The sequence below is a fragment of the Pleurodeles waltl genome, chromosome 8, assembly GCF_031143425.1.
Source record: "Pleurodeles waltl isolate 20211129_DDA chromosome 8, aPleWal1.hap1.20221129, whole genome shotgun sequence".
Taxonomy (NCBI): domain Eukaryota; kingdom Metazoa; phylum Chordata; class Amphibia; order Caudata; family Salamandridae; genus Pleurodeles; species Pleurodeles waltl.
In genome coordinates, this window is record NC_090447.1 from 611,821,297 (window position 1) to 611,965,475 (window position 144,179).

The 144,179-nt window shown below is 43.9% G+C and overlaps 2 protein-coding genes across 3 annotated transcripts in view; one reads left to right on the top strand and one right to left on the bottom strand.

The window, feature by feature from the left end:
- Positions 1 to 29,011: 29,011 nt before the first annotated feature.
- LOC138249543 (uncharacterized) lies at positions 29,012 to 104,715 on the bottom strand. The gene is made up of 4 exons (XM_069203493.1): positions 104,582 to 104,715; positions 81,800 to 81,945; positions 35,655 to 36,035; positions 29,012 to 34,927 (listed from the first exon to the last, which is right to left on the bottom strand). Exons 1-4 carry the CDS (start codon positions 104,713 to 104,715, stop codon positions 34,626 to 34,628), a joined length of 963 nt encoding a protein of 320 aa, XP_069059594.1. The 3' UTR covers positions 29,012 to 34,625.
- Positions 104,716 to 125,046: 20,331 nt separating this feature from the next.
- FRMPD4 (FERM and PDZ domain containing 4) overlaps positions 125,047 to 144,179 on the top strand; it is a 1,397,101-nt gene continuing 1,377,968 nt past the window's right edge. For both annotated transcript variants that reach the window (XM_069204702.1, XM_069204703.1), the window contains exon 1: positions 125,047 to 125,869. The gene's annotated coding sequence lies outside the window, so the exon portion shown is untranslated. The remainder of the gene's footprint in view (positions 125,870 to 144,179) is intronic.

Sequence of the window (144,179 nt, forward strand, 5' to 3'; positions counted from 1 at the left end):
CTGGGAGTCACTAGTCACTTATCTCAGATGTAGGGACCACCCCCCCCCCACCTGCGCCTAGGGGGATTTGCCTATTTTGGACCCTATTGCGGTCTCCAGAGGTGTGCCAGATGTTGACACCCCTGAGCCCCCTAAATGTCTGACACTCCTAGAAGTGAGCATAACCTGCAAACTGTGTCCTACTTCATTGAGATGCTCACTGAACAGTGTACCACTGCATGGCCTTCCCCTATGAGATACTTCTTTCCCTGTAGTCCTGGTCTTAAAGTGATATACTGTAGTGCTGAGGTAATAATGTCATCCAAATGTACTGATTCGGGTCCTGTGCCTTTCTCCATTTCCCCTGTCCGCTCCTGTGCTTCCTCTTCTTTCCTCTTGTTGTTTGGAGGCTTCCACCTCCCTATTATAACTTTTTAGAAATACCAATAAAAACAGTTTTAAAGAAAATAATAAGACAAAATAATTTAACAAATGTACAACAAAAAACATTAAATGAGTACACAGCCTTCCCTCCTAGCCAAAAAACACAGATAAAGCAAAAGATTCAAATAAATGATGTATAAAACATAAATAACATTTAGAAAATAATGAAATAAAATAAATAAAATTAAAACAAACAATAAATATGAAATCCATTTTAAACAGCTTCTTATTAACTGATATATGAATGAATTACTAATTAATCAAAATATAGTAAATAATTAACATTGCAATCAATAATTTAAGTAACTAATGTAATTGGTTACCAATCACATCTCTAATTAACATAAAAAATAATTTACAAAAATAATAATAATTTGTAATTTAAATAACATTTCACTCTACTTCCCTACAAAAACAACAACCCGCCACTAAATCATAAATTATTAGTTAAATGTAAAACAATTTAATTATACATAAAATCTCACAAACTATGCTAAAATACACAAAACACCTATTTTAATAACCGTGAATAAAATAAAAATATATCTTACATTCATCAAGAAACAATATTTAATACAGCTTTGTTAAACGTTAAAGTAAACATCACTATGGACAACAATATTTAAAAAAATATTATTATTTACATAAAAAAATATATTCTTCTCTTCTATAGTCTGTCGATATTTTTGACATAATATTGCTGCTGGTAAACAGCAAGGATATACAGTTCCTGTAAGAGAGAATTATAAAGCAAAAAATCGTATAGGTCAGTGGAGCACTGAGGACCGAGACCAGGGGATCTGATTGCTCAGGAGCAATAGCCCTCACACACCCAGATGGGTGTCATGCTTCCTCATAGGGCAGCACCTCGTTGGGCCGGTGCTGCAATGCTCGACAGGCCCCTCGAGGGGGTTCTTTGCCAGAGATCCTTTGATTTTTATGCTGAATGTGAAGTATGAGAAACTATGCTCTGTGTGTGAATATGTGTAAGTTGGTGTGTAGTGAATTAAAATGAACTAAGGAGCACCTAAGTGAATTTTAATATGATGGTCCCTTTGCTATAATAAAACCTGTATGTAACCGGATATGGATATAATGGTCTAAACCAGCTATGAAATGGAGGTCAACATGTTTATTACCATACTAGGCTCGTTGTCGATCTAGGCAATTCTTCAGGACTGATGACCTAAGCTTCTCAGAATTTGGTTGTTCAGGGTTATGATGTTGTAAATAAATACCCAATCACAATCACTTAAGTGAACCTGAGTAATTAAAGTTTGCCTCAGTAGCACTAGAAACCAGCCAATGAGACAGAACAATCAGGTATTTAGTGGTACTCATAATCAACAAATAGCAGTTTAAATAAACAATTTATGCATGTCACTCTTATCTCAGTAACATGCTACGGTTGATCAGCCCTTAGTATGAAGGTGTGATACGACATATCAGTAAAAAAAAGCCAAGACAAACAGCTACGTATGTGACCCACAACTGTAAGGCCCCTCATTATACATAGCAGGGATCAAGGTAAGAAAGAGGTTAACACATGGATACTGCCCACATTAAACAAAGCAGGCATTGGGGTAAGTAAGAGGTTAAAACATGGATATTCCCTGGCAAACGGGGTAACTTACCTAACTAAGGTAAATTGTGAACCCCATCAAATCGTGGCAAAGATCGCGCTAATTAGCAGGCTGAAAAGATTAAGATGGGGAAAATTAAAGTCAGAAACAAAGGAATGAAAATAATAGCTGCCTTGCAAAGGATAGCCGCAAATGCTCAAAACTCACATTTTCCACTGCTCGATTTGCGCTACAATCTATCCCTGTCACTGTGGTAGTGAGCATGGGCAGGGTGAAATACCAGTGGAATGTTTTTTAGTGGCCCCGGGTGTGGGGAACTTATTTGTCAAAGTAAACAGATGGCCTAATATACTTAGCTGTGGCCGGATCTGGGTGCCTTGTTGGGTGTATCTGCCAGGCGCCGCAAAACGTGGCGTAGGCTGATAGAGGCGCATAATAGAGGCGCAAATAATCACCTTGTGATCGCAGGGGGCGGCCATGGAGTCATGATGCTATCTGGTACCATGCTGGGGTCACCTAGGGAGGCCAAATGAGACGCTGGGCAGCCCAATATGTTTAGCAGTGGCCCTATAGGGGAACCATGTTGGATTGTATGTGCCTGCCACTGTACAAAGAAGTGTGGGCTGGTGAATGTGTGTACACTCCCATCGTGATCATAGGGGCCCAACCCAGAGTTACAGCATGCTCTTGCAGCATGATGGGGATCTCTGGGCGGACAAATTTATACAATGGCAAGATTAAAAAGTGGACAGTACGTGGAAGGACATAAAGTCCAGGAATCTCTTACTGTGGGCTCCATATGAAATATGGGTAGCACTCATAAAACAGAATAAGGGGTTGTAGTTTTAGAGTAGGTGTACTGACTATTCCTATCTTAAAGGTGAAGATCGTTGGCTACAAAAATCTACTGAGTCCTCCCTGCTTTATGAAACTACCCATCCACATCCACTCTTTTTTACGACCCAGTACTGTGAACTCAACAGTTCTTATCATATTATTGGCAGAAAACACATGGGTGGTCATTCCAACCCTGGCGGTCCATGACCGCCGGGTTGGAGGACCGCGGTAGCACCGCCGACAGGCCGGCGGTGCTCCAATGGGCATTCCGACCGCGGCGGTAAAGCCGCGGTCGGACCGGCAACACTGGCGGTCACCCGCCAGTGTACCGCCGCCCATTGGAATCCTCCAAGGCGGCGCAGCTAGCTGCGCCGCCGAGGGGATTCCGACCCCCCCTACCGCCATCCAGTTCCCGGCGGTCCGCCCGCCGGGAACCGGATGGCGGTAGGGGGGGTCGCGGGCCCCTGGGGGCCCCTGCAGTGCCCATGCCACTGGCATGGGCACTGCAGGGGCCCCCGTAAGAGGGCCCCTAAATGTATTTCACTGTCTGCTGCGCAGACAGTGAAATACGCGACGGGTGCAACTGCACCCGTCGCACAGCTTTCACTCCGCCGGCTCGATTCCGAGCTGGCTTCATCGTGGAAGCCTCTTTCCCGCTGGGCTGGCGGGCGGCCTGAAGGCGGCCGCCCGCCAGCCCAGCGGGAATGTCAGAATTACCGCCGCGGTCTTTCGACTGCGGAACGGTAACCTGACGGCGGGACTTTGGCGGGCGGCCTCCGCCGCCCGCCATGGTCAGAATGAGGGCCATGATAACCAAATAATTGTCTTGAGTATCGTAATCATTGCAATAGTGATTAGTCATTGCATGAGGCTTCTACCTGGCGGCAGGTTCGGATAAAGGCCTAAGATACTGAAAAAAAGTTTATACCAACAGTCCTATTCAGTTTTCCTATTTACCTGCCTGTCCTTGATGCTGTGAACCAACATAGTATATTTGTATGTGTCTCTGTCTGTGCTATTTGTATAGCACAAACCTAGCCAAAAGACAGGGGAGCTCTACATAGTACCTCTACAGTACTGGAGGTAAAATCAGAGAATGAATCCAGGCAAGACTGTTGAATTCTGTAATTCAGCTTTTTTCTTGGGAACCTGGGCCTTGTCTTCTTGCCAAACATTAACTCTGCAGTGGAGGCACCAGTGGAGCTGAGAGATGTATCACTGTATTCATGCAAGGTTTGGCTGGGGATGGCAGGGAGTTTCAGAGATAAACACTCTTGTAGCTTTGGCATCGGCTACAGTGCTAGGAACAGCCATCACTTCAGGAAAGCATGAACGCTAATTCATCACTTCCTGTGGCTGCTGGCATGTAGAAGCTGCTTCAAAGAAGTTGATTGTGACCTCAGCCCAGACACTGATTGATAGCATGGAGAGTTGAAGGTGTAGCCTCTCTGGAGCCACATCTCTGCTACTGTCTGAAAGATATGGCATTCTTTCACTGCAGTCTGTACAGAATCAACGTGGAACCCAGACCGTTTGGTGCAGCAGGTGCTTGGTTGCTATGCTACCTTTCCCCGGTAGTCCCTGTGTGCTTAAAACACGACATGGATTCAACGGGAGTGAATGATGAATAAACAGGTTGCTTGTAGTGTGAGGCTGTTTTGACGTTTTGCTTGTTTAATCTGCAAAATTTCAGAACAGCATGAGATCAGTAAGATGACTGTGTCTCTATACCCTGTATACAGTCTAAGTCCCTTTTACTTTGAGTGTCAGTGAGTTCTTTGACTGCCTGCAGAGTAGGACCATCATTTCCTGCCTTGCATAAGAATCTTTTTGCTTAAATCACAAGGTTGTGCCTGGCTGATGTTGTAATGCAGACATTAATCTGAGACAAATTGTTTGTTTTCTTATCAGGTAATAGAAAGACTGATTACAAATCTATGTGCTTTTTATCTTTTTTGGTTTGATAAATTATTTTAAAATATTGGTCTTGTAGCCATAGGGGACAACCTCAGAGACATTTAGGGTAGTAGATTTCCTAAAATGAAGGGTAGAACTTGATGGTCTGTAATAATGGTAAATGGATATCCAAATACAAAGAGATGAAAATGCTTGTGTGCCTGCACAACACTGCAATTTTCCTTCTCCGGCTGTGAATACACTTGTGCAGTTTTGATGAGGCTGTTGCTTGTGCATTCTTTTATCTGAAATGACCCACAGGATGTGCATCTACTACTATTTCAGTGAGCATTAACAGGTTATGGTAGCCCAGAAATTCACCTTGGTGTGAATTGTATGAAGTGGAAGTTGGCATTTCTGTATCCACTTGAAAGGTCCTCCTTTTTTGTAACTTATATCACAGCGCACCGATTGCAGCAAGCTCAGGGATGTAGTCAGTGTAGTAGCTTGCTAGACTCAGGCATGACCAGAGAGCAAAGACATTGTCTTGTGTAGGAACAGAGGTGTGGGCTCACAATTTGTCTGGATCCAGGTAAATACCATCACACAATATGATATCACCATAGAATTTCAGAGATTTAGGCCCATATGTATGGATTTTGCCACAAAACTTCACTAATGCAGTTTTGCGACAAAATCCATAGCACCTGCTAGCGCCATTCCATAGCGCCATATTTGTGGAATGGCACACAGTGGTGCTAAGGACAGGCTATCGTCTAAAGAAAAGACGCTAGCCGGGGGGGATGGGGAGAGGGGAAAAGGCGTTAGTGGGTCAGAATTGATACTAGGCTGGTTAGCGGCAATAAATATGCTGCTAACCAGACTAGCATAATTTTCTAACGCACTACCACCCAAACATGACTCCTGTCTTAGTAAAGACAGGAGTCATGCCCACCACCCCACTGGCCTGGGCAAGGCCTTAACACTCAGTGCCAGCCAGGGGACCCCATGTAAGTGGCCCCCCATGGAACAGGAAACAAAATAAAAAATATACTTACCTGTACTTACGCAGGATGGGGTCCCCCATCCTATGGCATCCCTCTGGTGTGGGTGAGCATGTTCCTGGCGCTTGGGGTGGGCATCTGTGGGCCCATTCCATGGTGTTTGGCCATGGAAATGAGTCCACAGGTCCCCTAACGCCTGGTCAGACCCAAGCATTGAATAATGGTACTAAGCAGGCTTAGTGGCATTATATGGGTCCACCCACACCGTGCGTGTCGTTAGGTAGTTTGCCACATACACAATATGAGGCTAACTCCAATATTTTGATGCTAGAAGGGTCTTGAGTCAAAATATAAATGTGGAGTTAAGTTTGCCCTGTTTTAGCATCAAAATAAATGATGTTAAAACGGTGCAAACCCAGTATAAGTATGCCCCCTAGTACCAAAATGACATTCAATGTTATTGTCTGTTAAGCTGTAATTAGCACTTGACAAACTTTGATGATCATTCTAGTATATTCATCTTGAAGTTCTTAAAGTCCATTGTGTTATCAATGTATTTTAAACAGTTTGGAATGGCTTGTATGTTGCAAAAATTATTGCTAAAAAAACCTCAGTGACTGAGTAGGTATAAAAATCGTGGTGTTTATAGCTGAAGAGCCACAGTGTGTAGCAAACATATTAACGTAATGTTATTTTTCTTTGAGTTGAAGCTGATTGTCCAAGTTTGAGAAGACTTTTGCTTCGCTGAGTTGATGTATCGTATCCTTGATTTGAGGTGCTGTGTGTCTCTCATGCTATAAAGCCATGTTTATGTGGCACATGCCTACCAGTAGGTGAACCTTGCCTAGAACATGATGCTCAGTTTCTGAAACAATGAGGAAAACCCTCACTGCAGGCCATTTGCCTGGTTCAATGATGTCTTCCTGAAGAAGGTGTTAGTCTCAACTTCTTCCTGTTGTTGGATATTAAGAGGTGAGCACCAGAAGTGTTGAGCCCCTAGTTGAATTGCATCATCAATAAGCAGACAAATGCGTCTGTCTCTGAGTTTCCAAATCCCTTGGAAACATTTTGGAAACCTTTGTACCGCAGCAGCAGTTTGTTCTTCCTCTGTTCGTTGATCGGGGACCCAGAAAAGTCCCATTTTGATTGCCAGTTTTAAACACCAGCGACACCCTGTGCCGGTAGTAACTTCATTGAATGGAATGCGTATGTTGGGTAGTGATTACAACCAGCCTATACTATTGCGTAGTTCTTTTAAACCACAGGTGTATATGCACACAGCAGCAGGTTTGATATGCAGCTTGTTAATGTGGTGTCTACCATGACATTTATGGTGGCATCATTGTCTTTTAGACATGAGACCTCTGTCTCATTTATGCGCAGGTAAGGGGCTGGTTCTAAAAGATCATCGTCATTTTGGATGAAGAATCTTGTGATAGAGAACACTTATGCTAACTTCTATAAGCTTATGTCTGGTGAGTTTGATTTTAACTACAAGCTGACGTAGATAATTACTTCCCTAAAATGCAACTGCATCTGGGACTTACATCTGGGCTTGTCAATGGTTCTTCTCCTCGGCGTGGATGACAAATACGTTTTGCACTGTCTTTTCTTCTCAACTTCTACAGATGCTCTGAAAATAGTTCGCCTTTTTACAGCCACTAAATGAGCTCTGTAGAGCCAGGCACGTGTTGGAGTGAGAGGGGATGTTGTCCAGGTGTAAGATAGCCAGAGGCACATGTTAGGGTAAAACAGCCAAGATTCCAATTGTCTTAAAACTACTGACAACTACTACTGTAATGGGTTACACAAGAAACGAAGAATCACCCATCAAACTGAGACAATTGCAATCCAACGAGGAGTTCTTTATTTAGTATTTGATCTTCGAGAAGACAAGCAATAGCCTCAAAATATACTGCAATTGGTATTTCATTTCTGCTGCTACATGGCGAGACCTTTACTTTAACCCTTTTAGATTATAGGCCTCTTGCTTCTTCTTATAAAAGTGATATACTGATTGTAGATATGTAGAATACATAAAGAATCACCATTTCGAAATTATGCGCAGCAGCGTGGTGCTTGCAAATTGTGTAGCAATATTTACGCAGTTTAATATGTCACTTTCAAAAGTGGCTGTAGATCAGAATTTTTTGATAACAAGTAGAAAGATTCTTGCTTTCTTGTAATGCACTCCAGCAGTGCAATAAATAACCACACTGCCATAAGAAGTTCCTTATCTACTAATGGCTGTCAATTTTCAAGGAAAAATAGTTCTGAAGAAAGAATTTAAAGCCAATTATCGTCCTGACCTTTAAAAGAGGAGTTGTAATTCTGCTGGGTGACCTGCTTTTCACAGTGTTTCTTAACTCTAGCACAAGCATTGCTAACTCGTAATACTTTCTTACAGTTGAGTACCTGTCTTATTTATTTATTATAGGTATGTGGTAAAGTCATAACTAGATTGTAATAAGATAATCAGAGGCACGTATACACGGTTATTACTCGTTTCTAGGTAATAAAGTTAATTATAAATAGGAACACAAAATATACATGTGCAATTTCCGGTCTTTTTGAGCCGACATTGCCATGTTCTTGTTAACAAAAATAAAAATAACAACTCTTAGCATGAACTAATTTACTCGAAAGATTGCATAATTTCTCTCAATAAAACAATAGTTTAGATTTAAATAGTACAGAGAAGGAACATTATGCATTTTGGTCAGCTCTCAATTCAGGTCCATTTTAATTATTTCAGTTTGGAAAGGTTCAAGAAAATTATAATTTGCAAGGAGACCTTTTCATTATGTATGGTCATGTAATGTCAGGGAAAGAGTTACAGCTATTAAGGCACTAAAACCCAAAGTGATTAACGCTTCACGGCTAAAGAACAAGCGAAAACATGGAGTAAAGTTAATGCACATTCTTACCAGAGATCAAGACAAAAATGGTTTTTTTTAACTGATAATAAAAAAGGAATTTATTTCATTTAAAATAAAGTGTTCAAAAAGTGCGTCTCACACTCACGCTCTACTCACATTAACTGAATGAGCATTAAATGCAGGTGTCCTTTAAAGAATCTAAATATTTAAATAAAGCATAATTTTATATAAAATTAATTTTGTATTATTAGTCCGAGAAATCCATTTATTTTCTTTATGAGCTCAGAAAAAGCATCCAGTTGTGATTTTAAACGAACATATGCTGTGGAAGCATGAAAGAAAACATGCATCCATAAGAGTCAAAACCATTGATAATCAGTGGCCGAGTGGAGGGTTTGTACTTGCTACAGTATATTGGGCTCTCCGTCCACAGTCTAGCAGGACGTGTTCCTTTACATTTCAAATATAATTACCCCACACATAGGAGTGACTTTCTCAGCTACAATTGCCTTCTTTCAAGGGCATCAGATTGTCAGGAATTAGCCCTGTTCCATATAGACTGTGCTCTGAACAGTGGATTGAGGCAGGTCAAAGGTGGGCGAATCTGCCTTTTTTATTTTAATGGTCATCTATCTGAGTGAAGTATTTTCACTGCTATATAGACCTGTGTATAACTTTCAGATGAGTTAAGCTCGATTTGTGAGTCCTGGCATACATTAAAGAGCTCTGATGTAACCTGCAGATTGGCAGGTTCCAGACCCTCCCATCTGCAAGTCGGTTGGCTAGGGCACAGCCTCAGAGGTCAGATGGTCGCCAGCTCCAATAATAGTTCAATGGTTATTTATCTACTAGATGTATGTGCTTTAGCCAACAGGTTACATGTTGAAGTTCCTTCAAGATAGTTTAGGGTCAATGTACCTGCTATAGAAAAGAGTGTGGATTCTACAAATCAAAAATCTATATCTGGCCAGTGAATAAGCGACCCTTTATTGTTCAGAAGTGAATGAAAAGACAATCCTTTAGATAGGTCAGTTTTAAAGTTACATCAAGGCGCAGAGTGAGCTGTAAAATATTGGAAGATTTCCTACCACTCGGAGACTTTTCCTTACCTTCCTTTACCTTGACTCTGCCCCATCTCTACCAGCATTCTTGATGCAGATACATGCAGGGAATTAATCCACACCCACAGTAGTTTTACAGTAGCCTTAGTTGAGACTTTTTAAAGGAAATCACATAAAGTGGTTCTTCATACACAGGAAAGTATAATGGCATATAGACCTGTAGGTGAATCTTTCGTCATAAAAGAGAAATAGCTATCTAATGAAAAAAGTATATTTTAGCATTGTTCGTTTGGACGGAGCTCTGACTTGTACTCGTCACAGGTCCTCACATCAGGCACTATGGTGAAAGTCAAGAATTATGGCGTAGAAGTGCTGTACATGGTGGAATTCTAAATTGTTCTGTGAGTTGAGGAAATCAAATGAAGCACCAAAGTAGCCATAGTACCGGTATACAAATATATAAAAAAAAGTGTCTCTCTAGGTAATATGAGTGCAGGCAGGGGATGGGAACCTAAATATTCATTTCATTGAGTCTCCTTTGTGTACATGTATGATACGGATTACCATGGCACCTAAAACAGAACCAGCAGAGGCAAGGATTTTTAGAATGAGCTCTCCCACACAAGCTGAATTGGGGCACATAATAACTCCTATACTGAATTAAAACACAGTAAAACCATGGAGTTTCATGTTATGTGCACCCAGAGAAGCCCACTTGTGGTTGGAACAGGTATCTTCCAAGACATGCTGTTGCGCCAGTGTGAAATGTGACAATTCTCACATTTTGAATGATATTCCATGTAAGGTTATATTTCATTTTAACCGCCAGCACTTAAAACATGTTAGCCTGGAATTGTAACACCTCACATATATTTCAAAGCATCCTATGAACATAAAGATATACGATGCATATGTTTTTGAAAGTGTTGGAATGGACTGGCTTGACCATGCAGCTGTCACCAGACAATTATGTGAGAAACACCAGGAGAGGGGCTTCGGCTCCACCAACATGTTGGGAGCCAGGAATGCATGTTTCGATTGGGCAGAAGTTATTTGCTTCCACATAGGAAGTACCGACCATACAAATGTGATCATTTTGTTTATGTATCCAGCTGCCTGAGCTTGAACATTTAGATGCTCACACATGACATTGTAATGCTGTTAAAGTATCTTGGATAACTAGCTAATTTATGGTGGCAACAGCACAGATGGGAGACAGCAGTGATTAATGTACATGGATTTTTAGTTTTAGATGTGGCACCCAGACAGATAGGCATTGCCAATGCTAGTTTATGCTGTGCTGTGTTGGACACAGAACACTGCTTATCTACAAAGCAACTTGAGAACAGAAAGCAATTGCAGCAAAATTGTATGTTTTCTGAATTAGTCTGCCTAAGCATGTCAATCAGTGACAGTTCTACCTTAATGCCCCTAATTTGTGGCGTTCAAATGGTTAGAAATAGGGAGGTTATGTGTTATTCTTTACTTTTCCATTTCTGAAAATACAAAGTCTGTATTCGTCACACATGAGCAGCCTCTGCCCCTTAAGGGACAAATGATGTAGAAGGATAAACGGTATTTTTGTAAATGTGAGTGCAGTGATGGAGGTCTGCATAACAATGTGAAGGACTTCCTCAAACCTTTCTGAATGGGCTTTCTGTGCTGCTGCAATAATTTTGTACATCAGTTTCAGCCAAAAATGAGGGTAAAAACACAAAACAGTGCAAGAATCACCGACTGCTTTGCTACGCCGCCTTTGTACATCAATGCCAATGGCTAGTTAAAAGTTCACCTAAGTGTAGGTTTCCTACCCACTACCAGAATACTCCAATCACTGTTTTTAGGTCTGGTGCTACCAAAGGGCTTTCGATTTTCCTAAACTATGTGAATAATATACTACCAAAAACCGGTTGTTAGCCACCTCTTTTCATCCATCAGTCTGTTGTGTCATTCACATTTTCCTCCCTCTTACTACCGAATATGAGCCTGGGGCAATGTATCAGCCCACTAAAGCCACTGTGTTAACTTCACTTTGAGTTAATGCATTTTGCTCTTTCACAAGGTGCCATCAGTACACAGTGCCAGTATTATTGAATAGTATTTCAGCATTTTCTTTGTGTTTAGAGCCTGATGTCATAGCAGGATGTTTGTAATATAAACATAGGACACATTCTAGCTTTATCAGATCCCATGTCCTGCTAATGCTGTTGTAAATTCCTTTCCGAGGGCCTTGCGTTTATCTGACTGCTTCTATTTTGCATCAGCTCACAGGAACGGTGACTATAAGCTAATCAATGACTGTGCTCTATCAATTTTGCCAACACTGTCCTTCTTTTGTTCTGTCCTTTGGTTTCTCTCTTTCTTTCTTGGCTTCTCTCTCTTTTGCTTTCTCCTGTTCTTTCTTTCTTTCTTTCTTTCTTTCTTTCTTTCTTTCTTTCTTTCTTTCTTTCTTTCTTTCTTTCTTCCCTTTCCTTCTTCCATTCTTGTCTTCTTTCTCTTTTGCTTCCTGTTGTTCTTTCTTTCTTTCTTTCCTCCTTGCCTTCATTCTTTGTTTCTTTCATTCCTTCATTTGTCCCTTCGTTCATTCTTTCCTTGCTTCATTTTTCCTTCTTCCCTCTTTCCACCTTTCCTTGCTTCATTCTTTCCTTCCTTTTTTCATTCCTTTTCTTTCTTTCTTTCTTTCTTTCTTTCTTTCTTTCTTTCTTTCTTCCTTTCTTTCTTTCTTTCTTTCTTTCTTTCTTTCCTTCCTTCTTTCCTTCCTTCCTTCTTTCTGTCATCCTTTCCTTTCCTTTCCTTTCCTTTCCTTTCCTTTCCTTTCCTTCCTTCTGTCTTTCTCACTTGTTTCTTCTCAGCCTTGTTTCTTGCCTTTTCTTTCTTCTCTTTCTTCCCTTGTTTCCTTTTTTCTTCCTTTTTCTTTGCTTCCGTCATTCCTACATTTTTGTTTGTTTGTTTGTTTCTTTCTTACTCAAAGGTAAAAGACTGGCAGCCAATGCCAGACTAAGTGGTCTTTTTAAGCCTGTGCTATGCAGAATCTTTTGATTTTACTAAAATTGTGTATATAACATACTTACTTACAGAGGTTTTCAGCCAGGCTTCATCCATTAGTCTGTGGTTACCTATGTGGCTATATATTTTTCTACAACCCACTCATGCATGGATCAAAGAGCAATGTGTCAGCCTACTTCAGCCAAGGGCTAACTTCACTATGATTTATGGCATGCTACCCTTTCACAAAAGGCCCTTCCACGCACAAACTAGTTCCTTTCAGTGCCAGGGAGTCCTATGGTAATGTCTTCTTTTTTAAGACCTAAAAACATGCTTGCCTTTAGCAAATGTTTTGTTTCAGATTGCTATGGGCTCTGCAGCTTCTTGAACAATACAGCTTCACAAAAACCATGAAAAAAGAATACAAGAATTGCCAAAATGAGGGTGGCTAACACCAGACCTACTGACTTTGCCATTCCTTCTTTACCCAAGTCTACAACTTCATTGTAGGAAGTTGGCTCTATATGTACTATTTCAAAGTATGAAATAGCATGCACAGAGTCCAATGGTTCCCCTTAGAGGTAAGATAGTGGCAAAAAGAGATAATTCTAATGCTCTATTTTGTGGTAGTGTGGTCGAGCAGTAGGCTTATCAGAGGGTAGTGTTAAGCATTTGTTGTACACACACAGGCAATAAATGAGGAACACACACTCAAAGACAATTCCAGGACAATAGGTTTTTATATAGAAAAATATATTTTCTTAGTTTATTTTAAGAACCACAGGTTCAAGATTTACAAGTAATACTTCAAATGAAAGGTATTTCACTCGGGTATCTTAGGAACTTTGAATCAACACAATATCATGTACAGTTTTGGCAAAAATGGCAATAAGCTATTTTAAAACTAAACATACTGCAATTTTCAACAGTTCCTTGGGGAAGTAAGTATTGGTTAGTTTTGCAGGTAAGTAAAACACCTACGGGGTTCAAAGTTGGGTCCAAGGTAGCCCACTATTGGGGGTTCAGGGCAACCCCAAAGTTACCACACCAGAAGCTCAGGGCCGGTCAGGTGCAGAGGTCAAAGTGGTGCCCAAAACACATAGGCTTCAATGGAGAAGGGGGTGCCCCAATTCCAGTCTGCCAGCAGGTAAGTACACCCTCAGCGGCGCAGGGGCGGCCGGGTGCAGAGTGCAAACAGGCATCGGGTTTGCAATTGGTTTCAGTGGGAGACCCAGAGGTCTCTTCAGTGAAGCAGGCAGGCAAGGGGGGGGCTCCTCAGGGTAACCACCACTTGGGCAAGGGAGAGGGCAACCTGGGGGTTGCTTCTACACTGGAGGTCGGATCCTTCAGGTCCTGGGGGCTGCAGGTGCAGTGTCTTTACCAGGCGTCGGGTTCTTGGAGCAGGCAGTCGCGGTCAGGGGGAGCCTCTGGATTCCCTCTGCAGTCGTCACTGTGGGGGCTCAGGGGGGTCAACTCTGGCTACTCACGGACCCGCAGTCACTGGGGAGTCCTCCCTGTAGTGTTGTTTCTCTGCTGGTCAAGCCGGGGGCGTCGGGTGCAGAGTGGAAAGTCTCACGCTTCCGGTGGGAAACGTGGAGTCCTTTAAAAGTTGTTTCTTTGTTGCAAGTTTCAGTCTTTGTGGAACAAGGAAGCTGTCCTCTGGAGTTCTTGGTCCTTTTAGATGCAGGGTAGTCCTCTGAGGCTTCAGAGGTCGCTGGACCCTGGGGGATGCGTCGCTGTTGCAGTTTTTCTTGAAGTGGGGAGACTGGCCGGTAGGGCTAGGGCCAAAGCAGTTGGTGTCTCCGTCTTCTCTGCAGGGCTTCAGGTCAGCAGTCCTTCTTCGTCTTCAGGTTGCATGAATCTCTCTTCCTAGGTTCTGGGGGCCCCTAAATACTCAATTTAGGGGTGTGTTTAGGTCTGGGACGTTAGTAGCCAATGGCTACTAGCCCTGAGGGTGGCTACACCCTCTTTGTGCTTCCTCCCTGAGGGGAGAGGGGCACATCCCTAATCCTATTCGGGGAATCCTCCATCTGCAAGATGGAGGATTTCTAAAAGTCAGACTCAGCTCAGGACACCTTAGGGGTTGTCCTGACTGGCCAGTAACTCCTCCGTGTTTTTCTCATTATCTCCTCCGGCCTTGCCGTCAAAAGTGGGGCCGTGGCCGGAGGGGGCGGGCATCTCCATGAGCTGGGATGCCCTGTGGCGCTGTAACAAAGGGGGTGAGCCTTTGAGACTCACCGCCAGGTGTTACAGTTCCTGCAGGGGGAGGTGAGAAGCACCTACACCCAGTACAGGCTTTGTTCCTGGCCACAGATTGACAAAGGCACTCTCCCCATGTGGCCAGCAACATGTCTGGTGTGTGGCAGGCTGGTAAAACTAGTCGCCCACACTGGAAGTCGGGTATGTTTTCGGGGGGCATCTCTAAGATGCCCTCTCGGTGTATTTTACAATAAAATGTCAGTGTTCATTTATTGTGCTGAGAAGTTTGATACCAAACTTCCCAGTTTTCAGTGAGGCCATTATGGTGCTATGGAGGTCGTGTATGACAGACTCCCAGACCATATACTCTTATGGCTACCCTGCACTTACAATGTTTAAGGTTTTGCTTAGACACTGTAGGGGCATAGTGCTCATGCACCTATGCCCTCACCTATGGTATAGTGCACCCTGCCTTAGGGCTGTAAGGCCTGCTAGAGGGGCAACTTATCTATGCCATGGGCAGTGTGAGGTTGGCATGGCACCCTCAGGGGAGTGCCATGTCGACTTAGTCATTTTCTCCCCACCAGCACACACAAGCTGGCAAGCAGTGTGTCTGTGCTGAGTGAGGGGTCCCCAGGGTGGCATAAGACATGCTGCAGCCCTTAGAGACCTTCCCTGGCATCAGGACTCTTGGTACCAGGGGTACCAGTTACAAGGGACTTACCTGGATGCCAGGGTGTGCCAATTGTGGAGACAAAGGTACAGTTTTAGGGAAAGAACACTGGTGCTGGGGTCTGGTTAGCAGGCCTCAGCACACTTTCAAATCATAACTTGGCATCAGTAAAGGTAAAAAGTCAGGGGGTAACCATGCCAAGGAGGCATTTCCTTACATTCATGAAAACCGTATTTAATCGAATCAGACTTCCATAACACTAACTCAAATTTCTTATGGGCACCTTATCACAGAAAGCATCACAGTGTGATTGCTTTGACTAGTGTGCTTCCTCTGAGATTAGGAGTTCTCCACCTGTTTGTCAAGATCCTTTTCAAAGGATGATAGGTAAATAGGGGCACGATTAATTAGTGGTAAAAAAATCACATGCATTTTTTTATTTCTTCCTAGCAAACTCGACCTCAACTTGTTGCCCTCGACCATTTAAAAAAAAAAAATGCCTTCAGATTACTTCCAGCGAATCACTAAAAACTAGAAACAACCCACATGTTTGAGTCGCCATATTCTTTCTTTTGCTCTTGTATTGGTGCACCACGAGGCCATTTACGGAACCTTATGTGGCTAAGTGGCTCAAGGCTTTTTAGGAACCAGCTTCTCGGTGATCAACTATTACTGGATTTTCTGTGTTGAGCTTCTTAATTTAGGCTTGAAGGAAGTGCCTTTGTCAGTGACTCACTTAAATCTGACATATAAAGTTTGAATAATGGGGGGAATGCACTACCTGTTCACACTTGATCAATATTTGACTATTTTATATTCCCGTTTTCGACCGACTGTGTCGATCTAAGCTTCTGCCCACGTGTCAATCTGCAGTTCCATAGGCAGTACCATTTACAGGACATCCAAACCACAGGGATGAATCTGCCTTCACAAGCTCATCTAATTCACCTTATTAAATGCCATAAGGAAATAGTCGTGAGCACAAAAGCTTTGCTGAGGAATAGTACAACACGGTGAATAAATGTTTATGTGACTTGATTTGGCTAACCATTAAACTAATGGCTCATAATTTACAAGAATTAGCAAGAGGAAGTACAAAAACATACATGAGTTTCAAAAATGAAGAGACACAAAACAACCTGACAAATTACTTGAACTGGAAGACTGAGCAACAATTAGATAAACCCAGCACGAAAGAGCAGAAAATGCAACCAGACATACATGTTTATAGAAATAAAATTGTTCATATGCTTTGGAAAAATGTGCCAAAAGTAAAGATCAGGAAATCATTTTCTAGTGATGTCAATTCAGAATCTGAATCATGGCTAAGCTTGTTGTAGGTGCTAAGGACATAGGCCCAGATTAATAAAGGGCCTAGCACCAACTATTGCCACATTACCATAAGGTTTTTTACCCTAATGTGGCGATAGTGTGGCAAAACACTGTGCCATATTTACAAAGTAGAACAATGCATGCATTGCTCCACTTTGTAAACCCTTGTGCGATACTATGCTTTTGCCAGGAACAATGTAGGCAATGGGGGCGTTCCCCCATTTGTGGGCCCGCAAAAATGGTGCAGTTGAATCTATGAGAATCAACTGCATCATTTTTAGTGCCATTTTTAATGCCTTCACAGAGCAGGTGTTAAAAGGAGGCACACCATTATTTATAATGGGCCTCTATGTACTTTACAGGATTAGAGGCAACATTTTTGGCACTAATCCTGCAAAGTACAACAATAGGGCCAAATATTATGACACTATTGTCCCTAACCTGCACCATGGTGCACAGTATGTTAAATACGGCACACACATGGTGACATTAGGGGGTGCAATGGGCCGCTAGAAAAATGCCACTTCATGACATGAAGTGCCACTTTTCTTAAATCTGTGCCATTGTTCTTGGGACTATGCTTAACAGATGCAAGTGCCACCGCTCTCTGGGCTGTAAGTTGACAACTTAATTTATGGTATTTGGAGTTGAAAGGAAGGTTTATAAGCTTAGCAGATGGTATGACCAAATTTACCAGCAGATGACTATTGCTGGAATAGATCAGTTGGGTACATAGTGAGTCTAGAAGATGGCAAGTAAAATGAGTTATAAACTGCACTGTATGGAGGCATTATAAAAAAGTGTGTGTTTGTCCAGTGATAGACATTTTTTTCAAGTGGATTTAAAATATAACCAGTTTAAAAATAAATAGAGTAATAATGTACTGTTTGGGCAGGCAGATGCACTGGCTAGGTCAAGGTTAGGATGAATGTCCCCAGACTGGATTGAACAGCTGGGCAGCAAGGGTTTGCAAGGTGTGCACACTGAACAAAGAGATTCCGTCAAGGTACAACAGGTCTACATCTTAGTTAGAGCAGATCAGGAGAAGAAATATAGGTTTAATCAAATGAAACTGTCATTTGGAGTCCTAATCCTAGTCAGGGAAAGTCAGCTACATCCCCTAAATTAACCTATGCCCACCGTCTGGTAGCTTGGCATAGCGCAATCAGACTTAACTTAAGAGGCATTGTGTAAAGTACTTGTGCAACACTTATAAACTACAGTATCACAGTGAATAGCACCACAAATAGACTCCATGCCAGTTTAGAGAAATAGGGAATAGTTATTTGAGTAAAACAAGACCAAAACGAAAAGCATCCAATATGTAGAAGTTGTGATATGAATTTTTAAACATTAAAGGTGCAAACATTGCTTAGAAGTCACTAGTGGTCAAAAGATTACTTGAAGTCACGAGGTGGAAATCTAATGTTCAGGCCAACCACAATGAATGGTAGGCTGGCTACAAAACTGAGTGCAGGGTCCACCGAAACAGTACCTTTGATGGAGCAAGCATTGACTTTGAGGAGCACATGCAAAAGCAATGCGTCAATATTTACCAAGCAGTCGGGTCATTGTGTCGTCATCGCCTTGCAGTTGGGTCCCATGGCAGCATTGAACTCCATTATGGTGAATATGATGCATCATCCTCAAGCCATGCAGAGGGTTGTCATCGAGCCATGCAGGCTGTAGATCCGCTGTGGTTGAGCAGCATCTACTTCGGCGTCAGAGGAGCGATGTATCGATTTTTCACATGCAGTCAGCTCGATGCATCGGTTTTTGCAGAAAACAGTTGCAGAACCCACTTCTGAAGCCCAAGACTGGGGGCAGTACCTCAGGCAAGGGTAAGACTCGCCGATGGCAGACTCCAGCAGCACCATAAGAGTTTGCAGGCAGTCTTTGATGTCCCTGAGACTGCAAAAGAACACAAAGCAAGCCAACAAGCCCTTGGAGAATCTTGGGTTTAAGGATGTAGAGAGCAGGATCAGTTCTTCTCACTGCAGGCAGGAAGCAGCAGGTTAACACCACAGATCATGTATCAAAGTGGCAGTCCCTCCTACAGTACAGCACACAGAAAGGGATAGGCCAACACAGCAAGTCACTTAGCAGAGTGGCAGTCCCTCCTGGCAGAACAACAGTCCTTCTTCCTGTAATTGGTTCCAGTAGAGTTCTGAATTGGTAAGGGTTTGGGGTCCAGTACTTGCTCCCAGAGGCCTTTGAAGATTGCAAGGGTCCTGCCCTTTCTTCACTGGGTCCAGACACTCGACAGGAGGTATGGAGCCCTTTGTGAGAGGAGAGGCAGAGCCCTATTCAGGTGTTAGTGTCAGCTCCTCCCTGTCATCTAGCCCAGGGAGACCCATCAGCCTGGTGATGGGCCATCGGGATGCAAATGTTACACCCCAGCAGCCTTTGTGTGTGACCGTCTAGAGGGAATGCACAGCTGTCATCCACACCAGAAGTGCATTCAGAGACAAACAGAAGCACGGAATGCTTAAAGTAAGAAAATGCCAACTTTCTAAAAGTAGCATTTTCAGACTTACACTTTAAAATCTGACTTCACCGTAAGTTGTGATTTTAAATTGTGAGCCAAGAGACACCAAACTTGTATTTATTAACAAGCATTGGCAAAGCCAATATATTTCGCCTTTGATTTTTCTTTTGTGTTCTATTTTACTATCTAACTGGATTATAAATATTAGAAAAATGTTTAGAATATTTTGATAATGTTTGTTTTAAATTTGATAAATCGTTAATAGTTATTTATGTTGTTGTTTATTAATTCAACATACATTACAACATAAACAACTATTAAAGGTTTATAAAATGTATAAGAAACATATTATAACATTTTTCTAAAATTTATAATCCAGTTGAATGCTAAAATGGAATGCAAAAGAAAAAACAAAGGCAAAATCTATTGGCTTTGCGAGTGAGTCAGCCTTCTTTCAGAGTTGAAGTAAGTAAGGTGCAATAAGGAAAAGTAGCTATGAGAAAATGTACTATGAAAGTTGTTCACCCCTGCCCAGTAACGTACATGTAATACACTTTGCAATTATCTTTCACCAGGCACTTACAGACTGATCTTATTGTCACCATCCACCATTTTACACCAAATCATTCAATACCCGGCAGTCACAGGAGCTGCTGAGCTGGGCGGTAAGCGTATGCGGATGACCTGAGAAAAGTTCATGATCTGGTCAGTCAGGTCACGTGCTGCACTGTCTCTGGGGCTCACAGCAGTGCGGACAGACTTCATTCTTCAAAAGTTGTCAGTCTGAGCATTCTTTCCACGCCCCGTACTCTTATTATTTTTTCAGCCCTCGACCTTCTTCTACCTTTCCGTCTTGCAGCCACCTCATAACTTCTCTGCACCTCTGAATGAGTCTCAGAATCCAACTTTTCCCTCTGCCCACATCCCCTGTACCCAAAACCCTTCTCGATCTCACATGGCCCTTTGTAAAATGATTTAATTGCAAAATTGCATGCTGTGGTATTTTTATGATGGTGCAGCTAACGAGCCTGAGCAATTTCACAGGAGCATTCTCAGCAGTGACAGACTTTCAACAAGTATAAATAAACACCTCTGTTCAAAGCCAACGCTGCACTTTCAATGTCTGTTAAAAACCAGAGGGCTGACTGTGAACTCCCACCACTGTTATGTGGGCGCCTCCTACACACCCCGTTATCACAGTCACAGCTCATCTGCATGGCTTTACGCAAATTATTGTAATATAACGGCGGGGGACTTGGCCGATGCAAACCGTGTTTGAGAACAGCTTGTAGAGTTATAGGGAGGCACAATAAAGAAACATTTTTCATTCGATATGCCCTAACCTTCCCTGTTGGTGCCTCTCTTTTGCTGCCTGTCAGTATGCTCTGTATTTTATACACATTGTTCATAGTCTTTCGAACACCTCCAGGCTGACAAAGGGGGCACGTACATTATCAGCCTTCTAAACACAAGCAGTGCCCAGCAAAGATTATGTCAATTTAAAAATCATTCTTTTTTCCCTAAAACTCCCATTTGTTATTAGACTTGTAATACGTGCCAAGGAAATGGTTTTGCGGCTCGAGACAGACTTGACAGTAATGCAGAATGAGTACAGAAGAGACACATCTCATATTACAAGAAGGAGGAGCTCAGGGCCAATCAGATTGGCCCGAGCACTTTCAGTTTCAGCATGAGGCTGGTCAGATTGGCCTGTGGCACTGGGTAGGTTAGATACTTTCTACTCCAATCAATAACGATCCTTTCCAGCATTGCAGTACAATGTATAATAGATTCAAAGGGCCAGGGCAGAAGATGTGGCCCAAAGGCCAGAACTGACAACCTTGGAGCTGGGGAGACAGTTTCGAGTCTTGGTGTAGGATGTTGCTTGAAATGCATGAAACTTGGAAAAACAAAACAAAAAAATGCAGATGAAAATCAGCATCAAATGCCTGCAGGCAGGGAAAGATTAGGTAAACATAAACAAACAAGCTTTAAGAGAGAAGTGCAGGTACTTGTCCTGCAACAAAAGTGAGAAAGTGGAAAACAAAGAATGAGTAGCGTGAGGTGGCAGGGGGCTCGGGGATTCAAAAGAAAAGCTTAGATGATTGGAGAAAGCCTGGTGGGAGGGGTGATTGATGTAGTTTGACGAGCACCTCCAGGATGTACTTCATGCAGCCCCGTACACTGTGAAAGTAAACAAAAAAGTACCTTTGGAAGGATATGGTCAGTGGAAGGACACTGACCATTAGTCAATGGCAGTGCCTGGAAGGAGTACTTGGTCCCGAGGCAACACAACGGCAGGACGGCAAAGCAGCAAGCAGCAGATAGGAGGAAGTGAAAGTAGACAATGTACTGGCCAATCAAAAGCAAGGAAATTCAAGCAACGTTGGAATAAGCCAATTGTAAGTGCAGGTAAGTAAGGGACAGGTTCAAAACTCATTTTAAGTTTTCTTTTTATTCGCAATAGATTTCTCAAGCAGCGCACATGGAATCATGCAGACCAAACCTAAAAGGTAAGGGTTGGGCCTGGCAAGTGGATGCATTTGCCAGTTTGAAATGGCAGTCTACAGGCACTGCACACACAGGCTCTGCAGTGGCAGGCCTAAGACATGTTTAGAGTGCTGTGGTAGTGGGTGGCACAATCAGTGCTGCAGGCCCACCAGCAGCATTTAATCTACAGGCCCTGGGCACATATAGTGCACTTGACTAGGGAATTATAAGTAAATTAATGGCCATATTTATACTCCGTTTGCGCCGGATTTGCGTCGTTTTTTTGACGCAAATTCGACGCAAAACGAACTCCATATTTATACTCTGGCGTTAGACGCGTCTAGCGCCAAAGTCCATGGAGTTTGCGTCATTTTTTAGCGTGGACACCTACTTTGCGTTAATGATATGCAAGGTAGGCGTTCCCGTCTAAAAAATTGACTCCGAGGCATGTGCGCCGTATTTACACACCCGGGCAAAAATGACGCTCGGGAGTGGGCGGGTAAAAAAAAATGACATCCAGCCGCTTTTGCGTTGTTTTTTAGCGCCTGGTCAGGGCAGGCATTAAGGGACCTGTGGGCTCGGAAGGAGCCCAGAGGTGCCCTCCCATGCCCCCAGGGACCCCCCCTGTCACCCTTGCCCACCCCAGGAGGACGCCTAAGGATGGAGGGATCCATCCCAGGGAACATAAGGTAAGTTCAGCGAAGTAATTTTTTTTGTTTTTTTTGTGGCATAGGGGGGCCTGATTTGTGCCCCCCTACATGCCACTATGCCCAATGACCATGCCCAGGGGACAGAAGTCCCCTGGGCATGGCCATTGGGCAAGGGGGCATGACTCCTGTCTTTGCTAAGACAGGAGTCATTTCAATTGGGGTTGGGAGTAAAAAAAAATGGCGCAAATCGGGTTGAGGCGAAAATTTTGCCTCAGCCTGACTTGCCCCATTTTTTGGCGCCCAAGCTCCATATTCCCCTACGCCGGCGCTGCCTGGTGTACGTCATTTTTTTTTACGCACACCAAGCAGCTCCGCCGGCTAACGCCGGCTAACGTCATTGAATAAATACGGCGCCCGCATGGCGCTTCAGAATGGCGTTAGCCGGCGTTAGATTTTTTGACGCACAACTGCGTTGGCGCAGTTGTGCGTCGAAAAGTATAAATATGGCCCTAAATATGGCAATTGTGTATAAGATAATGTTACTTTGTTTAGAGTACAGTGCGCCTGCACTTTAGCCTTGGTCAGCAGTAGTAAAGTGTCTGGAATCCCAAACCAGCAAAAATGAAGCCAGGAAAACAGGAAGTCATAAGGCAAAAAGTTAGGGGACACCACGCCAAAGATGCCAGATCTAACATGTGTCCCCCCAGCTGAAAGTGGGGAGAGCTACCCAACTCCTTGGGAGTTCTCTTCACTAAGGCAGAAGAACCTGGAGAGATCAGCATTGATGTTGTCGGTTCCAGGGCAGTGTCCACCCTGAAGTCCATTTTCTGTACGGAGGTGGACCACCTCAACAGTTTGGGATTCTCACCCCTTATCTGCATTAACCATCTGAGCGGCCTGTGGTCTGTCTGAACCCCGAAGTGGGTCCCAAACAGGTATGACTTTACCTTCTTCAGAACCCAGACTGTAGCAAAGGCTTCAGTTTCAATTGCACTCCACCTCTGTTTCCTGGGAAGTAGTCTCCTATTGATAAAGGTTACAGGCTGATCCGGGTCATCTTCATTTAGCTGTGATAGCATGGCCCCTATTCCATCCTCTGAGGTGTCTGTCTGCACAACAAACTCTTTGGAGAAATCAGGGAACTTGCGCACTGGGTGCAGTGCACATGGCTTTCTTCAGGGTGTAAAAAGCTTTCTGTCATGCCGCTGTCCAGATCACCTTACGTGACTGCTTCTTGTAAGCCAGCTCTGTCAAAGGTGCAAAATGGAGCCATATCCCTTGATGAATTTCCCGTAGTATCCAGTGAGTCCCAGGAAGGCTCTGACTTCTGTCTGGGTCTTGGGGGGTTCCCAAGTCAGAATTGTGTCAATTTTGGGTTGCAAGGGCTGCACCTTGCCATTTCCTACACAATGTCCCAAGTAGCCCACAGAGCCTTGCTGTATCTGGCTTTTACTGACCTTGATAATCAGGCCTGTGCTCCGCAGGGCCAGAAGCACTTCCAGGAGACGGTTTAAAAGGTCCTCCCAGCTAGAGCTGAAGACTGCGATGTCATCTAAGTAGGCAGCACTGAAGGTCTCAACCCAGCCAGGACCTGACGGACCAGCCACAGGAAGGTGGCAGAGGCGCTCTTCAACCCAAAAGGTAAGATCTGGAACTGGAAAGTCCCTTCAGGTGTTGAGAAAGCTGACCTCTTTAGCCTCTTCAGTCAAGGCAATCTGCCAGTACCCAGACGTTAGGTCAAACATGCTAAGGAACTTGGCAGCTCCAAGGCGGTTTATGAACTTATCAACTCAGGGGTGGGGTTTGTGTCAGTCTTGGTGACCACTTTGAGAACACATTAGTCTACAGAGAACCTAAGCTCAGGTGTGACATCGGGCAGAGCAGCCTTGAGGACCAACACCACTGGGCTGGACCATGGGCTGTTTGAGGACTCAATAACCCCTTAACACTAACAACTTGGAGACCTCTCCCTTAATACTACCTGTCACCTTATCAGACAGCCTGTACATTTCGTTCTTTGCAGGAGTGCTGTCCCTAGTATCGCTATCATGGTTTCACCATGTAGTGAGACATGGGTTAAGGCAGAACAAAGAAGCAAACTGCCACAGCAACTGATAGCAGTCTCTCTGTTGATCTGGAGTCAGTGTAGCAGAGAGGCTGACACCTTCCACTGAGCCATCCTGCTACTTGGAAGGTAGGAGGTCGGTGAGAGGTTCACTCTCCTCTTCCACCATATCATCAGTAACCAAAACCATGATAATCACAGACCTCTGATAGTAGGGCCTGAGGTGGTTCACATTCAGGACTCTTGAAGGGCTACTAATAGTCTTGAGGTCCACAAAATAGTGACATCAATCTTGTGCTCCTTCACCTCATGAGGCCCAGACCAATGGTCTTGAAGGGCCCGGGGCTCCACTGGCTCCATTACCCATACTTTCTGACCCGGCTGAAACTCAACCAGAGTGGTATTCTGGTTGTACCATTGCTTCATGTCTTCCCGGCTAGCTTCCAGATCCTCCTGTGCGAGCTTCCAGGTGTGTGCTGTCTGGTTTCAGACCGCCAGCATGTAGCTAACTACATCCTGGGGTCGCTTCTTGGGAGCTTGCTCCCAGCCTTCCTTAACCAAACTAAAGTCTTTCCACAGGGTGTCTCTACAGACGTTTAAAAGAGCTGAAGCCAACCCCCTTCTGTGTATCTTCCCTGTGTGTGAACAAAAGGAACGGCCGGAGGATGTCCCACTTATGCATTTTGGGTTCGGATAGACCCATAATCATGCCTTTAAGGTCAAACCTTTTAACCAACCCATTGGTTTGGGAGTGGTAAGGAGTGGTAAACATATAGGTCACCCCACACTTGTTCCACATGCCCTTCTTGTAGTTGGTACCCCTGTTAGATACCATCACCATGGGGAAACCCACAAAGGTAACGATCCTCACCACTGCCCTGGCCACCACGGGCACAGTCACTGTCCTCTGAGGGATAGCTTCGGGGTATCGGGTGGCATGGTCAACCAAGACTGGAACAAATCTGTTGCCCATGGCTGTCTTGGGATCCAGAGGCCCCACAATGTTCATGCCAACCCGCACAAATGGGTGCTAACCGCAGGAAAAGATTGCAGGGGGGCCTTGCATTTCCCCCGTGACTTGCCACTCACCTGGCAGATAGGGCAGGACCTACAATACGCATCTGAGGCCTTCTTAATTTGAAACTAGCAAAAGTGAGTGACAAGCCTGTCAAAGGTCTTGTCTTGCCCCAATTGACCTGCCACTGGCACATTATGAGCTAGACCTAGTAGGAAGATCCTGAGGCACTGGGGTACTACCAACCCACATGTTGCACCAGGCTCAGTCGCCTTAGGCTCACTATGCAGGAGACCATTCTCCCAAGAAAACAGATGAGAGCCAGAGGTGACACCAGCTGACTAGTCCTCGGCCTGCTTCAGAAGACCCACAAGAGTAGGGCACTCTCTCTGTTCAAGGCAGAACTCCTCCCTGATGGGACCCCCTTCCAGCGGCCAGCTGACCAGCTCAGACAGGTTTCTGAATTCGGCTACCTCTTCCCCTGTAGGTACTGTGGCATCCGCCTCAGGGTCAGCCTCCTCTCTGACTGGGGCAATCTCAGGAGCGGGTTTCCCGCACCCCTTGCCATTCCTATTTGGAACAGGCAGGCAGGCACCTGAGTCATTCTTCTTGACTCGAGGTCTTCTGGACAAGCCTATCGAACTGCTAAGGACCATGTGGTCAGGCACACCCACTTAGGCAACCCCATTATCTCCACTTGTGACCTTATCTCCACCTCCTTCCAGATGATGTGTTCCAGGTCATTGCCCAGCAGACAAACCATAAGCAAGGACAGACTCACAGCTATCAGACCTAAGACACCCCACCCACTCAAAGAGAACCAGAGCCCCTAGGTAGTGGCTGTCATGGTTGCCAATGACAACAACATCTTGGTGGAACGTGTTCTGAAGACACCAGATGACACCGGATGGTAGCCATGCTGGCTCCAGTGTCTCTCAGAGCCTCCACCCTTTTCCCATTAATGGACTTTTTAGTATTCTCAGTCATGTGGGTTGTCTGTACGATCTGTCCATCACTCAGGTTCACTATGGTTAATTCTACACTCCCCACAAAACTACCTGGGGCAATCTCCTCCCTAACTAGCCGGGCCCCAGTGACTGCCCACTGGAGGTCTGTTCCAGCTTATGACACTTAGCATCTCTCTTGTAGTGCCCTTCCTACCGGCACTTATAACACTTCATGGGTGCCTTCCCTGTAGCCTCGTTCTCAGGGAACCATTTCATTTTTTTCTCAGAGGGGGAAGCGAACCCTATCCCACAGAACTAGTTTGGGACCCTTTAGGAAACTCCTTACTCTGTTTGTCCCCCCTCCTTCATCTGATGAGGACCCTGCCCACCTTTGGCATGATTCCTCCCAGATACCCTCTAGGGACCCTGGTGCTAACCCAGCGGGCCTCTTTCTAAGCAAACTCTCTGCGGTCAGTGAGCTTACTGTCAACAAGGTGTTGGTGTAGATCTGGAAAACAAAGACTGAATAGGTGCTCTGTTGCAATCGAATTGTACAGCCCCTGTTAAACTTTTACCTCACTGCCCTTCACCCAACCATCCAGTGCCTTGCATAAAGAATCCACACAATCCAACAAAGTCTGTTCGGAAATATTCTGAGTATACCTGAATTTCTGTCTATCTTTCTCTGGGATCAAACCAAACTTTCTGATTAGGTCCTCCTTCATGGAAAGATACCTCATCCTTTCACACCCCTCTAGGGCTAGTAGAGTGTCCCTCCCCTCACTAGGAATATGTCTCCACAAACAATCTCCTCCATTTCAATGGAAGTCTTCTTTTCCTCTTAGGCCTTCTGTCTCTCCAACTTTCTTTCCTTCCTCCTGTCATCCAGCTCCTCTGGAGGTCTGGCCTATTGTATGACACGCTGCTCCCTGCTCTGGAAGGGACCCTCATTCCTGGAAGTAAGTTGCTCTCCTCCTCCACAGACAAAAGCCAAAGGCCACCTCTTAGAACCTGATCCAAATCATCCTCCACATCCATCTCTTCCTCGGCCTCATTCTCCACAGGAGAACATGGGGCAAGCCATCAAGCCCTTGGAGAATCTTCGGTTCAAGGATGTAGAGAACATGGTCCAGTTCTTCTCACTTCAGGCAAGAAGCAGTAGGCAGCAGGCCAACACAGCAAAGCAAGTAGCAAAATGACGGTCCCTCCTAGAGCACAACACACAGCAAGCAGTAGGCCAACACAACAATGTAGTTAGCAGATTGGCAGTCCTTCCAGGCAGCACAGCAGTCCTTTTTCCTGGCAGAATATCCTTGGTTCCAGTAGAGTTCTGATTTGGTGGGTTTTGGGGACCGGTACTTATACCCTGAGGCCTTTGAAGATAGCAAGGCCCTTACCCTTCCCTTCCTGGCTCCAGACACTCTACAGGGGGTATACAGTTCTTTGTGTGGGGAGAGGAACAGCCCTATTCAGGTGAAAGTGTCAGCTCCTCCCTCCCATCAAGCCCAGGAAGGCCCATCAGCCTGGTAATGGGCCATCAGGATGCAAATGTCACACCGCAACTCCATTTGTGTTTGACTGTCTAGAGGGAATGCACAAAGCTCAGCTGTCATCCACACCAGAAGTGCATTCAGAGACAGACAGAAGCACAGAATGCTTAAAGTAAGAAAATGGCAACTTTTTTAAAGCGGCATTTTCATACTTACAATTTAAAATTCGACTTCACCATAATTTCTGATTTTAAACTGTGGGTACAGAGACACAAAATTCCATATTTCTATCTTGTCCCGATTGGAAATTACACTTACAAAATCTTTGACGGCACTCCCAATGTTAACCTATAGAAGACATAGGCCTTGCAGTAGGGAAAACAAATTTAGCAGTTTTTCACTACCAGGACAAGTTAAACTTAAAGGTACAGGGCCAACTTTTTGGATGCACTGCACCCTGCCCTTGGGCTAACTAGGGTCTAACTTAGGGGTGACATATTTAATAGAAAGGAAGGTTATGGCCTGGCGAGTGGGTGCACTTCGAAACAGCAGTTTAAAACTGCACACACAGGCTCTACAGTGGCAGACCTGAGACATATTGCTAGGGCTACTGTATTGGGTGGCACAATCAGTGCTGCAGGCCCACTAGTAGTGTTTAATATACAGGCCCTGAACAAATATAATGCACTTTACTAGGCACTTACAAGTAAATTAAATATGCAAGTTGTGGATAAGCCAATGTTACTTTAGCACTGGTCAGCAGTGGTAAAGTGCCCAGGATCCTAAAGCCAGCAAAACTAAGTCAGGAAGACAGGAGGTCAGAGGGCAAAAAGTTATGGGAAACCACACCAAGGATGCCATGTCTAACAGTAACTGATAGAAGACCCATTGCAAGGTGTGCTTCAGTCTGCACCTTTTAGGGTATTATTATAATCCATAATGAAGTATGCTGGTTAGGGTTCATTAACTGTGGCAACCACCGGAGATTTTTTTTTTAACCAATTTTATTGAGTTTCATCATCATAGTAAGTACATTGATATCAAAATGGCATTGTAGTGTTGCTGTTATAAGGATGTACATCAACATATTTTGTACATGTGTTCCAGCAGGATATCACAAACAGGAGTGTTGTTTTAGTTATTGCATTTGAACATAAGCAACAGTATGAAACTAAACAATAACAGGGCGCATAGGGACATTGTCCCATTTGTAGCTCATGTGAAATGGCAACATGAGATCTGCAGTGTCTTATCTCACCTACATCCATGTACAAATTTTGCAATACATACAGAACAAACATCTATACAACCTTGTGGTATCTTGTACATTTTGGGGAATGGCATGCACACAGTTATATATGGAGGTGGTAGAGGAGGCCTGCAGAGGGATGGGACATAGGCGGGATGGGAGTTCAGGCCAAGAGGAGGAACAAACCTAAGCGTAAGCCATGAGGTGGGGGGGCAGGATAAGAGAAGACAAGGGAGGAGAAGGGATTGGAGGGAGAGAAACTTTACTTTGAGCATACCCTTGAGTACATGTCGCTGTAAATTTCAAGTGTTGAGCTCTAATTTGTAAGCTTGTTGGTTTTGCAGCAGCAGCTCCCGCTCTGCTGCTATTGGGACCGTGTGCAAGCAACAAGCTTCCTCATATCTCAGAGCCACTGCCTCCGGCCTACCCTATGTAAGGGTCACTGCGCACCAGTGGTGTGTGTGTCTGGTAATGCTTGTGCTTTCCACTGCATGGCTATGAGCCTCCTGACCATGAGGAGCGCCAAGTCAATAAAGCGGTTTTAGGTGCTCGCAGTTTTTGGTTGCTTAAGAGACCCAAAATGCACCCTCCATCATGCAAACATTTGTCACCTCCGCCAACGTGGTCATGATGCCTCCCCGTAATGCTGCCATCAGACAACCTTAGAACATGTAGCTACCGGAGGGTATACTTGAGGACATGCACGACTGAAGGAAGGACGTGTGATTTTGATTTGCTGGCTTATTATAGGACAGCTAAAAGTTTGTGTGTTTAGGTGAATGTTGATGGCAGTTGAGGGAAATAATGGATAGGGCAAGGTAAAAAAAAAAAAAATGGGTCCGAATGTTGCTCTGTGGCACAAGGTAGGGACATGAGCACCATAGGGCTCATAAATATAAGCAACCTAGCAAGGTGGCAATGCCTTCTAGTGGTAGGCAAGGGCAAGCTGGAAAAGGGTGGTGTGAAGAGCTGGAAGCATGAGCAACAACTGGAGCAGTAAGTAGCCCACATGTATGATTTGCCACGATCAAGGTTGCAAACAAGAGGAGATCAGTAGGCAGAGCATGCAATGTATCACTTATTTGCAAGGGTGAGGGTGGGAAAACCACTGTGGAAGGTATGAGTGCGTGAAACTGGAGAAGCATGAGGCAGTGATTAATGGAAGAGACTAGGATACTTTTTATTGATTCTAAATCCCTCTAGTAACTGTAGCTTACTTTGAAATCTAGGGAGCTTGACTCCCCGGTCACCACCTACGTTTCCTGGCAGCAGGGGTGATTGTAATTTATGAGGTCCTGGCTCCTGCCTTCAGAGGCAGCAGTACTTGGAGGCCAAGGTTTCTTGCCCCATGACTTTCTGCGCCAAAACCATCATTGTGAGTATTCCGGTTTAACAGAGTCCAGCCTAGTCAACCTACAAATGATGTTATCTTCACGAGTTCGTAAGCAGTTTGTACTGTGCTGTACACATTTATACTCTGCATTGCTATATTCCGTGAACATTGCGATGAAATAGCGCTGGAAGATGTAATGAATACAAAACATAGCAAAATCCTGTTTGCTAATAAAGTGTAGTGAAATCCAGGAGGATTTGCTGTTCTAGGTCTCCATAAAATGTTATTGATTTGCCTTCATCTCATTTCACTTGGTGCACCTCTGCTGAACTCTCGCAGAATGTTAAATGAGGCTCGGCCAAGAGCGCCATGTCTTTCCAGCTTGCCTCCTTTGCCTCTGCAGTGCTTATCTGGCTTGTCTGAGGTTTATGTGTTTGCGGACTGCGGCAATCCTTGATGACACTGTAATCTTTTAAAAGCATGAATGTATTTACACCTCAACTTCTGCATGTTTGGGGCTAATAAATGGATTTTGTGTGCTCAGTTTAAACACAGAGATAGGGTTTTTGTACTTCGAAAGGAATTACAATAACGATACCAACATGTTACATCTAAATAAAAGATAATAGAAGAAGAGGACTGTCAATATTATAATTCATATTGCGCAGTTAGCGCGAGGATAATCACCATATTGAGGAATGCTGGGATTTAATTTTCATAAACGAGGGCTTGATCACTTATATACTTAGATGTTTTGTATGGCCTGGGGAATAAGTTCGTTAGGTGGGGCTGGTAGATCTCCTCTGCGATTCAAGTTTATGTTTTCATTGGTCATAGGCTGAAATGACGAATAGTTAAAATGTTGAAGAAAAAAATAATAAATACACAACGCGTGGGACAATTTAAAAAAAATATATATATTTTTAAAGGTTTTCATCAATGAGAGAAACCCCAGTTGCTCTTGTTTTAAATTTGTCAACCCGAGATTTAACTTGGATGTTTTGTATATTTGTAGTTGTTCTATATTAACACCGTTCTCAAACACAATTAGATTTTAAAGTAAAAGTTGCTTTGGGGTGGTTTTCATATTCGACGCATTCTGCATTTTTATTTTTATTTTTCGTCCTGGTAGCATTTCTTTTTCCTAGTCAGCTGATTTGTGTTCTATTTCCTCAATAAACTGAATGTTATTTGTATATTGATGTATGTTGTCCAGAGCAGACAAAAGCTACAGTGAAAATATGTGCCTTGGGTGACACAGCAATTGAGAAGAAAAGCTTTGTGGTTTATATGGTTACTAGAAACTTCTCGCTACAGGCGGTATATGATAAACTCTCCCAACAGTATATTGACAGGAAATGAGGCATGGAGCACTTCTGCAAACATAGAAAATAAGCCTGATAGGTCAGTAGCTCTAGATTGGTTACCAGAGACACAACATTCAATACTCCATATGATAATGTATTGCCTGATGTGCATTATGGCTGAGTAGTTTATATCTATCACAGACCCACGTGATACCATAATGAACTTTCATTTTAAATATTAAATGATTTCAGTCTGTTGTGAAAAGAGCAATCCATCACTCTGTGTTAAGTATGCCTCCCAATATAATACAAAACAGCGAGCAATGTTCTCACACAGAGTTCCATGTCTCTATTTGGCCTGGAAAGAAAATGTAAGTTTCAGCAAAGTTTATTTTGATTTCTATCCTATTTTAGATTTTTTTGAAGTGGAGGAGTTTAGGAAGGAGGCCCATTCCTGTTTCCTTACAACTGTGGAAACCCAACTTCTTTCTCCATTAATCCACCAATTCCTCTGATTCATCTACTATTTGCCAACACCTTTTGAACCACTAAGACTCCATTCCCGTTTTGAAAAAAACACTGATGCTTGAAAAAAAATAGAGTGCTTTATTGCTTTATTGAGTGTAAAGGAACTTTTCGTTGTTGACTGGCAAGGAAGCAGCGATCCTTCAGCTGGACTGGCCATGAAATAGCAAGAGTTTCATGGGTCTAATGCAAGCAAGGAAAAAGGACCACTCACTGTTGGTTGGTTAGTAAAGTGTGGAAATATTCAGGCTGCAGTGGACCCCTTGCCTCTGTGAGAAACAAAATTTAGTGTGAATAATTGTATTTTACGTAATCATACTTATATACTAATAATGTGTGAAATAATTTAACCATAAAATAAATGTTAACATAAAAATTGTGCTTTACTTGGTGGTCGCCATCAAGTGAAAGACATGCACATTGAACTAACGTTGTAATGGAAAATATTCTGTCTCTTTCAGAACATGTTTTCTGCAAAAACAAATGCTCAAATAATATGAGTATTTCTTGTTTTTTGCTGTGCCTCAAGCAGACAAGGCCACAGTACGAAGTTATCTAACACATGGTGTTCCTAATGTTGAAACAATTGTATACTTTCACGTCCGTTGCTTAACAACCTCAATTCATTGAATTTGCATATTTGTCTGTAGTTCTGTTTCTAACCCATGTATTTTTCTCGAGGAAATGGTGCGGAGAAATGTTTCCATACCTTTGTAACTACTGCCCAGCAACAGTGAATTCGGAAGATGTTAAAACAATGGATCTACAGATTGTAACCAGAGAAGGAAGTGTGCAAGATACATTTAATAAAAGTCTGAATTTCATCAATAAAATAGGAGCCAATCAGTGGCTTACAAATAATTATTGTATCATCTTTATTATAATTTTAATATCTGATGTCTTTATAATTGGATGTTCTTCCTTCGTATGATATTTTCAAACAATGAAAATTGTTTAGTAAGTTTAACTTAATGGTCAGTCTTTTGCCATTAGCTCACTACTTTCCGGGTTTCCAGAGACTTCACTTTGTATTCTTAGTGTGATCTGTTTCATATTTTGCCAGTCAGTCGACTGACATTCGGGTATTTTATTATTTTTCTGAGTTTATTATGTCTGTTCAATACTGAACTAATGCTCTGATGGTTTAGTAATCTTATAGTCCAAGGGCCAGATGTAGGTAGCCAAAAATTTGCGAATCAGAAGTAGCGACTCCATGCAAATCGCTATTTCCGACTCGTAAAACCAAATGCAATAAAGACTTGCGATACCAAATTGCGAGTCGCAGATTTGTCGCACCGCATTTTCCGACCTCTATTTTTAGCGATGTCGCAATTTGCGAGCTCGCTAAAAGCGAGCTAGCAATTTGCGCGAAGGGTGTGGTCCGATGTCGCAAATTGGGACTGCCTCGCAAATTGCCTGCAGGTGCAACATAACATTTGGGAAACCCACTTCCTGGCTCTTGGTGATGACATCAGAACCAGGAAGTTACCAAATAGAACTGGGAGGAGGGAGGAGCACACCCAGCCCAAACTGCAGAGCCACACCCAGAGGAGAGGAGCTGCAGAAACCATGGAGGAGACAGGCAGTGCTGGCAGGAGGAGAAAACTGACATTCTCAGACAAGGAGTTGGAGTTCCTAACGGAGGAGTGCTGCCTGCACCATGACCAACTCTTCGGCAAGGCAGCAATGATTGTCCCTGACACTCAGAAGAAAAGAATTTGGCTAGAAATTCAAGAAAAAATCAATGCCATTGGGGTAAGCCACCGCACCCTAGAGGAAATCCGGAAAAGGTGGTATGACCTTCGCTCCAGGACCAAGGAGAGGGTTGCGGAGCGCATGAGGGAGATGAGGGGCACCAGAGGAGGCCCATCCACTGTTCCACCACCTACAGCCCTGGAAACCATGGTGGAGACGACACTGGAGCCGGAGGACGTACTGGGCATAGGAGAAGTGGACAGTTCAGCACCTGGAACATCCAAAAGTGAGTACCATGATACATGCTTTGACACCCACAAATGCAGTATACACACTATCCCAGTACACACCAGTCTAGCAAATTCTAGAATAGTGCATTATGGGCAATGTAGTACAGTGGTTCAAATATAGGCAAATGTTTATTATGAGGCATAAAACAGATGTGCGAGACTGACAGTGTATCCCCTATATCCCACAGGTCTCCCACAAGGCACCCCCGTCAGCGAACACATGCAGGGAGAGGAACATGGGCCAGACCCACAGCATGAGGCTGCCAGTGACACAGCAGGGCCCAGCAGGACGCCACCACCCATGGAAATGCCACCAGAGTCCATGGAAGATCCTGCGCAGGACATGGAGGCAGCAGGGGTAGCACCAGGGCCCAGCCCCACAGAGAGGCACACACAGCCAGCAGCAGGAGCAGTGCGCAGACGCCGGTGCAGAGTGCAGTCTGTGCACAGGGATGATGTCGCAGACGTAGAGTTTGTGGGACTGGAGGCATCATTGGTACAGGGTCAGCGCCTGCAAAACAGACAATTGCGATCAATAAATAGGAACCTTAATAGACTGCAGACCACTATGACCCATGGGATGGCAAATGTGGACAGTCAGTTCCAACACATGAACACACTTCAGGGGAACCTGACACAGGCCATCGAACATTTGGTCACGGAACTCGTGGCAGACAGGGCACAGGCACGGCGCAGGGAGCGCAACACTGCCGCTCGGTTTGACAGACTTGCAGCATCCATTGGGCGCCTGTCTAAAAACACCACCTGCCTGTCACGGCATCTGTCATCTTGCAGGTTAAACTAGGTCATTTCGCAGGGGATGTAGCACGGGGACTTGGCCGCATCAGCCATGCGGTAGACATAATGGAGACCAGGCAGGCTGCAAGGGGCACAGGGGATACCCCGCAGGACAGCGAGGAGGGGTCGACCATCAGCAGTGTGTCTGCCACCGATTCCCGTGTGCTGCGGAGTAGCAGTGCACGGCAGGGGTCAGGGGACCCACCAGGAGTGAGCCATGGTGGCCGCAGTAGGAGGAGGCTGTGAGCCACCAAAATGTAATCTTAATAAGGCGCATGCAATTAATGTGTCTGATATGACTTTTGACAATTCAAGACTGTGGCATACAGCACAATTCTAATTTTTTCATAGTTTAGAAATAAAAAGGTTTTGTTTGTTTGATTACACAACTGGGCTATGTGTGTCTGACATTAGTGAGTGTGGTCATGGTTGCCACGTACCTGCCAAAGTATTGGGTTGCAATGTGGTTCTGTCTCTGTCTGCCCTCATTTGTGATGCTTCTATCTCCAGTCTGTCGTGTGGTAGCTCTTGCTCCTCATCCTCCGTGTCTGTGTCTTCAGGGGTGAGATGTAGCCCACGTCTGGTGGCAATGTTGTGTAGGATGGCACAGGCAGCAACTATCTTGCATGCTGTTTCTGGGGCATACTGGAGTGCACCTCCACTTTTGTGGAGGCATCTGAATCTTGCCTTTAACAAGCCAAAGGTCCTCTCAACTACAGTTCTGGTCTGCCGATGTGCACTGTTATATCGCCTCTTGTTCTGATTGCCAGGTGTTAAGTACGGGGTGAGTATCCATGGTCTCAGGGCATATGCACTGTCACCTGTTTGACAAAAAAGGCAAATTTAGCAGGGCATCAATGGGTTACACAGTGACCTGTATGTATTGCTTCAGAGTGTAGTTAGCAATACCTAACAGATATCCGTCTCCAAACTCCCCACGTTCTAGGCGTTGGTGTATCCCACTGTGCCTGTATATGTATGAGTCATGTGTACTCCCTGGATATTTAGCTACAATGTCAGTAATGACATTATGGGCGTCACATACCACCTGGATGTTTAGTGAGTGGGTACATTTGCTATTGCGGAACATTTATTCCAGATTTGCAGGTGGGCAAATTTGTATATGTGTCCCGTCCACACACCCTATTACATGGCGGAAGTTGGCAAATCTGTAGAAGTCCAACTTGGTGCTTTTAATTTCTGCCTCATTCCTGGCTAGGTATTTATATATCTGGACATGTGTGTGAGTATGGCATCTAGGAAACATCTGAAGAATCGTGAGAGTGCACTTTGGGATACCCCACCTGCCACAGCAATCACCCCCTGATAGCTACCCTTGGCCAAGAGGTGCAGTGAGCATAGCACTTGCACATGTGTAGGGATGGCGCTGCTGCGCATTGTCTGTCGTTCAAGCTGAGGATTCAGTATTTCAATTATTTCTAAGATTACAGCACTGCTCAGTCTATATTTGTCATATATCTCCTCCTCAGTTTGTTGAAATAGTGTCTGCCTGGGTCGGTATATCCTCTCCTGTCTCTGCCTCCTCCTCCTCTGCTGGGCGGCCTGGACTCTCCTCCTCCATGCTATCACGTACATTTCAGCCATTTTGAGTCACCCAGATGCCTTCTGGGTCTCCTTTTATACTATGGTTCTGGTTACCACCTGCTCTGAATCAGTGGTAATCTGGATGTGCAAAACGGGCTTTTTGCGACTAGTCGCAATTTGCGACTGGCTTTTGCACATGGTTTGCGAATTGCAATTTGCGACTTCCTGTTTGCGGGTCGCAAAATCAGGTCGCAATTTTTGCGAGTTGGTGCTGTGTCGCATTGCTATTTGCCATTCGGAAATGGGATTTTTGCATCCCATTTCGGATTTTGCGAGGTCGCAAATAGCGATTCGGGCCATTTGCGACTAGCAAGCCTTTGCTACATCTGGTCCTAAATCTTTTGCATGAAGCCCAATATGCTAATGCTAATTAGTGGTTAGTAAAGTGTTACTCTCATACTCATGAATGATCATTGACTTCTTGTTTGTTGATTCAATGTATTCAATTTCTTTTGCTCAGGTTCTATTGCTACTGATTTGTGTATTCTCTATTGAAATAACAATCCTCAATGCATTGATCAAGCTTACTCACCGACTCAATCAGCCTATATTGTTTCTTTACATGTATCAATTGACTTTGAGAATAATATTTGTGATCTTATCATTGTTAATATTGTATTGTATTGTATTGTAATTGTATTTATATAGTGCCTACTACCCCTGACGAGGCGTCAACGCGCTTTTCGGTGAGTAGCACGCTACTCTGGAACCCAACAAGAATTAGTGATGGATTAGTATGGGGAAATAATGAGTACAGTTTTAGTATTATTATGAGTCAATTTGAGCCGCGGATATGAGAGTTTGTTAGTTAGATTGACTGGGGTAATGGAGGGGTGGCGGAGCAAAGAAATCCAGAAGTGTCAATTGGGAGTATATCCTTCATTTACTCAACCCGAAGGCTTGGGATGAGTAAAGGGGGATGGAGGAGGGAAGAGTATGTGGAAGGGTTAGGGAGAGCATAGTAGCAGGGTGAGATAAATGCGGGAGAATTTAGTAGGGTTGTGTGGGAGGTCACGGTAGTAGAGTGAGGTTTGGTGAGTTAGATGTGGAAGCGGAGGGAAGAGCTTAGGCAGAGTTATTTAGGAGATTAAAGTAGTAGAAAGGATTTGGGATGAGTCAGAGTGAGAATGGAGGATAGTTTGATAGAGACATGACATATGATGATGGGTAGATAAGTGTGATAAGATGAAAGCAGGAATTCATAGATATTTAGTATAACAACCCACCTAGGAGCCATGCAATGACCCACGAACATGCCAAGCACAGAAACAACATATACACATACATACATACATATATATATATATATATATATACATGCACACACACATACAAACACAGATGAATACACACACATATGCACATACAATACATAATTAGAACCATGGGTAAAATATACTTAGTCAAACAGGTTTAAAGAGTGTGTGTGTATTTTATTGTTATGACATAGTAGCAATACATATTTTCTAAAGAACTATACATAACTAGAAATATACACATAATCTGAAAAAAAATATTTATCAACATAGGCATATGCAGTCCATAGTTGTTTGAATATGGTGGTTACGAAGGAAAGAGCCAGCTCTTGAGTAATTTTCTGAAGACAAGAAAGCTATCTGTGGCTCTTATAGTTGGGGGTAATGAATTCCATAGTTTGGCTGCTTGAACGGAGAAGGATGTACCACCTATAGTCTTTTTCTTGTATGGTGGTGTTCTAAGGCGGGGTGCCAATATTGAGCGGAGGTTTCTTTGTTGGACTTATTTGGTTATTTTGTTTCTGATAAAAAGCGGTCCTGTTCCATGTATAGCTTTGTGGGTGATATAAAGCAGCTTGAAAGTGCATCTTCTGGCAACGGGTAACCAGTGTAGTGCTCTCAAGGCAGGGGAGATGTGGGCTTGCGGCTTTACATGTAATAGTAGCCTGGCTGCGGAATTCTGGATACGTTGTAGTTTTTTCATAATATATAGAGATGACCCATGGTAGAGGCCATTGGCATAATCCAGTTTGGATAGTACAAGCGAGATAGTAGCTTGCACCTTGTGTGGAAATCCGAGGTGGGGGAAGATGCGTCGTAAAGTCTTCAAGGTGATGAAGCTTTTTCATGCTAATTTGTCCACTTGGGCATTCATAGTTAACTTGGAATCCATGGTGATTCCTAGGTTTTTAACTTCCTAGGATAATTGAGGAGGTGGCCCGAGATCGTCAGGCCAGACGCACAGAGGGTCATAATTTTTCCAGTCACCACATATGAGTATTTCTGTTTTGGAGGTATTTAGTTTGAGATGGCTCCAGGTCATCCACTGATCAACAGCTCTGAGGCAACTGAAGATTTCTGAGTTTTCAATGTTTTTGGGGCATTCTAATTTAAGTAGTATTTGTGTGTCATCTGCATAGATGTAGCATGTGAGATGGAAATCATTGATCAGTTCTGGTAAAGATATCATGTAGATGTTGAAAAGCAAAGGTGAGATGATTGATCCTTGGGGGACCCCTGCTTTTGTGAGGTAAGGTTCGGACGAGAAGGGGGGCGAGTGGATGATATTAGATCTTTTTTGAAGATAGGAATTAATCCAGTCATGAGCAGTCCCTTGTATGCCGGCTTCGTGGAGTCTTTGAATTAGGGTGTCATGGTCAACCGTATCAAAGGCAGCCGAGAGGTCCAAGAGAAGTAGTGCAGCAACTCCATTTCGGTCGACTGTGTTTTTAAGATCATCCCAGATTGCTATGAGTGCCAATTCAGTGCTTCTTCCTGGGCGGAATCCAGTTTGGAAGTCTGAGAGTATAGAATTGTCTTCAATGAATTGTGACATCTGGGTGTATGCTGCTCTTTCTATCAATTTGCCCAGAAAAGGTCTATTTGTGATTGGTCTGTAGTTGTTGGGGTCTTGCGGGTCTAGGTTTGTTTTCTTTAATAATGGTCGTATGTATGCCTTTTTCAGGTCTACAGGAAAAGTTCCTGAAGTTAAAGAGTTGTTGATGATTCTTCTTACAGGTGTGGCAGCAGAAGTAGATAGAAGAATGTTCTTGAAGATTTGTGGTGGGCAAGGGTCAGAAGGGGAACCAGAAGGTCTGCTTTCTTTGACCAATTCCATAAGTTCACCCTGGGATATTTGTTGGAAGGACTGTAGGGGTTGGGTTGGTTTATTCTTAGAGGGTATTTTAGGAAAGGGGTTGGTGCTGAAGTTTTTCTTCTGTTTTAAATAGGAGTCCAATGTGTCTGCCTTGGTTGTGTAGTGAGTTGCCAATTTGTTTGTGAAATCTTGAGTAGTGGGATGACTTCCTTCCATGCATGTAGGTTTTCGAAATTAATTGAGAATTTTATAAAATTCCTTGGTTGTAGATTGAGCATTTTGAATTCTGTCTGAGTAGTACCTTTTTTTTGCTTTTTTGATTGATGATTTGTATAGTCTGTTACGTTTGCGTAGCTGCAGTTTGTCTTGACTGTTTGTTTTGAGCCAGGTCCGCTGCAACTTTCTGATTTGTTGCTTTATCTTTTTAAGTTCTGTGTTTCTCCAAGGGGTTGGTTTTCTTTTGTTGTGTTTAGTTTTTCTGAGTGGTATGAGCATATCAAAAGCTTCCTGTAGCCACTCATAAAGTTTTGGCACAGAATTAATTGTATCTAGATCTGTGTTGGCTGTTAGTTGTGTTTCTAAGTCATCCAAATTGAGTTTGCTCCAGGGTCGATAGGTGTATGTATGTAAGTAGTTGTGGGGTGTGTTGATTTGTGGAGTTGTATGTCGGAAAGTTATCAAATGGTGGTCTGACCAAGTGATTGGCGTGATGCTATGAATAGTAACTAGTTCAGGCTTAGCAAAAATTACATCTAGGATGTGTCCAGCGATGTGTGTGGGGTTGTATACAATCTGATGTAGGTTCGGGAAATAAACATTTTAACTTCTTAATAAACTGGTGTGGTTATTCATGGTCACATTGATCATGGTGTGGTTTTCATTGACTTTGTAATGATGTGTATAGTATTGTTTGATATTTGACTTGATGACTCTGACGTTTTCTTTACAGCGGGTTCATTCGGTTCATCGACCTATAGCATGAAATCCGCTGTCTATTTTGTTGTAACTGAAATATAGCTGAAATTTCTACTTTAACACCTTGATGCCACTGCACCTGCTGTATATTGGACAGTTACCTCCAGGCTCATAGGATTTTTAGGCTTTTAGATACCATTGACCATTAAGTTTTGCTAGCCTGCTTGGTGAGAGTATGAGATTTTTCCAACCTTTTGATAGAGTACTTCAAATACTTTCTGTCATACCGGGCTAGTCGTGGAAAATGCTAGGAATAGTGGCACCCTGACCTGCAACACCTCATGGGTTGCCACATGCCTTATCCTGTGCTCAAGTTTATTTATCATTTAAGTGCATGAATTACTGACACACTTGGGGGCTGATGGAGCATTCCATTCATATGCTTGTTTTTCCTTTTGATGGGTGAGATAAGTGTAGAGTCTGAAGAAATGAATTGGCAGTGTGACCTAGTTCATGCCTAGAAGGGAAACATCTAGCCATTCTTCAAGAGGGTAAACTTTCTTGACTTCTGCTTCGATTACTGATGGCTCCAAGGACATGTGTTTGCCATCAAGAAGGAATGCAGCTATTACATCAGCATATTAGGTATGTCCACTTGCAGATGAGCAAGTTTGAGGTACTCTTGCCCATTGCATCAAAGACGCCTTGATCGGTACGGCTGGTGCTATGTTTTGTGAGCATCTGCTCTTGAGATGAAAACACTACAAAAAATCTGGAACCAATATGACACTGTCAGTGATAGGTACAGTGACATTAGGTCACGTATCTCCCATTTTACATTCACTGTATTAGCTCCCTATCCATGCAAGGATTTTGGCCCTAATCGTAGTGCTTATGCACAGGTTATTACACGGTTTTGGGGCTGTGCGCTTGGAAAGTCCATTAGCTGGTATACACCAAATAAACATATATTATTGGTAGGGCTAATCTGTCTGCCAGCTGACAGTTCTTCCCCCAGCGTCCTTGAAGGAATACACTAAAATAATTGTGTTTTCTATGCTATTTTCTGAGTGCATCTACATTTTGAGTTAAAATATAGCGCTAAATCGCGGTTTCACATTTTGTATAATCTTGTGTAATTCTCGCTAAATAACACATATTTATGCAATAGTAACTCCTACTTATTAATCACTTGTCTGCTAATCAGTTTATGAAATAGCACAGTATCATCACTTGCCAGAACCTGTGAAGGAAAAAAGTGACACTGGTTCCTTATAGGGAACGGCACCGTTCGGATGAGCTCAAACATGGCTGCTTCTGTGCTGCTTCACTCCTGCTACTGCCAGAGCGTGGGGTGCATAAGACATTCCTTGTCTTCAATCTGAAGAAAGCAATATCATAAGCTCTTCAACACCATATGCGAATAGGTTGGGAGCTTGTGGACATAAAGGTGTAAAGAATACTGATGGAAAGGAGCACTGGGAGAAGGGAAAGCGGTACATATGGTGATTGTTCAGCATTTACAGTATACTTTGAATAACAACAAATAGTATAGGAGATAGGCAACTGTCAACAACAGTGATTGTTCTCCACCAAGAGATCTCAAGAGACACTACAGAAAGTGAGAGAGAATGCAATGTTGCTCTGATGCACCCCGGATACCAGAGCCCTGTTGGAATCTATTCAGCTACAAAATTCGATTATGTATTGGTTCCTTGTATTCTTCGTTTCTTAAAAGAAAAACCACAGCATCCTGTTTGTAAATTAAGTGACATGTAAATATTTTAACTGTTATGAATTGCTGCCTATTTGTTAATCATTCAGAAATTTGCAACAGTCTTTTCTTTTGCTTGTTTGCAGTTTAAACGCGCTATTTTTTATTTAAAATGCAAATGTTCTTTCATTGTTTATTGGAACAGGGGATATTTTCATTTTTTATGAGAGGTCTATATGTGCATAAAAGGGTCTTTTACTTTATGGGGTTACTATTTTTGTGGTAGGCATGGTGAAGTCCCCTTTGCTTCTAGGAACCAAAGTCGGGGTACAGTGGTTTGTTTTGAGATTGTCATTATAGGAAATACGGATGATCCGGTTGTCTGTGAGTTTACTTGGAACCTGGAGGTGGAATCTCCACATTTATGTTATGTTGTGTATTCCGTCTTATGATCAACGAAATAAACCATAAGCTGATCCCTGGACACCTGTGCAAAACACGAGGAGTTATGAATGGCTTCCCTACCATACTAACTTTCCTCTACCTCCCACAGACTTCTTCTGCCTAACTATGTGTTCCGCGCCCTACCTACATTTCTTCAAAGACCCTTTAAAACACTCTAGCTGGTCTGTAATCTCAATGAGAGGCTGTCCAGCAAATGCCTGTCAGTCATTGCTGAGTAAGGAGGTTCTGCCGTCTGTAGTATGTCTGTACAAACCTACACGGGGCAGAGAAGGTATTTGCTGACAGCAGAGCATATCTTACCTTATCTCATCTGGGACTGTGGAGATCAGAGGTAGGAAAACAAGGTGAGAGGGAGAGAGCGAGTCATCTACCATTCCTCTTACTTCTTGGAGTCTCTGGTGAGCTTTCACTTCTCTGGAGACACCCAAGTCAAATGTCCTTTTACCACTTCTCCCAGGGTGGTGTTTTTCCTTTCAGACAAAAGGAGTATTGCCTTCCAAGGGCTGCGGTTGTACTGTTTGAAAATCAAATATATTCTTTCTTCACTTTGGGACAAGCAAGGCTATCAAATCCTATATGATTTGGATTGAATGTTTAGAAGCACGTCCTCCAGTTTACCCGAGGCATGGGGGTATGGATGACCTTTGGTATATCTGAAACATGGAATTTCTTTGCCCTACTAGAAATTGTGTTTAGCTATACTTGTATTGAGGAAGGAAGCCTTCATTGGTTGGACATGCCAAAACCCTGACTTTCTCCTCCTGAGACACTGTGTGGAGTTTTCAGTGATACCTCTTGTGCTATGTACTATGTGATTGACAAGTGCCACTGCTGATGTTATTATTTGATGTGTACCCTGTTCTATTCCTTGGAAATAGTAGATGGACTCTGTTTAACTGCTTTTGATACACGCACGTGATAGCACATTGTTATGTTGAAACTTGTTGTTTCTGTTGTCCATGCCTCTTAGGCATACATAAATATATTTCAAGACAATGGATGGGCACGCTTGTATAGTTATTTCATTTATTGATATTATTGACATCCTTCTTAGTTTCATTGATCTAATTATTGATAAAACAATAGTAAAAGTGTTAGCCATATGATCACTGTGGGAGCCTTAACTCCCATCCTGGTAATGACAACCTGCTTTCTAGTTTGTACCATAGCCAAGTGCAAGAAAGGATATGGCATCTTGCACCATTAAGACAAAAAAAATTCCCCAACAGACAAAGCTTACGGGTAATCGTACAAGCCAAGGCAGTAGTCCGCCACAACCTATCCATCATGACTAGCCAGAAAGACCTTACCCACAAACATCTCCAAGCAAAGAGCATAAAGTCAGTTTCTACAAAACCACAGCAAGGACAGGAAGGTGATCGCTCTGAATTAAAACTATACATACCAGCAGGTGTCATGTACGTATGATGCAAAAAATGGAAGTGAATCAACTTGAAGCAAGCATTGCTAGACACAGTCTTTAATAACACACAGATCCTGCCCCAGTCCACCTCTGAAAAAGGGGCCCTGCCATCCGTTTGCTAGGTCTACCTAACTCATAGTGGTCCATGCACTGCGTCCATCTGTATCGCCTTGTACATCAAGGAAATAAGATAACACCCAGTACCCAACATCAACAGTGAAGCCAGCACAGTTGAATCAGACATCACCACTGGGAACGATACCTCCAGTACACCATCTCAGAAGCTTTTTCAGTGTTAATTGAGGCCAAAGCCATTTCTTCCCACTCACCTTTCACCTTATGTGTCAGCAGCCGAAGATTCATGGTCATACTGCTGTAGTGAATCCTATCTTGTTTTAATGGGAAACAGGAGTTATCTTAGCCTTTGGCTTGCAAACTCGTACCCCCACCACCTAGTGACTTTTACCCTTCTTAGTTTGGTCTGTTTTAGTGCATTTATTTAATTAAATCTTTTAAAATGGCTGCCTTGTTTCTAGTTAGGCCAAAGTTTTAGTTTCACGTTATCAGTGCCACTGCGCTAAGGCATCAATATCAAGTGACAAAGATAAACAAATTGTAGGTGTTCACATTAGGTTCTTTCCCTCTTCACGCCATCCCAAGCATGTCTAGTTATCTATTGTTTGGGAACAGACCTACGTCAGGGTGTCCGAACAGATCTGTATAAATATATCTCACTTAGACAGATAGTCAGAGAGATTCCAACCAGGTGCCATCGCTGCTATCAATGCTGCCCGTCACCTTGATGCTGACCCAGTCTTCGTGTACCTATGAAGTCTGAGCTAGAGACATCATTCCAAGGTAACAAGGGTTGGGGGGCTCTTCTCATGGACATGGCATTGGCAGATTAGGTTTAACACACCTAGCTCTCTTTTAGGTTAGAGATTAGGGCCCATATTTATACTTTTTGACGCTAAACTGCGCTAACGCAGTTTAGCGTCAAAAAATTTAGCGCCGTCTAACGCCATTCTGAAGCACCATGCGGGCGCCGTATTTATGGAATGGCGTTAGCCGGCGCAAGCAGACCGGCGCTGCCTGGTGTGCGTGGAAAAAAACCACGTAGACCAGGCAGCGCCGGCGTAGGGGGAAAATGGCGTTAGGGCGTCTTAAAATGGGGCAAGTCAGGTTGAGGCAAAAAAATCGCCTCAACCCGATTTGCGCCATTATTTTCGACGCCCAGACGCCATTTAAATGACTCCTGTCTTAGTAAAGACAGGAGTCATGCCCCCTTGCCCAATGGCCATGCCCAGGGGACTTATGTCCCCTGGGCATGGTCATTGGGCATAGTGGCATGTAGGGGGGCACAAATAAGGCCCCCCTATGCCACACAAAAAAAATTAAAAAATATAAAAAATTATACTTACCTAAACTTACCTGAATGTCCCTGGGGTGGGTCCCTCCATCCTTGGGTGTCCTCCTGGGGTGGGCAGGGGTGGCAGTGGGGGTCCCTGGGGGCAGGGGAGGGCACCTGTGGGCTCATTTTGAGCCCACAGGCCCCTTAACGCCTACCCTGACCCAGGCGTTAAATAGTGGCGCAAATGCGTGATTTTTGCCCGGGAGTATAAATACGACACATTTGCGTCGCCGTCATTTTTTTAGATGGGAACGCCTTCCTTGCATCTCATTAACGCAAGGAAGGCGTTCACGCAAAAAAATGACGCTCTTTACTCATACTTTGGCGCTAGACGCGTCTAACGCCAAAGTATAAATATGGCGTTAGTTTTGCGCCGAATTTGCGTCGAAAAAAACGACGCTAATTCGGCGCAAACGGAGTATAAATATGCCCCTAGGTACATAACATTAGGGTATAAGGACATATTTCATATCTCATGTCATTTCATGTCATTGCAAGATGGTGGGGGTCTTTGTATTAATGACTCTTGTCTTTACCATTCTGTTTCTTGTATTATTTATTATCCTAATCATTGCAGCCCATGCAATATATCGTAGATTGCAGTTTTACTAAATAAAACCTATTGAAACCTTACTGCACCTTCTTCATTTCCTGTGTTTGATTAAGACATGATTGGTCATGTGAGAAAGGGGTAATCTCTGTTTAACCATGACACTAATTGAGATGCCACAAATCACCTTTTACTGTTTCTGTTTTTGGTGAGTAAACGCTGCTGGAAACCTTGATGAAATTCAGCTGGTAATCCACCCCTCATCAAATCAAAAAATTAGCTAATAGGAATCATGTTTTCAGGTATCTGTACTCTGAGATGCCTGACGCTGACAGATGCTGAGCCAGAAAACAACATTAGATGTTTTGTCGCAAACCGGCTAGGAGGCTAGAAGCTCACTCGTGATAATTAAAGAGATCATCATTTATTTTGTGATACAATTTTGGTAGTTAAGAAACACTACCCAGGAAATTTTGACACCATTTTATTCACATTTTCTGTGACATTCAAGAAGATAACTGGAAGCAGTTATTGGTCTCTGCTTGTTCTGTGACATAGGTGCATGAGAATGGATATTTCAGCTTTGCTAGTGCTCAGTTTAAGTCCAATGGAAGAGAAGTAGCCTTGTAGCAAGAGCTGCTGCCTTCGTAGCCTGCGGGATCAAGTTTGAACCCCATTGTCAGCACCTGACTAAATATCAGGAGATTATGAGTAAATCCATTAACCACCCAGTGACTAGAAATGTGAAATACATATATGTAATCCCCAATTGCAGTGCACGATCTTGTTGATTGTCTCCCACCCTTGCCCACATAATATACAGCGCTTCATAGCCAGGTTCACGCTACATAATTTACCAATACTGGCTTCCATAAATGCCGCTTTCATATGATTTTATTTGCCACAAGAATGACTAGGGCTTAATGTAACTAGCACATGAAAAGTAAGGCTCTATACCGTAATCAAATGATTGATCCAAGGTCATCATGTCCATACAAGACTTCTTAAAGTGGTTGTTATACGATCCCAAACATGATGTGAGATAAAATAAAAAAAAGTCCTAATTGCCACAAAATATAATATTTACACTTTAATTTATATTAAACTGACCTAGCTATTGTCTTCCAGCTGATACCTATGTTCACCTCATTTTCATTGTTAGGTAACTCATTTTCCTTTAAATTTCCCCTACAGAGCAATAATAAGCCACTCTATGCCTCCTCCGATGGTCATCGATTTTACATTTTTTATCTGATGCGCTTGCCATAAGGAGGCCCCAAATTTCATAATTTCATAACATTTTAGTATTGTATGTATTGGAAGCTTCACACATTTCTGAGAGAGCACTGAAGTTCAAAGATAGTCAATACACACTACAGAAATGCATTATAAGCATATGCAAACTCCTCATTTAGCATACATTGGGTGGGCATTTACTAACATTTTTGGTGGGCACTTAACCCCTCAGGTGCCCAGGACGTAACGGTTACATCCTCGTTTGCACGGCTCAGGTGCTGAGGATGTCACTGTTACGCCCTGGTATTGGGCCGCTCCCACCGATGGCCTCTCACCCCCTCCAATGGGCAGGGACCAAAGGGGAATCCCTTCCCATTCGGCCCCCGCCCACCTGACCACCCTGTGGCATATGATGAGGTCAGCACGCAATTGCGCGCTGACCTCATCACAAGCTGCCCACTCTGTGCTGGAATCTCGAATCGGAGGAGAAATATAAAAGCATTTCTCCTCCGATCATATGGAGGGGGTGAGAGAGGCATGAAAGAAATGGCCTTTCCTTTCCTTTCATGTCTCTCTCTGCATTTGTGCTGCCCGATCACGATGCGATCGGGCTGCAGAAATGCCCACTAGACACAAGGGAGTTTGTTTTTTTATTTATTTGCGCATAAGGGGAGCGCCCCTTGGGCAAGGGTCCCTCCCCAGCGGGGCAAATTAATTTAAGGCCATTTCTGCCCCTGCGGGCAGATCGGCCTATTATAATTATTAATAGTTCATATTTTTTTTATATGTGGGGAGCAACCCCTTATGCAAGGGTCGCACCCCTGGGGGCAAATTGTCTTTGGGCCTTTTCTGCCTCCTTTGGCAGATTGGCCTATTTTTATTAGGCAAATCTGCCCCCAAGGGGGGCCAAAACCACTAGACACCAGGGATTTTTTTTGTTTAGGTCAGTTTCACATGAGGGGAGTGACCCCTTGGGCAAGGGTCGCTCCCCTGGGTGACAAATTTGTTTTAGGCCATTTCTTCCCCCCTTGGGGGCAGATCGGCCTATTGTAATTAGACCGATTCGCCCCCAGGAGGGGCAGAAGCCCTACCAGTTTTTTTTTGTTGTTGTTTTGTTTTTGTATTTGTGGGTGGTGACCCATTAAGCAAGGGTCACGCCCCTGGGGGCAAAATTATCTTTAGGACATTTCTGCCCCCCTTGGGGGCAGATTGGCCTATTTTTATTAGGCCAATCTGCACCCAAGGGGAGCAGAAACCACTAGACACCAGGGATTTTTTTTTTTTTTTTCTGTCAATTTCACTCAAAGGGAGTGACCCCTTAGGCAAGGGTCATTCTCCTGGGGGGCAACCTTATTTTAGGCCATTTTGGCCTACTTTTATTAGGCCGATCTGCCCCCAAGGGGGACAGAAACAACTAGGCCCTGTTTTTTTTGTTTGCACCAATTTCATGCAAGGAGAGTGACCCCTTAGGAAATGGTCACTCCCCTGGGGGGGCAAATTTATTTTAGGCCATTTCTGCTTTCCTCGGGGGGCAGATCTTCCTATTTCTATTAGGCCGTTCTGCCCCCAGGGGGCAAAAACCCCTTAGGCACCAAAGATTTGTGTGTGTGTATTTTATTTGTGGGGGCAGCCCCTTGGGCAAGGGTCACTCCCCATGGGGGCACATTACTGTTGGCCATAGGTGTCTGGTCAGCGGATAATGTAGGAAACAATCTTGTTTTTGTTGTTGCTGTTATCACTATTATTGTTATTATTATTATTATTATTATTATGAATATTAACCCCTCAGATGCCCGGGACGTAACGGTTTGAGGTTTGCTGAGGATTCGGGGTAAGAAAACACTGAGGGATCCACGCAAGTCACACCTCCCTTGACTCCCTCTGGAGTCTAGTTTTCGGAAATGTGTGGGTTTGGTAGGTTTCCCTATATGGCTGCTGAGCCCAGGACCAAAAATTCAGATGCCCCGCAAAAACAGGTAGTTTTGTATTTGATAAATTTTGATGTGTCCACATATTGTTTTGGGGCATTTCCTTTCACGGGCACTAGGCCTACCCACACAAGTGCGGACCCATTTTTATTGCGAGACTTGGGGGAATGCTTGGTGGAAGGAAATGTGTGGCTCCTCTTAGAGTCCAGAACTTTCTGTCACCGAAATGTGAGGAAAAAGTGTTTTTTTGGCCAAATTTTGAGGTCTGCAATGGAATCTGGGTAACAGAACCTGGTGAGAGCCCCACAAGTCACCCCATCCTGGATTTTCCAAGGTGTCTAGTTTTACAAAATGCACATGTTTGGTAGGTTTCTCTAGGTGCTGACTGAGCTACAGGCCAAAATCCACAGCTAGGCACTTTGCAAAAAAACTGCTGTTTTCTTAGGGAAAATGTGATGTGTCCACGTTGTATTTTGGGACATTTCCTGTTGTGGGAACTAGGTCTACCCACACAAGTGAGGTACCATTTTTATCAGGAGACTTGGGGAAACGCTGGGTGAAAGGAAATTTGTAACTCCTCTCAGATTCCAGAACTTTCTGTCACCGAAATGTGAGGAAAAAGTGTTTTTTTGGCCGGATTTTGAGGTTTGCAAAGTAATCTGGGTAACAGAGCCTGGTGGGAGCCCAACAAGTCACCTCATCCTGGATTCCCTCAGGTGTCTAGTTTTCAAAAATGCACAGGTTTAGTAAATTTTTCTAGGTGCCGGCTGAGCTACAGGCCAATATCCACAGCTAGGCACTTTGCAAAAATCAGGTCTTTTTTCTTTGGGAAAATGTGATGTGTCCACATTGTGTTTTGGGGCATTTCCTGCTGCGGGCACTAGGCCTACCCACACAAGTGAGGTACCATTTTTATCGGGATACTTGGGGGAGCACAGGCTAGCAGAACAAATGTTATTGTCCCTTGTCTTTCCTTCCAAATGTAAGACAGTGTGTAAAAAAGACGTCTATTTGAGAAATGCCCTGTAATTCACATGATACTATGGGCACCCCAGAATTCAGAGATGTGCAAAAAAACACTGCTTCTCAACACCTTATTTTGTGCGCATTTTGGAAATACAATGGTTTCCTTGATACCTATGTATACCCGGTATACAATGAAAATGCATTGCAAGGTGCAGCTCATTCACTGTCTCTAGGTACTTAGGGTTCTTGATGAACCTACAAGCCCTATATATCCCCGCAACCAGAAGAGTCCAGCAGACGTAAGAGTATATTGCTTTCAAAAATCTGACATCGCAGGAAAAAGTTTCAGCGTAAAACATGGAGAAAAATGGCTGTTTTTTCACCTCAATTTCCATTTTTTTTTTTTTCCAGCTGTTATTTTCTGTAGGAAAACAATGTAGGATCTACACAAATGACCCCTCATTTTGTCTACTTTTCAGAAATGTTTAGCTTTCCGGGATCCAGCATTGGTTTCACACCCATTTCTGTCACTAACTGGAAGGAGGCTAAAAGCACAAAAAATAGTAAAAATCGGGTATATCCCAGTAAAATTCCAAAATTGTGTTGAAAAATGTGGTTTTCTGATTAAAGTTTGCCTGTTCCTGAAAGCTGGGAAGGTGGTGATTTTAGCACTGCAATCCCTTTGTTGATGCCATTTTCAGGGAATAAAACACCAGCCTTCTTCTGCAGCCCTTTTTCCCCATTTTTTAAAAAAAAGGAAGTCATTTGGCTAATTTCTTGGTCTCCTCCAGTGGAACCCACAAACTCTGGGTACCTCTAGAATCACTAGGATGTTGGAAAAAAGGACACAAATTTGGTGTGGGTAGCCTATGTGGACAAAAGGTTATGAGGATCTAACCGTGAACTGCCCCAAATAGCCCAAAAAGGCCTGGCACCTGTGGGGGAAAAGGCCTGGCAGTGAAGGGGTTTAATATTATTATCATTATTATTATTATTATCATTATTATTATTATTATTATTATTATGATACACTTTGCTTTTAATTTGAAATAAAATGTAAAATTAAATGTCAAGCAATGGGAATATTTTGTGATCTGCGAGATGAAAATCTACAAGACTCTTACAACAAATATTCACATAATCCCTCTCTAACATAAGACAATATTGCTAGCAAATGTATGTCTTTATCCCAACTGTACCAAGTGTGAACTTTTCCTCTTGGTATATTCACCTCATACATTTGTGGTGAAAGACTAAGGGCCTCATTTAAAGTTTGGCAGGACAGACCCCCTTCTTAAATTGGTGGTGCTCCTGCTCCACCATACTTGCAGTTCTCCTATCTTTTTGGGAGGTGATGGAATTGATTTTATTCCAATAAATGAGGCCGCAGGAGGTCTCTTTTGTGTGCACTCATCAGTACCTGGAGGAGCAGAGGCTGGCCCCTGAACACAAACATCCCGGACCCCTCCTCCCTAACCTCATCTCCTCCACCTCACCTAAATCACAGGTAGCTTGGCTGCCTCCTGCAGATGATGGTTTTGTTGATGTGTGTCAACAGGAGTGAGAGAGTGAAAGGGGGGATCTAGCTCTCCCATGTTAAAAGCCGTCCCTGGTCATATGTTTCATGGCGTGACATACGCATGTCTGCGTTTCTTAGGCGTAGAATAGTTGTTTCCATTTTTTCTTGCGAATGTGTGTGTGTGTGGAAGTTGTTCTGAGTTAGGTGTTTATGTATGACTGCTGTGTGTTGGGGGCGTATGGCCACCCGGATTTGATTAACATGCTTTCTTGTACTGTTGATGTGCCATATTCATTGGGTTTGAGCGTGGCCAACATGACTGGCAGTAAAATTTCTGTGAGAAGCCCTAATGCATATATGTGTGAGAATCATATTTCATGATGTTGTCCAGTGCATTTCATAATTATTTGGCGTTGTACGTGTTTACTATAGCATAACTTATGCAAATAACCATGCGATACATATGAGTTTATTTTTAAGACATTTCAGACAATCTTATGACAGATGCTTTTATCTAGAGCCCCTCCCGCAGCGCAGCTTTCCTGTGTGCCACTAACAGAGCTTTGATGTTGCACACAGACAGGCCCCATTCCCTTCCCTCTTGCTGTCCCTGAGGGCTAGGCTGGCTGCCTCATTTGCTTAATGGAAGCGGAAACGAGCAGCAGCGCTACGCATTGCCTGGTATGCGCCCCGGTTCAGATAACAGCACTGGGAGCGCACAAAGGGGTTATCAGTGTGGCACTGATCTGACAGTCACCGTCCATGTATCGGGATCTTACCGCTTTAAAGGCCTGCATGCGAGCATTGGCATTGGCCTCGTCCTTTCTCTGACCTCAGGTTCAACCGAACGGAAACGAATAACCTTCCACGCTTTCTGGTATCAAAAGATCGCAGTTTTATTATCTGTATTCTCTCTGGATTTTGTAAATAGTGCTTTTTTGAGGTCGTTATAGATAACAGTATTACTAGCCACCAGTGCTTGAAATGGAAAAATCGAAGTGCAGGTACTCTCCCTCTCAAAATTAAAAAAAGTGCCGGTACTCAGTGCGGAGAGTACCGGCCTATTTAAACTACTTTTAGCCACCGGTACCACTACATTGTGGACTGCATATTTCAAATTACTAGGCCAGTACATTAGGGGCCAGATGTACCAAAGGTTTTTACCCATTCTGTGTCTATGGGAAAAAATATTCGTACGTATGGGCCTAGATTCGTGATTCGTATTTATTTAATAGCATTTCCGTACCGCACACTCTGAATGAAATAGGCGGGAACTAAAATTCTGAGCGCCAGCGGGCTGCAGCGGCTATCCTTGGTTGACCCATTTGTATTCCTTTATTTTCTGTAGTTTCCATTCCTTGCTAAGTCCCTGCACGATCAGGTTAGAAGCCAGGTTAGGGTCTCAGATTACAAAAGTAAATCAAACGTGATGTCATCAGATGGGGTCAAAGGGTTCATGGTGTAACTTCTGCTACTCCTAGCATTTTGATGTGTCAGCGCCCACTTAGGATGAGAGAAATTGCGGATAAAAAAATACAGTGAATTGCTTCCTGGTGTCAAGCATAATTTATTTCATCCACTATTTCTCTTATCATTGGTCACGTGTTCAGCTTTCTACCTTATATAGCTCATCACAATAGTCTCTTTTTTCAGGCACGCATGTCAGGATTGTTGACATCCTTGTGGAAAGGTTCATGGGCTATGTAGAGCACCACTGTTGTGCCCAGAGAGTTCATTGAATGTATGGGAAAAGGTTACAGGGAAGTAGGTTAGTAGTATGCCCTTTAAGCAAGCACGAGTGTAGGTGACTCAGTGCCGATATTCGCAGTATGAGACATCAGGCAGGGGCACATTTAATGTGTTGATTATAGTATTTTCCACAGGGAGCCCGTGATGGTGAGAAAATAAGATGCATAACTTTATTTACTGGGCGCCGAGAATTTGTAAAATAAAGATCCTTTCTCTCGGTCATGACAGCCACAAGTTACTGGGCAATAACTTTGAAGAGTACTCTCGTTTATTACCTGTATCCCTGGTACATTGTGGTACGTTGTTACTGTTGAACAGCGATTGGATTAGCCAAGTTCATTTTTGTCTATTTGTTTCTTTATGGGTCTTGCTAATCAAGTATTCAGAGCTAATTCAAGGAGATGGTGTGCATTTGCACCTTATGGTCTGTATCACTCAGAAGTCAAACAAAATAGAGGTTAATAGACAGTTTGTGATATTTTAGAAAAATTACAGGCATTTACATGTGGGGCAGTTAAAATACAGATGAACACAAAAATGCAGATACCCTTAGCACCATTTGGAGCTAAAATATGCAGTGCTCCATTTGTAAAAATATAAATTCCAAGGCTGCCTGGTCTTGATCTCCCCTCATGCCTCTTTCTTCCACCCCCCCACTCGTGCTATGTCTACCTCACTCTTGTAGGTTATATTTCATCCCTTCCTTCTCCCTTTGTACTAATTTCCTATGTGTCTCTTTCTTCTTCTTTCTCAATGCCCTGCCTGCATGCATTGTAACACTTTGTAAATATGGTGTGGGGAAAAGGCCATCTTAGCGCTGCCTTAGCATAAAAAAAATGATGCTAAAGCAGCGCTAAGGTGGCGCAATGGGCTCTAAAATATGCTCCATAGTGTATCACATCAAACACAAGAGATGTTGTACAGCACACACCCTGACAGCACATACTTGAAAGTGCTCTGAAGTATGATAATGAACAAAATAGAGGATGGTGAAATAAAGCATTTGCCTAGGATCACACATTTTGGTCTGACAGGGAAACAGGGTTTGAGCCTATATTTTTTCTAGTTTTCACTGTGCAATTCAGCCACAACAGGAGTATATCTTTATGACTTTAAAGCTTACATATTGTATTTTTGGCAGTATTACATAGCATGAACCTTGACCGTATACAGAAGAATTCTTTACCACAGACAGACTACATTATTTTGTTTCCAACTTTGAGATTTGCCTGGATGCTAGTGGAGACTGGGATTTAAACCCCCCACCAATGATGCATGCTGGGTTACTGTATCCCTAGGCCGAATTGCCTCCTGTAAAAGCTCAACTCAATTTGGGCTCAATGTACCAAGAGGACCATGAGCTGAGCTGTGCCAGGCCTCTGGATAGAGTTTTCAGTGGTTTGCCACCTATAATAGTATTCAAAGCAGAGTAATATTAGGAGGGGCAGAATCCATGCAAAAATTGAAAGGTAAAATACTAGGGGAAGAAGAATGATAAAGCGCAGCATATGAAAGGAAGATGTGAATGTAAGAAGGGCAGCACAGAAAGCAGAGGCTGGTGAAATGGGAGAGGTTGATGTTAAGGAATGCAAAGTCAGCGAAAAAAGTTGAGACAAGACGGTGAGAGGCTGAGTGGGAAGATGAGAGGAGAGGAGTAGCGCATTGAAGGGAAAGATGAATGTAAGAGTGGCAGAATCAGAAAGAGAAAGTAAGACGCTTGGGGAGAATTGAGAGGTGAAGAGAAACCTATTCAGAAATTAAGAGGCTAAAAGAGGGGGCTGAACTAGCAAAACTAAGTAATATGTTGGGAAGACACAAGGTGAAAAGGAGAGCATGGAGGGGAGATATGGGTGTAAGTGGGAAAAATTGGCAAAAAAGTAAGAGGTGGGAGAACATGTAAAACTATCTTTGAACCAGTATGTGCTGCGAAGGCCATTAAACCTTCTGCCAAAGTTTGCAATCCCCCATATCTTTATTTTCCATGTAAAAATTTACAAAAATTCTTAGTTTTGAGGTGCATGTAACACCCTTCTCAAAGGTCTGTGATGTGGAACCACCCTTAATGTGTCTGCCGAAGGTCACCATATTCTCTGTGTACTGTATTCCTTCTCTTGACTTTTCAATTAAATCATATTCCCAGTGGGACTCTTTCCTGCACATGTACTGACTAGAGATCATAGCTCCTGCTTTGAACGCCATGTGCAATATCTTACTTGCCTTATCATAAGATTATACTAATGCAAGAAAGCTATGTTTGTTTATCTGCTCAAAATACCTCCAGCAGGCTCAAAACTTCTCTGCATCTTCTGACATCTCTTTGCTACCATTTTATCGAATGTAACACATATTGTTTTGTAAAACACTATGCAAATGAATTTTTCTCCTGCTCTTGATCTAAACCTGAGAATTCCCCACACTTTTCCACCACCCGTGTATAGAGTGTTGCATTTAATCCAGCAAACCCATGTGGGCATGCAGGTTTTAATCCAGCCCTTTTCAAAAGGAGAAACCTTCTTAATAAAGAATTGTGGATGAGCATCTGAACTTGAAAGACCTTCCCAGATCTTACTGCGAACCAGTGTAGCCTTGTAAGAATAAACATAATAGCATCCTGATCTGGTCCATTGGTGACTGCCCTGGCTGTAGTGTTTTGGAGAACATATACTAAATTGCCATTTCTCAGTGGTTCAAAAGCAAGCCTCTTAATGGCTTCTAAATCAGAGCTCTGCAATTACCCAGTAATCTTAGAGTGAAATTCAATTTATCATGCCCTCCTGTCCCTACATTCCATTGGTAAGAAAGGTTGAATATGGTGTGGCAATATAATGTAGTAGATGGAGAAACGTAATGCAAATTTTCCGTCATGTGCTACAGTTACCAAGGAGTTTTAAAAAATCCCTTACCTTTCTGGCAATGTGATTAGATTCAAGGATTACATTCACTTTGACTGCCTGTATTAGTGCTTAACATTTTGGACTGGATTATATTAAGCAGTATAGGAGCATACACTTGCCTTGAATTCATAATGACTCAGATAATTTGCATTCATCTTGCACATATATTTTTCTAAATATGATTGCTAGTTTTTTTTTACCAGAAAAAGGGTCAGAAGACAGTGCAACAACCATTTAAGTACCATCAGCACTTAACATCCAATTTAACCAACAGTTGGGGCCTCCTTCTGAGTGCACCAGTAATCCTAATGGGGGTCATGATGGGAGTTACTTTCCATCACAGTTGCAGGATCCACGGTAGCTCTCTGATTGTATTATGTTTCACCTAGCATTCTTGGCTTCTAAAAGCAGACAAAATCCCCAGTTGGAGTGCTGTGGAAAATGAGGAACTTCTGAGGAAACCAGGACCGGATTTACTGCATCCCCTGGTAAATTCTAATTTCTAAGGGAACTGTTAGAAACTGGGTTTCTGGTTGGCAGAGGTGTGCACCCTGTCCAAGTAGGAACCACAGTCCTAATCAGTGTTAGTCACAAACACACCCTAAATAAACCTGTGCTCACCCTCTTGTAGCTTGGCACAGAGAGTTCCTGCTTAACTTAAGAAGCAATGTGTTAGTATTTTTGCAACATTAAAAACATTAAAACAAGGAAAACACCACATAAAAGACACCACAGCTTATTAGAAAAAATAGAGCTTAATTTCATAAATAAAACAACACCAAAACAACAAAAAATCCAATAAGTAGAACATGAGATATGAATTTCTAAAGAATTGACTGTGAAACAGAGCTTAGAAACAAGAAGCACTAACCGGGGAAATGTGGTCGCAACAGAATGGGCCAAAGAGACAGGTTTAGGCTGACCGCGATGGAGTGCGGGCTGGTTTCAGAGACCCAGTGAGGTCCACTGAACAAAAGTTCCTTTATCCTGGCTGTATCAATATGGAAGATGTGGGTAGCAGACTGAAGTAATGCGGTAGTGTTAATCTCCACAGTGGACCTGATGTGTCGATCCTTTCCACTCAGTAGAAAACTGCGTTTATTTTCTCCATGCAGCAGCAGCGATGCGTTGGGTCCCAGATGTGGCGGTTCTGAGGGTGATGCAACAAGGTAGATCCACGCTGGAGCGGCAATGCGACAACTCAAGGTCACCCAATGGGAGCTGATGATCCGGTTCCAATCCAAGCAAGAGGGGTGATGTGCCAGTTTCAATCCGCGCAGTTGCAGATATCCATTGATTTTGACTGGAACAGCACTTTATACTCACTTCCAAGTGCCCAGGACTGGATTGGCACCACTTGGTAGGGCAAAACTCACAGTTGGCAGAGTCTGGGTTCTGTAGCGGGTGAGCTGGAAGTCTTTTGTGTACCTGAGACTTCAGAAGCCAGCAAGCCCTTGGAGTCACTCTGGTCCTGGGTTGGTCAAAAGCAGGTCCAGTCTTTCTCACTCCCAGGCAAGAAGGGCAGCAGGCCAGCACAGCAGAGCAGGAGTCCAGCACAGTAGTAGTCCAGCAGAGTGGCAGTCCTTGTAGCAGTATCCACAGGTCCAAAAGTGTACTGAAGTGGTAGGCTCTGAAGTCCAGTTCTTATACCCAGTGGTACCTTCAAAGAGATGAGACTTCAAAGAGATGTCTTTGAAGTGTACAGAGTCCCTGACCTTCCTGCAATGGCTTCAAACACAATACTTGGTGGTATGCAACCCTTTGTGTGGGGGCAGGACACTGCTTATTCAGGTTTGTCAGCTCCTCTCTCCAATCCTGCCCAGGTTGGTCCATCAGACACACCTAAGCTCCCTTTGTGTGGCTGTCTAGAAGGAATGCACAAAGCTCTGCTGTCACCCACCCCAGACGTCTATTCAGAGATAGGCAGAAGGAATAAAATGGCTAAACTAAGAATTACAATTTAAAATCCAACTTCACCATAAACTGTGATTTTAAATTGCCAATCCAGGGACATCAAATTTGAGGGTCCCTCTTCTTCCCAATTGGAAATTATAGTTATAAAATTTAACAAGTTAATCTCAATGTTATCCTACGGGAGAGATCGGTCTTGCAGTAGTGAAAAACACATTTAAGAGTTTTTCATTACTAGGACATGTAAAACATAAAAGTACATGCCCTACTTTTTAACTACACTGCATCCTGCCATTGGGTTGTCTAGGGCCTACCATAGGGGTGACTTATATGTATTAAAAAGGAATGCTTGGGCCTGGCAAGAGAGATAACTTTACCAGGTCAACATAAGGAGATTTTCTCTATATTTAAGGAAATGACTCAGGAACCTGTTGCCTGCAGTCTTATAGTAGCTTCCAAAGAACACAGCAATAATTTAGCTTGCTTTTATCCTAATAAAATTTCTGACATCCAGTCAACCTTTCCTAATGACTCATCTTAAGAACCTAAAAGGTTATCTCAGACTGATTACCATCCTTCCAGACCCTCTCATCCAACCAGTGTCAGGAGATCTACTTGGAAAGTATTTGTCAAGAATAAAATCTGGTTCTCCTTTGGATCCTGCTCCTCCAGCAGTTTTAGTTCAAGGCTTGGATGTTATATCGCCGATTTTAACCAATATCTTCAACAATTCTTTTATAGTTGGGAGTCTACCCCAAATTTGGAAACACGCTATTATTAAACCTCTACTGAAAAAACCTGAGCTAGATGCATCTCTACTAAGCAATTACAGATCTATTGCTCTTCTTCCTATAGCATCCAAAATAGCGGAAAAGCATGTCAACAAAAAAATCTCTGGCTTTTTAGAAGAACATAAGCTCCTACATCCCACGCAGATGGGTTTCAGACCTCAACATAGTACGGAAACGCTCTTTTGGCAGTGACAGAACAAATTTGACAACAACTAGATACTGGTGGCTATGCAGCAATTATTTTATTAGACTTAAGTGCAGCATTTGACACAGTCAATCATAAAATCCTTCTTCAAAGAACTACCGATGTGGGATTTGAAGGTGGTATTTTTAACTGGCTTTCTTCCTTCTTAGAAAGGAGGTTGTTTCAGGTTTTGGATAGGTCTTTTTTCTGATATCCATTTCTTTAGCTGTGGGGTTCCCCAGGGCTCCTCTCTAAGCCCCATGTTGTTTAACATCTATATGTCTCTGTTGGCTAAAATTGTGGAACCCCATGGTCTCTCTCTGATATCTTATGGCGAAGATACCCAGCTGGTTTATTCTTTTACCACCAATGTAAACTCTGATCAAGAAGCGCTATCCTCCTGTCTTACAGACATCACTAACTGGATGTCAGATAATAAGCTCAAGCTAAATGATGAAATAACTGGAGTAATGCTGGTTGGCAATTTTTTCCTACTTAAATCTCCCATCTCAATTCCAGAAGAATTGAAAATACTTCCTCCCCCAAAGGAAACTATAAAAAGCCTAGGAGTATGGCTGGGCTCCCGTCTATCAATGGAACAGCATGTAAAAAAATGAGTGGCCTCTTGCTTCAATCTTCTAAGAATGCTTAGAATTATTTGTTTATCTCTCCCTTTTAAAAGACTTATTATTCAAGCCCTCATATTATCCCGCCCAGACTATGGGAATGTGCTTTTCCCTGAGCTCTCCCATCTGTGTATTAAGGAGACTGCAGATAGTGCAGAATGCAGCAGCTTGCTTACTCATGGCCATCCCCAGAACTGCATCGGCCAAACCAGCATTAGCCTCCCTCCATTGGCTTCCTATCCAGCAAAGGATTACTTTTAAAGCTCTGTGTGTGGTAAATCGAGCTCTTCATAATAGGGGACCTTCTTATATCAAGTGTATGATCACACCCTACACTCCCCAGAGAGCCCTTAGATCCTCATCTGCTGGTCTAGTTGACATCTGCCGTGTTAAAAAACAAGATGGGGAGGTAGGTCCTTCACATTCAAAACAGCGAATTTATGGAATTCCCTCCCCCTGTCACTTTGAATGGACAATTCTGAATGTTCTTTTCGAAGTAAATTGAAGGCTCTACTCTTCCCAGCATAAATGTTCACTGTGATGCCCTCGTCCTCTTTCAGTGCTGGGAGGACTTCCGGTAGCCATGCGCTTTATAAATCTATTAAACTCCTCTAAACATGGCAGTTTAAAACTACATACACAGGCTCTGCAATGGCAGGCCTGAGATGTTCAAAGTGCTATGGAAGTGGCTGGCACAATCTGTGCTGCATGCCCATGAGTAGCATTTAATTTGCAGGCCCTGGGCACAACACTGTTCTAGGGACTTATAAGTAAATTAAATATGCCAATTGTGGATAAGCCAATGTTACCATGTTTTAAGCAGGAGAGCAAATGCACTTTATCACTGATTAGCAGCAGTAAAGTGCCCAGCGTCCTAAAGCCAGCAAAAATGAGGTCAGCAAAACAGGATGTCTGAAGGCAAAAAGTCAGTGGAAACCACACCAAGGATGCCAGGTCTAACAGGAATCCTAAGGTCAACCTGTAATATCTGGTAAATTTGCATTCTCCTGTCCCCTAGAATTACTGACAGTAGCGTAACATGGGCCCCTGCAACACATGCTGTGAGGGAGGACCCCGAGCTCCAGGGGGCACTCTCAGCACAGTAGCACAACCTGAGTGGTCCTAATTGCGCTGGGGGGGCGGCTCTATGTACCTCGCAGGGGGGCACGCTTAATTTTCATTATGCCACTGATTACTTATGCTCATGCACAATCAAAGACCTCAGAATAAGGCCTTGGTGTAGGTGTTTGACATCTACATTTAAAAGTCATGGTTATAGACAGCAATACATTAATGGTTTGGTAAGGAGTATGGACTATTGTTCAATATAGTGGGTTTCACGTAATATGTCGTCAGCACTTGAAATGACAATGCTATTACATTTCACTTTGATGGCTTTGAGCTGAGCACTGGATCTCCATTCAGCTACAGTGTTTTTTTTACCATACATTCACATTGCTTTAGAGGTTCCTTGAGATGCATTCGGATAGGTATAACTCTTGTATTCATGTGGGCATCTATAACCAGCATTACATTTTAGAGAAAGGCGTGCCACACATCTGTGGAGTTGGTTCAGTTAATTAAATTATACAGTCTCAATCCGTCACAGATTGCTTTGCATTCATTTTGGGATTGCATGAGTATGCTGGAACATCAGAAGTAGTTTTTAGACTTCTTCCTTCAGAAGAACTGTTCTAACATAAGAGTCCGCAATTGAGAAGAGTTTGCCTTGGTTCCCTGTTTGAAATAGTGGATTCACATGTCTGACCATGCACATCTGCTCTGACCATTCTCAGCCTGGAAGGATTTTTGCATTCCCCGGGCACTTTGCTATTGCAGAGGAGGCCAAGACGTTCCTTCTGTAATACATTGTGTACCAGTGAACATTCTCTACTGGTGCCTTCCACCAATCAAGAACCTTCAATTTCAGTTATGTATCCCTTTAGCAAATTAGAGTTTTTCTCAGGGCTCACTAATTATATACCAGTCCAGAAATGAATTAGAAAACGTGCACACAGCGAGCTTCCGTGGGATGGAAGCACTATTCCCCTACTAAGAGCAGGCTGTATGTGTGCCTAGTGTTTTTTACTGGGAGGAGCCATTGAGTTACAGATTGTCTAGGGAGCCTTCAAACTCCTAGTTACACGTGTGCCACACTCTGATCTATACAGGAGAGCAGAGGTACGCAAAAAAGCTGAGCTCACCTGTGTCTCCCCCGCCTGGCTCTATTTACATAATGGGGTATGTAGTGGAGCTCTGGACAGGACAGAAGGAGCGTGTGTCTGGTTTGCTCACCAATCACAACTACACAATGTAATGGTATTCCACCAGTACTTTGCAACAAGCACCAGCAAAAATAAATTGTCCTGTGTCTTACAAAGTGGATGGTCTTTGGTAAAGGATGCAATGAGTCTTAGAAACCAGGTTTGGGTTTCTCACTATTTATGTGGCACTCCCCAGGTGAATCAGGGAGTGTTAACATTGTTTCACCAGATGCAAGGGTGGGAAGAAGGGTTATATTTAACAAAAATGTTTTTTAGGCATTAGAGGTATGGGCAATTAGGGACTAAACTTGAATTTCTACCCAAATCTGGTGTACCTCATGTTTAAAAAGCCCAGAGTATCTAGTTTATTAGTGATATCTGTTCATCATAATTTCTTTACTCTTGTATTTGTTGTACCAACAAATGCTTCATCATCAAGGGTCTAATATAAATATTTTTAACGTTTATTAAAGAAATGCATCATGTTCCAGTTTAAGCAGCACAGAAGAAAACAATCCAGTGGGACAGATCAATGAGCAGCATGCTTGTCACTGAGAATTGAAGAGAGTTGAAGCTCACGAGTCCCAGCAAGGCAGGCTCAGTCTCTCATTCTTCCGAGGTTGGTAAGCTGTGCCCCATTAACAAGGAAGTAACTAGGAGAAATAAAGTTATTTCTATACGTTACGTCTCCCCTGAAAGGTGTAGAGTTTTGGCGCATACCAGTTCTGGTGAGTCTGGGAATGCATCAAATTCCATGGTAGCTGCATAAGAACAAACATGCAACACCGACAAATGCTTTCCTAGGACGGAGAAAGGGAATGCAGCAATCTGCGCTGCTTGCCTTACTCCAGTTTTATAGAGTCACTGAGAGCCATGCAAAGTGGCTTTGCATGGCTTCATAAATCGCATTTAAAGTTTGCCTTGTGCATGTAACCCCGTTGTGTGGTGCACACGCAAGGCAACCTGTGTCATAAATAAGCCCTTAGTACATTTACCCAATGTATGTAATGTATAACAGCTAGGAGGTAGTGAAATCGTTGCAGAAGCATGAGTCATGATCATGTATAACAGGGAAACAAATAAAGAACATACAGGGAGCCAATCAAAAGGGGGTGGGGGGCACAGTGCCTGGTATACCAGTACAAAATTTGCCCAGATGCATTGCAGAAATGTGTGCCTCCTTACCAGTTTTTTGAGGAGAAACAGAACTGGACTCCGGAAATGTCAGGACCAAGAAAAATAGAAATACTATTCTGGGAAATCATTCCCATTTTTTATTAGGGTGGAGCCTGCGTTGCATGCGCTTGAGCATGCGTTTCGCAGAGAGACTCTTTTGTATTTATAAAAGGGCTCGGAGCCCTGTCAACTTCACATCAGTGTTTTTTATTGGTTGGTGGGCTTCCCTAATAAAATCTGCTTGCTTTCATTAGTCCAAGGCAGGCATATGGCATGCCTTTTCCGGTGGCTAGCCCTCCTCCAGCGCAGCGACCAAGTACAGAAAACATGCGAGGCTCGCTGTTTTCCATCGGGCTCGTGGACTTTTTTTTCTTTAATTTACGAGCCCGATCTCGCTTGGCAGAAGTCGAGCGCTTTACATTCTTGATTTAACTTTTTCGGGTTATGTACATAAATGCACTTTTGCCCGATAGGTGAAAAGTCGGGTTAGGAGTTTACAACGCGATCAGCTCTAACATGAGCAAACGCGAGCCCCGATGCATTGTAAATGCTTGTTTAACAAGTGTGAACATTGGAGCATGCGTTGTAGCATTCGAAGTTTGAGTTTGAACATTACTTGTGTCCAAAAACACCTTTAACGTAAGAGAACATGCAACTTTAAAAAGAGCGCCATATTCTTGAAAGGGAAACTGGTGGAAAAGTAACAGTACATTCTGTTTAGTTATTTCGGCGCTACTGGAAAAATCAATTAAACTCGCGCTTACTAATTGCCATGAAGGTAAAAAACCTGATTGAGCAAAATCCGCACATAATGTATTATTATTTTAAGGTTTAAACATCGCAACTTCCTTAAACATGTTTTTCTTTGATTTGCAACATAATAATAAAATATGCAGGATATTCAATTATGCAGCTCAATAAAGAGGGACAATGTCTTTAATAATTTATCGACTCGTGCCTGTGATGGGATATTATGAAACTGTTCTCAAAACACACCCTATTGATGCTGCTGGGTTACTTTTGGGGTAACGTTCACACTAACTGCTGGGTCAATACTAATAGCTTTTATGTTGCATCCGAGCCACTGATTGTAATAATAACTAAAGTGGCATCCTGGGTGCGGTGCCAAAGCATGTGTCCTGCAGGAAATAACATTATGTGTGCTTTGTACAACAACAGAAACTATGGAAGTGCAAAGGCTCCAGAGCGCTCTGGCCGTCGGCAATATTCAATTTTTGGATGGCAAGAGGCTTACACAGATATTTTCTGATGTTAAGTATGTTTCTACCCAGCGGCTCAATTGAAGCATTCCTGCAGAAATGATCTGAACAGTAAAACAGCATTTGGAAGCTGGCAACCTTACTCACTGTTAGGTAAAACAGCTTTGTGTAAAATCAGCTGAACAGTCCAGGTGGAACAACATTTCAGTCGAAGGATATTAATTACTCATGACCGAAGCGCACAGTTTTTGTTTATACTAATTTCTACAGTTAAAGACACACAGCAAAAAAAGAATCTGTGCTTGTATTTGTTATTAAAAACAGAAAAATAAGAAATCAGATCTTCTTTTGAGTGCCTTGCCTTGTTGCACTTATGACTGACAAGCAACAATCTGTGCATTTTGACAACTAGGAGGCTTAAATAGCTGCGGATCTACGGACGTGCATCTACTGCTATGCAAATATTTTAATGTGAATGTACAGTTCTATTGAACTGGACTATTTAGCATATGAAAACCCTACAAACATTTAAGTATGTGTTGTTTGTCAGTTAAGTAAATGTGTAAATGTACTAATTCAAACCCCTTCATGCAGAAAAATATATATAAATATAAAATCTAGTGGTGGCCGCCACTTGGTAGTAATAGTTCACAAAATGTTCCTAGAAAGTACGACGCTTACTTGAGCTGCTTTCTGGAAAGTTTCGGGTAATCCGTCCTGTGGGGGGACTGAGAAAAAGGGAGGGGAGGCCCAAAACACTTTTTCCCCATTCGTTTTTCAATGGGAAAAATTGAACAGCGATAGCGTCGAAACTACTGGATGGAATTACACCAAATTTGGCAGAAAGTAAGTCCTGGTCCAAAAGGTTTGTTTTGGTGTAAATCGGTTCAGTAGTTTTGGAGAAATTGAACAAAATCCACATTTGTATGTCTATGGATGCGGAGGATTCGCAACCCATCACGATCTCGTGCTGAGATCTCATTGGCTGACAACACCTCAAATACAAAGCCACTGAAGTGTTGTCAGCGATCTTGGCACTCGCCCAGGAAAAAAATAATAAAAATGCAAAAGGGACTGGGTACGAACACCCTGACCCCTTAGCTCTTGTGCTGCAATCCCAGAGGGATGCCCCAGGGCTAAAAAGCATTTTTTTAGTCCGGATTCATGGTTTTGCACTGTGCAAGATGAAGAATGGAATAATGCTTCTTTAGACAGTGGAAATGTATTCCCTGCATTCCTACAGCTGAAGGCAGGTGTCCCAGACACTTGGGTGGTAGGGTGGAGATAGGGTTATCCTTAAAAGTTATTTAGGGACCTTTTAACAGTGGATTGCTGTTCACTCCTTACTGAGTGCTGTTATTTGGTTGATGGTAAGGGAGAGGATGTGTTAACAGGTTCTGTTCAGCCTCTGGAAGTTTTGAGGCAGACCTGCCTTTTTCTCTTTCCCTGATTGCTGCTTCAAGAAAGATGATGTAAATCTTCCAGAAAGGTGTAGCTCTTAACTCTTCATAGTGCCGATATTTTGGTTACTTTGGCTTAGAGCCAACATTATCTCTATCTTCTGTGAGAACCATCACCCTACAAAAAGTCTGTGTCTGCATTGCGTACCGGATCCTCTACTTTAGACATTGGATCAACATCCCCTATCTGAAAACAGCAGATGAAAGTGGGGCCGAAACCATCAAACTTTATTTCAGTTCCAAATTATTCTTGACCAAGAAAGAGTGGTCTCCGTAAGAACACCTGAAGAACTGCTGCCATCCAGTGCTGATGTGTGCATGACAGCCAGTCTTCCAGGGGTTAAGTAACAGTTGCTGAACTTGTGCAACTTGCTGAAGAAGCTGATTTTTTGACTAGTGCCTTGAAGCCTGCCTATCTTTCTGCTCAGATAGGGCAGAAGAGTGCATAGCACTGCAAAAGAAGGGACTGTTCAGAAGGAAAAGGTCAGCCTTGTTCATGGACTGTGGGGCACACATAAAAAACAACTTGCACCAGAAGCATAACCAGCATCGACCTCAGCTGTCAAGTGTCACATAGTCTTTCTGTGTGGTTAATGTGGCAAATTGCATGAGATTATTGATAACCTTAAGGGAAGTATGCAAGATAGCATCCCTTCAGCGTGACCAAAGGGACTTGTTCTGCTGTTGCTCCAGTGTGATGTTTTATCTGCAAGGATCAATAGTATTACCGTAGCGGAGGACCATCCTGATGGCCTGGTGCCACAATGGCCAAAGATGAGCAACTGCACCAATGCCAACTGTGTGGACCTATGAATAAAAAAAAATAAAAAAAAAAGCATAGTTATTTTGTGAAGGAATGTGAGGGGATGGGCAATGTATTTATCTGGATGTGAACTATTTTCAGGTAAATTGATTCCTCAGTCCCTCACAATGCACCTCAAAGTAACTGTAGGAGGCTGGCCTGGTTTGTAGTGGGTACCTAAGGTAGTTACACCTTATACCAGGTCCAGTTATCCCTTATTAGTGAAATGTAGTCAGTGTCTAGAAGTCAGGCTGTCTAGAGGCAGCTGTAGGCAGAGCAGCCAAGGCTGAACTAGGAGACATGCAAAGCTTTTGCAACACCACTGTAGTCGCACAGTACTCAGACACATGAAAGACAATACTCAGTGTTGCCAAAAACAAAGGTACTTTATTTTAGTGACATAGGGCCAAAAATACCTTAGAGGCTAGACTCCCTTAAGTGGTAAGTAAAACACATCAAATATACACTAGTACCCAAAATCAGGTAAGTACACTGTCACAAAATAGTGAAAATCACCATAGGTTAGAATGGGACTAGGGGCAATACAAACCATATACTAAAATAGTGGAATTCGAAAGTCGGTTCCCCACCTAGGCAACAGTAGTGTAGAGAAGGGCGCTGGGAGTGTAAGAAAACACCAAAGGTAAGTAAAGTACCCCACACGCAGACCCCAGGAAAACAGGAGTAAAGTACAGCAAGTTTCCTCAGAACACACTAGGAGTCGTGATAAAGGATTATGCAAAAACCCAGCAAGACTGCAAGACACCAACAATGGATTTCTGGGCCTGAAGACCTGAGGAGAGAGGAGACCAAGTCCAGGAACAGATGAAGAGTCCAGGAAGAACAGGAGCCCCTGCTAACCCGGGTGAAGGTGCAAAAGTGGATTCTCCGGTTGGAAGAAAAGTCAGGAATGCACCAAAGAAAACAGCTGCGGGTTTCTGCTTGGTGCAAGAGATGTCCCACGTCGAGTTGTTGGATGTAGAGTTGTTTTTGTTGTTGGATTCCACCAACAAGACTTGGCTCATGCAAATGTCACGGTTTGCGGAAAAAAGCACTACCTGGGCCCAGGAGTGACCTGGGTGTATCAACTCAGACTGAGGAGACAGAGGGGGCTCTCAGCACTTTAGAGAGCCCTCAGAAGACCAGGCAACACCCACAGGAGTCCCAGGACACAGGGACAAAGGAGTTGTGGAACGCAGTCATCGTAGCACTACACAAAGGGATCCCATGCCACTGGAGAACAACTCAGGGAACTGAGCGTCGCAGGGGACCTGAGCTACGCTGTGCATGAAGGATTTCTGGAAGAAGCACACAGAAGCCCTAGGAGCTGCAAAACATGCAGTGCACAGGGGTACTGTCTGGCTCGGGGAGGCAAGCCCTTACCTCCACCAAATTTGAACAGCTGGACCTTTGGACAGTCAGGATCACTTCGGTCTACCACCTGTGCTCCAGGGATTACGCTCGCCGCCAGGAGATGAGTCTCAGAGTACTGGCTGTTGCTGTAGAGAGGTGCCTGCTGAAGCAGGGAAGTGACTCTGTTATTCCACAGGAGATTCCGTTGGTCCTTCTAGTGCAGGATGAAGACAGGCAGTGCTCAGAGTGTGCACTACCTGGAAACTGTAGTTGCTGGCAGGAGCTGAAGTTACAAAGTTGCATAGCCTTATTGGATACTTTGTTGCAGTTGTAGAGTTCCTGAAGCAGTTCTGAGGTTAATCCGATGGTAGAAGGTGAAGCAGAGGTTGCAGAGGAGTTCTCCTGGAATCTTGCAAAACTGAATCTGAGGAAACACCCAGAGGAGAGTCCCTTAATAGTTCTGAGAGGGGGATTGGTCACCTAACCAGGTAAGCACCGATCAGGAGGGGTCTCTGAATTCACCTGCTGGTACTGGCCACTCAGATGCTCCCAGAGTTCCCTGACCATCCTGAAAACAAGATGGTAGAACCCAGGGCCACTCTGGAGGAGCTCTGGGCACCACCCCCTGGGGTGGAGATGGACAGGGGAGCGGTCACTCTCCTTTCCTTTGCCCAGTTTCGTGCCAGAGCAGGGACTGGTGGGTCCCTGAACCTGTGTAGACTGGATTATGCAAGGAGGGCACTGTTTGTGCCCTTCAAAGCATTTCCAGAGGCTCTGGGAAGATACCCCTCCCATGCCTGTAAACCTATTTCCAATGGGAGAGGGTGTAACACCCCTCTCATAAATGAAATGCATTGGTCTGCCTTCCTGGGATTGAGCTGCTCAATCCCCAGGAGGGTAGAAACCTGTCTGTGAGGTGGCAGCAGCTGGGGCTGCAGTGGAAACCTCAGAGAGCTGGTTTGGCAGTACTGGGGTTCATGATGGTGCCACCAGGGTGGATGGAATTGGTCCCCCAGTACCGGAATCGGATTGGAGGTACAATTTCTCAATCTTAGACACCTCATATGGCCATATTCAGAGTTATCATTGTTAAGCTACATATGTGTATTGACATATATCTAGTGCACGCTTCTAATGGTGTCCCCGCACTCACGAAGTCCGGGAAATTGGTCCTTGACAATGTGGGGGCACCTCTGCTAGTGCAAGGGTGCCATCACACACAGTAACTTTGCACCCAGCCTTCAGAAACTGAAGGTTAGACTTATAGGTGACTTATAAGTTACCTGGTACAGTGAAAATGGCTGTGAAATAGTGCTTACACTATTTCACTCAGGCTGCAATGGCAGTCCTGAAGGAGTATTTGTATGAGCTCCTTATGGGAGGCAAAAGAAATGCTGCAGCCCATACAGATCTCCTGGAACCCTAATGCCCTGGGTACCTAAGTACCATATAGTAGGGATTTATAAGGGGGGGGGGGGGGGTCTAGTGTGACAATCTGGAGTGGAATATGGAGTTACTAGACCATAGTGACAAATTTTGAAACAGAGAGAGCATTAACACTGGAGTTCTGGTTAGCAGGACTCCAGTGACACAGTCAAGCATACTGACAACACAGTAAAATGTACTGGCATATAGGCCACAAACTATGAGCACTTGGGTCCTAACTAGCGGGATCCCAGTGAGACAGTAAAAACACACTGACAAACAGGTAGAAACTGGGGGTAACATGCCAAGAAGGATGGTACTTTCTTACAGTAACTTCTCCAGCAGGGCAGGCTGTGTGCAGCATTGGCCAGAAGGGACATTCTGCAATCAGGTGCCACACTCATTCGCCCCTGCAGGGAAAGTTCCTTTGAAGAGCACTGTCAAGAGCCGGCCATTGCAACCAACCTAATGTAATGTAATTATTGTTAGTTGTGATGGCTGGTCCCTGGCAGTGCAGGGGCAGCACTACACAACCCCCTTACATTTCAGAGTGCCTAGAATGAGGAATTCTTGCTTAGATGACGTTTCAACTTCGAACGTCCGTTTTCCCATTCCTCTGGAGGCAAAGATGGCAAAAAGTGCCTGCAGTTTCGAATTCAGTTCCCGCATATGGGAAAACGGGAATTTCATCCGTCCCTAGTTTATAGCTCTCAAAAATAGGGCCAATCATGGCTCAAGTTGCAACGCCAAGCACATCGGTTTGTGTCTTGCAATCCGGCGAGAAATGCAGCATTGTAACTAAAGAGCACAGCAAAGGATGGATTGTAGATTTTCCCTATCACATTAACTTCTTCTCACGAGCAGCTATTTCGATTCGACACCAGAATCCGTTATTTTTTTCTTTCTTGGACTCGGCAAGAGAAGGCCCCAGGGTCCTATAATCGGCGATCTGGAAAGGGATGATTTATTGTCTTATCAGAATGAAATGAAAGTCATGAAGCAGCAGCGCAGATGGAACGCAATACCCTTGAATATTGCTCTGTGGCCTCTTTGAACACAGAAAGGTCTAGCAGTGAAAATCGTAATTGTGAAATGAAAGAGGGATGTTTTCTGATGTGATACAAGAAATCTCCGACTTGATAGTGGTCTTGGCATTTTACATCAAGACCTGTCTTTATGCGTCTGATGCTATCTATATGTCTATCTATCTATCTGTCTATCTTTTTCTGTAGGGCTCTTTCTTTCTATCCCTTTATTGTTCTCCCTTTTTGCTTTAAGATCCCCTCTTTACTATAATTCTTTCATCTGGCTATCTTCCTATAGTGGCTATCAAACGTCCACTCTTTTAAATACTTAAGGTCTGTATTGTCATTTCTCTATTCACATTTTTCTTTCCGTTCATTTGTATCTTTTACCATGCTTTATCTCGGTGTCCTTCCCCTTTGTTGACTCTATGTATCTCTCTCTTTGTATACTCAGACATGGCATATTAAATGTGCAACAAAGACAGAAATTGGCTATGAAGACATTGTCTTTCTAATTTATTTATTTGACAACTTTGCATGCCAAGCTCTGCAAAATAAGGCACTTCTACTTTTGTTCTTTTTTCGGCGTAAAATAGAGATAGCTTCCATCGCTAGCTTGTGTCTATTTTAATGTGCGTGCACGAAGACACAGAGACACACACACACCACACATATTCAAAACATCTTCATAAGCAATTATGTACAAGTGTACAATATATAGTACTATGTAATATGTGTAGATTTTTTCCGAATTGCTTGTTTTCATTGCTCACTTTATTCTTGAGGTGACAGCCCTGTTAAGTGAATGTACAGAGAAGGTACAACTACTTATAGTTCTCTGTTCTGTATCTATAAACTCACTTCCGATCTTTGTTGCTCGGCCAACACGTGTTTCGCCTCCTTTAGCCAGCAGGCCTGGGGCTTCCTCAAGGATTTCTTTGATCTTTGCCATTCACAGGGTATTAGTCGTATGGGGGTGTCCTGTTTGGTAGGCCACCAATTGTCATGTTGGGGCCTCTTCAAATCAGTCTATTTTAGTAATAATCCACCTTTGTTTGGCTAGAGACATTCTTACATCTTATTGAATCTCTTTGCAAGTCTCTTTATTGCCTAAAATTGCAGTCAATGTGCTTCTGCTAGTCGGGAAAAGTCTCTGCAGTTGGTTATTCTCTAGTAGACTAGTGAATTACAATTCACTTATTTTGCAGCTCAGTTTGCACACATTTCTATTATGATATGTTATGTTACCTGATAAAGGATGTCAGTTCCCTTTTGGATAAATGATGATAAAGCAATAAATGGAAACCTGCATGCCTTAAGGTGACCCTCACTTGGTAATGCAGGCTGGAGAAAGGGAGTTGTGAAGTTTGGATGTCCAGAGAAAATGGCCTGGGAGTGAGGAGTTGTTTTAGTCCACTGGCAAGACCAGTTTCGGGAGGGCCCAGGAATTTATTTCACTTCAAATAGGCCTTCCTTGTCACAGATAAATGTTAGGTGAATCCTGAAACAACCCCCCAGGCAGGCTGGCACAAAATCCAGTGGGAGGAAAGCTATACCCAAAACTGGTTTTAAGTGACCTCAGAGGATCGGAATGTGTTAGAAAAATGTGGTTTCTAGTTGGCAAAAGTATACACCTTTGTCCAAGTAGGGACCATAATCCTAGTCAGGGTAAATCACACACAAGCCAGATTATCCGGTGTCCACCCTCTGGTGGCTTGGCACTGAGCAGTCAGGCTTAACTTAGAAGGCAATGTGCAAAGTATTTGTGCGATAAATCATACAGTAATACAGTGAAAACACCACACAAATACCCCACACAAGTTTAGAAAAATAAATAAAATGTATCTGAATAAAATAAGGTAAAAACGACAAAGATCCAATAAGCACAAGTTGAAACATCACTTTTAAAAGGTTTAAAAGAATCTCAATCCTTAGAAATAAACAGTTGTTTGTTACACACAGTACATGGTATGCGACAAAAATAACGATGCAGGGAGACCACAGAGGAGGAGTGCGTGGAAAAATAAGTTGTTGCATTGGATTTTCTGATGCAGCACAGATGATGCGTCGCTTCTTTCCACGCTGCGAGGGGCTTGTGTCGTTTTTCGGCGTGCAGTCTTGGTTCCTCACTGTGATCCGGGGATATTTTGATGCCCAGGGACGATGCGTGAAAATTCTTGACACGCTTGACGAAGGCACAGGCACTGCATCGCTCCTGTAGGTGATGCATCAATTTTTTCTGTCCCTAGTTAGGCGCTGCGTAGAATTTCCAGTCAGCTGTGCGGCGATTTCTCAGTTGCAATGCAGGCTTTGCGTCAATTTCGGCAGGTGTTGCATCGATTTGCGATGCACAAGGAATTTCTCGGAAGAGGTCAAATCTTTTTTGGCCCTGAGACTCCAGAAATAGGAGGCAAGCTCAATCCAAGCCCTTGGAGAGCACTTTTGGGGGAAGGCAGAGTCCTTCCAGCAAAGTCAGAGACCAGCAGGGCAGCAGGGCAACAGCAGGGCAGCAGTCCTTCTTAGCAAAGCAGTCCAGATGAGTCATTTAGGCAGCCAGGCAGCTCCCTTGACAGGGTGCAGGTGTAGGTCTAGAAGTGTCAGAGTTGGTGGGGTCAGAGACCAAGTTTATATACCCAAAAATGCCTTTGAAGTGGGGGGGAACATCAAAGAGTGGTTTTGAAGTGCACAAGTTCCCCTTTCAGCCCAGTCCTGTCTGCCAGGGTCCCAGTAGAGGGTTATCAGTCTATTGTATGAGGGCAGGCCATTGGCCTTTGAAATGTAAGTGTCAGGCCCTACACCCTTCCAGTTCAGGAAGACCCATTCAGTATGCAGATGAATGCAGATGTGATTGAGTGCCCTGTGTTTGTCTGGGTGAAATGCACAAGGGAGCTGTCAACCAGCACAGGTCAGACGTTGATTGGGGACAGGCTGTAAGGCACAGATGGTTTTAAGTGCAGAGAAATGCTCAGTTTCTAAAAGTGGCATTTCTAAAATAGTAATATTAAATCCAACCTCACCAATAAGCAGGATTTCCTATTACCATTCTGGCCATACTAAATGTGACCTGGTTACCCCTTTCAGATCAGAATCTACCACTCAAAAAGTAGATGCGGGCAGTCCTAGTGCTAGTCTATGAAGGGATCAGGTCTCACAGTAGTGGAGAACGAATTTAGGAGTTTTCCGCTACCAGGACGTATAAAACACATATGTACGTGTTCCACCCCTTACCTACATAGCACCTTGCCCTATGGATTACCAGGGCCTCCCTTAGGGGTGAATTATATGTAGAAAAAGGGGAGTTTAAGGCTTGGCAAGTACTTTTGAATGCCAAGTCGAAGTGGCAGTAAAACTGTACACACAGGCCTTGCAATGGCAAGACTGAGACATGGTTAATGGGCTAGTTATGTGTGTGGCACAATCAGTGCTGCAGGCCCACTAGTAGTATTTAATTTACAGGCCCTGGGTGCATGTAGTGCACTTTATCGGGGAGTTGTAAGTAAATCAAATATGCCATTTGGGGATGAACCAATGTTACCATGTTTAAGGGAGAGAGCATATGTACTTTAGCACTGGTTAGCAGTGGTAAAGTGTGTAGAGTCCTAAAACCAGCAAAAACAGTGTCAGAAAAGTGGAGGGAGGTAGGCAAAAAGTTGGGGGATGACCACCCTAAGGCTGTCAGGTTTAACATGTGCAATTATCCTGTCTGCATCTTTAGGTGGGCACATAGGCTCTGCACAAGTGGAGAAGGGTTTCCTCATCTTGTATTTTCAGGGTGAGGGGCACTGGGGGATTGTTTGTAGCTAAGAAAACAGGAACACTTGAAAATGTCTGCCATGTTGTTCCCCGGAGCATTCATCCCATTGGTTAGGTCTTGCCCAGGAGTCTTAGGAAGCTGACCCTCGCATAGACTTCCTCAGAATACTTAGAACACTTTCTGGACCTGCTGAAGAACAGGGCTCGACATGCTGTTTGTGACCTGTGAGGAGCTCTGAAGACTGTATGGCTACAGAGACACAGAAAGTCGCAAGAGAGGTTTTCCTTACAGTTCCCAGCCAAACCGACCAGAAACAAACTCGAACTTGAACTGGACGCTGCTGATGGTCTCTCGTTGGCACCACAGGAGTCTCTAGTTGCCCCTCCCTGAGGTCTTGGGGGGCTTAGACATGTACTCATATGGTTGCTTGTGCACCAGGAAAATGTTTGGAAAGTGGTAGTGGCACCAAGTGGTGGCAGCTGTCAACTAGCATTCCCACAGCGGCAGGTCTAATTTTAGGTTTGTCCCAAGGGGAGACAATTTTTTTTAAAATTACAAAGTCCCTTTTTGGATTAGGACTTTGACACTCTTTACAAACCTTTTGACTTCCAGCCTTTCAGTGGGATCAAACCAATTGTTATATATGGCCAGGGCTCCATGGCAGATAGCCTCAGATCATGGTTAGGTCCTGGTCTATCACTTCCATAGATTATCATTAACTCTCTGTGTTTTGTGGTGCTATTTTCACTTAAATCTTCACAAAATGTATATCTCCTGTTCCATTTATTGGATTTTTGTCATTTTAGTCTTATTTTACTAATAACATTTTATTTGTTATTTATAATTGGTCGTGGAATTTCATTGTTTTCTGTGACTATTTCTTCTTTATATACACTGCTTAAATACTTTGCCTTTGATTTAAATCTGACTGCTTTGTGTCACATTACCAGGATTGAGCACAAGTTTATCTTATTTAACTTAAGTGACATCCAGTGGGTGATGGTTTTATCTTTTGATGTGAACACATGTCCAACCCAAATAATAATCCACTTTTCTACAAAGATAATTGGTTAGTAAACTGTATTCTAAGTATGTGATTTTTTCCTAAAGCTTTATGATTTTTCAGCTTTCAGGCCTTAAATTGTATCAGAAGAAGAAGGTTACTCCAAAGACTTGTCACACGTCCCTTTCAAAAACTGTTGACATTTTGCAAACTGAACTCAATTTTAGGGGGGTCATCAAGCCTCTATTGGTCAATATTTTTATATCATCTTCAATATAACAAGCAACACATATTGCATCCCCTGGTAGACATAGAAGCATGTCCATTTGCCTCCCAGTCAACTGATAAGGAAATAGTTGGTGTTGTCTTTCCAACTGTATGCATTGAAACAGTCATCCTGACATTTTAATTCATTAACAACATATTCAAGGGCATGACACACTGTATCTTTACACCATCTAGTACAGGGAGATCGATTGCAGGCCATAAGGTTGGAGTAGATCATACTAGATGTGACGGCAATCCATGAGTGATCTTTAACATCCAATGTCTGTAAATGAGAACCATTCAAATATCTGGTTGTTTCCCACCTGGATCTACACTGGCCACCCGTGATCTAGCGGTGGTAAGATGTATTTCACCATATTCCCTCATGCTTACACAGCTTAGACAAAAAGATTGATGGAAAACAATCTATGTAGGTTGATAAGTGAAGTGGTTGTCAATGCACAGACAACTGAGCAGCTAATTATATCAGTGTTACATAAATAGAGGCAAACCCCAAATATTTCTTTTTTTAACTGGATCGTATTGTTTGCATAATTTGCATTATGCTTCATACCTCATACAAGGTCACGAAATGCTGTAGTTTGCATCAGGTTCCAGTGTGCCCTTTTGGAGTGTATATCTGAAGGCATGTTGGATATCTGTTGACCTATAAGGGTGGTACCTGAGTTTCATAGACATGCTTCTAACATGGAACAGCAAATGTGTGTAGTTTTGTCAAGTTTTGTGAAGAGTGTGAGAATATACACAATCACACATGCCTGCTTTCCATCTTATACAGTCACCCGTGTCTGTTGGCTATAGGGATAGAAAAGCCAGGTTTTTAATGCTCTCCAGAATTCAAGCCAATTCTCAATTCTTCTGATTCGTGGAGGGGCGATTTCCAGATCCTGGCCATACATTCCATTTACACATAAATGGTGAATCTGTCAAGATATCACTGCAAAGAAAGTTACGCAGAGAAGAGTTAAGTTATACCTGTGCTGATGTGCTGGAATACATGTGCACTGGGAAAGGTATCAAATACAATAAGGGCATTAAGTGAGAGCTCATACCAAGGACTATGAACCCTCTTGGTTCTTCTTTCGAATGGGTCACTGAGGTGGATTACATAGAACATTTCTTATTTTTATAAGAAAATAAACTCTTAGGAAGTTCGATGTTCCACAAAGATAGATGGCTACAGCATCACACCACTAAGGGAGAGAATGTGTCCTGGGTCAGAACTAAAGTTAACACAGAGAGAGTGTAATATATCATGACAACAGGGAGAAAAGGCCATATTCCAAGTATAAATAAAAAATAGAATTATATTATTACTTTATTGTCATAGCAGGTAGGCAGCAGAGCACAGGGAGCAACACAAAATAGACAAACTGATGCTGTTCAATTGTGGGTCATTCCAAAAAAAGTGCTTAATTTGTGCGAGTGGTTGCAGATCATGGGCTCCGTCACTCATTTCTGGGGATCAGGACTAGTTTGCCCTTTTGAGAATTTTAGTGAAACCATCACAGCAAAGACACATACAGGGATGGGGGATTAAGGAGGAGGAGAACGATACGAAAACAGTGTAAAAGGGAGAAACAGATAAAAAAAGAACCTATAAATTGGCAGAAAGTGTGAACTAGTGGAAGGAAGATGTATGAGGCAGAATCAAGTATTGGCAGTGTTTGTATTTTGCAACCTGAGAATCCGTCACTGCCCACGGTGGGTTCCTAATAAACCTGAGATCCTGCACTTATATTTGTTTCGCAAATTAAGCACTGCTCTGAAGGAGTCACCAATAGGAAAGAACTACAGCTTCTTCACCGGCACAGTATAAAGGCTGCCACTTACAGCCACCACATGGTAGATTATGATACCAACAAGGAACTCAGTTTGGTGGCTGTAAAGGTGTTACCGTACTTTGTGAAGACCTGTAATGTCAGCTGGAACATTGTCGAAGACGTCATGCTCCCAGCGTCAGTCCAAATATTCACAATTTTAGGCTGTCTGGCTATTCCAGCTTACGAGAATCAAGTAGAAAGTCAAGGACTTTCGGCTCTAGGACATGTCAGTTGAACTTTGCACTGTGGGTCACTGTGACTTTGGTTTATGATCACGGAACTGCAATGGAGCATGTTTAGATTGTGTAGCAATGTGACTACTTCGCTGTTGTTTGCTAAAAAGGCTTGAGCGAAATTATTTTTGTTCCGCAGAAGCAAAACATCCATGATTTGCTGAATTTCTCATGTGGCACTTGGATAAGAACCTTCTCAAGAAAAGTCATAAACTTTGGGATCTAGCAATTTCCTTCTGCTCCCTGTGGTTCGCGAATCTCAGATCTTCACTAAACACAGTGACACAGAGTACAGAAAATGGTGTCAATCGAAAAAAAATCAGAAGGGGATAGTTTTGTAAAACTTGCAGCGAATCTGATGCTTGCATGGATTTTCTCCACTGACAGATTTCATGTGTTTTGCTTTATGACAATATTGTTTTGTCCACCTCTGCTGCTAAACAGGCGTGATTCTTTGAAGAGCTGTGGGCGCACCACCCATTTTGGTTGTCAAATGTGAATGGTGACATTGGATTGTGTAATGATAAGAAACAAAGAGTGAGTCGTTATCAAGGTAGTTGCTGCACTAGTCAAATGGAGCTCGAAAACTATCTCTTACTTCAATCAGCGCACTTCACTTTCTGTTCTTTCGCCTTGGTCAACAAATTGGTGTCACCAACACAACCGCCCTTTGTGAAAATGCCAGCATGCCAGTGTCCAAGGGTAAGACACAGAAAGGATCGGCAGCAAATAAGTAAATTAAGTGAAAACATGAAAAACACATATGTGTAGTTAAAGAGGGTGTATTTTGGGGGCAACATTAAGGGATGTCTATTTGGTAGAAAATAGTTTTTTCTCATTGTGGACTGTGCAGCGTTAATGGAAGTAAATGGCTTATCACATCTCAAATATTGAATATTCACAGACTTTATGCAAAATCAGTCCACAAATAAGTATTGAGGACTTTCATTAATCCTGTCACACATTTGGGTGTAGCATGAGTGGGCTACTGACAACAGCAGGTCCTGGGCCCTGTACCCACCTGAGTGCAATCTAGACGGTAATCCTAGAAAGGGTAATCTATTAACTATTTATGGGAATTAAATAGGTCTACATTATTATCTCTGCCAAACTGCATTGTTTTTATGTTTATTTTTATGATCAACTTTACTTATTTTTACTCTGTGTGCCCATTCCAAATCAGTACCATTGTAGGAGGCTTTCTTCACACTGAAAGGCTGCACCAGTTTGATGTCTGAAAGACATTAAGTTCCCGGTCCTTTTTGAAAGGTTCAGTGCTGCGAGACTTAACACATTTACAGTATAGTAAACTACAGTAATTAAAAATATCATCCGAGAAAGGGTTTTGGGACTGTAAACTAGTCTTTTTCAGACAATTAATCTGTTCAATTGTCATTCATATTTTTCTTCAGCCACCACAGCAGTATCATGGGGCAACAGGGCAGCCTACTTCAGGCATAGGCTGGCTTGAACTGTGAACCCTGACAATTCATAGGGTGAAAGAGAAGTCCCCTTTAGTAATAGGGCTGGTAGGCCAATACCTTACTTTTCATTTTTTCCCTTTGCTTTACTTTTTTAGTCATCCGTGTTTGTTTAACATATTCTTCAGATTACAGTAAATCAAAGTCAATAGCACTTTTATGTGCACCAATAAGAGTCATATTTTCTGTTATGTACATGAAATTACAAACAATTTCTATGCTTCTTCTTAATACATTTCCTGATCGGAAGCACTCGCAATATTGAGAAAAAATGCATGTAATGGTTTTTTTAATGCAACATTTAGTTTCAAATATACAGGCAACGCATTTATGCTGCAGCATGATGTATTCATTTTTAAATATTTTTCCGGCATATGCTTGCAATAAAAAAACTGAAAAAACAATCACACCAGGCCTATTCATTTTTAGAGTGCTTGTTTAAATATGCATTAAAATAGCATTTATTTCCAGTGGTTGGCTGCTAATGGTGTGCAACTGAACCAACCCTGTAATCAATACTCTGCTCAAGTATATGATATAGTACTGGTGTTGCTGGACATCCATTACAGTCCCGAAAAATACCACACCCGGACTGACCATTTTAATGTATCTCTATAGTTAACCAAATCTTAGAGGGACAAGTCAGTCCCCAATTAACGCTAGGTGTCAGATTCCAATCCATGCACACACAGGTGTTGATGTGGAGATCGAATTCCGAATTCTGTGATAAATATCACATCCCTGCTGTTCTTCCCTTACATATTTCATCAGGCTAAAAACCTGGCGAAATGTATTAAGTAAACCCAGGGTAAAATGCAAAACATGCATTTTTTTGTAACATATATACCAGATCCACATGTTAAACTTTAATTCGGCCAGACCCCGAACTCGTGATATTAACTGCACCAGTTACCTTGTCCCAGGATATTGATATTTATTGGGTGTGGTAAATTCTAACCCGTATTCCAAAGACCTGATAATCAAAGGCTGAGCAGTCAATGTCTGTTTACTAAGTGGTGACTGATGGCGGATTAATTAACGGTGTTACTTTTCGCAGTATCAGCTGTGTACAGTTCGACACATCTGCCTTCCCTCCTACTCACTTGAACAAGCACACCTTTACCTGCACGTCGCCTGCACATTAGCTGCAATATGAAACACTGGCAATTTGATCTCGAGACACAAGGGCGAAACAGTGAGGTGATTAGTGGGTCTGCTTGAGCTGAAGAAGTTCCATGTATAATTCATTTCGTGTATTTAGATCAATTGCTGAGCACTCCTAATGACGGGTTTTTGTGTCACGTATAGCAGTGTTGTTAAATATGTGTGCCAGTTATTGACGGTTGATGGCAACAGGGAAAACATTCACTGCCTTCTGAACCACTGTGGCCTTTACCTCCTTGCAATATCTGACAAATCATATTTTGTACAATAAGTCAGCACATTGATGTATAAAGGACAGGCTATTTTTTCCTTCTACATAGCAATTTTTATGAGAAACATATCATTTGCCGCTTGAATGAGAATTAATAAAGGTTTGGCGGTGTAGCAATCGGATCTCTACAGTGCTTTTGTTGGTAATGATCAGACCTTAGTTTGTTTGCTATTCACCATTGGCATTATGTGGAGTCAGTTTCACCCGGCGGTGTGGGAATTTTAGAGACAGGTTGCTAATTATGAATTAGAGACAAATCCAAAGAAATGCCAAACAGTTTGTGGGAGAATGGATCGACATGTGACAAAACGTGAAACAATTAGACATTAAAGAAACTCAGTTTGAAATTTTGTAAATTGGAATCATGTGAAATTTTATGGTAAAAGACGGAGGCTCCTATTATGCTTTCTCTTTTCATTTATTTTCAATAGCAGCTCGGTCAAACTACAACACCCAAAAGGCTAAAGAACAGTAGCCAATGGGAAAAGAAAGGTAGTTCAGTAAGTGACTAATGAACGGCCAGCATGTCCCCCAAGTAGTTATCTTGTCCGCAAACAGCCCTCTTTTCTTGCTGCTCGCGGTCAAGATAAGTACTTTTCCACGCTTCCTAATATTGTATAACATTTGGTTTTTACAGGTTATTTGTGTTTACATTCTATTTATATCGCGCTATACATTCGTGTGTCCTCGCCTAGCCAGCTTGCAGCCGCACTGTTCTCCTGCCTTGCTTGCGCTTCCCTCGCACTCCACAGTCCATTTTAACAATTTTTCCTCACATGTCGCCATTTTTATGTTAGCGGCGACTGAGGAAAACGTTCTACTACTGCTCTCCGCTTCCACGCATTACCAGCATGTTTTCATCCCGGTTTCGGGTCCCAACTCACCTCGTTCTTCACGCTCGTTTCCGAGCAAAGCCTCCTGGCCGGTTCCGGCTCCATTTTCCTTCCCTTTTCTCCGCCCATAGGCGGAGTTTCTCTTTGGGTGACTCCCTTCCATATTTAACCCTTTCCTTACTGTTTCAGCCTGCTCCCTGTGTCAGTTTAGTTTACTATGTAATTAGACAGTTCTCCTGTGGCTCATATGCAGAATGATGACGAGGATTTAGTCAAAGACAGTTTGAATGACTTTATGCAGGTCTCAGTGTAATTGGCAGTTTCTGCCTCCATGGACAAACTCTAAAAATTTTTAGAAAAATCTGTCTTTAGTCTTTTGTCCAAGACGATTTTGGCCCAATCTGCAGGGGAAAGCAGAAAGCGCCCTTTACCCAAAAAATCCACTAATACGGCGCTCTTGACTGGTGAGTCTTCCTCACAAATGACAGAGGACGTGGTTCCTCACAGGCCTCCCTTGAAGGAGGGGAATGCTACTATAAAATCATCTTATAAATGCCATAAAAAGACCAAACACATCTCCTCTCCCATACTAATTTAAAAAATAATGGACACAGATGACGACATGGGTGATGCAGCCTCGGAGGCTGATAAATCTGATGATGATATGGAGGATCCTCCTCCTCCCAAAAAGTCCAAACCGGCAACGCCAATTCACTCCAAACCTTCCTTCATTTCGGATTCTCAAGGAGTCCCTATGTTTGATCATTCTGAAATTCATCACCCTCATTCCACTGAATGATTTCCTGCTGAACATGTGGGTGAATATGTTGCCTCACGTCTTCGTACCGCTTTAGATAAAAAACCAGAGCTAAGCTCCGCTCTGAATGTCCTCGTCCTTCCCTCCATTCCAAAATTTCTTCAACCCCCGCTATTGACCCTTCCCTTCTTACCTTTTTCACCAAATTCGGTAAAGATCCATGGAAGGGAGTGGACAAGGCATGGTCTACCTGTCAGGATAAACATTTAGATGTCATTGGTCCACTGACACGTATTTTTGACTTGGCGGAATCGGCCAGAATAGACCACATTCCTGTGAATCCCAAAGAACTTTCATTATGGGTTCAACGTGCTGTATGCTCACTAGGCAATGCTAATGCGGCAATAACACATGAGCGCAGGAAAGGACTTCTTCTAAAGCTCAATCCAAAGTTGGTAAACCTAGCGGTTTCCGACCCTGGCATTAAAGCTGAAGGTATGCTTTTTGGAGACGCCTTCATTAAGGAGCTTAACAAGTACGTGGCCACCTTTGCATCTTTGGACAAGGCCGAACAATCCATACGCAAAATGTTTGCTGGTCGGGTTTTTTCAAGGGCTGGCAGAGGTAGGAACCGCTTTGCCGGCCATTCATCCTACACTCACGGTTCCCGTGCCTCCTTCCAATCTTCGTATCAAGAGTACAGACCACAGTTCTACCCCCAGAGGAGCAGGGGATATTGTGGCAGAGGCAACAGAGCATCCAAATACAATTCCCAAACAGGTAAGTCTCCCTTCTGGCCTTCCTACTGTAGGAGGTCACCTGAGATTTTTTCTTCCACAATGGCACACTATAACTAGAGATCCCTGGGTTCTAAATACCGTCCAGGGTTATGTTATAGAACTTTACTCAGAACCTTTTCAGTTAACCCTTCCTTGTCCTCCACGTTTTTCCACAGAAATGTCAAATTTGATTTTGTTAGAAATCCAATCCCTCCTTCAAAAACAGGCTATTGTCCCTTGTTCTCCAGACCCTTCGGGTTTTCTCAGTTCAGTTTTTCTTGTTCAGAAAAAGAACAAAAAGATGCGGCCAGTCATCAATCTAAAACAGTTCAATCACTTTGTAGACTACAGACACTTCAAAATGGAGAGTATTCTGCATCTTTGAGACTCTCTCCTACAAGGAGATTGGATGGTTCATTTAGACCTTCAAGATGCGTACCTCGCGGTTCCCATTCATCCTCAATCCAGAAAGTTTCTTCAGTTCCAATAGTTCAACCAAACTTTCAATTTTTCCTCTCTTCCTTCCGGACTGTCTTCCGCCCCTTGGTGCTTTACCAAACTAATGAAACCAGTGGTAGCCCATCTCAGGGCCCGAGGAATCAGGCTCATAATCTATTTGGAAAACATTCTTATTATGAATCAAAGTCTATCCTCTCTTCAATCCCAAATCCATCTAGTTTGTTCTCTCCTATCCGACCTCGGTTTCGTTCTCAACATCGAAAGATCTGTTTTGACTCCACAACAAAATATAGAATTTCTGGATTTCTCCGTAGACTCCGTTTCGCATCTCTTCGCTTACCTTCAGCAAAGGTAAAGTCCATCAAATCAGAAATCCTCCAGGTTCTACGCTCTCACAATTTTTCTCTCAGGACCTTAGTCAGAATAATCGGTCTCCTTTCTTCCTCCATCCAGGCTATTTTCCCAGGACCTCTCCATTATCGAGCCCTCCAAAGACTAAAGATCAGACATCTTCAAAAAGGCCTCGCCTACTCAGATGTCATCTCCCTCGATCACGAATCCCAAATAGAGCTTCAATGGTGGCTAGATCATTTAGGCGCCTGGAACAGCAGAACCATTTTTGCCTCAGCCCCAAATCTTGTATTGGAATCAGACGCAAGTCTTTCGGGTTGGGGTGCAGATTGTGGCCAGATTTCGACTAGAGGTACATGGTCGTTACAGGAGTCCAGGTTGCATATCAATTGTTTAGATATGCTTGCTGGCTCCTTTGCAATCAGAAGTCTGGCAAAAGACAAAGGGGGTCATTCTGACCCTGGCGGTCAGTGTTAAAGCGACGGCCAACCCGCTAACAGGCTGGTGGTCCAAAAAAAGGTATTCTGACCCTGGCGGGAACCGCCAACACAGGCCGCCGCTTTAACACTCCAACCGCCACGGCGGCACAAACAAACAGCGCGGCGGTCACCTCCAACAGCCAGGCGGCAGACAATGTACCGCCCACCCTATCACAACTCACCAATCCGCCACCTTTTCCGGGGCGGGAGCCCCGCCGATAAAAACACGGCGGAAACAGACATTTCCAATGGAAAACGCTCACCTCGACACACTCCACGCGGAATCGGGACAGCATGGAACCGGAACTCCACATCCTCCCAGCCATTGCCTTCCTGCTCTTCTTCCAGGATCACGAATGTCGCCGCAGACGACAACGGTGAGTACTGCACCTACGACACAGGGGAGGAGGAAAGGTTACGGGCACACACATACGCCACACACCCACCCCCACCCTCACCCCCACCGAAATACCTACACACCAATGCAGATTGAAAAGTCAGAGTGACACCCCCAAACCCCCAAAACAAAAATGCAAAGACAAAAGGCAATGATTGTAAAAATAGAACTATATTATATCAATAATTAAGTATAGCGAACTTACCAATATATAAAGAATTAATACACATCTAGAACTATATATATACAAGTAGCAAAAGTCCGGCACAGTTTTGCAAAGTCCAAATGTCCGTGGGCCAATGTGCAGCAACACATGGGCAAAGCCCACACACGAGATCGAGTCCATTGGAGAGAACACTGCTGGGGCATCACAAAAATAAAATACTGGCACCTCAGGGGGAAGGGAAGGCGTGGCACCTCAGCCACATGAGTCCACAACGCCAGATCCACGAAGGGCCTCCATGCCCACTGTGCCATCCTGGGGAGTGCAAAGTCACAGTCTCTCAAGTCTCTACAGTGGGTAGATTTCCCACTGTGCCATCCTGGGGGGTGCAAAGCCACAGTCCATCAGGTGGATTACAGAGTCCACTGGTCATGGAGGAGGCATGGTGGGCAGAGTGCCTCGTGAAGCCCTGCCCGACACAGAACCGGGCCTGCCAATGGGCCAGCGGTGCTTGACAGGAGGGCCCAGCGGAGCGGTGCTTGACAGGAGGGCCCAGCGGAGCGGTGCTTGACAGGAGGGCCCAGCGGAGCGGTGCTTGAGATGAGGGCCCAGCGGAGCGGTGCTTGACAGGAGGGCCCAGCGGAGCGGTGCTTGACAGCAGGGCCCAGCGGAGCGGTGCTTGACAGGAGGGCCCAGCGGAGCGGTGCTTGAGATGAGGGCCCAGCGGAGCGGTGCTTGACAGGAGGGCCCAGCGGAGCGGTGCTTGACAGGAGGGCCCAGCGGAGCGGTGCTTGACAGGAGGACCCAGCGGAGCGGTGCTTGAGATGAGGGCCCAGCGGACGGTGCTTGACAGGAGGGCCCAGCGGAGCGGTGCTTGACAGGAGGGCCCTGTTCAGCGGCGCCTGTCTTGGCGGGGCCCTGTTCAGCGGTGCTTCTCACAGCGGGGCCCTGTTCAGCGGTGCTTCTCACGGCGGGGCCCTGTTCAGCGGTGCCTGTCTTGGCGGGGCCCTGTTCAGCGGTGCTTCTCACGGCGGGGCCCTGTTCAGCGGTGCTCCTCACGGCGGGGCCCTGTTCAGCGGTGGTTCTCACGGCGGGGCCCTGTTCAGCGGTGCCTGTCTTGGCGGGGCCCTGTTCAGCGGTGCTTCTCACGGCGGGGCCCTGTTCAGCGGTGCTCCTCACGGCGGGGCCCTGTTCAGCGGTGCTCCTCACGGCGGGGCCCTGTTCAGCGGTGCTTCTCACGGCGGGGCCCTGTTCAGCGGTTCTTCTCACGGCAGGGCCCTGTTCAGCGGTGCCTGTCTTGGCGGGGCCCTGTTCAGTGGTGCCTGTCTTGCGGGGCCCTGTTCAGTGGTGCTTCTCACGGCGGGGCCCTGTTCAGCAGTGCTCCTCACGGCGGGGCCCTGTTCAGCGGTGCTTCTCACGGCGGGGCCCTGTTCAGCGGTGCCTGTCTTGGCGGGGCCCTGTTCAGCGGTGCTTCTCACGGCGGGGCCCTGTTCAGCGGTGCTCCTCACGGCGGGGCCCTGTTCACCGGTGTTCCTCACGGCGGGGCCCTGTTCAGCGGTGCTTCTCACGGCGGGGCCCTGTTCAGCGGTGCCTGTCTTGGCGGGGCCCTGTTCAGCGGTGCCTGTCTTGTGTTTCGAGTGAACCACACCTGGCCAATACTTCCTGCTCAGTCAGCATCGGACCTTTCCGTTGCGGGGCCCTCCTGTGATGGAGTCCTGGGGCCCTGGGTCTCCTCCGATACCCCCGGAATGGGGCTGGTGGGGCCCTCATGGCCAGGTCGGCTGCTTCCTGCCTTCTGCACTTTGCTGCCCTTGCCCTCCTTGGCAGACTCTCCGTGGCCCTTGGCTTCCTTACCCGATGTGGCAGGTGACAGTGCAAGGCTACCCTCCTTGGGGGCAGGCGTATCAGGCCTGTCGCGCCTGCCCTTCAGCTTTTTGCTCCTCTTCCCAGGGGGGGGGGCTGGCTGTGCCTTTGCTGCTGGCCGATGTCCCTGCACAAGGAAAGGGCGGACACCAAAAACCAGCCACGACGTTCTTGGGAGTTGCTGGGCTGGTGGTGGCTGAGGTGTTCTTGGAACTCTTACGAGATGGAGGGGGTGGGTCAGGTGAGGAAAAGAGGTCCAGTTTATAGAGGATTAGTTTTTTAGGAGCCATGGGAAGGGTAGCTGGAGTGGGTATGGGAGTGGAGGAAGAGGATGTGGTTGTAGGAGAGTCAAGTCTGGTGTCTTTGGGTGCAGGTGCTTGGGCTGGAGGCTGACGTGAGGTGGATGGCTGTTGGTTGGGTGCCTGCCTGCGTTTGTGTGGTTTGGAAGCGGGGGTGACAGACACACTGGGAGAGGACACAGGGGATGTGTACATGGCAGTAGGGGTGGTGACTGCACGTGTGCGGACTGGTGTGGAGGGTGTGCTGGTGATGGGTGTACTGGCTGATGGTGGTGTGCATGCAGGTGTGAGTGTAGACATCACAGGGAGGGAGGAGGGAGACGAGGAGGTGGGGGACACAGAGGAGGTAGTGGCTGTTGGCATGTCTGCATCTGTATGTTGCTTGTGTGAATGCTTGTGTGTTCTGTGGTGCTTATGTCTGGATGAGCTTCCCTTGGGTGTTGAGGTGTGTGCAGGCTGGTCTGTAGGTGTGGATGGGATAGGCAGAGGAACAGGGGAGTGGGACTGGGTGGAGGGAGTTAGAAGAGGGAGGCTGGAGACAGGGACAATCGCTGCCGTCAGTGCTGAGGCCAGAGCGTTGAACGATCGCTGATGGGCAGCCTGACCCGAATGAAGGCCCTCCAGGTATGCATTGCTTTGATGCACCTCCCTCTCCACACCCTGGATGGCATTCAAAAGGGTAGACTGCCCAACAATGATGGTCCTCAGGAGGTCAATGACCTCCTCACTGAGGGCAGCAGGGGTGACTGGGGCAGGGCCTGAGGTGCCTGGGGCGAAGGAGATAGCCGCCTTCCTGGCCGTGCGGGCACAGGCCTAAGGCCGAGGGGCTGCTGGGAGGGCAGAGCTGGTGCGCTGGGTGGCGGCTGTACCTGTAGTATCGGTGGGCACGAATGTTGCTGCCACCTCAAGGGAGCTCCCATCCGAGGACGTGTCGGTGTCACTGACGTCTGCACGTGTCCCCGTGGTGGAGCCCCCCTCGCCCTCCGTCTCACTGGTCATGTCAGAGTCCGTTGCAAGGCCCTCCGGGGCCATGTGAGATGCAGCTCCCTCTTGCGCCGATGCCACTTCTCCTCTGCCTGATGATGCTAATGCACACATTCACCGAAAAACAAAGAAAATGGGGGGGGGGATGGAGAAATAAAGACAAGTTGAGTGCATGCATTGGGGACACCGTTGGCGGAGAGGACAGACACAGAAGCCCCCTGCACTACGCTGCGCACTTGGGGTACACTACTCATTCCCTGGGACATGCCCTACAAGCCTATGGGCGACAACTGCCCACACAGAATACACAGGTCCATGAATAGCGTTACTAGGCACCCTACAGAGGTGGGGGGCGGGGGCACAGGACCATACCTCACGGAGGGGCCTAGCCTACAGAAATCGCCCTGGCCTAGGGATACCCACAGCCCTCCTCCCCCACCCAGGCACCTCCACTGCGCGCAAATTTAGCTGAATGTGCTGGTACTCACCCCCTTGTGTCTGCTGTGATGTCCTCAAGCGCCCATCTAAATCGGGGTAGGCCACCGCCAGGATCCGGGACATCAGGGGGGTCAAGGTACGACTGGCACCCCTCCTAGGTTGGGAGGCCATCCCCAGCAGAGCCTCGGCGGTCTTCCTGCTCCCGCGGCGGATGTCCTCCCACCTCTTGCGGCAGTGTGTGCTCCGTCTGTTGTGGACCCCCAGGGCCCGGACGTCCTTGGCGATGGCACGCCAAATATCGATCTTTTGATGGGCGCTGACCTATGTGACATGTACAGGGGGGGAAAAGAAACATCATCACTTTTCTGCATGCTCGATGTGAGTGCCCCCCCCCAAACTTGCCAGGTGGCACATGCTCTCATCTGTCGTGCCATGCATTCGTAATTCGCTCCCCTCCCCTCCATCGTACATCCACCCCACTCATCACAGGCATTGCCCACTATGCATTGGCCCCCGTGTACTCACCTGTTGGTCTGGAGGACCGTAGAGTAGCGCATACTGGGGGAGGACCCCGTCCACGAGCTTCTCCAACTCTTCGGAACTGAAGGCGGGGGTTCTTTCCCCAGTCGCAGCAGCCATTGTCACTTCCAGACCGAGGTCACAGCAGCACTTGCAGTATAGGTCCTCTCCTGTGGATGGTCAGGTCTCGTGTGATTAAGCAGAGAGAAAATGGCGGTCACGCCCGCGGCGGTGCGTACCGCGGTGGTGCGTACCGCGACCGCCGGCGCACATCGTCATTGGCTCCTGAAACCCATAGGGTTCAATGTTAACCAATGCTGCTTTGCGCCGCGGTCTTCGACCGCCTACCGCCACGGCGTGCCACGCCAGCGCAATGACCTCACTTCACATTGTCACACTTCACAGGTCAGGCAGCCGCCATTTCAAGGGCCCACATGGCTTAATTCCTACTGCGTCACACATGGCTAGGCCCTGCATCGACACTCATACAAGCTATTCAATCCAGAGAGATTCGTGTACTGTGCAGGCTGTGGGAACTTACCTGTGGGTTGATTGACTCTGTGCTCCATGTTGTCCTTCCTAGGCACCGTCTGCTGGGACTTGCGAGGACAACGGAGGAATGTTCCCGTGTACAGACCGCTGGTGGACCTGTCGACAATGAAAGAACGACATGTCATACTCACCTACAGACTCAACACTGCCACTATACAGGAACTGTGTGCCCAGCTGGAGCCAGACCTGATGTCACCCATCCGCCAACCCACAGGGATTCCGCCTCTAGTGCAGGTGCTGTCAGTACTCCATTTTTTGGCTAGTGGATCATTTCAAACTACAATGGCCATTTCATCTGGGATGTCTCAGCCTATGTTTTCAAGGGTGTTGTCCAGAGTGTTGTCTGCCCTGATGAAATACATGCGGAGCTACATCATTTTCCCTGAGGTGGGTGACTTGCCTACAGTGAAGGGTGATTTCTATGCCCTTGGACACATTCCCAATATCATTGGTGCCATTGATGGTACCCATGTGGCTTTGGTCCCCCCAAAAGACAATGAACAGGTGTACAGGAACCGGAAAAGTTATCATTCCATGAATGTCCAGGTGGTCTGTTTGGCTGACCAGTACATCTCCCATGTAAATGCCAAGTTCCCAGGGTCAGTGCATGACGCGTACGTCATGCGAAATAGCAGCATCCCTTATGTGATGGAACAGCTACAGAGACAGCGTGTGTGGCTAATTGGTGACTCTGGTTACCCCAACCTGCCTTGGCTATTGACCCCAGTGAGGAATCCCAGGACAAGGGCAGAGGAACGGTACAATGAGGCCCATGGGCGTACTAGGAGGATTATAGAAAGAACCTTCGGCTTCCTGAAGGCCAGGTTTAGGTGCCTGCATATGACAGGTGGATCCCTAATGTACTCACCAAAGAAGGTGTGTCATATCATCGTGGCCTGCTGCATGCTTCACAACCTGGCTTTGCGACGCCAGGTGCCTTTCCTGCAGGAGGATGGTCCAGATGGTGGTGTTGTGGCCGCTGTGGAACCTGCGGAGAGTGAAGAGGAGGAAGACGAAGAGGACGACACAGACAACAGGGACAGAGTGATACTGCAATATTTCCAGTAACACACAGGTAAGAATCTACTCCTGCATTTTATTATATCTGTAGCAGTACTGGCTCTCTACTGTCTGACCTTTCACCCCAATGTATGGTAACTTAGTTGTGAATTTGCCTTCCTATTTCAGTGATGTGGTCCCCACGGAGTGCCCTCTGGTTTATTTCCCCATGGACTACCACTGTGTGACACTGGTATGTTGTCATCACAATGTATTTGGACATTTTTGGTTGGTTATATCGAATACATTTGGTTTAAAAAAATAAATAGCAGACTCCAGATGGTTTTTGTGCAATATTTGTGTTTATTGAAGTGCAAAAATTGGGGTATAATTCAAAAAGGGTGATGGGTGATGGTGGAGGCATGTCCATGGCAGAGTCCAGACTCACGTTCGCACAGGTGCATTGTCCATATGCCTGTGGAAGGTGGAGCAGGGGCAGTTCAAGGTTGGACAGGGTGAACAAGTGGGACAGTGGGAGGACATCCGGGGGATCCGTGCATGGCGGTGGTCTTGACATCCTACTCTGTCTTCTTCCTCGATATCAGGCCTTTCTTGCGGGGTGGTTCATGTTCTGCAGGGGGTGGGGTCTGGGTGGGCCGTTGCTGTTGTGTCGGGGCCTCCTGACCACTAGCGCCGGCGGAGGTGGTGGGCTGTTCTTCCTCCATGCTAGTGGCAGGGGCCCTTTGGGGGGCCACATGGTTCCGCAATGTGGTGACAATCTGGTTGAGTGCCACCACGATTGTACCCATTGCGGAACTGATGCTGCGCAGTTCTTCCCGGAACCCCATGTACTGGCCCTCCTGCATGGCCTGGATCTCCTGGAACCTGGCCAGGACCGTCGCCATCGTCTCTTGGGAGTGGTGGTACGCTCCCATGATGGTGGTGAGGGCCTCTTGGACAGTGGGTTCCCTAGGCCTGTCCTCCCTCTGTCGCACAGCAGCCCTCCCAGTTCCCCTTTGTTCCTGGGCCTCTGTCCCCTGGACGGTGTGCCCCTACCACTGCCCCCAGGTCCCTGTTGTTGTTGGGGTGGTGGGTTGCCCTGGGTGCCCTGTAGTGGTAGACACACCGCTGCTTGACCTGTCCTGGAGACAGAGGCATGGGCCTGCTGGGTGGGTGCTGTGCTGGGGTTTCCAGAGGGGGGTAGGTCTGCTGGGGCCTGTGGCTGCCTGAGGGGACCCGACTGTCTAGAGGTCCCCGATGGTCCGGGCTGGTCATCAGGTTCTAGGTCGACAGAGCTGCTGTCATCCCTGGGGGCCTGTTCTGGGGGTGGGATGGACATTTCTGGACCCTCCGGGCCGGTGTCTTGGCGTTCGGGCCCTTCAGGGGTAAAAGAGTATGGTTATTGCTTCTGTGTGTGCCATGGCGTGCGAATTGTGGGTGCCTTTGTCCCCCAGTGCTGGCATTCCCTTGTGGGAGGAGTTGTGAGGGTGGTTTGGGGGGGGGATGGGTATGTGCAGTGGTCATGCTTAGGTGATGGGTGTCCATGGTTTGTGTTGGCATTCAGGGGTTGGTGTTGGTTTGGGTGGGTTGTGCTGGTGAGACATTAGCAGGGAGGATATGTGCTGGGGGGTTGGGGGTGAGGGTGGGGGTGTGGGTGGGCATGCTGGTGGTTGGGGGGGGTGAAGTAGTTGAGATTAGACTAACCAGAGTCCATTCCTCCGCCTACTCCAGCGAGGCCCTCAGGATGCAGGATGTTCAAGACCTCTTGCTCCCATGCTGTGAATTCGGTGGAGTGGGTGGGGGTCCGCCGCCAGTCTTCTGCACAGTGATGTTGTGTCTTGACACCATCGCCCGCACCTTCCCCCGTAGGTCGTTCCAGCGCTTTCGGATGTCTTCCCGATTTCTGGGATGCTGTCCCACAGCGTTGAGCCTGTCGACGATCCTTTGCCATAGCTCCGCCTTCCTGGCTATTGTGGTGTGCTGCACCTGTGTGCCGAAGAGCTGGGGCTCTACCCTAATTATTTCCTCCACCATGACCCTGAGTTCTTGGTCCGAGAACCTGGGGTGTCTTTGGGGTGCCATGAGGTGGTGTGGATGAGGTGTGGGGTGGTGTTTGTGGTGATGAGTGTAGTGGTGTGTGGTGTTTTGTGCGTAGATGTAGTGTGGGGGATGATGTTGGGTTCCTGTGTGTGTTGTGGTTTGCGTTCCCTGTGCTCTCTCTCTGTGTATTGCGCCTTGTCTCTGAATTTCGATTTGTGGGGGTTTGTGGGTGATGTGGGTGTGTGTTTTATATCATATTGATTGTGTGGGAGTGGTGTTTGTATGTGTATCAGGTGTGTGTATTTTGAATTATCCAATGTGGCTGTGTTTTGTAAAGGTGTGTGTATTTTGACCGCGGCGGTGTGTACCGCCAATGGGATACCGCGGTTGAAAGACCGCCGCGTGGATTGGTGGGTTGTAATGGCATGGGCGTATTTCTGTTGGCGTGACGGTGGAGGTTTGGTCATCTCCAGTTTATCGCTGACCGCTGATGTGGCGGCCTTCAGTGGAGGTCGGGTTTTTGGCGGTTTGGCAGTTGTGGGTCAGAATGACCCTGGCGGGTTACCGCGGCCGCGGCGGTGTTATGGCGGTCTTCTGACCGGCGGTAACTGCCTTTTACCGCCAGGGTCAGAATGACCCCCAAAGTCTCTTCTTCTATTCTCCTCAGGATGGACAACATTTCTGCTGTCCGTTACATCAACCACTTGGGGAACACCAAGGCCAAACCCCTGGCGAATCTCGCAAGGAGTTTTTGGGATTTCTGCCTCCAAACCAGAATCTCGGTACGTGCAGAATATTTACCGGGCAACCTAAACACCATAGCAGATTGGTATTCTCGTCATCTCCACGACTCAAGCGACTGGAAACTTCACCCTGACATATTCAACTCGCAATTGGTGTCCTTTCACAATAGATTTATTTGCTTCCCGTCTCAATGCACAACTTCCACTCTTCTTGAATTGGCGCCCGGATCCAAAAGCCTTAGCATCAGATGCTTTTTCGCAAGACTGGTCATCTTCCCTCAACTACGCCTTTCCTCCTTTCATAATGATCAGCAGATTGTTAGCCCAAGTCAGATGCCAAGAACCAACCCTAGTACTCGTAGCCCCCTTCTGGCAGTCTCAGGTTTGGTTTCCTACTCTATTGGAACTCTCAATAGAACTCCCCTTCCTTCTCCCTTCCTTTCCTCATCTCCTATCCAATCCCCCAGGTCTTCTTCACAACCTCATTACCGACAATCTTCTAACTCTCTGCCTGGAAACTTTATGGAATTCTTTCTCAGTCCTGATCATTTTGGAAGAAGCTACAAACTTCATTAACCAATCCTGTTCCTAGGGAACCAAAAAACCATACAAATCCGCTTGGTCCTTATGGGATGGCTAGTGCGTGGGAAGGCCCATCAATTCCCTTTCAACGGATGTCTCCTCAATAGTCAATTTTCTAATGGCTGAAGCAAGCAAAGGCAAATCCTGTCGCACTATTAACTTGTATCATTCGGCTATTTCTTCCGCTCATGCTTAAGTCAATGGAAAACCAGTAGGAAAACACCCATTGATCTGCCAACTCTTGAAGGGAGTAAAGTTTTGTAATCCTCCTTTATCAAGATACAGTTCTGTATGGGATGTGAATATAATGTTAAATATGTTTCTGTCATGGTCTGATAACGCACTTCTTTCACTAAAAATGTAATCTGCAAAACTTACTTTGTTATTATGTCTTATTTCTATAAAACGTCTTTCTGATCTTAAAGCACTTGATATTTCTGCTCGTCAATTTACCCCCACAGGTATTCTTTTTTCAGTTCATAGCCGTACAAAAACTAATTTGTCTACAGTTTTCTACCCGTATTTTCCGAATCAACCTAAGTTATGTGTAGGCCAATGCCTAAAGATTTATGAACTTAAGACAGCCGATCTGAGATCATCCTCTGCTTCCCAATCGCTCATATCCTTTCAAAAACCGTTTAAACCTGTTTCCTCTCCTGCATTGATACCTCTGCTTTTGGTGCCCATTCGTCCAGAGGAGCTATGGCTGCCAAAGCCTTTTGGGCTGGTTCTCGCTTGGAGGACATTATCAGATCGGCTGACTGGTCTAACGATAATGTTTTGAAAGCTTTTCATTGCAAATCTGTTCACCATGCTTCGTTTTCAGTGACTCATTCGCCTTAAACAAGCATAATAGGAGCCTCCGTCTCTTGCCATAAAATGTAGATTTTCCTAGTAATTTATGAAGGAAATTCTTAATTTTATTAAAGACACGGAGGCAAGTATTATCCCACCACAGGTTATTAACTTTGTTTGTTCTCCTCCCCTAACAGCACCATCTACCACTACGCAGTCTTCGTCTCAATGATCATCCTAATCTTCAGTTTCCGAATTGCAAGGTTACCATCTCTCAGAAAACAATCTCTTCACGACTGCTCCAGAATCCACGGTCTCCTTACAGGGCATACACCAAGCTGTGAACTTTCTTCTAGGACTTCTTTCAGTGTTAATGGCAATTTCTATTGTATTGTCTATTGTTCCTATGTTCTTTACCTTCTGATCCCTCGCAGAAGAAAAGAGGGCTGTTCGCGGACAAGATAACTACTTGGGGGACATGCTGGCCGTTCATTGGTCATTTAATGAACTACCTTTCTTTTCCCATTGGCTACTGTTCTTTAGCCTTTTGGGTGTTGTAGTTTGACCGCGCTGCTATTGAAAATAAACGAAATGAGAAAGCATAATACTCACCTCCGTGTCTTTAATAAAATTAAGAATTTCTTTCATAAATTACTTGGAAAATTTACAATATGCGCACTGACACCATTAAATGAGTGTATTTGCTAATATTTTTGTCTCTGGTTCAATGCTCATTTTCACATTTTTAATTAGGATTGAGTCATTTTTCCTAATTAAAAATGTGAAAATGAGCTGCATTGTGCAAGGATTAAATATAAAGCGCAGAGCGACATCTATTAAGATTGGCTGGCTGCTGCTGTCACCTTGAATGCATAACAGCCGAGTGAATTCGACCAGCTAACAGGACATACGAAGAACCAGAGTCATACCACTCTGCATTTAGAAGTATTACTTTAACACTTGAGAGCTAAGAATATCCTGCAAGGTTTGTAAATTAAGCATCCTGGTAAATTTTATAGATGATCCAGAGTACATAGGAGACTTCAGTAGCATTTAGACAATGTGCTCACAAGAATGGATGTTTTTATCAATCAAAAGAACAGAGATAATCAGCAAAAAGAACTATAAGCTACAGAGCTGAAAGAGGCAATCAAGAGAAATAAACTTATAGAGATGCCAAAGACTTACTAGCAAAAATTGATACAGAGATTTTGGAATTCAAAACAAACACCCAAACTCAAAAACAGAGAAAACTGCGTAAAGACACCTCTAGTTCTAGTTTGGAAAGAGTTTATCTGTATCTACAAAAGATTTCTACAACCAGCAAGAAAACACAAAATTGCTTACACAATACCAAAGCCATAGTCAAAGGTGAAGTATCAACTTCTCTGACAATTCATCATACTCACATAGCACCAGTGACTCTGACCACTCAACAAGCTCCTTTGTATAACAAGGAAGGAGCTGTTCTTTAGGAAAAAGCCAGAGTAGAGATGTCCGAAAATGATAGCAGACCATGGAATGGAAGCAGTGTGAACCAGGACACAAACATATTGCTAAACCTGTCAGCCTTTGTATGGTCTTCCCCCAGACTTTTTGCCTTCAGTCCTTCTATCTTTGACGATCTTGTTTTCATTAGCCTTAGGACTCTGTGCACATTACGACTGCTCACAAGTGCTAACATGCTTGTGCTCTCTCCTCTAAACATAGTAAAATTGTCTTCTTTCCAATTGGCACATTTACGTTACTTGTAAGCACCTGGTAAAGTGATAGTTCGTGTACTCAGGGCCTGTAAATTAAATGGTCCTTGTAGGCCTGCAAGCACTCATTGTACCACTCATTTAATTAGCCCTTTAAACATGTCCAAGGCCTGCCCGTGTGTGCAGTTATAAACTGCAATGTCGACCTGCCAAAATAAACCTATTGCTGGTGTCAAACCTTCCTTAAGTCACCCCTAAGGTCGAACCTACACAGCCAGAGGCTAAGGTTGAATGTATTTAAAAAAGTTAAAGACCTACTTTTAAATTGTACATGTCCTGGTAGTGAAAGGCTCCAAAATTAATTCTTCACTGCTGGAAGGCTACCTCTCCAATAGGATAACATTGGACTTCCCTTATTACATTTAATAATCTGTAACTTACAATTAGGAGCAGGTAGATAGGGCAAGCTTTGTGTCTAAAGAATTTGTAATTAAAAGCCCTCTTTAATGGTACTGTTGGATTTTAATCGCAATTCTGAAAATGCCACTTTTAGAAAGATGGCACTTTCTTTTATTTGTCCTCATTTACCTCTTAGTATAAAATACTTCTTCCTAGTGGAAACAACCCCCTTTCTAGCTCATTGAGTGTGATGCTACATTTTACCCTCTGAGGTTGCCAGCAGTTTTCAGATTGACTCAAGTTTGAGTACTGAATTTGGGAGTCAGGTGTAATCACTGGGTAGATAATTTCCTTTACACCCTAAAAAAAAACATTTAGTTGGTTGGCTTGGAATTAGGTTATAATGGTCTAATGTAAGTGTTTATCTTGATTTATCCAAGTAAGCACTGGCTCCCTTATATTTAATCTCTTATCAGAACAGTCTTTTGTCCATATCAAGCCAGTACCTCACCAAGGTAATCCATTCTGTCCCAGGTGGGGCTGGCTTGAGCAATCACTTCTTACAAATGTATTTCCTTGCAGGGAGAACCAAGTAGAGCAATTACTTGCTTATGTTCATCCATATGGCCAAATATGAGAATTATGAGGCTTACCTTCATTCCTATTTTCAGGATATTCATCATCACCTTTCCCACATCTTCCCAATAGAATCGTATCAATGGATAGTAAGAAAATAAATGGATGTCATCTACACACTAAGCTCCACACTTCATTCATTTTGAGGAGTTCCTTATCCCCATCTCCGCCTCATATATAAGGAGTATGATACACCCTATACAGGGTAAATAAATGGTTCCTTCTTAAAATCGCAGGTCTTACTGTATTATATAATGTAGATATAGATACTTGCCATTTATCTTGTAACTGGCATTGGTACGTCTTCTCTTCATAACCCCCCAGGAAGTGTGACGTCTCCATCTGCTGTGTTCAGAAGGAACCAACACTAAGTAGAGACTTCTTTTTTCTTAGGGCTGTTTTCAGTAACAGTTTTTTAGGGAGTTCATACTGGAACTCTTGACATAGGAAGCATTCAACCAGCTCCTCAGATCAGTACCGTGTCCAATTCTTACCAAGACAAATGCCTCCCCTGCTTTACAAGCTGTCCCCCTAAGTCTGCTCGCTAGAGGTTCTAGGTAGAAGTTGAATAGCAATGGATAAAGTGGGTAACCTTGTCTTGTGTCTCTTATTATTCTAAACTCTGATGTTAAGCAACCATTCAAAAGGATTTTAGCAGTGAGATAATTATATATTGGTCGGGTTGTCCCACAAAAATTGCATCCCAGATCATTTTGGTGCAGCACTGAACTCAGAAACATCCAGTGTACCAGATCGCGTATGTATCATCCAGTGTTAATACCGCTATAGGGAGATTGAAAGTAGAGACTATGTCAACTGCCCCTATCACACCGTTGGTTAATTCATGAAGATATCTCCCAGTCATAAATCCCTTTTCACACTGTATTAGGCAACCTACTACATTGCTCAGTCTCTTGGCTAGAATATTTGTAAACATTTTGTAATCGTTATTCAACAGGGATATAGGCCTGTATGACTCACATCAGGTTCAAGTACTAAAGTAATTATTGCTTCCCTCCAAGAGGGGGTACCTCTAACCCATTATTGAAAATCTCAATAACAAATCTGATTAAAATTGGTGTAAGTGTTTTCCCCAGAGCCTTGTACAGCTTGTTAGGAACCCTTGAGGGCCCACAACGTCACCATTTTCAAACCCTGAAGTGTCTGCTACACCTCGCACTGATCAATCATCCTATAAGGGGTTGCTGCTTGAATATCTGAAGGTTGCACCAGAGGATCAGTATCCAACCATTCTAGAACCTTATTTTTCATATCATCTATGTACTCCATATATATTTCCCTAAAGAAACCACTGCGAACTTACCCTCTTTCCTTGCTGCTAGATACTATATCACCAGTGCCATGCTTTTTTATTTTATTTCACCTAGCAGGTTCCTTGCTAAATCGGTATTTGTTTTCCAAGCCAATAACTTGCAGCTATTCTCTCCATATTGAAAATCTGCCAATTTACTTGCCTCCCATATGTTCCTTATTCTGTCATCCATTAATCTTTCAAGTTAGTTTTTGTTTCCTGATGTTCAGCAACTATCACCTTCTGTTTTTTGTATTAATCTGAGCTGTCAACAGATCTAATTTTCCCATACCCTCCTCCAACTACCTGTACTCTTTCTTGTGCACTCTATTTTTATGCCATGCTATACTATTTAATCTTCCACTAATGTAAGCCTCAAAGGCTTCCCAGACCAAGTTTAGGGGTACTGAACCTTTTTTAAATTTAATTGAACACTACAGCATCTGCTCTTAAGGTCTGCATTACCTCTACCTCTAGAGGCATTCTGCTGTCTTAAGTCCACCTTTTCAGCTCCTTCATTTTGGGGGAGATTAAGCTCTAACATTATGGCCAATTGATCAGATAAATGTGCCGGCAATTGAGTAATATTACTCTCCAAATTGTTGATCAATTTAGAAATAGTACATTTTGGAGAGGTGACCATGCTTTTTATTTTGAAATGCATATTCTCTCTTTTTCCTATTCTCCTTCTGCAAATATCACACAACCCAAGCTTTGACATCATATTTCTAATATATGATTCCATCTTAGGGGCATGTAATGATTCTCTACTGAAAGACTTGGCTAAAGACTTTTCCAGTAAAACATTAGCATCACCTGCCAGTATGACAGGGGCCAGGATTTTCAATAATTTCAGGTGAATAATTTTGTTGGGTTAACAATGTCCAAATTTGTACCATAATGTCTCACTAGTGAACAACTTTTAACATGCTTGCGTAAATTGGAAATCATCCTCTTTCCTGTGTTATGTGCGACATACTCCAATGTAGTAGTCTGGATATTGTTTTTTACTATGATTGTCACTCCCTTGGTACAACCCTGTTAATCTGTGCATACCACTTGCTGGAGCCATTTACAGGACTTAAAGAGTATTAAACATTCTTTACGAGTTAAATGTATCTTCTGCAAAATGACAATCTGCGCTTGGGAGTCTCGTAAGTATTGTAGCATTTCTTTCTGCCATTATGACAGGGGCCAGGAGTTTCAATAATTTCAGGTGAACATTTTTATTGGGTTAACATTGTCAAAATTTGTACCATATTGTCCCACTAGTGAACAACTTTTACCATGCATGCGTAAATTGGAAATTATCTTCTTTCTCGTGTTATCTGTGACATACTCCAATGTAGTGGCCTGGATATTGTTTTTTAATATGTTTGTCGTTCCCTTGGTACAACCTTCTTAATCTGTGCAAACCACTTGCTGGAGCCATTTATGGGACTTAAAATGTATTAAACATTCTTTACGAGTTAAATGTATCTTCTGAAACTGATGATGTGCGCTTGGGAGTCTCACAAGTATTTTTAGCATTCCTTTTTGCCTATTATTTGTGTGAGGCCCACTTATATTCCATGATAGAGCTTCTCCCCCTAACTGTAGTTCCTATATTTTAGATTATGTACTTTCTTATTGACTAACCAACTAACAGGATTTGCCTGTATTAACACCTTATCTGAAGTAATTGCGGTGTTGCAAAGGCTACTGAGGATTATTTTTTTACATTTTTTGCCATCATGTTCACTACCCAGTACTACCTTCTTCCCACTTCTCCCTCTTTTCCTTCTCAAGGAGAACCCTCCCAATTTCCTAATTGACATTACTACTGTGCATTGGGGTTACCCTGGGAATGACTAAAATGGCTCATATTAATAGACTAGGTGACACCAAGGAAAGTTATTGCCAAGGAGGTGTGACCCGAGAGAAGGCTACTGCTCATTAAAAACCCATATCCTCTTACACCTCACGGGGGTCTACTTATATCTATCCTTATTGTACTATGTAGTGGGTGGCTTTCACATTTTAATGAAGTCAATCAGTTCATCTACATTTGTAAGCTCTCTTGAGTGGGACATTTTATTATCATACATCCCTCATAGGGTGGCTGGGAACTTGAGCTGAGCAGTGACACCTAATTTTTGAGAATTCTTCAATCTGTTTTCCTAGTTCCCATTGTCTCTCTCAAGTTATGTGAGACGTCAGGCCTGATTTCAAAAACAAAAACCCATTCTCTAGAACGTTTTCATTCTTAACACTTTCGTCAGTATCTCCTCCTTAAGCGCATATTTTAAGAAGTTTACTAATATCTTCTGAGGCTTCCTCCTATTGGGGTTCCTCTTAGGGGAATCACGAATGTCCCCCCATGTTCACCATAGCATCATCTCGGGGAACTACCCATTTTAACAATTCCACCACAAAAGATCTCAGGTCTTCCCCTTCTGCGCCATCCGGGACACTTGTGATCCTGAGATTGTTTCTCCTAGAGCTTTTTTCCAGCTGTTCTAGCTTCTCCGGCAACTCACCCACCTTGTGTTTCAATATTGTGTTCCCCTCTTTACTCTGCTCTACTAAGTCTTTAAGCTCTGTAATTGTCTTCTCTAAGGCCTGACTCCTTTGTGCTAGAGAGCCATATATTTTCTCTAGAGTAAACTATGGCATGTTCTTGTTCCAACATTAGTGTTTGCTGCCTGTTTCCTGATTCAAATGACTATGGTCTGATTATGGCCTTGGCGGATGGGATAGTCTGTCACAAACTGAACCTACAACTCTAAACCCAGGACCCCACAGTGACTCTAACGGCTAGTTGGCTGGACTGATGATCGGAAGCATCAGGAACAGAAGGCTCCAACAACCTTGAACCCAGCACCTGTACTCTGCCATCTGTGAGTCTTACCCTGCCAAGTGGTGCCACCCGAGACCTGGACCCTTGGAGGTGGGCCTGAAGGTGTAGTGCCAGCTCATTTGTGAACCGATGCATCTCCTCCACTGCACAGCACAACTCTGAGCAGTACCGATGCATCGCCTTTGCTGAGAGGACTTTCCCGACGCAAAAACTTCACATCACCCTTGACAGTCTCTTCGAAACTGCGTCACATCCCTGATGCATGTCTTTGAATCGCAAGCGTCTCATCCACAGCAGTCTCCATGACTCTGCAGGACTTTGCATCACAAGCCCTGCATCTTCTTCAAAACCAGCTGGTGCGTGACAAATCCTCAACACAGGACTTGGCATTGAAAGCCTCCTCATTGACTGCCTCCTCACTGACAACGTAGGACCTCACATTGAAGCCTTGCAACCCCTTTGAACAGATGCTGCGTGACACATCTCTGACAACGACCTCACATCGCCTCTCCTGCACAATGCAGTCTCAAATCAAACGCCAGCAATCTTCATAACCGCGATTTAAGGTCCTCTTGTTCAGCGAGCCTAACTGGGTCCCTGTAGCTAGCCTGCACTCCATCATGGTTAGTCTGAACTTGTGGCTTTGTGCCAGTCTTACACAACAGATGTCCACAGTTGGCGCTTTGTGCTTTAAGGTGCTATTTTCACCTGAAACATCAAAGTTGAATACCTTGGGTACCATTGATTAGATTTTTGCTGTCTTGGTCTTAAATTATTTACTACAATTTACTCTATTATTTCTATATTGTTGTGGCATTTTTTATTCTGTTGTGTTTCTCTTTACTACTGTTTGAAGTGCATACATACTTTAGACACCTCTAAATTAAGCCTGACTGCTCTGTGGCAAGCTAGTGGTTTTACCCCCTCAACCAGTAACATGATTTCTTACACATATTGTTGGGGAAGGGTAACAGAAACACAATCCACTGTTTATCAGGAGACACACTGGATCTCCATTAAACTATTGTTCTCAATAAAGGCCTCTCATTTGTTTTAATGGCCAAAACAGATCTTATTCACAAACAAATGGAAATTATGCAATTTGTCCCCAGTGTAAGCATAAGGGCATACTTTTCCTGCTCAATGGGACCACAGAAGCAGGATTACTCAGAGTTAAGACACCCACCCAAAGTTTGGCCACCAACTCAAAACACACCCCAAAAAATTATACCATTTGAAAAAAATAGACAAAATAGGTATTTAAAACATAACTTAAGCAAGGAAGAATTTAAGCGTTAAAAAGATTGAAGGATGCTGAAGGCATCATTTTAAAACCTGCAGACAAGGGTGGTGCCATTGTGGTTCTATACTGCAGTAAGTATGAACAGGAAATTATCTGTAAATTCTGCAACACAATCCACTAAACAGAGACACCAATACGTCTTAACAAAACATCCAAAAAGTAATTGGGTGGATTATTGCAGAGGGGAGGAAGATGGGTGACTTTCTAAGAAAGAAGCTAATTACTTTCACAACTGATATGCAAGGTCTCCAGTCCTTTACACTCTCCCTAAAATGCACAATGATGCCTTTTTCATCCACCAGGAAGACCGATAATGTCTGGCCTCAGCTTTATCCTTGAAACACTACCCAAGTATGTGGATTTCTTTTTGAAACCATTCATAGAATAAATACCACATCATATCTGGTACACCATGCACATTATTAACCAAATTGAGAGGCTACCAATTAACAATCAAGAAGAAATACTTGTAACTCTTATTGTGCAAAGCTTTACATTAACATTCCACAGAAAACAGTACAGTATAGGAGATGCATGAATGGTATCTGAAGAATAGGCCTAGATCAGGTATTGCCCCAACAAATTAATGCTGTAATTAACCAAGATTTGTCATTCTAAACATTATTTCAAATTCAACAAACAATATTACTTACACTGCAAGGGAACCTCCAGAGATGGCTGCACTGTTCGTAGAGAAATACAAGGAAATATGGGTGTATACAAACATTCCATTTTTAAATCATATACTTCTCTGGAAAATGTATAACAATGATATCCTGATTTGAAAAGGTAGCATTGAAGATGTGCAGAATTTTTTACTAAACTACAACATTAAATGCACCCTTTATAAACCACATTTTGTGGCTGAACAACATACTGAAAATAATAATACATAACTAACACTGAAGACAATACTAGATCAATTCTATTCAATCGGGAGAGAAAAATGATCAAGAGGAAGAAAGCGAACTGAATGAACAATTTGAAATAAATCAGATTTTTTGAGGATACATCTCTGTAAAAAATTGTGTAACTGGCTGAGGGTAGGTGAAGCCCATCTCAAGAAGCAACCACAATTCTCAGGATAAAGTCACAAGCAAACCATTTATTGACCTGTGCTCAACCTTCGTGTAGCCTGGCATAGAGCAGTCAGGCAGTGTGTAAAGTACTTGTGTAACACTTCAAACTGCAGCACAGTGAAAACACACCACAAAAGGATCCCACACCATTTAAGAGAAATAGAGGAAATCTTACTAAATAAAACAAGTCCAAAATGACAAAAATACAATCAGTAGAACCAGAGTTTTGAACTATTGAAGATTGTAGTGAAAATAGTGCCACAAATTGGTCTATGAGGTCACATTGGACCGAGTCAAAGTCACACTTGGAGTGCTAATGGAGTGAAGGCTGGATACCGTCAACAGGTTAGGCCACCTGAGGTTTACCTTCTAAAGTTCATTCCAAGAGTCCCATTCACATTGAAGAGGGCTGGGAAGAGCAGGGAGCGCACAGCGGGTGGCTGTCGGCCAAGCACAAAGAGCCAGCTGCTGCCAAGGGCTAGGTTTTGCTGGAGCTTCATGTTGGAAGTCCCAGTGAGCATTAAGTGTTGCAGTGCAAAGAGTCCAAAAGCTTGATTTCAGTACCCTTGACCCACACCAAGGATCCAGGACCTAATAGGCAACCTTTGGGGGTTCAAGAACTCCTCATGGGGCAGAATCTTGGAGTTCCTTTTATGTCCCTGAAGATCATATCAGGAGGCAAGCAGACTGGCCCTTTGAGTCATGCTCCTGTCCTGGGTTCAAGATGAAGATGTAGGTCCAGTTCTTCTTTTCCAGGCAAGAGTACAACAGCAGCAACACAGCCAGGCAGGAGTCCAGCAGAGTGCAGTCCAGTACAGTGGGAGTTCTTCAGCAGCATAGCAGTCCTTCTTCCTGGCAGACTATCTGTACGCAGGTTCAGAAGTATACTGATGAGTTGGTGTTTATGGTCCAGTATTTACATCCAGTTGTGCCTCTGAAGTGAGGAAGAAGCTTCTAGAGGTTTCCCTTTGAAGTCTCCAGGCATCCTGCCTCCCATGTCCCTGCTCCATTCCAACTACAGGGGTTATGCAGCCCTTTGTGTGGAGGCAGGACACAGTCAATTCAAGTGTAATTGGGGCTCTGCCCAGCTCCTCTCTCCCATCCTGCCAGTGATGGTCCATCCAGGCACACCTGAGCTACCTTCTGTGTGTGGCTGACTAAGAGGAATATTCAAAGCTCAACTGTCAGCTAACCTAGTCATGTGACCAGAGAAAGGCTATAGACACTAAGGCCCACATTATGACTACCGGGGTGGAGGTGGCGGTCGCACCACCGCCGGCCCAGAAGAGCAGACCACCATATTATGACCATGGTGGTGTTCCGACCGGAACACAGCTAAGTCACCGTCACTCCCGCCTGTGCGGTCGGACCGGCGCAGCTGGCGGTGAGCTCCTCCGGCTGGCGGCATGCCTAAGACTGCCGGCCGCATTAGCAAACTGCCAGGCTTTTTGTGGCAGTCACCCCGTCACGAAAATCCTGGTGGTAATGCACCCGGCGACAGGAATCCCCATTCCAGTTGCCAGAACATGCATCCACACACATTGACACACTTGCAGACACCCCCAAACCGTCCACACATTTACAAACACCTCCTACCCATCCACATACTTGTAAACACCCCCTCCCATCCACACACTTGCAAACACCCCCCACCCGTCTGCACACTTGCACACACCCCACACTTGCAAACACCCCCCCAGCTGCACGTTTACATCCATACAGGCCCCACCCAACCACATGCATACATAAGACACCCCCACCCAACTTAACGCATACATCCAGACACCCCCACTCGCTTGCACACAAACAGACACGAGCCCCCACCCAAACGAACACAAACTGACATGCACCCCCACCCAACTGAACACAGGCACGCACCCTCACTCATCTTTCACCTTCATACACACACCCCCACTCATCAACACACTTTCATGCACACATCCCCTCTTTTCAGATGGTCCACATACCTGTATGAGCGAGGTGGTTGTCTGGGAGGGGATGGATGTTGACGTTTCCACTGCCAGTGCCGCACCGCTGTGCCGTGGCGGTTCTGGCGGCGGAAACGCCTTTCATCTGCCATCGGTCTGGCCAACCCTGTCGAATTTGCACCCCTAAATGGGTGGGAATCCTTGGGTAAGTCCTAATACAGCGGTCTTTGGACCACCAACACTGGCAGTTTTTTGGTGCCCACGATGATGACGGTCTTTCCAGAAGATTGCCGAAGTCGTAATGAGGGCCTAAATGACTAAGGCAAAAAAATGCTAACTTTTTAAAAGTGTAATTTTCAAAATTGTAATTTAAAATCCAACTTCGTCATAAGTTAGGCTTTTAAATTCCAATACCAGAGACATCAGACATGAACTGGTTACCTGTTCCCATTTTGAAATTACATATATAAATGTAATGAGGTAATAAAAAATGTTCTAGCTATCGCGTCAAGAATTTTCAATTCTATTAAGGACACGGAGGCGAAGATTATGCTTTCTCTTTCTTTACTGACTTAAACAGCAGCCAATCAAATACAAGTAAAAGAAAAGACTACACATCCCATGATGCCATAGCATCCTATCACATGGTCCAATCACTATCCATGTCCTCTGTAACAAGTCCTTTGACCCTTGATGTCACTTCCTCTTTCTTTGGTCAGAACAGATAAGATCAACTTGAAAATGAAACATTTTACGCCATCCCGAAGTCTGGAGATATGAACATCTTCTCTTCCTGGATCTCCTTCTTCTGGAAAAAACTTAATCCAGGAGCCTCAACGGAGGTAAAACGTTACAACCAAACTTTCCCATAAGGATAGGAACTTCAGGAATTCTTCTGCTCAGAACCTGTAACAACAAACAGGCAGGTAATATCTCAACATAATTGAGAATGTCTCAAATAAACTTAATGTTTCTGTAAATGATACTAAAAAGGGAGAGATAATAACAATAACCCATATATTCATATAATTGATATTCCATATTTATTGTGTTTTTAAATAGAAAGGGTGGGATAATCCTCGCCTCCGTGTCCTTCATAGAATTGAAAATTCTTGATGCAATAGCTAGAATTCTTTTTATTCTATGTCAGGACCGGAGGCTCCGATTATGCTACTTTAAAGCTGTTCTATTACCACAGTAGCTACATCCAATACAGGTTTATGATAAAATTTACGAAAAGTATTCTCTGAAGACCAATCTGCTGCCTTCATAATGTCTTCCAATTGTGAACCCAAGGCAAAAGATTTTGAAGCCATAGCTCCTCTAGCCGAATGGGCTCCAAATACAGAAGTATCAATACCTGCTTCACTCATCAACCATCTCATCCATCTAGCCAAAGTGGCTGAAGTAACTGGTTTAAAAGGTTTTTGCAACGCAATTAATAATTGACCCTTAACATCTTGTCTAAATTCTGCCGTGGCTGCCTCGTAATCCTTTAAACATTGAACTACACATAGCTTTGAATTTTCAGTGTATATTGGATATGATACCGACCTGTAATTTGTTTTAGTCCTTCTTGTCACGGTAAAAGTGACACCCTCTGGAGAAAAAGTTCTACCAGCTAAATCCAAAGCTCTGACGTCTGAAACTGTTTTGCTAGAGATAAGACATAAGAGCATGGTCAGCTTAGCCGAAATCTGTTTACGGGACAAATACCTATTAGCAGGCCAAGAATCTAAGAATTTTAATACAATGTTAACATCCCATAAAGCAGAATATTTAGGTTTTGGGGGTTTAGAGAGACGAATGCCCCTCAAAAGCTTGCAAATTAACGGATGCTCTCCAATAGGTTTACCTTCTGTAAGGGGATGTCGAGCTGAAATAGCTGATCTAAAGTTATTCACTGTTCAATTCGCCAGATCAGAACTAGCTAGTTCTGCTAGGAAATTAACAATCAGGCCAAGATGCGCTTCCAATGGATTGGCGCCCCTTCCATCACACCAACCAGACCATCTGCGCCAGGCTGAGTCATATCTCTTATGGGTGCTACCGGCCCAAGCCTGCTTAATGAAGTCCGCAGCTTGCTTCAAAACATCTGGGGTACTCCATCTAGACCTGAAACTAAGAAGGCTAGAAGAGTCAACTTCCCTGACAGGATCAGTGGATGTTGATGGCCCTCCGGACTCAATAGAAGATTCTGACGAGGAGGAATTAGAAGAGGAGAGGCAAAGGCTAAATGAAGAGCTATGGGGAACCAAGGCTGTGCTCTCCAAAAAGGGGTCACCAGAATAATTTCTGTCTTCTGTCTCCGCACCTGAGACAAGACCCTGGCAATCATCAGAAATGGGGGAAATGCATACCCCCGAAACTGGGACCAATCCTGAAGAAAAGCATCTGTCTTTAGCGCACAAGGGTCTGGACGCCAACTGTAGAATTTTGGAGTTTGTCAATTGAGACGTGATGCAAAAAGATCCACCTCGCAACTGTCCCATTCTCTGAATATCTGAGAAAATATCAGAGGGTCCAATTTCCAGTCGCTGGAATCCAGAAGGTATCTGGAATTCCAGTCCGCTACTATGTTCTGATCCCCAGGAAGGTATTCTGCTATGACTACCAGACGTTGAGATAGGCAATAATGCCAAAAATCCTTGGCAATCTCTGCCAGAATCTGAGACTTCGTTCCCCCTAATTTGTTGACATACCTCACTGCTGACACATTGTCCATGCGCAGAAGTATGCAACAATCTGTCTTCTGCAGAGATAGACTCTTTATGGCAAAAGATCCCGCTAGAAGTTCCAGGCAATTGATGTGAAGGGATTGTTCCCATTCCGACCATCTGCCCCCCGTCACAAGGGAGTTGCACCGAGCCCCACAGCCCCATCTGCTGGCATCGGATTCTATTACCACTTCTGGGTGAGAGCCGAAAATCGCTCTGCCATTCCAAGCCTCCATATGATGAAGCCACCATTGAAGCTCTGATTTCACTTCGGCAGTCAATGGGATCTGTTCCGAATAACTCAGACCCTGTTGTAGATGTCTGATCTTGAGCCTCTGTAATGCTCGGTAATGTAGGGGTGCAGGGAAGATCGCCTGAATAGACGAAGCTAACAAGCCCACTATTCTGGCTATCTTCCTCAAGGAGACCGTGCGACTGGCAAGCATCAATCTCAATTCCCTCTTGATGTTGCGAATCTTTTGAGAGGGAAGAAGAAGACATAGTATAGAGTTTATCTGGAACCCCAGGAACTCCATCACCTGAGAAGGTTTCCACAGAGACTTCTGCGCATTGATAAGGAAACCTAAATCTTGCAGAAGACTGATGGTCCAATTTAAGTTGTCCAGAATGACTTGGGGGGATTGTGCCATCAGAAGAATGTCATCCAGATATATAATTAATCTGACTCCCCTGGCTCGGAGCCATTCCATCACCGGCCTCAGGAGTTTCGTGAAGCACCAAGGGGCTGACGACAGACCGAACGGAAGGGCTCGAAACTCCAAACAATGTCCTTTCCAAAGGAATTGTAGGAACCTTCTGTGAGGAGGAAAAATTGGAATCGACAGATAGGCATCTTTTAAGTCCAGCCTTACCATCCAATCTCCTTCTAGGAGAATATCTCTTAGCATGTGGATGCCCTCCATCTTCAAATGTCTGTAGAGGATCCACTGATTGAATTCTTTGCGGTTCAAGACCAACCGGTGACCTCCTCCTCTCTTGTCTACAACGAAAATAGGGCTGAGGAAACCGTAAGGATGAGGTGAAGTAAACTCAACTGCTCCCTTGTCTATGAGAGCCTGCACTTCTTCGTCTATAAAATTTTTATTTGCTAGGGAAAAACACATCTGTGTTGAAGGAGAGAGTTGAGAGGGGGTACTGATAAACTCTAGCCGAAACCCTTTGACCGTTTGAAGAACCCATGGGTCTCCAGAGATCCGTTTCCAATGATCCAAGCATAAGGCTACTCTGCCCCCAAGTTTTACGTGAGAGTAATGAATGATGCTCACCTGTGAAATTTGAGTCTTGTATGGCTCCTTGCTGTCCTCTGCGGTGGCCCCTGCGGAACCGAGGACGACCTCCTCTGGGATGGGTGGGGTAGAAGGTGGAGTCCTGATCCCCATACCAACCACCTCTGCCTCTCGGATAATAGTTTTGGGGGACTAGTGTAGGAGCCGCGGCCGGGCATACGTCCTCCATAACGACCGGCCCTGACAAAAAGACCTCTTTTGAATACCTTCTTGAGGGACATTTGGGCCTTGTCAAGGGAAGAAAAGGTAGAACAGAACTAAGCCAAGTCTTTAATAAAGGATGATCCGAAGAGAAGACCTTCTGCCGAAGGGCCCGCTTCCGAGGATGCCAGATCTGACAATTTTGGATCTATGCGCATAAGTACTGACTTTCTGCGTTCTGCAGAAATAGCGCAATTAGAATTACCTAAAAGACATATGGATCTTTGTGCCCAACCAATAAGGACATCCGTGTCCACCGGGGAGCCTGATTTTTTGGCCACATACGCCATCTCCAGGATTTTTGTCAGTGGACTCGACAAATCCAGTAATTTGTCTTGGCAACTATGCCAGGATCGATCCAGGCCTTTCTTGGGATCCTTCGCAAATTTTTTCATAAAAGTGACCATGGTAGGGTCTATCTCTGGAGTGTCGGATACCTTGCCATCTAGGTCAGGTCTAGGGCATTCAGCCTTTAAACGCGATCTGACTTCTTTATCGAAGCTCTTTCTTAAATTAGTTTGGACATATTGAGCCACCTCAGGTGGTGGCACCCAATTGGAAGCTCTGGGGTGTAATATTTCAGTGGGGTCGAAGTCTAGGACTTGGAAAGGAGGGGGGGGGCTTTCTTAACTTTCTTGCTGGGAATCGGGGAATCCGAGTCATCGGAATCATCAGAAGCGGAGTCCTTATCCAAGGAGGAGGGAGAAAAGGAGGCATCCTTCTTAGAGCTATAGTTATGCTCCCCACTACGTTTTTTGCATAGTCTATCAAACGCGTCTGCATGGACATCGCTAATTCCGACTCCAGAGTCTAGGTTTTTTGATTTGTCCTTCACCTTCTTAGGTTCAGTTAGGGGTTGTTGTTGTTGTTGTTGCCCTTGCACCCAACTATGAGAACGGGCATAGTCAAAAAGTTGTCCCGAAAAGGGACCCAAAGCTCTGACCAGGGTGTCGTTTACCGACTGTTGGACCCTGGGGTCAAGGGGTTCCACTAGATCTACTTCTAGTTGGTTGCCTAACTCCTCTGTATAATATTCTGTATCCTGGTCATCCCATTGAGCCATGATGGGAGAGTTTTTAATTCAAAATGCCTTTAACAAGTGCAATAACTTGATTGTTAGGAGTAGTAAATGGGGGAGTGCATAAACCCTAAAATTCAGGCTAGGAGTGAAAAGGTCCTTATTTAGAATGTGGAGGGAGCTGCCTGAAGGCACTCTAGGCTGAAGCCTAGTTTAATTTTACAACCCAGTCAGTTCAGAGACTGCTTGGCGTCAGGGAGCAATTAGAGAGGTTTTTGGGGGTCCCCGGTGCAATCCACGAAGCCGATACTTTCAATTCAAAAACGAAAGTGAGATCGGCTCGTGGAAGTGCGCGCGCACTCGTGGAAATGGAAAGGAGACTGCAAAAGCAGCTCCGCTCCCGCTCCCACTCCACTGTAAAAAGCGGGCATAAAAATCTTTAGCAAATGCCAGAAATAACAAGCGAGCACAATCGCTATATAAACATAAACAATAGCGCGCTGAATCGCGACGCACAAGCAATTAGAAATACAGTACAAAATCAATCCATGTAACCGAAATGTCGGAGAGAAATAAATCGTGTACTTATCTGCTGTGAAGCAGCAAAGAAAGAGGAAGTGACATCAAGGGTCAAAGGACTTGTTACAGAGGACATGGATAGTGATTGGACCATGTGATAGGATGCTATGGCATCATGGGATGTGTAGTCTTTTCTTTTACTTGTATTTGATTGGCTGCTGTTTAAGTCAGTAAAGAAAGAGAAAGCATAATCGGAGCCTCCGGTCCTGACATAGAATTGCAGTGCTATACAATGGGAGAGGCAGACCTTGCTGTAGCGAAAAATACATTTTAGGGTTTTTTATTACCAAGACATGAAAAACTCAAGGGTTCATGTCCTGCTTTTTCAATACACTGCACTCTGCCCCCTGGGCTTTCCAGAGCCTACCTATGTGTGACTTATAGGTATTTAAAAGGCAGGTTTGGGCTGGAAAAAGTTTTATTTTGCCAAGTTGACATGGCAGTTTAAACTGCACACATAGGCTGCAATGGCAGACCTGAGACATGTTTCAAAGTGGTACGTAGGTGGATGAAACAATCAGTGCTGCAGGTCTGTCATAGTTTGACTCTTGCTCTAGGAAAGACTGCTGGTTCAAGTATGACAGTACTTATGTTTGTAGGTGACTATGCCAGTCCTACAACAAGTCGCAACTGTTGTCCCAACCCTCCCGGCTCACAAGCAGCATCTCACCAAAAACCCAAACAGTAAAAGGTGATTTGTGGCAGCCTTTACACATGGACTCAAGAGTGTGACTTCTCAACGAGTGTCGTGGTTAAACGGAGATTACAACTTTCTCACATGAACAACGTGGCTTAATCAAACACAGGCAATGAAGAAGATGCAGTAAAGTTTCAATAGGTTTTATTTAGCAAAACTGCAATATGCAATAAGTTGCATGGGCTGCAATTATTAGGATAATGAACAGTGCAAGAAACAGAATGGTAAAGACAAGAGTCATTAATACAAAGATCCCCACCATCTTGCATTAACATGTAATGACATAAAGTATGAGTTATGTCCTAATACCCTAGCATAGTAAGCCTAACCTCTAACCTAAAAGAGAGGTAGGTGTGATAAACCTGATCTGCCAATGCCATGTCCATGAGAAGATCCCCCAACCCTCTTTAACTTGGAATGAGATCTCTAGCTTAGACTCCGTAGGGACACGAAGACTGGGTCAGCGCCAAGGCGACGTGCAGCATCAATAGCAGCGATGGCATCTGGTTGGAATCCCTCTGACTATCTGTTTAAGTGAGGAGTATTTATACAGATCTGCTTGGACCCCTGACATAGGTCTGTTCCCAAACAACAGATAAGGCATGCTTGGGATGGTAATTTATATAAAGAATTCCCTCAAAAGCGTGAAGAGGGAAAGTACCTAATGTGAACACCTACAGTTTGGTTATCTTTGTTGCTTGATATTGAGCCTTAGTGCGGTGGCACTGATAACACAAACTAAAACATGGGCCTAACTAAAATCAAGGCAGCCATCTTAAAAGATTTAATTAAATAAATGCGCTAAAACAGAGCAAGCTAAGTAGGGTAAAAGTCACTAGGGGACGGGTGCATGAGTCTGCAAGCCAAAGGCTAAGATAACTCCTTTATCCCATTATAACAAACTAGGATTCAATAAACCCTCCCCATTGCCGCAACAAGTATGATGCCATAACTTAACGCCACCAGAGGTGAATGAATCCAAATGGTAAAAATGCTCTGGACTAAAAGCTAAAAGCATAAAAACGAGATATGAAAACACATTTAAAAATGTGTTATAAAAACATACAAAGAGATGTAATGTCGATACTGACAAGCACAGCAGGCCAAAGTAAGGGCAATGAATGTAAACTTTAAATTTGGTATAATAAGCCAATCATCGAATTTCCTAACAATAGTCATGATCTCGAAGAGCATCTTCGAAGCCATTGAATGGAAAGGACCTCAGGAAAGAGGCCACATCGTCAGATGTTAGATCGGTCATAGGATAGGCAGACAGATCCACAGAGCAGTAGTGCATAGTAGTCTCTTGTGCAGGTCCCCCTGCAGGAGTGGCACTCTCCACAGGGCCAAAAAGAGCCTGATCGTTCACCAAGGGTGGCTCATAAGTGGCCTCGCGAATCAGCCTTAGTCTGGGCCGTGAATGAACCCTCATCGGGGACATCAGCAGTGCGTGGTCCACAGGAGGCACTGGCATAACAGCAAGACACACTGTAGGCAAGTGTTCAAAGAGGCACCATACACAGCGAAAGACTGGTTTCACACACCATAGGAGTGGTCGGAATGACAATGACCAATAACGCTCCAATTCCTCCAGCAATGAAGCCTTAAAGACCTGAAGCATGTGTTCACGGCACAGTTGAACTGGTGGCAGTGGCTCCATTGCTGCACGGAGCTGGAAAGACACAACCACAGCGAATCAGAAAAAATAGCAGCATTATTCCACCAATCAATGCAGGAATTATAGGAAAGCTGACTAGCACACTGGAAAAGAGTGACTGGGTGGCCGATGGAATGACTCCGAAGACAGTCTGGAAGATGGACACAAATCCAGACCCAACAGCCTTAAAGAAGTGGACAATCCCAGTAGTGCTTGAGGCATTGAAAATTCTGGATACCAGCTCTCCAAAGTGCTTGGGGAAGTTGATATTTAACAGGGATTGTATATCGGTGGATGATCTCGCAATCTCAAGAGCATACGTCTCTCTAGCTGATGTCAACGCGACTTGTTTTTGGAACAGTAGCGCCGTTAGTCTGCTAAGCCTGTCACAATTTACATTAACAATATCAATGTGAGGTCACATTTCTGATACTTTTATCTCTCATGTGGGGGGAAATAAAACTTGTCCACAATACGTAATGACCTTAGAGACTGAAATTCCATAGGCAATTCCTGGTCGCATACCGCAACAGTTTTGGTCGCTTAGTACCACATAACGTCCATTCTAAAGTACATGAAATGCTGGTCGAATCAAAGGGATGGGAGTACCCTTCAGAAAACAGGCCAAGTTTGCGACCCTACATTGTAAAGGCCGTGAAGGGACACCTGCTTGCAGATCATTGAATGATTAACAGTAGTCTCCAATTCGCTTCCGCTGAGAAAGACCTCTGTTTCACCATTCAGACATTTGTATTCAAAGGGCAACTCCTACTCTTCTTTAATATAGCTATTGCCTGGTCGCTGGTACCTGATCACAGCAAGATGTTTCAAGCATTTTGAAAAACGAAAAGTGGAAATGGGAAAATAAATGATGCCATGTAGGAGCCATACTGTTGAAGGAATCTCTGCAACTGTGAAAGGCAACTTTTCTAACTTCTCCATGTAAAGCATGGTGAAACTCGCTTCCTTTTTAGCCATTGTCAGTTGTTTCCTGGATAAATTAAAGGCAGTGAACAATTCACTACCGTTAATGTACTTCCATGTTATTCGGCCATTTTTCAATGTCTGTAACGTCCAACCTAACTGCATAATGGAACGCAGCTGACTTTGTCCATGCTGTAAAAGGGACATGTCTGTCTGAATGATATATGTTGCAGACAACACTATGGGGGTCATTACAACCCTGGTGGTCTTTGACAGCCAGGGCTGTTTTGTCGGAAGCACCGCCAACAGGCTGGGGGTGCTTCCTGGGGAATTACAACCACGGCGGAAGCACCGCAGTTGCACTGCCGGGACCGGCGGTTTCCCACCACTTTTGTCCCAGCGGTTTAAATCCCCCAGGGCAGCGCTGCTTGCAGCGCTGCCCAGTGGATTACGAATCCCCCTCCCGTCAGCCTTTTCATGGCGGTCTGAACCGCCAAGAAAAGGCTGGCGGAAAGGGGAGTCGGGCCACATGCAGCTTTTCACTGTTTGCATTTGGAGCCGGCTCCCGTGTTGCGGCCGAGATCCCTGCTGGGCGGCGGGCGGAAACCAGGTTTCCGCCCGCCCGCCAAGCGGGGATCTCCAAATAGGCCCCGCGGGAGTGCGGCTGCATTGGCGGCCGCCCGGCGGTTTCAACTTGGCAGGGGGCCTATGTTTGTCAGGGATTAAATCCTGTTGGACAGAGTGTTCATGCCGTAATCGACAACAGCTAAAGCCTTTTCTAAGTTTTCCCTATCTATTTGCCTTAAACGCGCAGCAGCTTCTATCTGAGAAAACTTACAGATCTCATTATACATAGCATAGATGAACCTTTAAGAACGTGGCTTCCTAGGACCTAACAAAAAGTCCTGTAAGTCTATATCCTCAGAAAGAGTGTTAAGTTGTTATTTAACTGTGGCTTACATGTTAGACTGTACCCATTGTTGGCACACTGTATGTTGTAACTATACCCGTTTGTTGACCCGAGGCGAAGCAAGGGTCTGGCCAGCTGATCTTGAAAACCCCTAAGGAATTTAAAAAATGTGCCTAACATCCATTGGTGTCATTTGGCCAAATTAACCACCCGCCGGGTCTGGAAAGTGAAGAGTTGTTGGTACCGGCCTGAACCTTTGCATCTAGCTCTTACTCAGTGACATTCAGGAAGCATTGTCAATCATTAAACTTTGCCGGTGTGGGGATACTGTACGTGTTAATTTATTTTATTTTTGCTAACCCCAGACAGGATGTTTGTTGAATGGCGTCATTTAAAAAGATCATTTGCACAGGAATCAGGCATGCTCTAAATAAAGCTTCCCTACCCTGTATTTGCCAATCTTGTGTTCCCCATACACTCTTTAAATCAACAGTGTTCCTCCAGTATTTGTAACCTTCAACTGCAAGATGGGAAACAAAGGAATCTGAATAAATCAGTTAGCAAGACTTTCCTAATTTTTGAAGGAGGTAATTTGAAATAGAATGACTCTGGATGTTTTGTCATGCCCAGAAAAATAAGTAAATGTATCTGTATAACATTTTGGGCTCCCCACTGGTGGTGTTGAACAGTGTTCCCACTGTGTGTATTTAAGTACTGGTCTGTGTCTAGTGGCACGGTGCAGGTACTAATGTCCCCAGTCATTGTAACAGGATATTTCCCCATAATTCATTGTATGTCTATATACATCATCACTTTCAAACACTGAATAGTCCTTCGTTTCAGTTAACATTGAATCAACTGTCTGGACATCCCAATCATCAGATATAACACCAGGTGTAATTACATCAGTCACAGAAATTTTGAAGGCATATGGAATTTGAATGACCTCAGTAGGCCCGTATAGATCAAATGCAACATTGTCCCATACAATCCCATCAGGAATTGGGTCAGCTGAAATGTTCACAAGGGACAGGCCTCTTTGGACCTTATGTGAGGAAAGATATGGAGTTAAGACCTCATCCACAGGTGCAACAGAGTAGCGTTCAGAAAGGAAAAGACCATTTATGAGCAAAAAGAAAACAGTCACAAAACCAATCCATAGAAACAATGCATAAAATGTCAAGCAGAACCATAAATAGTTCCATGGGTGAATTAAATAGGTATTTTTAAGCCATTGGTACACCTTACGTGTCTTTGAAACATTTTCAATTACTGGAGTGGATGAGTCTGAAGAAAGGTCATCAATGTCAATGAAATAACCAGAGGCAGTCTCTGCAAACGCAGGAGCAGGTGCATCACCAGAGGATGTATTCACTTTGCGTGATGGCTCATAGTAGACATTGTCAGCAGTCTGTCTAGTGTTGGTATAGAAAACAGCCAAATCTTTGACTGGTGTTGTTGTTGAAGTGCTAACTGGAATCAGCAAGAGCTCATCTTCCACCCTCCCCACGATTGAGGAGGTATTTGTAGCATCATTGGGCATTGTTGTGCAGTCCGAAATAGTGTTATTATTTCTACTTTGAAGAAGTAGGTCCTGTTGGGTAGTGAGATGGGACTGGGCCCTATCCAAGAGACCTTTGGGTTTACTGTGCAGGATCGGCCACATGGTGAACTTTGATGTCATCGATGGAAATTAATCTGTTTGCTCTGGAACCAGGCAGTGGTGGTAAGATGACAGTTCTAGTACCTTTCTACTTCCAGGACTGGGACCAGTGCTCTGTAGGATGGACCGAATTCCTTCTTCACAGTGATCTTCTCACAAGCCAGATCCCCGACTTTAGGAATCCAGCCAGTGGAAGTTGTTGGTAAATTCCTTATTCCTAAGGTGGCAGCACTGGCGGGTGATTTATCATCACAAAATTGCTGAAGCTCCTGTAAAACAGTGGGACGTTCATTTATGTCAAAAGGTGTGTCTGCTGCTACCAAACCAGGGCCATCAAGATTTGGGACATGCATCGGTATCCCAAAGAGAACCTCATAGGGAGTGCTTTCCCCCGAGGACTGTCTTGGCAGATTATTCAGTGCTGTCTGTACCCCATATAGGTGATTAAGTCATCTGCGGCCAGAACCTAATACTCTAGCTGTTAAGGACTGCTTTAGATCACGGTTCCGCCTCTCCACGACCGAATTTCCCTTGGGATGGTATGGTGAGGAGTAATGGAGTTCAACACCCATTGTCCCCATGATGTCCCTAAATGCATTAGAGGCAAATGAAGGGCCCTGGTCCGAATGGAATGCTGCAACCGCATATGTACTGAAAAAGATCAGCAAGTCTTTTATAAAAGTTCAAGCGTCAGCTGACCGCTGAGGCCATACCCACAGGAATCTAGAACAAGAATCTATAGCCACTAAAATGTATTTGTATGCACCATCTGGTTGGAGTGGACTGTGGTGGTCCAGGTACACACATTGTAGTGGCCTGCTGGACACTAAGAGGGATGTCTGTGGTGGGTGTTTGATGTTTGAGCCATTGATTTGCTGGCAAATGTCACAACAAAGGACGTATTGTTTTGTCTGTTTGTATAGACCTGGCCACCAGAAGCGTTTCTGTAAGAGTGTTACTGTGGCTGAGATACCAACATAAGCAGAAACGACACCCTCATGTGCTGCTTTTATTAGATCTAATCTCTGGTCTTCGTTGGGGATCGCTCGATCTCCAACCCCAGGAAGTGTTGCCTAAGCAACATTCTGTGAACTGATGTGGTAAGAATATTTTGTAGGGTATGCTTTTGGGAGAGACTTGCCTTCAGCTGAAGCTTTCACAGCAGTCAGAATTTCATTATCCAATCTCGTCTGTGAACGAGTCACTGCAGCCACAGAAGCTGTAGCTACAGCAGATTTGGCTGTTTCATCAGCCAAAGTATTGCCGATAATGTGTACTGCTACATGTTGGTGGCCCAGTGTATGTACTACATGGACACAAGGTAGGTTATCCTTAAGATCAGCCACCCTCACCCACAATGTTTTGTGTTTTATGGTGTTCCCTTTGGAGTCTCTAAACCCGTTCAGCTTCCAATGATTGAGGTAATCATTGTAGGACTGGACGCAGTAGTATGAGTCACAGACAATTAAAGTCAGCAATCCTGGCTCTGTGTGTTCTAGCACTAGAATAAGGGCTTTGAGTTCAGCCAGTTGAGCTGTGCAGTCCCTTGGGGTCTGCGTGTTAGTATTGTGAGGGTGGAAAACTCCATCCTTCATCACTCCACTCACGGCTGCGCAAGCGGCTGAATATTGATGTTTGGTACCTACAGCTGGTTGTGCTGAACCATCAGTGTAAATTACAGTATGGTATCTCTTAAGTGGCAAAATATCTAGAGGTGCGGGGTACTCCTGTTCGTATTGGAGAAATACTTGTGTCTGAAGTTTTGGATCAAAGATGTAGTCAACATCTGTGGCAGTCAGGGATGTTGCCCACTGAATCCAGAGTGGATGTAATGCTTTAGCATTAGGAATACTTTCTTTGATGACGGCCTCTAAGGCTGGCACCGGGGTAACGACAATGATGCGTTTCCCTTGGGCAATTGGCCTCTCTTTGATGACAGTCATCTGAACTGCAGTTAGAATCTTTTCTGTGGGTAAAAAACGTTGTTCTGCCTCAGAAAATAAATTAGATTTGTATGCTATGGGCACTGTGTTGCCCTCGTTAAAAGTGACACAAGTAAACCCAATTGCACCAGCAATTATTCTATTGACCAAATTTGTTTTGTTGTCAAGTGTGTGCAAGTGTTTTGCTTCTAGCATGTCCTGTTGCAATTCCCTAAGGATGCATGTGTGTTTAACTGTCCAGTGTCTGCTAGAAAAATCAGGGCCAAATAAGTCATAGAGTGGATTGATATGTTGTGCATAGTCAGGAATGTAAGTTCTGCAAAAATTAAAGAAACCAAGTAAAGACTGTAGTTTCTTGAGAGTGTTAGGTGGGTGAAGTTGTACACATTTCTTTAGAAAGTGCGGGCCAGGCTCTTCCCCTCATTTTATAGCTCATATCCCGGGAACAGTACGCTGACAAAGGCTATTTTAGTTTTTCTAAAATTGAATTTGTAGCCAAGGGCTACGAATCCTAAGACGATCCGATCAACCCTGGCAAGATGAATGTTGAGGTCGTCGTCTGTCAGATAGATGTCATCCACGTAGGACAACGGCTCAGAATCAATATCATGTAATACTGAAGTTACTCGGGCTGAGAACAGCCCTGGGCTGTTCTTGTAGCCTTGGGACAAACGGCAAAAGTGTTTTTCGGAGCCAAATGAGAATGCGCTCAGGTCCTGACTTTCATGTGCTAAGTTTTGGCAGAATGACCCGTTGGAAATATCCAACGTTGTTTTGTATTGTTGGTGCACTATGTTATTAATTAGTGCTGTGCTATGTGAATTTTGTATAGTGTATGTATGTTTATGACTGTTTAAGTGTCTATAATGTAAGACTATTCTATAAGAATGGTTGAGTTTTGCAACTGGGAATAACGGATTGTTCATTGCAGAGACACAGGGCTCAATTACGCCCTGGTATTCGAGCTGAGTGAGGATCTCCCTCACTGGGGTTTTTGCTTTGTGTTTAACAGGATATTGTGGCTGAGGTTGGGCTGTAGACCTGATAGGTATTACATGGCAAGGAGACTACTTGTCCCAATCTACATGACTGCGGTACAACGCAGGTGCCTGCGCTAAAGCCCAATTGACAGCGTAGGCTTCTTTTACCGCTTCTGGGACAAGATCAGAGAAAGAAGGCAAAATTACATCTTCGCCATGTGGGAGCTTGCATACGTGCTCAGGTGGCCAGTCCCTTTCGGCCAGCAGGATATCACAACTAAGTTCAGCACAAAATATCACACCAATGGTGCGCTCTACGTCTTCCTCAATTTGGATATTTAAATCAGTGGGAGAACGCGTCCATCCGCAGTCTCAATTGCAATGAAATTGCTAGTTGCTGTCACATTCAGATGATCTTTCAGACTCTGGCGACACATCGTGACCTCTGGTGCGCTGTCTAACAGTGTCACTGCCCACGTCTTGTTCTTCTGCAATGTTCTCAATTGTACTGGCATTTTTAACTGACAGTGCTGCATCCTTTTTCTTTTTAAACTATGGCTTTTATTGTGGGGACTTTTCTTCTTTTTTGTCTGAAGACTGTGGTGAGTCTTTCTTCTGTTTCACGTATTCAGGACGTCGATCAGGACGGCCCCCTCTCTCGCTACGTCTATCCGGTGCATCCTGAGAGGGACGAGACAGACGTGAATCAGTATATCTGTCAGGAGCTTTTATATTTTCTCTATTTCTGAGAGCATATCTCCTTTCAGAGTTCTCCAGATGTGGAGAATCAGCTCTCTGGTTTCGTTAATCTTTAAATTATTTTTGCTTATCCCAGAGCTTCTTAGACACCTCCTGTGCCTGTTTAGTACTTTCCTTAGGGGTGGTATTCTGTATTTCAAGCTTCTTCGGCTTGGCTCCTAAACTATCCTATACTATTATAGGTCTTGGAAATAATTTTCGGTAGCTCTTTCTCCCGGTCCAAATGTGGAATCTCTCGGAGGCGCTGACGTATAGCCAGGGCTACCGTTTCCCATTTGATATTACTGAGTATGATTGAGGAGACTGCATCAAAGTTACGCATTAATATCATCCCCAAATCCAGGGCTGGTGCAGCCCGTGCTCATTCTGTATTTGTTTTACCACTACCTATAAATTGGCAAGTGTCGGAGTACCATGTGTGGTAGTATAAATTGCAGCGAAGACCGTACCCCATGTGGCGCAGTCATCCACTGAGGTAACCATCCCGAAGGGCAAGCACATTGTGAGAATTCTATGTTTCTCCTGTGGTCCTGTGTAGGGAAACACAGCTTCCAGCTGATTTGCTTTCTGGGCTATCCAGAACGGTATTTTCTCCTGTTCTGTGGGTACCTTACCCATGATAGTATGCACTGTTTGTGGATTAATCCCAGTAGCCAATTGATATCCAGCAGGTGCTGGTGATGCTGGACGCGCTGGTGTAGTGTTCAAAGTTCACATTTCTAACCAAACAAGTAATCTGTAGGGTGTTACTAGTTCAAGATATTGGTTTTGCAGGTCTGTTGCCTGCATGCTTTGTATACCTGGGTGAGGTGTGTATGAGGCAAACATAGGCCACGTTGGTCCTTCATTACCTAAGGGACCTAACTTCACGGGTTGTATTACATGTGGTAGAGCGCCTTCAAACCAGTTCTGATGCTCCTGATAAGTGAGCGGTATCTCATGATACTGGTATGCTTGGTACCGTATTGGTACATTTGCAATTCTGTATGTGTGGAACGTGAATGTAGTGTTGTACTTTCATTTGAATAATGCACTAAATAAGATATTTAAAAAAGCAAAGTCAAATAGTAAATGTGTACTCTTGGATTGTGGTGTCAGACAGAAGTCTTAGTTCAGCTAGCTCATGTATCACTCAGTAGAAATATATTATACAGTTGAATTCCTTTAGAAAACGTTATGTTATTTGTATTACTGAAATATGCTTAGCAACTTTAAGAAGTTATATAGCATGGGTACAATTTTACTAACTAACAAGGCATAATAAAAGAAGTCTAAAACCAATATGAGTTACTTGTGTTACCTTCCTGGGGGGCCTTGTCTGGCAATTTAGGATGGACTGATCCCATGATAAGCACAGTTAGTATTGATTTGCACAAGGCAGGCCTCTGTTTAAAGTGGTTCAGTGGTGAAAAACAGTGGGTTGGAATGCCATCCAAAACAAGTTGCCAGTGGTGTAGACTATTTGACAGCATTCCTCTCATCACCTTTTGTGTGCTATAACTACTTTTGGACTCATCAGTAACTAACTGTACTGTATACAGCAAAAGGTAAACATCCACAAAAAGCTGTGCTCTAATACGACATTGTGATGGACATCCCATAAAGCCAATGCTTGAAGTTGGTTTACTCAAACAAGCTAATTGCCAAAAGATCGCGTTGTATTCAGGGCCACTGGAATTATGGGGTTCAGCAGCTTTTTTCGCATAATTATAGACCTGCCACATAATTCACCACCTGCTGTCATGGACGTCAATTGACCGAAATACCACAGGTAGTGAAAGTGACAGCACATGCCCTTTGACCTCCACTTTCACTCACACACATAATTACACATATGCACAAATTCACACTTATGTACACTCTATCACATAAATACACTCTCACCCACAAGCATGCATACAACATACATTTTAAAGTATTTTTTACTTACCTCAGCATCCATGGAAGGGCATATTCCAGTTAATTATACTCCATTTTTATTACACCAATAGTGAATAATATATTATTATTCAATATTAGTGTGATATAAAATTGAAAGAAAACATAGAGTGGAGCCCCAACTGACGTCCGTAACGGTGAGTTTCCACTATGTTCCTGGCACTGAATTTGCCACCTCGAATTTCACGGGTTGCAAAGGCAGTTCCAGGGGTAGCAAAGGGCGTATCAGGGGTCGCAGTTGGCGACCCCTAAATTGCGTCCATGTCTGCTACAAAATCTGCAGATTTTAACATAAAACAAATGTTGCTTCTCGCTCAAACGGGTAAAAGGTTACTAAAAATGCGGCAACGCATGTTGGTGCACAATCGAAAGCCCATTGTGAAGGTTAACTGGTCATCTTTAGATTGCTTTTTATGTACTTGGTTGTTAAGCTTTGCCCGAACAGTTTTAATTACCATGTGTAAAAAATACAAAATAATGAGGTAATAGTATAAAAAATGTGCTGCATAACTTCCCTTTCCTTGTTGCATAATTTAGTCAACCATGCCGCCTAATTTGGTGCTCTCTTGTTCCAGAATTCCAGTGGCTCTGAATTAATTGTTTTGTGGTATCTTTTATGCTGCCATCACTCAGCTCTCTAACAGACAGCAAGCTGTCAAGCAAAACCTAAAAGTGTGTCTAAAACAGCTCGCAAGCCCAAAGATATCAAATCATTTTTAAATGTCCAGTACACAAATACCAACTACAAAATATGAAAAAATGACATCCTTCTAGGAGTGTATTATGACAATTGTCAGCAAGCACAGTGTGCCTTCCTTGACGTCTAACCAGGCTGGTTGTTTAGAGAGATTCACCTCCTTCCTAAGTCTCTCTTGTGCCTTCAGTATACTTGTTTCTCCATTTGTGGCCTTAATTATCCTAAATTCGCTTCTGTGTCTTCTCACAAGCATTGGCACTCCGCGAAGGGGCTGTCATCAGTTCCTGTTCACATCTGCATCCACCTAGTCTACCAAATATTTCATAGTTCTTGATCCCCGTCTCCTGACACTTGTGTTGCGCATGTCTTCTGGGAGTGTGATCTGAAGAACTGTGAATATGAGACAATAAATAAATCTAGCAAAATTTTCAAATCCCGGCACACTGAAAAAATAATACATTATTAAGGCCTGTGAAAATAGTCTACTTTTTGGACTGAGGTGTGTGCCAAATGAACCTGACACGTTTTTATCTTGAATGTCATTAAAAACGTCTCTTTGTTAAGTCACTCAGTGATTTATATTTTTAAGAAAATCGATATCGCATTGATTGGCATTTTTTGTTTGTGGGAAATTTTTTTGTTTTATTTTTATCCTTGTCCTCCATACTAGATTTAGAAAGGCTCGCTAGAAAACGTGTTGTGTCGCGTTCTCGGAGTAAATAGAGCTAGCTCCTTGTCTGGATTTGTTTACGATGCTAAAACCTAACGGCATTTTTTGGTACTATTGCCTTTGCCACTGCTGGCGCCCGTCTCTCAAATCATTTTATTTTAAAGGGAATCTTTTAAAACCCCTCCTCTGCATGCCTCCCAGGGGCTGATTATTAATACAGCAGAGCTGCGTCTGGAAAGAGCCGTATTGATGACACGAGTCAAGCCGTTGCTGAGGATGAGAGCAGGCAGAGGGAACCAGCAGGGCCTGTGTAATGCGAGCTCATCGGGGATGCAGGGCGCGTTGCAGCATTAGGCATTCGGTTCGTGTTTCACCTAAATGCATGCTGTCTTCTCGAGAGGACGGGCAGAGCCTCTTCACCGGCTCATTCAAACTGAGCGCCGGAGAGGGCAGAGCCGGCAGTGAGCAGGGGACCGGCTGGCATCTGGTGGAGAAAGGTTAAGCGGTTTGCTGCACCTCACGTCCGTGGACGCCGGATGTGTGGGTCGGTCAGCGTCGTGGACAGGAAGGTGCACTCGGAAGGGTCCCTTCTCGCGCTTTGGATTGCTACGCAGTAGAGGCACGCGGGACACTGCGGCCAGGATGGAGCTCAGCCAAAACACCTCTCTACACCGCTGGCTCTGCTGACTGGGGTGTCTCTGAACAGAACCGGGGTCTCACCCGGAGCGGAGAGAGAGTGTATTTCGGAGACACGTTTTCAGTTTAATTTTGATTTCCTACTTAGGAATTTTAAAAGGATGAATGGAGATTTTTAAAAACGGTGCCATTTTCACGAGGGCTTTATGTCATTTTTGGAGCGGGAGTACAGCAGTAAAAAAAATTCGCGCTCATTTCTTTGTAAATATACCTTTTTTGGACCTCTGATCACGGCATGCTTATTCCATCTATAATGAGTGGTGGTGGTGGGATATCACTGCAGGAGCTTATTGTTGGGTGAGGTTCGTGCATCCATCCACTTTGCTTCTGGAAATTTTGGAATACACTCAGCGATCACAATTCGTCAACGGTAAGTTATAGGATGCAGTGCATATGTCTATGTTGAATATTGTCATAGTTATTTGTATTGATGTAGCTCTCAAAACTGAGAGAAGCAGAGCCGAGGACACCATATGAGTAATATGTTCCTTTGTGCGCATTTTGATAACGGTTACTTTACTGCAATGTAAGTCTTTCTTATTTTTTCAACCATAACACTTTCGTGGAACAACTTTCCTGAATGGACATGAACTGGTAGGACAGCGCAGCTGTATATTCTACATGCCACTGCAGCAATTGTTCTATGTTGCAGGATATAGAATTTGGGCAAATCACTTAATCTGCCTGTGCCTAAAACAACAAATATGTGTAACATCTGGTTTTCTTGTGAAGCGCTCTAATAACCCTCCGGAGAGGTTCACGTTATAAAAAACTAAATACACACGCGCACACACATATAGACGTTCGTCTATCTATCTATCTATCTATCTATCTATCTATCTATCTATCTATCTATCTATCTATCTATCTATCTATCTATCTATCTATCTTTGCTACTGCACATAGGCAAATGGCTTTTCAGGGGAATATCCTAGTGGGTATGGTTACATATTCCCTGGTGTGAATATGCTCTGCATTACTCCCTTAGAGAGGGTTAGGGTTCTGTGAGAGAAGTGTTCACAGGTATGTGACAGCGCTATCCATCCTTGCATTGTAAAGGATGTCCTGCGAGTAATACATCAGGTGCTAAATTTAGCTTGATCCAGAAAAGCAAACAAAACTCAGTATCTGAGAAGGAGCTGTAATCTAGCCACCGGTGCGCAGCACTAGACATAACTTGTGCCATTCATAATATATTAGGCTGACGGCTCAGCATGCCAGGTATCACTTCAGCAGTTGCTTTTTCACATGGATACCTGTAGTGCAAGGTGCACCACTTAATGTTTGTAAGTAGTTGCATAAGGTGGCCACTGAAGCTCATTTTTATTATTTTTGATAAACTGACCCAAGAAAATTCTGAAAAGAAAGAAACTGAAGAAGGAAGAAGACAAAGATAAGAAAGGTGGAAAGCAGGGCTGGAGAACAACCTACCACAGTGATATACAGAAAAAGGATGATTAGGATGGTTGAAGAAAGAGGCATTTGACGAAATCGAGCTTAGGCCCCCTGGGAGCCCCTTCAGGTCATCATTCCCAGTATTGTGGAGGCTCTCAAGAAAAACATTTGAATAAATAACGTTTTAAGCTATTAACTATAGGAGCTGACCTGCGTGCGACACTGCAGTGTTTAAGGGCTCCCTCTGATGCTCCATTGAAGTTTATCATCTCTGTGAAAACTACTAAAAAGAAGTGTTCATGGCATAATGTATTAGTAAAGCATGTATTCACTCCTTCAGACTCTTGGCACTGAAATAACATGTTATTGTTACCCAGCAGTACTTAATGTCTAAACCATGGAAGAATGGAAAGTTGAGTGTATCTGCTGGGATTTGAACCAATGACCGTGAAGTCAACCCATAGGGGCGCATGAGTCAGCTAGGCCACCAGCCTGACATTTTGGAATGGTATTCTGCATATTCTGCTCATGTGGATTTATATAGTGCAAACGTAGCTACACAACTACAGCACATTTTACAGTAATAAAGGGGTAAAGTGGAGTGGGGGTTCATGGAAGTGAGGTAATAGAGTTTAGGGGGAAGATGTGGTCGAGGCAGAGGGAATTTAGGCAAATAAGTAACTGGTAGTTAGGGATCTAGCGAGCCAAAACACCAATCTTGGTCAGCCGTCTAAAGTTTAGCAGGGTTTTGCCCTCCTTGTGGCCTTTCTTGGCTTCCTGCCTTGGAACATGTGTTGTTCCTGTCAGAGTCACTTCAAATCTGTGAGACCTTGGCTAAAATGTAAATAATACATCCCGGATTCATAGTTCCTCCCGTTGTAGGCTTACTGGGCAATTAGGATAGCCATTGAAGAACCTGTAACTAAAAAACTGTAGAGCTCCCAGAAGGCTTTCACGTCGTAAATATTTAACCAATGGATTAGTGCTTCTTAACGTACAAAAGCTATCTTAGCCGGGGCTACCTAACATGGGCGGGAAGATGGTGTCTAGACTATCTGTGACTGAAGAATGTCAGTATCACTGAAGCTTAATTCCTTTGTATGGCATTGACCATGTAGCTGTAGCAGAAAAAGCTGATGTCTGCATTAAGACCTTCTTATTGATAGGCCAATTATTTTGGAGTAAGGAAAACAGCCTTATCAAAAGTCATGGAATGTTGCCTACGCCTTCACCATATCTGTAATGGCATAGAGCAAAGGCTCCTCCGTCTTCATTGCATTGTCTTTGTACAACCGCTAGATAGCGTGTAGTAGCAGTGGATGCTCAGTAAAGTGAATACTGATGAACCCGCTACCAGTGACCCTTTAACCTTGCCTTCTGGAGACGTCAGCACCCTATCAGAATGCTTCAGGCACATGGCTGCCTAGATGAGAAAACACTGGCTAACAGCGAATTCTGGCGAAACTGAGCTAATGGAAGAAGATTGATAAAGGTAATTAGAGTACAAAGTATTAATAAATAATGTGGATGCAAAGCGTCGACATAAATTGCAATTCCTTGTTCAGTACACGATACTCACATGTCACATTATTATTTTTAAAACTTTAGTTCATTAGATACATTTCCATATAAAATTACTAATGGAGATAAATATCACTTCTCCCCCAAAAAGTTCGATCCTTTCTTTTTAGCAACACTTTTTTAATGTTTTCAAAAGCAAAAAAAAAAACTGTAGTTTATAATAATACAAATAAAATGTTTTTATACAAACAATGTCACAAGTATCCATTCAAGCAGAGACACATGAATAACCTGCTGAGAAGGGAATCTTTTGATTTCATATGACAATTACATAGGCCCTAATTTTAGTGTTCGAGCCATCCAGTGTTTTCTATTTTTGAATGAAAGACAAAGTCACATTTTCACTAGTAATTTCCTGAACGCAGGATCTGGCACATGGGGAAGTAAGTGACTAGCCCACCAAATTTGTGAGTTGTAATAAAGGGAATGCAGAGACTTCTTCCTTTTACCTTTATTCAAATTTTAAGTTGCTAACTGAAATTTTATTTGTTTATTTAATTTCAGTTTATTTATGTCTATCAGGCTACCTGACCATATGAATGCAGGATCCATTTCACAGTTCCAAAACATGTAACTGATGACGTTACCAATTTGCATGAGGAAAGTGATCCATCAGTTTAAGTTCCTTGGCGATATTCCTTTCCTCAACTTAATGTGGTATTGGTGTCCTAAGCCCTAATTTTAATTGTAAAAACCTCATGTATCATGAAGAAGGCGTGGAGGGGGGGAGGGGGGGCTTGGATAGGTCCTTTATGCTGCAGTCACTGCAGAATACCATATTATTTGTGATGCAAGCAAGGCACAAGTAGGCAGTATCAAATGTCTTATACTCACTTTGGTTTCCACAGTCTGTCCATCAAGTTCAGAATCAAGCCTGAAATGTGGAACGGTCCTCGATTAATTGTGAGATCTCATGCTGCTCTTCACGAAGGGGTGTGTATATATATATATATATATATATATATATATATATATATATATATAGCCAATACACCTATGTGTGAAATTAAGTATAGTATATCTAACATATCTAAACCTGCCTATAAATATATATATATATATATATATATATATATATATATATATATATATATATATATATATATATATATATATAGGTACATTCACACTATTTTGCCGGTCGATATTATGGCAGCAATATTTTAGCAGGTTGATATTTATAAGTTGATATCTTGGCAGCAATCCCAAAAATCTCCAGCAGAACACTAAATGTGCACAATACACATGGTTATTTATTACAGTAGTTTACTGATGAACAGTAGTGTCAGTGAAGGTTTCAAATCCGATCAGTCACACGTTGCTACAAAGCTTCTTCCTTTTGCATTGCATAAATCACGTTTACCAGATCTCTGAGTTCTCATATACATTTTGCCTCTTACACTTTACTATCTGTACTTTCTTTCTCCACTGCAACAACTATTCAAAGATTTACGTCTGTTTAATGCAAAATACATATTGAAATTCAACTGAGTTCTGTACTGTAATCTCTTTATGTAGTATAATCTTGGGTTGGGAATTTCCTAAAGTCGCATCTTTAGTCAACAATCCCTTTAATCCTCTTCACTGGCTGAATTTAATCAATTTTCCTTTAGCCATGAAGTAGTCTTATTGTAACCACAGCAACATTAAACTTGTAATCTATTTTACCTTATGTTTTATTTCATTTTAAACACCATAACAGGGATGATTACAGCAGTGTGTTTGTAATCTATTGAACTTGCTTCTGCACATTTTGCTGAAACACCAGAGTAAGGTTGGGAGACAAAAATATGTGTGTGCATAGAAGATCTGGGAGGTTTGAGTGTCCCTTTGTCTATGTGTATGTATTGATGATTCTACATGCTTGTAAATGTGTCTTATGTGTGTGCCTGCTTATGTGTGCGTTTTGGCATGATTTCACAAATACAAAACCCTCATCCTTTGGTAGACTGAGGTTAAGAACGTGCATGTTAGATGATTAGTGGCAAACAAACTTCATTGTACGTCTTATAAGTGTGACACCTTTGCTTGAAGGTCAGTGGCTAGCAGCCTGTTTGTAAGAGTTGTTTGAGGAGGCCCTGATGGAGAGTGCAGTCTCATCTTCTCCGCGCTCCTACCTTTAACCCACTTTGTTTCCTTGAAGAGTGATAGTAGCAGCGAAACTGAGAGATCTTGAAGTATTTTACCTATATTTTCCCCTCTCTCTATCTTTCACTCTCTCTATCTCTATCTCCTCTCTCTCTCTTTCTTTCTCTATTCATTTCATCTTACAGATTCCAAGGTTCAGTTACTTATGACCATAGATAGATAAGTGGGTTCCAGAGTGACTCCGGTACCACACCAACCAAAGAGGAGAATACTTCTAAATAGGAATTGTCTAACTACGACCATCTTAACTAGGTGACCCTTACGCTTTCTTTAGCCATTCTTGACAAGGGATAAAAATTCATATTTGAGAGGTATGATTGGGCAATGCCCTCTATGATACAGTGCTACTGGTCTGTGGTTGTGGGAAAAACCATGAGAACCAAAATTGTGGATCACAGTATAGTGACCCTATGCTATGATTTCCAGCAGTGTGGTGAGGATTGGCACCAAACACTGTGTGAGAAGACATAAGGAAGCGACCCGGACCTAACTTTCAACTTGCTACATAGGTGCAGTCAATAGTCTTCAAAATACATAAAACCTGTACCTACAAGCTCTATGGAACCTGGCAAATGACCCGGCTGTCAGAAATGTGATCATGTAAGATCTGTGTGACATGAAGGACAGCTCAGTTGTCCAAAGTTTGAGGCAATAACATTTGTGCAGTCTGATGGGAGACGTTGTTTGAAGCCTGAGCCTTTCATACCTCTGTAACAATAGGGATTACTCTGCTATCTGAGTTCCAGGAATGATAGCCACGTATGAGTAGTGAGCTTGTAATAACTAGTTAATCTTGGGGAGAATTCTACAGTTTGAAGGTTGAGCTTACAAAATATGTGTAACAAGAGGAAAATGTCTGATGCCCAAAACCTGGAACCTGGTGAATAGTTCTCCTTCAGCTTTTGACGTCTATGTTGAAGGATCTGAGAGATACATTGCTGTATGAAGCATGAGCCTGTACAATATCTGTAAATTGTCAGCTAACGCTTCTGTGTAAAGTTTGGGTCTGTAATATCTGTTTCAGCCTGGATATAGCATTGTATTACAATTAGCATGGCCTCTCACAGTTTTTGTGGCGTTGCATTCCAGGCTATCATTTTATGTGGTCTATGTAGCCATACGTAGACATACAATCACTTTACTCATGTCTGTACTCAAGCCAATGCCGGCATGTGTTATTGGCATATCATGAAACTAAACTTAATTTATGGGTGGCAGCTAATGGAAACTATCACCTGTTTTAGTAACTTTATTGACATTTTAATGATCTTGCACTTGTACTTTATGTTGCTCGGGTGATGTAAATATCACAAATGTGTGCAAAGGCATGGGTCATTGACAAAACTTCTGAGGATACCATGGATAATGGGCCAGGTGTTGTCCCTTCCTGTGATGTTTTCAGGGGTTCCAGGGACATATGATTTCACTTCCTCTACCTCTGGCCTTTCGGTGAATCAACACTGTAGAAAATCCAACTTTTCTGCATATTTACCCCCAATTTTTGAATTCTACTTTTGCAGCTTTTTTTAACTCTGCATACAGGGTGCTGCTGTCCAAGTCCTAGTGACTCTTTAAACATGGTTATTTTGGCTAACCCCAGAGTGACATATTTAACTTGCCTATATGTCCTTAGTATATTGTATAGAAAATTCACCCATGGTGTGGGAGTTCACTGCCACCTGTGGACTGCAGCACCTATCATGCTATTCAAGGAGTGGGCCTCTCAAACATGGCTTCAGGCCTCCCATGTGTAGCCTGATTGCAGCAGCTTAAGATCTGCTGTCAAACCTATTACAATAACCCGTTCTGACAGGCAGGAGAACCAACTTTTTAATATTATTAGGTCACCCAAGTACATCTTGTTGTCCACAAGATAGGGTGACTGAAATTTAAAAGTGGAACATGTGTGGAATTCAAGTTAGCATGTTCCTCCGGTGACTAGCCTTCAGATGATATTTTCACTGGCAGGGCTGTAATTGGATTCACTCAAATGTCAAAGTAAAGACTATAAGCATTAGTGTAGTTTGATAATGAATATTTAGAAAAGTAAGCTTTAGTAAGTTACCCTTTCTCTGCCTAATGCTTCTAGGGGCTAATATGCATTAGCATGCCAGCAGCTGCCCAGCCAGTGCTTGACCTTAATACGCTGTGAAAAGTGCTCCAGAGCAGGGTAATGGCTTAGGTATGGTGACAGGTTGGGCCGGGTGTGAGGCATTACATCTGTATCAGAAAGGACAGTGGGGTAGGTTCAGGGACATCATTAACTTAAAGGAGACAGAAGTGAAACCTACGTATTCATAGTTTAGTTTAAGGCGAGCCCAAGAGAAGGGCAACCCTTTGTCACCCAGACCCACACTAGCCATGCTGGCTCCATATTCATTGGGAGAGTACTTGTCCTCAAACCAGTGTGGCGTAGGCACAGGGGAGGGGACTGTTAATGTCCCTGACCACTCCCCTGGGTGGATACATGGCCTCTGTGTAAGGGAGGAAAAGACTCTCCCATTTTGAACATGAGGAATGAGTTGCACCCTGGGATTATTTTTATTAGGGCAAATAAGAACTTCTAGAAAAGTGGGTAGGGTAAACATTGAAAGTTTTACCTCAGGGTTAGGTGAAATCCAGTGGTTACCCCATCAACTGACCCTTTCTGGACCTGTGGAAGATGAAAAGAGAACTGGACCCTCATTGCTGTAACCTGAGTGGAGCTCTGAAGGACTGGATCAGTTCCCTCTTACACACATGACAGAAGTGAACTCCAAAGGTCAGTTTGCTAACCTCCTATGTGGCTACAGAGACACACAAACCTGAAAAAACACTTTTTTTCAAGCTGCCCAATGCAAACTGGACATACACTTGACCCTGCTCAAGGTCTTTTCTGGATCAAGCCCTAAGTCCTAAGAACCTTCCCTGAGGACTGGGAGCTTTAGGTGAAAAGTTGAGGAATAAGGGGCTTACCTCTATTTAGTTTTGGAACGTAAGAAAAATTGACTTCCAGGCTCTGGAGGACTGGGAGCAACTACCAGAGTCGAACCAGCAAAGGCTCAACTCTACTGGCCTGGAGAAACAGATTCGCTGCCCTTAGAGCTTTTGTGCAGTAGAAATCCATTTCAGTTATCGGCTATTGGGGAGAAGGGATATGACCTTGTTATGCCCTGTTCGTCAAGACTTGAAGCCTCAGGTCAATACCTGCAATGTAGTCTCTGCTTAACTGGCAATGCTACGCACTGCAATTTCAGGACCTCATTATTAAAATGAGCCCCCCGAGTCTGCCTCAAAGGAGGTTGGGAAGCAAATCCTAGGAATTAGTTCTCTTAACAACAATTTAGCTACAGTGAGACTGTCATTTCTTATGGTTGGGTAGGCCTCATCCCAACTCGAGAAGATTCACACAACCACCTGGACATATCTCAGCCCATTAAACCCAGGCATCGCAATAAAGTCCAGCTGCATCTTGTTAATGTGACCTCCTGATCTCCCTATGTGACTGAGGGCCATATGTACAAAGCATTTTGCACATCGCAAATGGCGAATCGGGACATTTGCGACATGCAAAATGCAATTTAGGATGTACAGACCCATTTTTGCGATTTGGTAAACTATTTACTGCATCGCAAAAAGGGTTTGCGAGCCACAATTAGGAAGGGGTGTTCCCTCTCTAATTGCGAGTCGCAGTCCCATGTAATATTGTTTTGTGACTGTGATTGCAAAACAATTGCAGTTAGCACCAGTTTCAAACTGGTGCTAACCCATTCGCAAGCGGGAATGGGTCCCCATGGGACCCCTTCCCCTTTGTGAATGACAGCGAAAAAAACTTTTCAGAGCAGGCTCTGAAAAAATGAAAAGAAAACTTTTCATTTTTTGTTTTGGAAATGCATCTTTTTTTCCAAAGTGATCAAATAGAAAGTGATGTGGGGCAGGCCAGTAGAATATCCAAAATAAGAGGGAAAAAGGCGGGAAAGAAAAGAAATGGGAGAATTATAAAGAAAAAAGAACGGAAGGTTAAGTTCGAAGAGAGAGAACAGTTGGAATATTCAGATACTATGAAACTGGGCCTTCCTTTGTAGAAATCTCAGAACAAGACTGAGGGGGCATTGTTAGCCGGTCAAGCCCAAGTTCTGGCTCAGATGGATGACCCAGTGACTCCAATGATCTCATGTGTAAGGCCCGATTCTTCCAGCATGTTCCCGATTGAATTGGCCCATAGCGTGGATAAGGGGCCTTACCCGGGAGCCAATTTTCTGAGTATGGGAGGAAAACTTAGAGGGGATATGACCCCTGATGGGCAGACCGACTTACCTGACTATTTAGAATTCTTGGCTATATTTGATTCAAATGTATGCATAAATCGATCGTTCATATTATCATGTTTCTTGGAAATAGATAAGCTCAATCTAATTGAAAATTCTGATAATGTGAGGGTCTTCCCTGACCACAGTAAAGGTAGGAGCCAGGCAAAGGTTTGGGTCTATTCCAAAACTACAGTGAAATGAATACTGGCTAATAGTGCCCAGTTACAACGTAGAGGAAAAGATGTGATCCCAGTTAGAGAGAAGTCATTGTTTTTGGGTGGGCCGTCCAAGACTCAAGGATCTGATCCTATAAATTCAGCCATGAATGGGGGGAGAAAATTGTTTTCCACTTTAGGAGAAAGTGTCCAAGTTTCATTACAAGGTACAAGGACAGTGAAGGTGGTGGAAGGGCCCAAATTGCAGGGCTACAGTGCCATCCAAGAAAATTGGAATTGGCTAGCGGGGCACTGAACAGACCTAAGCCACAGGGGAAGTTGAATCAGTCTTGTTTTGAGTTTTGCCCTACCCTGGAATATTGCAGGTCTAGGGAAAGATCAATGTAAAGTACAAGTTTTGTGTTCAATGAGGCTTGATTTCATCTGTATTCAAGAAACTTGGTGTCTAAACGATTTTATCTGTCCAGGTTATACGGTCTTAAGCAAAAAAGCACTCCCTTCAAAAAAGAGGCATGCTAAAGAGGGAATAGCCATGCGTTTAAGTATTAGATACAACTGGGAATATGTCAGTCTCTCCGATTCTACAATTTTTTGTCAAATAGTACAAGTACATCTTCGAGGGGAGAAGGGTGAGAAAATACCCGTAACTATTATAAATGTGTATATCCTTTCTGAAAAAGAATGGAGCGTTTTACTTCAACAACTTTTTGTACAAATTTGCGCTATAAGAAACCCTGTCAACATAATCATGATGGGGGACTTAAATTGCAAATTTTCTAACACTACGCTTAACGCCTTTAGTAACCAAGATAGAGAAAAATCGCTGAATATCCCAGATATTAAGTTCCCCCTAGAATTAGGACAGACAAAAGAGGCATCTCCTTGTTGAAAGGACTAAGGGCTTGTGGCTGTATTATTCTTAATGGGCATTATAGTATGGATTCTCCTGCAGCTCATACCCATAAGTCATTTAAGAACAACTCTATAATAGACTACATCTGTGCTTCATATAACCTGGCTCAAAAAGTTGGGGATACGGAAGTATTTGACACTCCATATAGTGACCATAAAATCTTAAGGCTTTCCTTATGTCTGAAATTAGGTGAAACAGATTCATGGTCTTTAAAAGGTGTAAATGTGGGTATTAGGGGAAAAAATAGGAGAATGTCTTGCTCAACAGTAAAAATGCTATCAATGAAGCCACTGCTGGAGAATATCACAGGAAATTTAGAGGTGTGGGGGAAAGATGCATTAATACAATATCCCAAGTTGAAAAGGAATATTACAGCGCAGAAGACGCATGAGCGTAATTTAACAAGAGTGGATAATGACCAGCTCCCGATTTTGAATTTGAATAGAGTAATTAATAAGTTAATACGTCATCATCTGGAGTATAAGTCTAAGGAGACGAGTAGGGAAATAACAAAATTAAAAAGAAGAAGATCGAGGTTGAAATTGACAATAAAAAAAAAAAGAGGAACAGAATTGGGTGGCATTGAGGGAAGCGGCTGTAAAGAGAAATCACAGATTATTCCGGTCTATTATATTGGAGGGGTGCGGAAATGGTAAAAACGTAGTGGCCGCCCCGATAGCAGAGGAAGTCTGGAAATCGTATATCGAAGACCTATACGCTGAAAATCAGGGTGCCGATGTGTGGAGAGAGGAGGTAGTATTAAATAGAGGTGGAGAAAGGGGTTATACAGGGTTACCAACAGTGAAAGAACTAGAAGGGATCATAACATCAATGCGTTCCTCAGGCGCCATGGGCCCTGATGAGATCCCAATGACCCTAATTAAAAGGGAGCCTTTGTTATGGGCAAAATTACTTCAACCAGTTTTTGGACTTAGCTATGCCTATGGCACCATACCGGAATTATGGTCAGGTAGTATAATAATCCCCTTACATAAAAAGGGAGATAGATCAATCCCGTCTAATTATAGACAAATTGCTTTATTAGATGCCACGGGAAAGATATTTGCGAAAAGTTCAGACAATTGTCGGATTGGGTAGAGGAAAAGTGTATTTTACCAGTAGAACAGGCAGGCTTTAGAAAAGCCCATAATACCCTAGATAATATCTTGATTATGCAAACTATAATTGATAAGTATGTCCAGACTAGGGGAGGTAAATTGGATGCAGCATTTATCCATTATTCCACAGCATTTGACAGAGTGGATAGGAGAATACTGTGGAAAAAACTCCAATATCTAGGAGTTCCATCTGGCCTCTTGCGATTGGTGATTGCCCTATACTCTTCAACTTGGTGCAAAATCTTAATGGGCAGGGAACAGGGATTATCTACTAAGGTATTAACAAAAAATGGTTTAAAACAAGGCTGCATACTGGCCCCATTACTTTTATCCCTCTATTTCCATGATCTACCTCTAAGTCTCAAGAACTCCTCTGGTGATGCCCCTGGGGCAGGCCGATTGTGTGTCTGATGTATGCCGATGACATAGTAGTGTATGACCTTACCCCAAGAGGCCTAAACCATCCTATGGCGTCTTTGAAAAGTTACTCAGAGATGCACTATCTGAAAATTAATACAGCAAAGTCACAGGTGGTTTGCTTCTTTGGGAAGATTCGTAGAAGAAAAATCTTGTTTCCTTGGGTAATAGGTCAACATAAACTGGAACAGCAAACAGCATACCAGTTTTTAGGTAAGATCTTTACAGCATCTATAAAAGACGCTAATCACATACGTCAGAATACCAATAAGGCATTGTCATTAGCCCAAGGCCTCTCAGCCTTTTATAAAGCAAATGGTAAGTGCCATTTTGCCCATTTACTATCTGCTGACCAGGTAAAGATCCCAGCGACTCTACTATATGCGATAGAGTGTATTAATACAACTAAATGGGATTTTTTGGAAAAGACGGAAGACCGTATTCTGAAACGCATGGTCTTTTGTAATCATGCAGTCTCAGGGGCTGCCTTACGCCTTGAATTTGGCATTAGGAATATCTTTGTGCAAGGCATTGTGCAGTAATAAGAAGGGCGCACAATCTTATGCATAGTGAAGATTGTACATTGAGAAAACTGGCATATAGCGAGATTTTTAGCAGTCTGAGGGAAAAATCTGTCTTTTTTTAGAAATTACATCAAAGCTACTCAACTCCTTGAGTTAGACCTGGAGATCTGTTCTTCAATTCCCTATGTATCATTAAAAAAAATACTGAAGGAAGCATCATGGTCTAAAGGCTTCCTGATGGACACAGAGGTGTGTCGCAAAAGAAGAGGTTTAGACAAACTAATTTCCTCGGTAACTATGAAAATGATGCAACCCTACTTGACTTGGAATTTAAACCATGGGGTGAGGCGATTGTGTTTGTTGCTTAGACTAAATATGTTGCCATTGAGAGATATCACCTCACGGTGGGATGGTTCTAGTAGCATATTTGATCTATGTCAAGGAGGGGTACAGTCTCTTACACATGTCTTATTTGTTTGCCTGGCTCTCGCTGTTCCAAAGAAATTTTGGTTGAAACCCCTTTTCTTGCAGTTTAAGATTAGATCTCATAGAGAGGCGTTGGATTTATGTTTCTCCCCCCACAATGAAAGATTTTGCTATAAGATTTTTAAATTCTTTCAATCATTCTTGCAGATATTCTGAATTTGGTGTTTTAATTAATGAATTATTGTATTATGTATTTATCCATTTTTTATATTGCTCCTTAATGAAATATGTATTTTAATATGGGGAATTTTTAGGGTTTTGTATTTGTATTTGTGTTCTTGTGGATTTCTCAGGAGTTCCATAACATGATAATAAAAGTTTGGAATTTGGAATTTGGAGAAATTTAAGACCCGTTGCATTACAAAAGCTTGTTATAATTTTGGGGCCTGGAATTGCCACACATTTAAGACTGAATTGATTAGTAGTGTGATGGTGCTGTCACTGGCAGCGCTGGCAGGGAGAACAAGTGGTGCAAGCTGACGTCGCAACCTGATGAGTGCCCCAGTACTTATTTTTTTTTTACAAATAAAACATTGACCCCACATATTGCACATTACAGTTGTCAGAAGGCATATCGATATAACCTAATTTAAGGTGCCTTTCAGTGAAGTATATTTAACTCAGCATTCTCAGTGCATTAATATAAGTATCGGAACCGCTGTCCTGAGTGCAACGAGGGTGGGGCACAGAGCATGTTAGCGAGGTGAAAGGCATGGCAAAAAGGAACAAAATACTCTGTGACTATTTTGTTGCTCTTTCACCTTAAGGTGACTGTCTACAGAATAAGCTGAAGTGACCCCTTAAATGAAAAATTTGCCCATTTAATAATTACATGCATTTGTTAGAAAAACACTAATGAAAGGACTAGTGCTTCCAATATATGGGTAAAGAGTCACTGCACATACTTCTAAAGTTTTTATCAAAGTCCCTCCCTCACTGAAGAGCAAGGTAACCTCACCTGACCATTGCCCTCCTGAAAATTCTACAGTACAGAGTTTTGATTAAGCCACATCAGTTTTGAATAATCATCAATAATAGATGAAAAAGAATGTTAATTATTTCTGTTTCCATCTAGCTGTGAGGCTGCCACATCAATTTTGAATAATTATAATTAATCAGAAGATGAGAAAGAATGTTAATTATTCACATGCCTATTTACCAATTGTCGACATTTACTTTCAAGCCATTCCCTTTCTGTGTGGAGCTATGGTTTCCACCATGTGTTGAAATGTCGCTGATGTCTTTTTTCGTTTTTTTAATGTACAGTAGAATATATGAAATAGTGGTCCTGTGGTTAATAACAATTCTATGAAAATGTCCACTCAATACAAGGACCCAAAACAGAATTGTTTTCTCTTACACCTCAAAGCATCAGTAGCTGATCTTATTCTTGATGCAAACTGAAAAATGGTTTCTATTCAACTATTCCTTGTATTTCATATTTCTGATGGCATACCAGTAATTTTAGGTAACCTTCCATCATGAGGCCTTCACCTTACACCAAGGTAAGTAAGTGGCTGAGTTCAGTTATTTAAAACGAAGGGGCATATTAACATCTATGATGCGCCACTTTTTTTTGTACCCCATTGTGCCCCCTAGCGAAAACATTTAAATGTGTTTAAAATACGGCACACCATGGCGCACGTTAGGCCAATAGCATCAAAAACCTTGATGCTATTGAGGCGTTTTGGTGGATTAGCGCCCAAAAATGATGGCGCTAATCCACCAGATCAAGTCAAGGGAGGCCCTTTGATTAAAATGGGAGCGTCACTTTAAAGCCTGCCTATGGCACGCGTTTAAAATGACGCTAAAAATGGCGCAATTAAATCTTGTAAATTTCACTGCACCATTTTTCTGGGCCACATTATGCCTGACGCAGAGATAATGTAGCGCAAGGGGTTACAAAGTGGTGCAATGCTTGCATTGCGCCTCTTTGTAAATATGGCACGACGAAAATGCCTCCTTAACGCCAGATAATCGTAAAACAAATAATGCTAATGTGGGGCAAGGAGGCGCAAGGGGCTTGTAAATATGCACCTGTGTAACAATGTGAGTAGGGTGTGGCTTGCACCTGACTTAGATGTGTATTACTGAGGAATTCAGAGTGCAAGTCACACTCTGGAAAAAAGCTTTAGAAAATGGTCTGTCATCACCAAGGACCCTTTTTTCAACCTTCTGTTTACTTTGGGAAGGTATTTAACTTTTAAAGTTAGTGTGCCTAACTACCACGTTTCCAGGAGTACGACACACTTAAAGGAAAGCTTTGTGACTTGAGGCGTGCAATGGGTTATTAGTAAATATTCATAATTCTATCCCAACACATTAGACATTGACATGTAAGCAAATTTTTTGTCATTATTGCCTCAGTTAGTTTTCGTTGCAATTGTGGATTTTTTGTTGTTGTGAAAATGGCACAAAAAAGTACCATGTGACACCCAAAAACAACCAATATGTGTTTCGTCCTTTCTCAAGACATATTGGCCCCGATTATGAGATTGGCCTTAAATTCTGAATACTGCCGCACTGACTACCGCCAACATACCGCAGCCGAGGTGAACATCCGTCCGCCAAATTACGACACATACACACAAATCCGAAAGAAATCAGCCACAACCACAAATCCGCCAGACCCACTGAACGTGATAAACTGTTGGTACTACCAACCATATTGTTACGCGACCAAAACAACACCCTCCATATGATGACCCACGAATCACCACAGCAGACATTCAACCTCGGTAAACCTTTGGCGGTGCACACCGCTAAGGCGGATATGGCCACCCAAAAACAAAACAAGACAACATTGGCCAGAACCAAAAACAGACCCACCATCAGGACTATAAAACACCCCCCCACATCACCCACAATCCTTTGCAAACACAAGAAGGCCGCTACACTTTGCCATGCCAATCCCAGAGAGAACTGCACACACACCACATCTAACCATTCATCTGTCACACACGCCACCACTTCACGCATCACCCCCTGCACAACACACTCCACACAACAACAATGTCCCCACAAAATCACCCATGGTTCACTGATGAGGAGTTGCGGGTCATAGTAGAGGAAATAGTCCGGGTAGAGCCACAGCTGTTTTGAGAACAGGAACAGCAGATCTCCATTGCCAGGAAGATGGAGCTATGGCGGGGAATCGTGGACAGGGTGAACGCCATGGGACTACATCCACGCACAAGGGACAACATAAGGAAGAGTTGGAACGACCTACGGGGGAAGGTGTGTTCTATTGCAGCAAGGCACCAGCTCACCATCAGGAGGGCTGGTGGTGGACCCCAACTCTTCCCCCACAGCTGACAGCATGGGAGGAGCAAGTCTTGGCAATACTGCATCCTGCGGGACTCACTGGAGTACCCGGAGGAGTGGACACTGGAGAGTCAACATTTACCACCTATCACCCCCATACCTGCATGCCACCACGACCCCTCACCCTGACTTCCATCACTGCACTCCATCCCACACAGAGCACCACCCCAATTACCAAACCGAAATGCCAAGCCCTGCATGCCTTACCCACTGCATGAACATCCCTTCCAGCTCTGCATGCACACCCACCACAAATGGATGCACAGCATGGAGAACTAACAATCCCACAATCCATCTCCATACGCAACCAAAGGTTGGAGGACAACAGCAATTGGGAAAGGTAGTAATGCAGAATATGTCACAGACATGTAGCATAATACATCACTTACATGCCCACAGGTGCTCCAGCCAATGTCAGCGGCGAGGAGGTGAAACGGCTATCCAAAGAATAACCCCAGTGATGACAGCAACTCAGGAGCTCTGGATGAACTCCCTGGTCCATCTGGGACCACCGGTCAGTCGGCTAACCCATCCCACAGCCAGTCCACCACAGAGCCCCCTCCCCTCAGAATCTAACACCACAGCAGCCAGCCAACGCACCCACATCTCTGTCCCCAGGAGACATCGTCAGTAATGTGCCCACCTGTACAGGGACCCAAGTCCACACCACACAGGCAGGACAATGAGGGTCCTACTGTCAGTGCGCCAGGGGGAGGACAGGCCCAGGGAACCAACTGCCCAGGAGGCACTCACAAATGTCCTGGGGGCATACCAACAATCCCAGGACAGGATGGGTGAGGTGATCAACATCATGCAGGAGAACCAGCGGCTGCAGGAGGTACACCACCAGGAGGTCATGCAGCAGTTGTAGGGCCTAAATGCCAACATGGCCTCCATTGTAGGGGTGCTAGGTGACATGGCCTACACCATGTGGGAGAACGGAGCACACCAGCGGGCCACTTCCACTAGCAACTCCACCCAGCAGCCCTCCACATCTGCTGCAGCCAGTGGACAGGAGGCCCTGCCACAGGACCTACAGGCCACCAGCACCCCTCCCCCTGCAGAAGGTGAACCACCCCACAAACATTCCCTGCTACCCAGACGGACACCAGAGACAGTTACCAAGACCACTGTCTGGAAATGAGACCCTCCCCCTTCTTTCTCCACTGTGTCACCTTGTCCACTTTGAACTGTCATTGCTCCCCTTCCTATGGCCCCTTGGACACTGGACCTGTGCAACAAACAGACTGGCCCACTACACTGGGCTAGTCCCAACCATCACACCACTCTATTGGACTTTGCACTGTATACCAGAATAATTAATAAACACCCTTGGACACAATTTGAGAAATAGTGTTTTATCTGAAATAAATGTACAATGGATTGAACTATATTGAACTATATTGAACTGCATGATCCTGTGCAAATGTCCAGTAATATGTTGATCCATCCTACATATGTGTCTCAGCAGTCTGTACACATCACAGCATTACACAGTTGTAACCACACCAAAATCTGCAAAAAGGCATAGGTCACGGTCAGTTGGGATGCCAAGGTAGTGACTGGCATTATGCTACAGCCACACAGCACAACACTTAAATGGAGAAATGTTTAGTTCAACAATCCTACCTGAGTGTCATTGGAAGTACTGCTGTACCATATGTGTCCTGTTGTCTACATCTTCCTCCTCTTCCTCCTCCTCATCCTCAATATGGGTCCCGTCAATGGCCCCAATCACATGTGGTATATGTCCCATTGCATAGAATCCAGCCTTTACAGTGAGCAATTCATCTACCTCGGGGAATGCGAAGTAGCTGCACATGTGTTAGAGCAAGGCTGCCAAAACCCTTGCAAGCACAATAGAGAACATTGGCTGTGACATTCCTGCAGCCAAGCCCACTGTCACCTGGAAAGAGCCTGTTGCCATGAAATGGAGCACTGATAGTACCTGCACAAGTGAGGGGATTGCTGTGGTGCAACGGATAGCAGGAGGCAGATCAGGCTCCAATTGTGCCCTTAGCTCTGTGATTGTGGCCCTGTCCAGACGACAGGTGAGTATGATGTGCCTGTCCTCCAGTGCAGCCAAGTCCACAAGGGATGTACACACGGGTGATTGCCTCCTCCTCCTACTCCTCCACAATGGTGGGTACCAAAGTGATCCAAAGGTAAGCAGGGAGTGACAACAGCAACTATGGACACATTACATCAGTGTACACAAAGCATGTTTGTATGTTGGACACTGGACTTGTCTAGGTGTGTACATTCAACACCAAGGACACACTTTTAAATCAGTACATGTGTACTAGCAG

Excerpts from the sequence above, each read along its gene's own strand:
- LOC138249543 (XM_069203493.1), bottom strand. The coding sequence starts at position 104,715 with ATGAAGCTCCAGCAAAACCTAGCCCTTGGCAGCAGCTGGCTCTTTGTG. Across the intron at positions 36,036-81,799 it reads AAACGAGCGTGAAGAACGAG|GTGACAGTGCATATGCCCTG; the intron begins GTGAGTTGGGAC and ends TTTGTCAAACAG. Across the intron at positions 34,928-35,654 it reads GCAACCCAATACTTTGGCAG|GCGCTGACCCTGTACCAATG; the intron begins GTACGTGGCAAC and ends TCTGTTTTGCAG.